We start from the raw sequence: 140,930 nt of genomic DNA, 5'->3' as shown, positions 1-140,930 counted from the left end.
TCAGTGAATGGAAGCCAACACTGCTATTTCTCATAGCCGGGCGCGTGGTACACACCCATAAATCCAGAACTTGGGAGGCTGAGACAGGAAGATTGCAGGTTCAAGACCAGCCTCAGCAACTTAGCGAGACTCTCATCAACCTACTGAGACCTTGTTTCAAAATAAAGAACAAGAGCCAGTCGTGGTGGTGCACACTTATGATCCCAGTGCTTGGGAGGCTGAGACAGGAGGATCGCACAGGTTCGAAGCCAGCCTCAGCTACTGAGTGAGGCTCTCAGCAACTTAGTGAGACCCTGTTTCCAAAGAAAATATAACATAGTTCTGGGAGTGTAGCCTGGTAGAAAGCCCCTGGGTTCCATCCCCAGTACCTAACAAAACAAAACAAAACAACCTGGGTATACTGATGTACACCTTTAATCCCAGTACTTGGAAGGCTGAGATAGAAGAATCGCAGGTGGTTTGCAGCCAGCCCCAGCAAATTTGTAGGGCTTGGGGTGTAGGTCAGAGATAGAATACCCTTGGGTTCAATCCCCAGTACACAATCCCCCACCCAGAAAAAACCCAAGCTAGGTGTGGTGGGGCGTACCTGTAATTCTAGTACTTGGAAGGCTTTCATAGAAAGATCACAGGGTCCAGGACAGCCTCAGCAAGTAGTGAGACTCTCATCAACCTAGCAAGAACCTGTTTCAAAATTAAAAAATAAAGTAGGGCTGGGGGTGTAGCTCAGAGGTAGAATGCCCCTGGATTTAATCCCTAGTATCACAAAAATAAATAAATTAATTAAGATAAAAATAATAAAAATTAGCTGGGTGTGGTGGCGCACACTTGTAATCCCAGCATTCGGGAGGCTGAGACAGGAGGATCGTGGTTCGTGGACAGCCTCGGCTACTTAGTGAGGCCCTTTGCAACTCAGTGAGACCCTGTTTCAAAATAAAGAATAAAAAAATAGGGCAGGAGTGTAGCTTGGAGGTAGAATGCCCCTGGGCTCCATTCCCAGTACCTAAAAAAAATAAAAATAAAAATAAAAATAAGCGAGGGCTGGAGATAAAGCTCAGAGGTAGAATGCCTCTGGGTTCAATTCCTAGTACCCAAAACAAAAACAAAAATACACACACACATCCCTTATGATACCTGGAGGCTGAGCCTACCTGGGCTACAGTCAGGGCTAGTCGAGATCATCTTCTGTTTCATAAGCATACATATTTCAAAATCTTGTCCTCTCAAAGTTTCTATTTTGTCTATCTATCTATCTATCTATCTATCTATCATCTATAATGCACATGGTAGTGTAACTTACCTCTAAATTATGGCTCCACAAATCTATATATTTTGAGAGTGAACAGAAGCTTTGGCGACCTCTGCTCTCTGGGTGGAAGGGTCCCTCCGCAGGGAGGATGTGGGGGGGTCCTGGGGCCTTAGGCAAGACTCTGGCTAATGGGGACTCACCATGGGGCTTGGGATTTCTTTATATGGAAGAGGCCTGGTGTCCTGCACCCGCCATCCAGTTGGCTCCACCGGAATTTCTAGATTCCTAAGTGGCTGGCAGAGGAGACGCCCTCCTTGCCCCTTGAGTTTCCCGGGAGGGGCTGGCCTCTGTTTGGGCGCCTTGTTGTGGGGTTTCCATGGGGCTGCTGGGCTTGGCAAATGGCAGTGATCTGGGCTGGGATAGCCTCGCTACCAAAGCCCTCCAGAGGCAGGAGGAGGCCACGCCTGCGCCCTTCCTTTGGGGGGAGCCTGGGGGAGGAAGAGGAGGAGGAGGAAGGCCTGTCCCTTCAGTCACTGGGCTGGAAACCTGGGAGCAAGTCCACGGGAAGAGCAAGATGACAGCCTCGGGATTCTGGTCTCAGGAATCCAACGGGTGGCTTGCCTTGCTCTGGGGCTGGCTTTCTATTCGTCCTTCCAATTTCTGATGATCTCAGGTTCCCAAGAAATCTGAGAGTGAATATAAGCCTGAGCTTGGGCTCCGAATGCATCCATCCATCCATCCATCCATCCATCCATTAGCAATTCACTCATTGGTTTATTCAGGGCTCCGCTGAGGCTCACCTGTCACAGCCAGCCGTGTACTAGTGTTCTGGGGAGGAGCGCTGTGCTCGGCGGCTTCCAGCCCTCAAGCTGCACAAGGATCGAGTGGATTATAACCCGATTGGAAGAGAGTGTTAGGAAAGTTGTGTATGTTTGTGTCATAGACCCCGTTAATGAAGGCTTTGGACCCTGGCCCCAGAAAGTGTGACAGGCCCATGCAGGTGACATTTTGTCCACACCTTTAAGGTATTTAAAGACCCCGACATTCATTCATTCAAGAATACCAGACTAAGCGTTCCTGAACGGCGGCAGGAACATGGCTGAGGGAGCCAAGGCTGGAGACGGGAGGAGTGCAACTTAGCAGGCCTTTCTTAGCTGAGTTCAGGGAAGACTTCCTGGAGGAAGTCATCTATTCACTCAAAAAAAGGTGTATGGAACACCTACTAACACCCGAACCCCTGCATGTACTCAACACCCATCCCTGAGAAGGGGGGCACTGAACGGGAAAGTAGCTTTCCTACTCTCTGGAGTCGAAAGTCTAGTGAGAGGAGACAAAGAAGTCAGCCAAGTACCAGGCGGAGACATTAGGTTAATGGAAAGACAGAAGGCCGGCGGGCTGCTGCTTAGTGAGTGGCCTGGGACGGAGGGAGAGACACGGCCAGGGCTGGATCGCACAGGCCAGGGTAGGAAGGGATGGCTGCACCCCAAGGCCATGAAAACCCTTCTTATGGGTGGGGTACTGGGGATTGAATCCATGGGCATCCTACCTCTGGGCTACACCTCCAGCCATATTTTTCTTTTCTTTTTTCTTCTTCTTCTTCTTCTTCTTCTTCTTCTTCTTCTTCTTCTTCTTCTTCTTCTTCTTCTTCCTCCTCCTCCTCCTCCTCCTCCTCCTCCTCTTCCTCCTCCTCCTCCTCTTCTTCTTCCTCCTCCTCCTCCTCCTTCCCCTCCCCTCCTCCTCCTCCTCCCCTCCTCCTCCTCCTCCTTTCGTGGTACTGGGCACCCAGGGGCACTCTAATTTGAAGCTACACCCCCAGCTCAATTTTTTTTTATTATTTTTTATTTTGAAGCAGGGTCTCACTGAGTTGCAAAGGGCCTAAGTAGCTGAGGCTGTCCTCGAACCACGATCCTCCTGTCTCAGCCTCTCAAATCCTGGGATTACAAGCGTGTGCCACCACAGCCAGCTTATTATTCTTTATTCTGAAGCAGGATCTCACCAAATTGTGCAAGGCCTGCTATGTTGTTGAGACTGGCTGCAAGCCCGTGATCCTCCTATCTCAGCCTTCCAAGTTCCAGGGTTCCAGGCGTGCACCACCGCGCTCATTTTTAAGTTTAGAATTTTAAATCTGCACAATGGAAAGCAGCATGTGGGCCATCTTTCCATGGTCTCTTTTTGTTTCATCTGAAACTATTTAATAGAGGCAAGTTGAAATGAGTTTCTTTTTAATGGTAATACAGATGGTTCTCAACTTACAATGGGTCAACTTACGGTTTTTCTATTTTACGTTGCCGCAAACGTCACGGGGATGCAGTAGAAACCATGTTCAGAGTTTGCTTCCCCCTGGTTATCGGCCCTGGGCACGATCCTCTCTTGAGATTCTGGGCAGCAGCAGTGAGCTGCAGCTCCCAGCATGCCCCGCGGTCCTGCGGGGAAATGATTGACACATTACGGGCGGTGCGTGTGCATAACACACTACAGCGCATTGCCAGCGTGTTTGGGTTCAGGTATTCAGTAAATTACAGTCTAATGTGTCCTTTAGCCTGGCGGCCCAGTCTGAAACGGAGGACTCAATGGGGACAAGGTCTGCACATCTCCGACATCCTGAGAAGTTACCACTTGGCTCCCCGAGGTCATCACACTAATTTATGCCTCCATTGGCAGCCTCTGAAAGTTCCCATTTCTTTATATCCTTGCCAACGGTTGATCTTGTCCGCCTTTTAAAAATTTGACAATGTTTTGGGTGTAAAATGGTAACTCACTTTAATTTGCGTTTCCCTGATTACTAGGGAGGCTAAACGTGTCATTTGATGTTTATTGGCGCTCGGAGTTTCTCCTTTTGTGAACTATTCACAGCCCTTGCCCAGTGCTCTACGAGGCGGTTTTTTTCTAATAGATTGTGGGAGTTGTTTATATATATTCCAGTTACTAATCCACCGTCCCTTATAAATATTGCGAAGATCTTCTCCCACGCTGTTTACGGGAGGGTTCTAAGGAGAGGAGCTCGGGATTCAATTTACATTTTGAAGAGATGGCTCTGGCTGTGGAATGAGGAACAGATAGGAGAATGGGCATCAGAGGCTCGGAGGTCATCCTAGTGATACAGGGGGGCAGGAGGCTGGCCAGGCTGGGGGGCAGGAGGGAGTAAGAAAAGTGGATGGTTGCAGGGCACGTTTCAGAGAGAGCGCTGTCAAAGCTTGCTGATGGGTTGGAAGTGAGGTGAGGAGAAGAGAGAGGAATGGGGGTGATTCCTAACTGGGTGGATGGTGGTGCCGCTGGCTGCGGTGGAGAACACAAGGGGAGAAACAGGTGTTGGCGGGGAGTAGGGGAGTTGATATTTCTGTTTCAACATTGTCCAGTTGGAGATAGCCCGTAGATATCCAAATGGTCATGCCAGGTAGGCAGCTGGCGTCGGGGAGCTTGGCCAGGGCTAGGGCTGGATGGACACTCGGGAAACATCAACGTGCGGATGTCATTTAAACCCATGGAGCCGGGCGTGGTGGCGCACGCTTGTAATCCCCGCGCTTGGGAGACTGAGACAGGAGGATCGCACAGGTTCGAAGCCAGCCTCAGCTACTGAGTGAGGCTCTCAGCAATTTAGTGAGACCCTGTTTCCAAACAAAATATAAAATGGGTCTGGGAGTGTAGCCCGGAAGTAGAAAGCCCATCTGGGTTCCACCCCAGTGCCACAAAATAAATAAATAAATAAATAAATAAATAAATAAAATCCCTTTAAAAAATAAACCCATGAAAAGGGATAAGACAAGGGGTCTCTAGTTGAGAGGTTGACTAGATCATCTTTAGAGGTTGAGCAGGGGTAAAGAGTCAATAAAGATTAGTCCTTGATGGTAACTCCACAAGGGTGTGGTTTTTGTTCTATTGACCGTCCACATGTGGAGCATAAGTCTTCGTACATAATAGGCTTTTAGTAAATATTTGCTGAAGGAACACATGAAAGAAGAAATAAAACAGGCACGATGGCACACACTTGTGATCCCAGTACTTGGGAGGCTGAGACAGGAGGATCTCAGGTTTGCAGCCAGCCTCAGAACTTTAGTGAGACTCTCGGCAGCTTAGTGAGATGCTATTTCAAAATAAAAGACATTTGCTGGGCGTGGTGGCACACGCTTGTAATCCCCGCGCTTGGGAGGCTGAGACAGGAGGATCGCACAGGTTCAAAGCCAGCCTCAGCTACTTAGTGAGGCTCTCAGCAACTTAGTGAGACCCTGTTTCCAAATAAATTAAAAAATAGGGCTGGGGTATAGCTTGGAGGGTAGAAAGCCTCTGGGTTCCACCCCTAGTACCACACAAAATAAATAAATAAATAAATAAATAAATAAATAAATAAATAAATGAAAGAAAAAAGGGCTGGGGGTATGGCTCAGAGGTAGAATGCCCCTGAGTTCAATCACCTGTTAAAAAAAACAGAAAAGAAGAAACTAAGAATAAATGGTTAGTAAAAGGAGGGAAATAATGTATTATGGAAGCTAAAAGAAAGATTTCAAGAAGTTGGAAAAGGTCTGTTGAGTTGAGTGTTGTCAAGAAATTATACAAGCCAGGCGTGGTGGTGTGTACCTGTAATCCTAGTACTTAGGAGCCTGAGATAGGAGAAGCACAGGTTTGAGGTCAGCCTCAGCAACTTAGTAAAACCCTGTTTATAAATGAAAGAATAAGCCGGGGCGTGGCGGTGCACGCTTGTAATCCCAGCATTTGAGAGGTGGAGATCAGAGGATCGGGTTTGCGGACAGCCTTAGCTACTTACGAGGCCCTTCGCTACTCAGTGAGACCCTGTTTCAAAAATAAAATTACTAAAAAATAGCCAGGCGTGGTGGCGCACGCTTGTAATCCCTGCACTTGGAATGCAGAGACAGGAGGATCGTGCTGGTTCGGAGCCAGCCTTGCTGGTTTAAGAGACCCTGTTTCCACATAAAAAGGTAAAAAAAAAATAGGTCTGGGAGTGTAGCCCGTGGGAGTGTAGCCCGGAGGTAGAAGGGCTTCCAGGAACCCCAGTACCACCAAAAATAAAAAAATAAAAAATAAATAAAATTACTAAAAAATAGGACTGGGAGTGTAGCTCAGAGGTAGAATGCCCCTGGGTTCCATCCCTGGTACCACACACACACACAAAAATTATAATAATAATGAAAGATAAAAAGGGTTGGGAGTGTAGCTCAGCGATAGAATGTCCCTGGGTTCAATCCCCAGTAACACACATACACACACACACACACACACACACTCGCACAAGAGCTGGACAGGGAAGTGACCACTGGATTTCTCTAGTCACCAGAGGTCATTAGTGATCTTCACAAAAACACTTGAGGCTGTTTTTCTGAGGTGGGGGCCGGGTGGGGCAGCCAGGCTATTCACTGGCGTGTTCACTTGCCTAACCCTGGGGCTGGTTCCTGCCACCCATCCAGAGGGGGAGAGGGTTGAGCAGGCTGGATACACGAGAAGAGGCAAGATGGGCTCTAGGCAGAGGGGAAGGGTGTTGTTTTTGAAAATGATCCCTTGTGCTGAGGTTAAGGGACAACTGAGTTGGTCCAAGTGTTCTTTGCCATTCAGGGGATAGACTTTCCACTCAAAATGGCTTCAGGAAAGTGAATTTACCCCAATGCCCACTTGTAATGGAAAGGTCTGGGGACAGACCCTGGCTGCAGGTGGGGGACCTGAACCCACCCACTCTTCATTCTCCTTCCCCTGTGTTGACTGTTCTGTCACAAGAACAGGAGGTGGCTTGCAGGTCCAGGGCTCCAACCTCCTCCTTTAACAACCCAAGTGGGAGAGGCTGCCTCATTTCCAAATTCTTAATCAAATGGAGTCTCATTGGCTCTGCCTGGTGGTCATGTGTCATGCCTGAACCAATCATAGTGGCCAAAGGAGTATGCTCTGTTATGATTGGCCAGGCCTGGTCTAATGCCCTTCCCTGTACCTAGGGACTATTAGAGGCAATTGCTTCTATACCAGGTAATTTTCCATTTGAGAATCAAGATACAGATGCAAAAAATGGTGAGGAAGGGCGTGATGCTGACCAGGCAAGCCCATGGAATTTGACGGCATCCCTAGATTTGTAGAATATCAGAATTTTTTTTTTTAAAAAGTAGTGCCTTAAGAGGTTCTCTGATCCAGTGCTGTCTAGTAGAAATAAAAGGTGAATCAAATGTAACTAAGTTTTCTAGTAAAAAAAAAAAAGAGAAGCAGATGCAAGAGAGAGAGAGAGAGAGAGAGAGAGAGAGAATGTGTGTGTGTGTGTGTGTGTGTGTGTGTGTGTGTGTGTGTGTGTGTTACTAGGGATTGAACCCAGGGGCATTCTACCTCTGAGCCTCCAGCAAAATTAATTTTAATATGGTTGAATATGGTGGCACACTCCTGTAATCAGGACTTAGTGACACCCTGTTTCAAAACAAAAAATAGAAAGGGCTGGTGGTACAGCTTGGAGGTAGAATGCCCCTGGTTTTAGTCCCCAGTACCATAAAAAAAAAATTTAAAATTTTAATAGTGTATTTTATTATTTATTTATTTATTTATTTATTTATTTATTTTGGTGGTACTGGGGATGGAACCCAGGGGCCTTCTACCTCTGGGCTACACTCTCAGACCTATTTTATATTTCATTTGGAAACAGGGTCTCTTAATCCAGCTAAGGCTGGCTTCGAACCTGCGCGATCCTCCTGTCTCAGCCTCCCAAGCGCGGGGATTACAAGCTTGCGCAACCACGTCCGGCTAATGTATTTTATTTGATCCATTAGATTAAAAATGTTATTAGCAATATATAATCAATATAAAAGCATGTTATTCTTTTTCATCTTTAGTCTTCGAAAACCGCTTTTCATATTTATAGCACATCTCAGTCCTAGTGCTAAATTTTTGTTAGAAATGCTTGGTCTGTGTTCAGGTGTTCTAAGTTTTACAATTGAAAAAAAGTAGGCTCAAGCCAGGCATGATGGTACGCGCTTTTAGTTCCAGTACTTGGGAGGTTGAGACAGAAGGATCGTGGTTCAAAGACAGCCTCATAAAAAAGTGAGACTATCATCAACCTAGTGAGATTGTTTCAAAATAAAAATGGCTGGGCGTGGTTGTGCACGCTTGTAATCCCAGCATTTGGGAGGCTGAGACAGGAGGATCGCAGGTTCACAGCCTCAGCTACTTAATGAGGCCACAGCAACTCAGTGAGACTCTGTTTCCAAATAAAGAATAAAAAATAGGGCTGGGTTCCATCCCTAGTAACACAAAAATAATAAATAAAAATAAATAAATAGGGCTGAGGGTTGGTGGCATGGAGGTAGAATGCCCCCCCCCCCACCGCCCAGTTCCCAGTACTCCCAAAGGAAAAGAAAAGAAAAGAAAAAAGTAGGCTCACATATTCAAAGGCTGGGAATGTCACTGAGTGGTAGAGCACCTGCCCGGCATGCGAAGCTCTGGGTTCTACCTCCAGTACCGCAAAACAAAACAACAAACATCTCCAGAGTCAGCTGCGGTGGTGCACACGTGTAACCCCAGCTGCTCAAGAGACGGACACAAGAAGGCTGCAGGTTTGAGACCAGCCGGCTAACTTAGCAAGATGCCACCTCAAAATTAAAATAATTGAGAGCTGGGGATATGGCTCGGTGGTAGAGTGCTTGCCTTGCGTATAAAAAAAAGATCATGGCTTTGATCCCAACACCCCCACACAACACAACACAACACAACACAACTACAACAACCACAACCACAACAACAAACATTCCAATGATGGGCTTGAGCATCTGATTTTATTTTATTTTTAATTAATTAATTAATTAATTTATTTTGTGCTACTGGGCGTGGAACCCAGGGGCTTTCTACCTCCGGGCTATACTCCCAGACCTATTTTATACTTTATTTGGAAATAGGGTCTCAGTGAGTTGCTGAGAGCCTCACTCAGTAGCTGAGGCTGGCTTCCGACCTGTGCGATCCTCCTGTCTCAGCATCTGATGTTAAATGAATCCAACATAACTAAGATGGTAAATTCAGTTCCTCGACCCCCTGGCTACATTTGAACTGAGAGGCTCCTGTGCTGACGTCAGAGCTCTGACCGGGCACGTGGGCTTCACCACGGCAGTGAGGGCCAGGAGGGGAGCGGCTGCCCAGGGTGACCACGCTGAGCTGGGGCAGGACTCAGGTCCCAGGCTCTTCTAGACCCCATGCTCCTCCACTCACGGGGCCCCTGTTTGCAGCGCAGCAGCAGAAGCCCAACCTGAGAAGCAGCAGGAGTTTTGAAAGTGGAGTTGGCCAGTATCCCTCCCTTTCCTCCCTTCTGCTTCTCGGGAGCTCAGCCTGCGGGAAGCTCGGCCTAACATGATGAGTGTCCAGATCTGCCTGAGCTTAAATTCTTCCTCACACTGTAAACCTCTTTATTTTTGGCCCTGGGGATTGAAGTACATTTTAATGTCAATCTCGCCTGTGACCAATCTCCACCACTAAGCGATCTGTGCATCGAAGACCTTGGCAAGCATTTGCCGAACACCTCCTGTGACCTCAGCATGGCACCTCGCCTCTGGGACATGGAGGTGAAGCCGACCCAGCTCCTGTCCTCCAGGAGCTCACCTCTGGCCAGGTACACATGTCAGCTGGGCTGTGTGCAGCGTGGCCTGGGGCTCAGCACAGAGTCCTGCAAAGCGCCATGGGATCTAGCAGATCACATGCCTGGGCATGGAAACCAGCAGCGAACAGCCTCCCAGGCTGGTTGAGCAGCTCCCGAGTTGGATGGGGCCTTGGGAAAATCCATGGGGAGCCCACACCTGGCACCTCTGGTGTTAGACCTTGGTCTGTGGGTGTGAGGGTGTGTGAGTAACAGCCCAAAGGCTAGGAGGGGTTGTTTTGCTGTTGTTTGGAGCTGAGAGGGGCTATTGTTGGGTGAAGTCTTAGCTTGTTGGTGTGCAGGGTTGGCTCAGAACTATGGGGTGGGAACTGGCTGGGGTGCTAACATCATCCCTTTGCAGCAGCTACTTTCTCTCTCTCTCTCTCTCTCTCTCTCTCTCTCTCTCTCTCTGTCTCATATTAACACAAAGACACACACACACACACACACACACACACACACACACACACACAGCTATATAATTTAATTTGCAGAGCCCAGTATAGAATGACATTGTGAAATCCCATGTCCCAAAGTGAAGAAGTTCAAGATGGCGGCAGGGAGCATTCAGCCAAGCGCAGACGAGCCTTGTAAGCACCGATGTGGCCGACAGGTCACTGCCCAGGAAGCTGGCCCCGCACACCTTGCAGACACACCAGGCCCCCGCTGTTTGCACTGGCTTGCATCTTCTTTCTCCTCTACCCGCGGCGAGGGAGGCTTAAAGCGTGCCAACTACTGCCAAGTGCTTTCCAGATTTATCTCCTCTTATCTCTCGGCATCCGGATGAGAGCCGTGGCCATCAGGCCCACTTTGCATAGGAGGAAATGAAGCTGTGGAGGAGGACCTGGCCTCGAACCCAAAATATATCTGTGTCCAAAGCCTAGACTCAATCTGCACATGCCCCTGCCTCTCCCCTGCAGAGAAATAAGCCACCTCATTCTGTGTGGGCTCTCTGATTGTTTCCAAACATTCTTTGAGGAAGACGGTGAATCTGGTAGAAAAATGGAAGCACCAAGCACTCCAACCTGGCAAGGTCACCTTCGCCTCTGGCGAGTCCCCATCGCAGGGAATCCTAGCGTCTCCACCCGTTACCCAGGGGTTTGGGCGCTGGTGTCTCTCCAAGTGGCCTGGGCTTCCTGTGGCGGCCCTCCTCTTCCCACTCCTCCTGGACTCACCAGCAATCCATTGCCTCTCATTCTCCCCGTGCTATCACACCTGAGCAGCACAGGTTTTCCCTGAGATTAGGGGTCACAGAGAGAAGAGAAAATAATTTGAAGGTGACACCGGATGTTCATCTTCTTAGCAATATTTGGTCACTATCACCTATCAGGTCCTTCCAGGCTGAGGTCCCCCTGAGCCATCTTTCCAGGTTGAAGGAGTTCTTCTCTCCCTCTCTATATCTTCTTCTTCCTCTGTCTTTCCTCCCTGGCTCCCAAGCTGTCTCTCCTCCACTCATCTATGGGCCCTCGCTGGCCACCTAGGAGGTGCCAGACACAGTGCCAGGTATAGTGTTTGGTGCTACAGAGAATGAGAAGTGTTATCGGGTGGGAGATTAGAATATCATTCCGCCACACTTCAGTTCTTGTTTCTCTGCATGGAAAGGATTCATGGAGAAGCACCAGTGGGGAACAAGGAGGTTTATTTGGAGAAGGGATGATGCCGTGTGAGGGAGGCTGTGATAAAAGGAGGGGAGTTTATGTTCCAGAAAAAGAAAGTCTGGAAAGGGTCATTTTCTGGGGTTGAAAACAGCCTGAAGTCTTCCACGTGGTGAGTTTTATTCAGCATGAAAACCTTCCCCCCAGTCACTGCCTCTTTCCTGCATTGGCTTTGCCCCCTCCTACAGATGGGCTTAGCTGACTGATAGCTATGCTTCCTCCATCCCAGCTGACCCTATCTCCTGATGTCTAACCAGCTCCCTAACAGAAGGACAGGTCCCTGCGGTCCATGGTCTACCACTCTGGTGGGAAGATGGACCTGGAACACCACACAGGTCTGCTTCTGAGTTTCAGTTCTGGTAAGTTCCATGAAGCCAAGAAAGGGAAGGGCCATTTTATTTATTTTTATGTATATTTTTATTGGTGCATTGTAGTCAAACATCACAATGGAATATAAGACTTGTGAGGATATCCAAGCACACATCATCCAATTAGCCTTTATCCAATCCCTATCCCATTCCCTCCCCCTCCCTCAATCCCATGTTTGATTGGTGATTAACTTTGATACATTTGTTTACGTACATCATGAGTTTTAAAGAGATTTCATCTTCCCCCATCCCATCCCCTCTGATTGGTCACCTTAATTGCTCTGCTATAGGGCCCTTTCTTCAACTAGATCTCCTCCTATTACCTATTTCTTCCTAGTTTTTGCATATTAGGGAAAGAATCTGATTTTTTATTTTCTGTGATATTTCTCTGTGTATGCTGCATTGCAAGTTCTGATCCCACTCTTGACGGCCCTGGCACTGGCCTGGCCACCCAGCACACTCTGATCCCAGCCTCACTGGCTCCAGCACCAGCCTTGCCTCACGGCAGGCTCTGATCCTGGCCTCGCTGGCCCCAACACCGGCCTAACCCCTCGGCAGGTTCTGATCCCAGGCTCACTGGCCCCAGCACCGGCCTCACCCTTCAGCAGGCTTCAATCCCAGCCTCGGAGGCCCCAGTACTGGCCTTGCCTCATGGTAGGCTCCAATCCCGGCCTCACTGGTCCTGGCACAGGCCTAACCCCTCGGCAGGCTCAGATCCCAGTCTCAGAGGTCCCAGCCCTGGCCTTGCCTCACAGCAGGCTCTGATCCTGGCCTCGCTGGCCCTGGCACCAGCCTAATCCCTTGGCAGGCTCAGATCCCAGCCTTGGAGGTCCCAGCACCGGCCTTGCCTCACGGCAGGCTCTGATCCCAGCCTTGCTGGTTCCGGCACTGGCCTAACCCCTCGGCAGGCTCCGATCCTGGCCTTGGAGGGGAAGGGCCATTTTAGATTGCATGGTGTTTAGGCTAAGACCTACACACAGAGTCGGGGCCAGCGTGGGAAGCGGGAGGGCCTTAACAGAGGCAACACCATGGGCAAGGACTAGGGATAAGGAGGAACTGGGGATCCGTGTGCCAGAGAGACAGCCAGGGTGCCTGGACTGGAGTTCTGTGGGGGGGAGTTGGAGAGCCGGTGGGCTCCCAAGGCACGGGGCTCTGTGGCCGTGGTCTTACCATGAAATTCCCATCCCAGCAGGGAGCTCCTGGAGGCCTTTGAGCGTGAGCATTGACATTGGGTGGAGGATGGTCTGAGGGTTAAAAGGACAAGAGGGGACACGGGGCCATTTGCAAACAGCTGTGGCATTCACGAGACAGATGAGGAAGGCAGGTCGGAATGAGAAGGGTGACGGTTATGGCTTGGATCTGGAATGTTCCCAAAGCTCATGTGTTGGAAGCACGATCCCCATTGGAGCAGGGTTCAGAGGAGAGGCTTCAGGCAGTCACTGGGTTAGTGCGTTGATCCGTATGATGGATTAAATGAGGTGATCGAATGGAGTAATCCATCGTAGCTGATTGGACTGCTGGGACGTGGGACCTAGTTGGCAGAAGTGGGTCACTGGGGGCATGCCCTGGGTTTATCTTCTCCCCAGCCCCTTCCCCTCTTTCTCTCTGCGTCCTGATGCCAGGAGCTGAGCACCTTTCCCCCACCACTCCCTCTGCCATCATGTTCTGCTTCACCTACAGCCCAGAGCGAGGGAGTCATCTGACCATGGTCTGAGACTTTGGAAACCACAAGCCAACATAAAATTTTCCTCTTCCAAGATATTCTTGTCAGGCATTTTGTTCAAAGGGATGAAAAGCTAACACGGCAGCGATGGCGTTGGGAGAGGAGGCGGAGCTGATGTGTGTTTTGGAGATGGAACCAGCAGTGCTCGGTGGTGCTGGGGTGGCGGGTTCTATGCCAGCCCCACTGTCGGCTCCTGCCAGCCTTCCCAGGGGCCAGTGCCCGTGTCATTGGGCCCAGCGCTGTATTCCTAGCTGTTAGGGGTGGGCTAGGAAGGCTACCGGACCACATGGGGGGTGTTAAGGGTCCAGCTGAGCATCAAATATCTCCACCACCTTAGCGCTCCTGGGGGGAGCAGGACAGCCTTTGTTCACCTGTTCCTTATTATTGAAGTAAACACATACAGGAAAATTTAAAAGTCTAATGTCATGTGTTGGCAAAGAATTAGAGAAACATATCTTAAATCCAGTCAGTGGGAAAATCAACAGGCAAATCTTATTTCTGGAGAGTACTTGGGATTATCTGTTTCAAGTTAAAATTTGAAGCTGGATGCATTGGCACATATCTGTAATCCCAGTACATGAGGATCACAGGTTAGAGGCCAGCCTCAGAGATTCAGCGAGATCCTGTTTTGAAATAGAAAGCAAAAACGGACTGGAGGTACAGATAGTGGTAGAACACTTCTGGGTTCAATCGCCCGTTCTATACAACACACACACACACACACACACACACACACACACACACACTAAAATGTGAATGACCCTAATAAACTCTACACCTTAGAATTTCCCACAGAGAAATGCGTATGTGTTGTATGCATATAAGCCTGAATAGGATTTTCACTGCATCAGAATTTGTATTCATCAGAAACTGTAAACAACCTAAATATCCATTAATTGGGGATGAGTTAGACAAACCATAATCCATCCATCCATACTCTGAGTCCCAGAAGCTGTTAAAATGGTTGGCTAGATCTCATAACACAGCATGAAAAGTTCCCCTATGTGTATGGGTAGGAGAAAAAGCAACTTAGCTGTCAGCGCGGTATGTACATTATGATACCGACTGTGTGAAAAATAGAAAACCCTAGGGGATGCTGCATATTTCTAAATATGCACACATATATCCACACAAAGGGAATAGAAAAAGAACTCACAGGGCTAACAAGAAACCCATGTCGGTGGTCACCCAGGAGGGGGTGGGCACTGGGCGAGCGGTGGAGGTGGCGGTTAAAGATGATGTTGGCCTTATGTGTTTTGCTTGAATATTTCACCGCGGGTCTGTCTTTGTATATTACATGTGCAATTAGAAGGTTAAAGGGCTGGAGGTATGGCTCCGTGGTATTTTGTTAGCCTGTGCAAAGCCCTAGGGTTGATCCTCAGCACCCACACAAAAGTTAAAACTAAAAGTAAACATCACAAATCCTTTGAAATGCGGGTTTGCAAAATGAAAGAGGAAAAAAAGGCCAATTTTTTTTCTTAGCTGATGCGTTATTTTATGTTGCTTGCATTCACCATTATATATTTAAATCCCCTGAGGTTGACGCGCGGCTTGCTTCTAATTTTTCCTCCTTAGACAACCTTGTAAGAGTGTCTTTATACGCTGTTGCATTGCTTATTGGCCTGACTTTATTAGCAATCTACCCTGGGCTAAAGCTACTTGAAAGCTTTTGATGCGCGCCGTCCGGCTGTCTTGCACGGATGGGAAACTCGCTGTGGACTGAGTGTTCCCATAAACCCCTGTGCCTCAAGCTTTTCCAGAAAACTTCTCATCCCTAAGGAGGAAGCGTTCCCGAGAGAGTCAGCCACGTCCCTCTCACGAGAGACCTTCAGAGAGGGAAGAGATACGAGTTCATCTGCGTTGGTCCTCGAGGCAGAGCTGCCCAGGTGGGCTTTTGAAGTCCCTTCTGGGACTGGATTGGAGGTTCCAGTGAGAGCAAGATGAACTGCAGAACCAGCATCGAGGTTGGCCTTGACTCGGGGCTGGGAATGCCACGGTCCCCGGGTGAGCCTTCCAAGCCTTTGCCTTCAGAGAGCTCAAGTGAGAGCTGGGCCCCCCGGAGGCCCACAGAGACGCAGTCCCAGCATCCCAGAGCGGACTAGCTCCAGTCGTCAGGTGCGGCCAACTCAAGAGATCGCGTCCACCCTGCACCCTGGGCATTTGTAAGAGGAAAGAAGGTCATATGGTAGAGGGCTCTATGGGGAGCAGACGAGCTGGCCAGCCAGGTCTCTGGAGTTGCCTGGGGCTGGCGCTGCCTTGCCCTGAGGCTCTGGAGTCCGCACGTGGGCCCAAGACTAACCTCAGGGCAGCTCCAGGGAACAAGTGATTCTGTCATTTAGATGGACTCTCTGTCTGACTTCTCCATCTCGTTTCTCTAGTCCAGTGCATACAGCATGTTGATGAAAAGAACCACCGCGTGCCCCCAACGCACATCCGAGGGCACCACACCCCTGGGACCTCGGGCCCGGTCTCCTCCAGGAGTCGCTGCTTTGTGTACTAATGTATGCAATGAGACAGTGTTCTCGTGGTGGGCTCCGATGCTCTTATATCTGATCACTTTAAACTGCAAAGGTCTTTCAGATGCATTCCTCGTCCCTATACCCGCTGCCATAGCCGCCCTGCCAAACTTGGGTCCTCCCAATAAGAGAAAATGCTAATTGTGGGGCGGACCAGTGTTTTAAGCACTTTGTACTCATAATTTCATGTAAGCCTATAAAATCCCAGATGAGTAACAGCCTCTTGGCTGGTCTCCCCTCTCCGGTCTCTCCCTTCCCAGTCTGTATTCTAAACCATCTTCGTGGGTGCCAGACTATGGGTATCTATGTTGAAGTAGCATTTACCTCTTAAAAATTAAGAACACTCCATCCATGTAAGATATGTATTTAACCAGCCATCGCGGCACATGCCTGTAATCCCAGAATCGGGGAGGCTGAGACAGGAGGATTGCAGGACCAAGGCCAGCCTCAGCAATCTGGCAAGGCCTTCAGCAACGTAGCAAGACCCTGTTTCAAAATAAAAATGGGCTGGGAGGCTGAGACCAGAGCATCCGGGTTTGTGGCCAGCCTCAGCTACTTAGCGAGGCCTCGGTAACTTAGTGAGACCCTGTTTCAAAATAAAGAATAAAGAATAGGACTGAGGGGGTGTAGCTCGAAGGTAGAATGCCCCTGAGTTCAATCCCCAGTAACACACACACACACACACACACACACACACACACACACACACTCGGGCTGGGGGTATATTTCAGAGGTAGAATGCTCCTGGGTTCAATCTCTAACACCACAAAAAGAAAAAAAAGAAAGGACATGTAGATGAGACATTATATTAAGAGTAATAAATCCACCACCCCACCACCGCCATCCAACTTAGGAGAACTAATGTGCATACTCCCAAAGTGGCCCTCTTATCTCTTGAGCACCGCTCTCCCTGCCATCCAGAGGCGGTGACGACCCTTTGCAGTACTGGGGATGGAACCCAGGGACGTTCTACCTCCAGGTGAGGCCACCAGCCCTATTTTTTATTCTTTATCTTGAAACCAAGTCTCACTGAGTTGCAGAGGGCCTCACTAAGTAGCTGAGGCTGTCTGCGAACTGCGATCCTCCTGTCTCAGCCTCCAGAATGCTGGGATGACGAGCGTGCGCCACCGCGCCCGGCTGTTTTTTTTTTGTTTTTTTTTTAATTGGTTCTTCTCACCGGGTGTGGTGGCGCACGCTTGTAATCCCTGCACTTGGGAGGCTGAGATGGGAGGATCACACGGGTTCGAAGCCAGCCTCAGCTACTGAGTGAGGCTCTCAGCAACTTAGTGAGACCCTGTTTCCAAATAAAAAACTATATTAAAAAAATAGTAGTTCTCCGTCTTGGGGAGAGCTGAAATTCCCTCATTTTCACGCCGTGACGTACTGTGTTGTTTTAACAAACCACAGGCTATCGATCCATTCTCTGGATGGACAGAGGATGGCTGCCATCAGTATTTATTACGACCGCTGGCTCCTATGGCACACGCGTCTGAATTTGACTGGACACGGCCACGTTGCTTTCCACAACGGCTATGTGAGTTTGCACTCCCCCAAGGAGTGTGTAAGAGCGCTCCTTGTCCCACAGCCTGACGGCGCTCAGTGTTTTCGGACTTCAGCGTTTTGCCGGCCTCTGGATGTCAATCGGCACCTGCTGGAGGCTCCAAGCTTACGTTCCCCTGATTCCCAACCAGGCTGGGCACCTTCTCATGTATATGGCAGCATCCATCTCCTTGTTTGTGCAACATTTTGGTTGCTTTTAGTCCTTTTTTAATTGTGTTGATACCTTTTTTTCCTTCCTCTGGAAGGAAGTATTCTACCTCTGAGCTACACCGTTAGATCTTTTTATTTTTAATTTTGAAACAGGGTCTCACTAAGTTGTTGAGAGTCTCTCTAAATTGCTGAGGTTGGCCTCAAACCTGCAACTCTCCTGTCTCGGCCTCCCAAGTACCAATATCACAGGCATGTGCCACTACACCCAGCTCCTTTTTCTTACCGATTCTTTAGGAGCATTTTATATATCCCAGTGCTAAATTATATACATTCCAAGTATAATTTCCTAATCCGGGGCTTGACTTTCCATTTTCTAGATGTTATATTTTTGTGAATAGGAGTTCTTGTTTTTAATATGGAAGAATTTATTGATGTTTCCCTTTATGGTTCATGTTCTTTGTGTCTTTTAAAAAAAAAATTCCTATTTCCCGAGGTAATAGGAGTAGTCTCCTGTATTTCCTCCAAAAATTTTGCCTTGTATTTAGAGGTCTTTAATACACCTGGGATTGATCTTATATAGATAAAGATCCAATTTCAGTTATTTTTCCATATGGATAAGCAGCTGCCCTCGCTCTGTTTTTTGACTAGCTCACCTTTTATGCTATTCTGCAAAACCATTCTTCCGGAGATCATATTTCCACTGTGCTTGAGTCTGCTTCTGGACTCTAGTCTGATCCTCTGGTCTACATGTCCATCTCTGAGTCATCGCCACACTATCCCAATTGCTAATTGTTGTGGTTTGGATATAGACTGTCCCCTGAAAGAGCTCATGGATTGATGTTCAGAGTTGATACCATCAAATCACGAGGGCTGTAATCTCACCAGTGGACACGTCCATTGTAATGGATTTACCGGGTGGCAACCTAGGCAGGTGGGGTGTGGCTGGAGGAGGTGGGTCGCTGGGGCTGTGACGTTGGCACTGTGCTTGTATTCTTGAATCTCTTTCTTTGCTCTCTCTTGCTTCCAGCCTTCATGATGTGGAAACAGAGCTTTTGAACTCGGTCTCTTTCTCTTTTTATCTCATTTCCTGCCACTATACCCTGAGTTCTACAGACTTTACCTGGCTTAACATGGACCGAGCTCCTGAAATCTCCATAACTGTGAGCCAATACATATTCCTTCCTCTAAGTTGTTGCGGTCAGGTATTTTGGGTCACAGCAGTGAGAAGGCTGAGGGAAACGTTAATGCTTTAAAACAAGCCTTGTTGTGTGTATTGATACTTGGTAGACCCATGCCTGGCTCTTTGGTATTCTACTTTTTTCTAATCCTTATTTTTTATTTTTATACTTTTGTTGTTGCATTGTAACTATATATCATAGTGACATCCAAAGTGATAGAGGCATACACACACACACACACATCATTTGCATTTCCCTATATATCCCACACAACCTCCCTTCCTACCTTCCCATGCATGTTAGTGAGATTGGTAGTGATACCGTCATGTATGGACATACCTCCTTTGAACTGTTCCCTTCCTCTGATCTCATTTACCCCTCTCCATAACTCTCCCCCAGTCCTTCATTTGACTGTTCATTTTTGTTTCTATTTTCATTCTAGCTTTCACGTATGATAGAAAACATGTGACCCCTGACTTTCTGAAGCTGGCTGGTCTCACTTAGAATAATATTCTTTAGTTTCATCCATTTCCCTGCAGACGACACAATTTTGTTCTTTATGGCTTAGTAGAATTCCATTGTGTGTGTGTGTGCATATATATATATATATATATATATATATATATATATATATATATGTATGGCACATTTTTGCTATCCGTTCATCTGTTGATGGACACCTAGGTTAGTTAAATAATTTGGCTATTGTGATATAGTATTATAAACATGGATATGCATGTATCACTATAGTATTATAACTTTAATTCTTTTGGAAAGATACCTAGGAAAGGTATGGCTGAGTCATATAGTGGTTTCATTCCATACCAATTTCCATAGTGGTTATATTAATTTACAATCTCATCATCAGTGTGTAAGAGTTCCTATTTCCCCACATCCTCACCAGCATTTGTTACTGTTTATATCTTTGCTTATTGCTATTTTAATTGGAGTTAGATAGACTCTCGGGATAGTTTTGATTTCCATTTCCCTGATTGCTAATGATGTTGAATTTGTTTTTTCATGTATTTGTTGTTCATTTGTATTTCTTTTTTGAGATGTTTCTATTAAGCTCAATCTTTCATTTTTAAATTGGGGTATATGTTATTTTGCTATTAAGTTTTTTGAGTCCTTTTTTAAATATAAGAAGGACTTCACAAGTGTGCATGTTATCCTTGTGCAAAGGCCATGCCAATCTTCCCTGTCGCGTTCCCGTTTTACTATATGTGCTGCTCAAGTGAGCACTCGAGTTCTTTACCTGGTCTAGATATTAGTTCTCTATCAGAGGGGTAACTGGCAACAATTTCTCCTGATTTGTAGGCTCTCTCATCAGACTCTTGATTGTAGTCTTTGTTTCATAGAAGCTTTTTAATTTGATGGCATCCCATTTATTCTCAATTTTACTTTCTGAGCTTTAGGGGTTTCGTTGAGGAAGTCTCTATAGGTGCCTATATATCGGTCCTAGGTTTTCTTCTAGTTGTTGAAAAGTTTCTGTTTTAACTTCTAGGTCTTTGATACATCTTGACTTGACATTTGTGCTGGGTGAGAGATACGGGTCTAATTTCATTCTTCTACAAATGGCATCCAGTTTCCCCAACACCATTTGTTGAAAAGTCTGTCTTTTCTTCAGCATATGTTTTTGGTACCTTTGTCAAAAAAATCAACCGGCTATCCATGTGAGAATTCGTTTTTTCTGTGTCTTCTATTCTAATCCATTGGTCTATGAGTCTGTTTTTGTGCTAGATCCATATAGTTTTTGTTACTATACCTCTATCATATAATTTGAAATCAGGTATTGTGATGCCTCCTGCATGGTTCTTGGTGTGTGTGTGGGAGGGTGGTGGGTCCTGAGATGGAACCCAGGGGCCTTCTACCTCCAGGCTACAACCCCAGACCTATTTTTTATATTTTATTTTGAAACAGGGTCTCACTCAGTTGCCGAGAGCCTCACTAAGCTGCTGAGGCTGGCTTCGAACCTGCACGATCCTCCTGTCTCAGCCTCCCAAGCGCGGGGATTTACAAGCGTGCGCCACCACGCCCGGCTTTCACTGCATGGTTCTAATTGCTTGGGAGCGCATTGACTAATCCAGGTCTTTTGTTCTTCCATATGAATTTTAGGACTGCTTTTTTCTAGCTCCGGGGAGAACGTTGCTATTTTAATAGGGATTGCATTGATTCTGAAAATTGCTTTTGGTAATATGACCATTTTGACGATATTTATTCTGCTTATTCTAGAACATGGGCAGTCTTTCCGTCTCTTAAGGTATGAAATGTCTTTCTTCAGTTTTCATTTTAGAGATCTTTTCCTCCTTAGTGAGATTTATTCCAAAGTATTTTCATTTTTTTTTTCAGGCTATTATGAATGGAATTGTTTTCCAGGTTTCTTTTTCAGTGGATTTGTGGTTGCTGTACAGAAAAGCTGCTGATTTTTGTAAGCTGATTTTGTACCCATATACTTTGCTGAATTTGTGTGTAAGCGCTAGGCGTCTTCTGGTTGAGTTTTCTTTTGATCTTCTAAGCAAAACAATCATGGCATCCGCAGAGATGACCCCACCTCTTCTTTCCCTGTCTGTCTGCCTCTTTGGTATTCTTTCGGAGTGTCTTGGCTGTTTTGGACCCTTTATTCTTCCTTATAAATTAGACAATATTTATTTATTTACTTATTCATTTATTTATTTATTTTGGTGGTACTGGGGGTGGAACCCAGAGGCTTTCTACCTCCGGGCTATACTCCCAGACCTTTTTTATATTTTATTTGGAAACAGGGTCTCACTAAGTTGCTTGGAGCCTCACTAAGTAGCTGAGGCTGGCTTCGAACCCGTGCGATCCTCCTGTCTCAGCCTCCCAAGCGCGGGGATTACAGGCGTGTGCCACCATGCCCGGCTCAACAATAGATTTTTATATGCCACGAACATCTTTTGGGGACTTTATTTGTAACTGAAATTGAATAATAATTTCTGAGGATGTTATATATTTTTTGGTACTGGGGGTTGAATCCACAGTCATTCTACATCCAAGCTATCCCCCAGCCCTGGTTTATTCCTTATTTTGAAACAGGGTCTCACTAAGTTGTGGAGGGCCTCACAAGTTGCTGAGGCTGGCTATGAACCTGTGATCCTCCTGTCTCAGCCTCCCAAGTACTGAGATTACAAGTGTGCGCCACCACACCTGTCTTGCATTTTTTTTTTTTTCGGGCACTGGGGTTGGAACCCAGGAGCATTCTACCTCCGAGCTACACCCTCAGCCCTATTTTCTTTAAACAGGGTCTCACTGAGTTGCAGAGGGCCTCACTAAGTAGCTGAGGCTGTCTGCGAACTGCGATCCTCCTGTCTCAGCCTCCCGAATGCTGAGATGACAATCGTGCTTGTCAACATCCTTTGGCTTGTGGTACCATCATTCTAATCTGTGGGCAACGTTTCCAAGCGTCTCTCTGTTGTCTTCCTATAGACCTTGCCTCTGATAGTATCAACTCTCTTTCTGCCTCCCTTTTATAATATAGGATCCATGCGGTCGCACTTCGGGCCTGCCAGATAACCCAGGCTCAGCTCCCCGTGCCGTGGTCCAGGACATAATTGATGTGCAGAGACCCTCCTCCTCTTTGTCTTATAGCAGGCCCTGCCTGGGTCCTGGGGACTGGGTCACGTGTGTGTCTGGAGGGGCACTTTCGTCCCACCACACCTATTTCCTCTGTTATTTTCCTGAGGGCTCCAGTGACATGCGCACTTTACCTTCCCACTCCGTCCTCTGTGTCTGTGGACGCTTTTCCCGGTCTGTAACTCCATCTCTCTTAGTTTATTCAACTCACATCTTATTAGTTTATTCAGATCTATCATCCCTTGTTTCCCCAATCATCTTTCAGTCCTGTATAATCTGCGTTTCAATCTAGCCATTGACTTTATACTATTGTATTTTGCGTATTAGAGATGGAACCCAGGGGTACTTTGTCTCCAAGCTATGCCCAAAGCCCTTTTGGTACTTTTTATTTCAAAACAGGTTCTCACTGAGTTGGGGCCCTCCCCTTGAATTTGCACTCCCCCTCTCTCAGCCCCCCAAGTACCGGAGCTGTACGTGTGTGCCACGACACCTGAGTCTAACTATGGATTTTTAAGTTTCAGTTTATTTATTTTTCATGTGTAGACATTCTGTTCAGTTCATCTCAGATCTTCGTGGCCATTTTATAGTTTCTTGTACCATGTTCAGTTTGATTAATTAATTTAACCCTTTAAATTGAATGTGACTGGAGAAAAAGTCATCACTTTTGTGGAAGTTTTACTCTGAAATGATCAGAGAAATGACCCAATAGCTGGAAGGGGATGTTGGGCTGGGAAAATATCTATTTTTTTTCTTTTGGTATTAGGGATTAAACTCAGGCATTCTACCTCTGAGCTACATCCTTAGCCCTCTTAAATTTTTTAGTTTTTAAAACAGGGTCTCTAGCCAGGCGTGATGGCCATTGCTTGTAATTCCGTTACTTGGGAGGCTGAGACAGGAGAATCGCAGGTTCAAGGCTAGCCTCAGCTACTTGGTAAGACCCTCTGCAACTTGATGAGACTCTGTTTCAAAATAAGAAATAAAAATAGGGCTGGGGTGTGGCTCGGAGGTAGAATGCCCCTGGGCTCAATCCCCACTGCCATTAAAAAAAAACCCAAATAAACAAACAAAAAACCAGGGTCTTGCTAAGTTGCTGATGGTCTAATTAAATCGCTAAGACTGGCCTCAAACCTGTGGTCCTCCTGTGTCAGCCTCCCAAGTAATGAGATTACAGGCATGGGCCGCCTCACCTAGCTGGAAAAAAAAAATATATATGTGTGTGTGTGTGTGTGTGTGTGTGTTATTAGTGATTAAACCCAAGAGCATTCTACCTCCATACGACACTCCCAACTCTTTTTACTTATTTATTTTTTAAATTTTGAAAGAGGGTCTTACTAGGTTTGCTGAGAGTTTTCTTACATTGCCAAAGCTGTCCTTGAACCTGCAATCCTCCTGTCTCAGCCTCTAAGTAGAGATTATAGGTGTGCACCACCACGCTCGGCTTGCTACAAGTCTCTTAAGTAGGTATTTGTGAGCTGACGAGAGTGGCCAGCGGCCAGGCAGGGGCCAGCCGGGGGAGCGGTGTCTGTCCCCGGGACGGACAGGCCTCCAGTGGAGCAGAGAGCCCACCGGGCGCAATGGGCGCGCTGAGCCTGGTCACAGAGGTTGGGGGCGAGGAGCTGGGGCTGCGGGCTGCCATTTCTGCTCCTCAGTAGACAGGAAGGCAGGCCGTTAGCTGGGGAGGAGGAGCAGGAGCGGGAGAGGCCAAAGGCCCAGTGGAGGCTGAGGTTGAGGCTGAGGCTGAAGGACTGACTGGCCTAGTCGTAGTTTTCTAAACCACAGATTTGAGCAGCACCTTCTGACTTAAAATCCTCACTTATTTCCCCTGTCTACAACTCCTTCGTCTGGCCTTCAAATTCCTCCAAGATCCCAGCTGTCTCAGATCCCCAAATCTGCCCCTTGTGCCTCAGTTACCCGGAGCTACGTGCAGCCCCTCCCCGCCTGGCGCCTGCAGTTCCCCTGACTGTCCTCGGGTCGGCCTCACTGCCCTCCTGCCCCCCAGGCCCCCAGGCTTCCCTCAGTGACTGCGGCTTCATGAAATGTCGCTGCCCCCAGCTGATTCTGCTCGTGCCCCCTCCGCCAGGCTGAGGGCCCATGGGGGGCACAGACGGTGGCCTGTGCCCTCTGTGTCCCCGGCATCCTGCACCCAGTAGGGGCTGAAGCGGGAGAGCAGGTCAGGCCAGCGGGGGCCTCCCCAGAGGGGCCGTGGAGAGGACACAAGAGCAGCAGCCAGGGAGCAGAGCCGAGCCCAGGGCAGGACAAAGCAGGCTGGCCACGGAGGGCCATGAGGGAGCCGGAGGCAGCCGCCCGGTGGAGCCGTGGCCGTCGGCCATGTCTGTGGACCTGCAGCGCTTGGCAGGATGGCCTGGGCGAGAGGATGCAGGCTGGGCGGAACGCTTTCCTCTGGAAATAGAGAGACGAGGGGTCTCCCAGCCCCTTGTTTCCAAAGAACCAAATGTCAAACACGCCCTCAGGGAATGGGGTCCGGTGGGGTCTGGGGACAGCTTGCTGCGGTGCCAAGGGTCGGGCTGCTGGGCCCCCAGGCTGTGGTGCTGTGCGTGGGGCCCTCTGCCTCTCTGAGCCCTGGCCCTCCCCTTGGTAAAGGGAGGGTGACCAAGAAGGCACATCAGCCAATTAAAACTGGACAAAAGGTTTGGATAGACATCTGCAAAGAAGATGCTCAATTGACAAGCATGTGCTAGCTGCTTTGGTTTTAGGGAAATACAAATCAGCCGGGCGTGGGGCGCACGCTTGTGATCCCAGCATTCGGGAGGCTGAGACAGGAGATCGCGGTTCAAGGACAGCCTCAGCTACTTAGCGAGGCCCTCTGCAACTCAGTGAGACCCGGTTTCAAAATAAAGAATAAAAAATAGGGCTGGGGGTGTAGTTCGGAGGTAGAATGCCCCTGGGTTCCATCCCCAGTACAGAAAGAAAGAAAGGAAGGAAGGAAGGAAGAAAGAAAGAAAAAAGAGTAAGGAAGAAAGGAAGAAAGAAAGAAAGAGGAAGGAAGATAGATCAAAGACACAAAAAGGACCCAGTGCAGGAGCGCATGCCTGCAATCCCAGCCACTCGGGAGGCAGAGGCAGGAGGATCGGAGGTTCGAGGACAGGATGGGCAACTTACTGAGACCCTGTCTTGGAATAAAAATTAAAAAGGTGGGGGATGCGGCTCCGGGATAGACTGCTTGCCTAGCATGCACAAGGCCCTGGATTCAATCACCGGCACCATAAAAACAAGAAAGCAGGAAGCCACAGTGAGATGCCACGTGGTACCCACTAGACGGCTGGACTAAAAAGACGGTAATAAGTGTTGGCGAGGTGTCAGGAACTGGAACCTCCACGTGTTGCTGGTCGAATGGTGCAGCCACTTTGGGGAGAGACCATCTCAAAATGGTGAACAGAGTTACCGCCGGATCCAGGGAGTCCACGCCCAGGTGGGAGAAAAGAAAGCACACGTCTCCACGCCGAGGCTCGTGCGCCGAGGATCACGGCCAGGAAGCGGAAGCGGCAGAGACGCCCATCAGCCCGTGAGCACACAGGCCAGCGGTGGCTGAGCTGTTGGTGGTACCGTCTGCCAATAACAAGAAATGAAGTGTTGGAGTTTGTAGAACCTGGATGAAATTCGAAAACATCCTAATTGCAAGAAGCCAGAAACAAAATGCCACATATCATCTGATTCCATAGAACAGACAGATCTACAGAGACAGAAAGTAGTGAAATCAGACCTCAGTGGGTGTCTGGGGCTGGTGCGGGCGGAGGGGGGGGCGAGACCTTCACCGGGCAAGGTTCTAACGGAAGGCCCCTCTGTAAATACAGTAAGAAACATCGAATTGTACATTTAAAATGGGTTAATTTTTGTGTGAGGGGAGTGAACTCAAGAGCATCCTACCTCCAAGCTACACCCCAGCCCTTTTAATTTTTTGTCTTGAAACAGGTTCTTGCTAGGTTGCTGAGAGTCTTGTGAAGTTAGGGAAGCTGACCTCAAAACTGTGATCCTCCTGTCTCAGCCTCCCACGTACTTACTGGAATTACAGACGTGGGCTACCGTGCCCGGAAATGGTCAATTCTTGAATGAGGAGTTAATACACATAAAAGCCTTAGAACCACGTGCGCGGCACGGAGCAGGTGCTGCGTGATGGTCGTTATTATCATCCCCACTTTACAGATGGGAAAACTGAGATCGGGCCGAGTTGCCCAGAGCACACAGCTGAGCCTGTCAGGTGTGTGTGGTTCCAGACTCGGTGACACACGTCGCTGCCATTTGAAGACACTCCCCGCACGCGTCACCTGAGTGGTTTTGCAGCCGGGACCAGCCCAGGTTTCCATGGGAGTCGAATGTATGAGGAATCCAACGTGGGCACGTTTTATAGCACTTAAATCCTAACTCAGTAATGCTGCTTAAACGGGAGGGACATGCTGAAGTCCATCTGCAGGGCCGTGGGTGGGTGGGGTGAGAAGTCACGTGCCTGGCTCCCGCAGACCCCACATAGCAGGTGCTTTGGCACAGGTGCGCTGGGTACCCGTAGCCCCTCACCCTCCTCACTCCACAGCACCCTGGCCCTGCTTCCTGCCATTGGACGTGGAGCCCGCGGGCCGGGCCTCCCTTCTGCGTCCTCGTCAGTAGGGGAGGCACAGAGGCAGCCCGGGGCCGACAGAGGTCTCCTCTCTTGGGGTTGACAGTGGGGTCTGAAGTGCTCTTGATACTGACTCCTGTGAGGCTTCGAAGGATGAATAGGAGTTGGGTGCAAGCAGAGCAGGGGATGTTTTCAGTAAAAGAAACAGACTGTGGAGAGTCCTGGGCTGCACGGGAGCTTTGGGAAGCCCCAGCTTTATGATGGAGGTTAAAACGGGGCAGGGGAGGCCAGGCCTGGTGCGGGAGGTCCTGCCCTGTCCTGCAGGGCACGGGACTTGGTATAACACCCAGTCCCTGTCCTCCAGGGTCCTTTCCTGAGCTTGCGGAGATGAACACTCCGGCAGGAAATATTAATGATAACCCCCAGCCTCTGACGCAGCCTCTGCCCTGGGCCGGGGGGGGGGATGGGCTGCTGGGGGGGCAGCTGGAGGCGGGGCCACCTTGTGGGGTTAAGAATGGAAAAAAGAGACCTGGGCATCGCGGCACATGCACCACGCGTCAGCCCAGGGCCTGGGAGCAGAGACAGGAGGATTAGCTCCAGCCACCTAGCAGGACCCTCCGCAGTTTAGCATAGCTGGGAGACAGAATGCCCCCGGGTTCAGGCCCTGGTACCACAGAAACAAAAATAGCTGTGACCAGAGAACTTGAGACAGGCCAGGGAGGCAGTCTGACTGTGGGCCTGTCCTCTGTCTATTAAGAAAGTACAGAAAGATGTCAAGGTTAGAGTGAGAGTCTCTTCTTTCAAGTTCAGAGGAAATCGACTGTTGCCAAGGGGTTATCTCCTGATCTCACTCAGCGCTGTGCCTGCGCGGCCTAAGATCTACACCCCCATTTGGAGGCGGCACCATGTGACTTCTCGGGGCCCCGGGGTCCTCCTGCCGTAGACCGGAGCCCTCTGGCCACGGTGCCACGTCCTGAGTTCTAACCAAGACCTCTGGGTATCCGAGGAGAAACCCGCTGTCTCCGGCCAGCGGCGGGCATGAGGCCGTCCTCTGCTAAGTGTTCTGAGATTGCCTATTGACAGGTTGATGGCCAGCGCGGGGAATCCTTATTGTTAATAAAACACTCATCGCAATCATGACGAATCGGGGTTGGAAGGCCGCGGAGCATCCTTTAGAAGCATCACTCAGATAATAATTAAAATCGCAACGAGGGTGAGTCAAGGACGTGCAAGGCGGCTTGGGCGGGTGGAAAGTGCCCGTCATCGGGGAGGCCGGGACCCCACCTTCTGGGGATCCTGCCCCTTCTTGGGTGGTGGCCTGCTCAAGACGCGCCATGTGGCTCAGGAAGAACAGACGGAGTCGGGCTGCTGGGAATTTTAAGGCCCAAGAGAGACGATGCTTTTTAACACCGGCCTCAGTGGTCTTATCTGAGAAATGGGCATGCTGACGCCAGATGTGCAGGAGGCGGGACCTGGAGGCTCATCAGGTCCCGCCCCTGTTCTGCCAGCTCTTTCCCATGAGCACCTTCAATCCTGGTACCCTGGATGGCCCAGAGGGCCAGGCGCAGGCGCTCTCCACCTGCAAACAAGTACCTAAGAGATTGTGAATGAGCTTCTGGGGCCAATGCTGTGCCTCAAATGTGCTCTCTTTGCTGGTGTATTCAAAATAAAACAAGCTGGCTGTGCTGGTGCACGCCTGTAATTCCAATACTTGGGAGGCCGAGATAGGAGCGCGGGTTCGAGGCCAGCCTCAGCAACTTAGCAAGACCCTGTCTCAAAATAAAAAAAAATTAAAAATGGCTGGGCATGTAGTTCAGGGATAGAATGCCCTGGGTTCAAGCTCCTCCACCACAAAAAAAAAAATAAATAAAATAAAAAAAAACTTTTGGGATTTATTATTAATTGCAGAGTAATACACAGAGCCGGAAACACGCATGAGCTAGTTAGAGCGCTCCAGCTGTCACGGGGAAAACACTGGCCAGCCGCGGGTCAGCAGGTCACCAGGCTGCACGCCGTGTGCTCTGTGATCATGGAACACTAAGACTTCTCCTTCCTTTCTTTTTTATCTTTTTGGTCCCGGGGATTGAACCCAGGGACATTCTACCTCTGAGCTACACCGTCAGCCTTATTTTAATTAATTAATTAAATTTAAATTTTAATTTTTTTTTGGTGGTACTGGGGTTCCTGGAAACCCTTCTACCTTCGGGCTACACTCCCAGACCTATTTTATTTTTGGAAACAGGGTCTCCTAAGCCAGCGTGGCTGGCTTCGAACCTGCGCGATCCTCCTGTCTCTGCCTCCCAAGCGCGGGGATTACAGGTGTGGTGTTTCTTTCATTTTTATTTTCAGTTGGACCACAACTTGTCCTTTTTCCTGACATACTTTTGGCTACCATATGGCGCACGCTTGTAATCCCCGCGCTTGGGAGGCGGAGACAGGAGGATCGCGCAGGTTCGAAGCCAGCCGCGTGCGCTGGCTTAGGAGACCCTGTTTCCAAAATGAAAAATGTAAAAAATAGGTCTGGGAGTGTAGCCCGGAGGTAGAAGGGCTTCCAGGAACCCCAGTACCACCAAAAAAAAAAAAAAAAAAAAAAAAAAAAGAATTCTACCCCACTTGTGCAGTTCTCTGACACCAACCGGGTGTCTGACAATCTCATCCAGTTCTGACTCCGAGTCCGGGGAGAGGCGCGGACCCGGTGGGCTGCGGGCTCGGTCCCACAAGCTGCCACTGCAGCTGACGCCTATGCCCTGACTGCTGGGCTGTAACCCGGGGCTTCCCTGACCTACTCCTTGAGTTAATTATTCACGAGACTGACTCAGAGAATTCAGGAAAATCACTTCCATTCCCAGGTTTATTATGAAGGGCGCAGCCCAAGAGCAGCCAAGTCGAAGGGGGGCCCAGGGCTGGCTGTGGTCAGGCCCTGGGCTTCTGGCCCTCAACGCGCCCACCCAAAAGCTCTCCAAACACCGCCCATCATCTACTGACGATTGATTAAGTCACCAGTGATTGAACTCAGCCCCTGGTCCTTCCCCCAGAGGTGGCAGTGGGGCTGACAATCCCAACTCTACTGTACTTGGTCTTCCTAACCACCAGCCCCCTCCAGAAGCCAGCCGAGGACCCAAGAAGTCACCTATTGAGAATATAAGACAGTGCTCTCCCAGGCTTTAGTGCTCTGTACCAAGACCCAGGAAGTGGGCTAAAGACCAGATGTTTATTTTTCATTCACCCACAGACTGCCTTTAAGCGAGGGCTGCGTACTCCAGTTTGCCACAGACCCCGCCATCCCGTGTTGTGCTGCCCGGTTCAATTCATAGACTGGCGTTCTTACTAGTAGAAACAGCCGTCGTCTCAATAATAAATAACAACAGTATGTTGATGTGTTAATGGTAATGGTGGCGCTCGGTTGTTGGTTTTAATATTATGCAGGGCCTATACTGAGCATTATCTTTTTTTTTTTTTGTAGTACTGGGGGTGGAACCCAGGGGCTTTTCTACCTCCGGGCTATACCCCCAGCCCTATTTTATAATTTATTTGGAAACAAGGTCTCACTAAGTTGCCGAGAGCCTCACTAAGTAGCTGAGGCTGGCTTCGAACCTGTGCGATCCTCCTGTCTCAGCCTCCCAAGCGCGGGGATTACAAGTGTGCGCCACCACGCCCCGCCGAGCATGATCTCATTTAATCTTCTTTAGAGAACCTTCCAACTAAGGTCCCTTGTATTTTTCCACTTTTCAGAGAAGGAATCCAAGGATCAGAGAAGTTGAGTGCATTGTCTGGGGTCACACAGCAGCTATGGTGGATGCTGGCTTGTGTCTGGGCCCCGAAGTTGGAAGGGTCACTGGGGAGGGGTGTGGCTTAGTCCTTGGGGAGTGAGTTTGCGCTGTGGGGCGGCACGGGTTTGGGTTTGGGGATAAGCCCAGGCTTCAGCCTTCACGTCACCACCCTGGACAAGTTAGTCACACTTTTGAGCCTTGGTTTCCCCATTTGTAATCTCAGCACCATGACAGCCACGTGACAGGGACTCTGTTAGCACTGGACGGGCTAAGCGCCAGGTAGAAACTCCACACATGGATCTTTGCTGTACCCAGCCTACGCAGAGGAGTCGCTGGAAAGCTGGGATCCCTAAGCAGTGACCTGGGTCACCTCCTTGAAGACCCAGGCCAGTCCGCCTCCTCCGGGAAGCCTCCCCAGGTTCCCGGCAGCCCCACTTTGGATTCCCAGGACTTTGTTTTATGGGACAGTGTCTCATGCTGTGCTTGCTGCCCCTCCCGGCCCCGGGTACCACTCCCGCCTCCAGACACCTTTGCCCTGGACCTCGCCTCCCGTCACTTTCAGCCTTCTACAGACATGGCTGGTGGCTGCCCAGCCCCTTCTCCGGTCCAGTAGAGAGAGGGCACCAATCCCTGGCAATCTCAGCACCCCTGCCATGGCTCTAGGAGCCCGGCCTCTGTTTCGTGGGCTTCAGCTCAGCTCAGCTCCTTCTTGGCAGGGACACTCTGTGGGCATCACGTGTGTTTTGCCAGATAATGTACCATGGGGTCACGTGCCTGATTTCATTCAACTCTCCCCATGACTTTTTATTTTTTCAGATGATATATTAAACCTTTTGTTATTGCAGTAAAATACTTACCACATAGAATCAACTATTTCAGCCAGGTGTGGTGGTGCACCCTTGGAATCCAGGTACTTAGGAGGCTGAGACCCTGTTTCCAAATAAATAATAAAAAATAGGGCTGGAGGTGTAGCTTGGAGATAAAATACCCCTGGGTTCCATCCCCAGTAATAATAATTTTAAAAAGACCATTTCAGCCCTTTTTTTATTTTTTGAGGGTCTGGGGATGGAACCCAGGGGCATTTGACCTCCGAGCTACACCCCAGCCCTATTTTTTTATTCTTTATTTGGAAACCGGGTCTCACTGAGTTGCAGAGGGCCTCACTAAGTAGCTGAGGCTGTCCGCGAACCGCGATCCTCCAGTCTCAGCCTCCTGAATGCTGGGATTACAAGCGTGCACCACCACGCCCGGCCTCTATTCTTTGTTTTGAAACAGGGTCTCACTAAGTTGCAGAGGGCCTCACTAAGTGGCTGAGGCTGTCTGCGAACCGCGATCCTCATGTCTCAGCCTCCCAAATACTGGGATTACAAGCTTGCGCCACCACCCCCGGCTCTGCTTCACACTTTTTGAGGAACTGCCAAATTATTTTTCATGGTGGCTGCTCCATTTGACATTCTCACCAGCAGTGCACGGGGCTCCACTCCTGCATATCCTCTCCTTGATTGTGTATTTCCGGTTTTTAATAAGTATGGTGTGTGTGTGTGTGTGTGAGAGAGAGAGAGAGAGAGAGAGAGAGAGAAAGAGAGAGAGAGAGAGACAGAGAGAGAGAGAGAGACAGAGACAGAGACAGAGAGAGACAGAGACAGACTGGGGATTGAACCCAGGGACACTCTGCCTTTCTACACCCCCAGCCCCTATATTATTTTGTTGTTGTTGTTTTGAAACAAGGTTTTGCTAAGTCACTGAGGCTGGTCTGGAACCTGCGATCCTCCTGCCTCAGCCTCCCAGGTACTTATCTCCCAGCTTTTAAGGCAAGCATCACAGCCCTGTTCCAGTGGGGAACTGAGGCTCAGAGAAGTCATGTAACTGAGGGCTGACGCTCGGATCCCTGGGGCTGCAAACCCCCGACCTTCCCACTACCCGGTGTTCTCCCACGAGTTCCCTGAGCGTAGGGAGCGTGCCTTTCTCTTCCTTTGCAGACCCTGAGAAAACGGAAGCTCTTTGGCAGGCCCGCTGGACTTGGGGAACTGGAAGGACCCTTGGGGATTGTCCGGCCGGCTCTTGGGTTTTCAGCTGGGAAGGCGGAGGCCGGGAGGGAGGACACACGGGGTGAGCCCGCCTTCCGTGCCCCGCTCTCGTAGCTGACACAGCACCCAGATGGGCACAGAGAAGCCAGTTTGGACTCCAGGTCGGATGACCAATGTCCAGGTCAGAGAGGATGGGCTGCACCTCCCCGGAGGCTCACACAGCAAGCATCACAGTCCTGCCTCTGGGCCAGGGAGATGCTAAACCTCCCTTCAGGTGAAATGGCAGCCCCCCCTCAGACAGGACCCCCGGAAGAGGAGAATCGGGTGAGGGGATTCCTGGCACCTGCACAGACTAGTTGGTGAGGTCCCAGCTGAGGGCAGAGGTCAGCGCGGGCACGGGAAGGGGTTGGGGAGGGGGTCAAGGGAGGTGCGCCTCCATCCTCTGCATCAGTGAGTGGCAGGTCCAAGGGCTAGAGCAGGAATAGTCTTTGGGTTTGGTGCAGCTCAAGTCGTGGTCCTGACTGATGTCTCCACATCCGTCTGTGATGTCAGGTTGTGTGGCATTTGCAAGTTGCCCCAGCTGCCCGGGCCTGAGTTCCTTCATCCCTGAAATGGACGTGTGTGTGCGTGTCCTGAGAGCTTTGCTAGGCGCAGTGCCTGACTACGCAGCCACACGGCCAGGGTCGCCATTGTTAGTTCCCGTTTCCTGTCCGATCTGGAACCGCTAACTGGGCTCCAAGTGTTGCAGGCGGGACACTGCCCCGGGTGCTCCGTCCTCTGGGCTTACACCTTCACAGCAGACATTTTTTCCTTCTTGCCAATGCCCCCCCACCCCAAGCCCGGTCTCCATTCTTCTTTGCCACCTGTGACACTGTCCCATCCCTCCACTGCGAAGTCAGCAGCAGCTGGGGACTGGGAAGGTCATGACTCCTCCTGAGGGTTCTTTCTTTCTTTCTTTCTTTCTTTCTTTCTTTCTTTCTTTCTTTCCTTCTTTCCTTCTTTCCTTCTTTCGTACTGGGAATTGAACCCAGAGGGCATTCTACCATTGAGCTACACCCCCAGCTCTATTTTTTTATTCTTTATTTGGAATCAGGGTCTCACTAAGTTTCGGAGTGCCTCACTAAGTAGCTGAGGCTGGCCTTGAACCTGCAATTCTCCTGTCTTAGCCTCCCAAGGACTGGGATTACACCACCACACCTGGCTTTTGAGGATGTTTTCATAAAAAAGGGGCCTTTAAAGCTGGCCGTGGTGGCGCATGCTTATAATCCCAGCATTCAGAAGGCTGAGATGGGAGGATCTTGGTTTTCAGACAGCCTCAGCTACTAATTAGTGAGGCCCTTTGCAACTAACTCAGTGAGACCCTGTTTCAAAATAAAGAATTAAAAAAAAATAGGACTGGGGTTGTATCTCAGAGGTAGAATGCCCCTGGGTTCCATCCTTAGTACCACAAAAAATAAAGGGGCAGCTCTTTAAACTAATCCCAGCACTTGGGAGGCTGAGACAGGAGGATTGTAGGTTTGAAGCCAGGTTCAGCAACTCAATGAGGCTCTAAGCAACTTAGTGAGACCCTGTTTTCTTGTTTTTTTTTTTTCTTTGTTTGTTTTTTGCGGGTCTGGGGATGGAACCCAGGGGCATTCGACTTCCAAGCTACAGCCCCTGCCCTATTTTTTATTCTTTATTTTGAAACAGGGTCTCTGAGTTGCAGAGGGCCTCACTAAGTAGCTGAGGCTGTCCGCGAATCGTGATCCTCCTGTCTCAGCCTCCTGAATGCTGGAATTACAAGTGTGCGCCACCATGCCCAGCCCAGCCCTATTTTTTATTCTTTATTTTGAAACAGGGTCTCACTGAGTTGCAGAGGGCCTCATTAAGTAGCTGAGGCTGTCCTCAAACTGCAATCCTCTGGTCTCAGTCTCCCGAATGCTGGGATTACAAGCATGTGCCACCATGCCCGGCTTGAGACCCTGTTTTCAAATAAAAAATAAAATAGATCTGGAGGTAGAAGGCCCCTGGGTTCCAAACCCAGTTCAAAACAAACAAACAAACAAACCCAGAAAACAAAGATCAGATTCTGAATGACTTCAGAAATCTTTGTAGTAGCAGGTATGGTGGTGCATACCTGTAATCCCAGTACTGGGAGGCCGACAGGAGAATGGTAGGTTTAAGGCCAACCATAGCAATCTAGTGAGACCCTTAGCAAGACCCGGTTTCAAAATAAAAAAAAATAAATAAAAAGGGCTGGGGGTGTAGCTCAGAGGTAGAATGTCCACGGGTTCTATCCCTAGTACCACCCCTCCCCCAAGAAAAAAGAAAGAAAAAAAGAGTCTTTGTAGTACAAAACAGTAATGCCAGATATTGATCTGAAATTCCTTATTTAGTTATATCAACCAAAGGTACGAGGTCAGGATTTTATCGTCACCTTCATTTTACAGAGGAAGAAACAGGCACAGAGAAGTTAAGTAACTTGTCCAGCATGGCCCAGCTCATAAGTAGCAGAGAAAGAAGGTAAACCCGGGCGGCCTGCCCTGGCGCCTGCTGCGGCTCTCACGTCACCCAGCGCTCGCTGTGGGCCGGTGCATTACACACACGATGATCTTTGCCGCCTTGAAATAACTGTGAAGTGGATATTACTGGTCCCAATTTAAAGGTGGAGAGTTGAATAGAGATTCGCCCTTTTAATTTTTTGCCCCTCCCACTGTTGAAATACTACTGATGAGCTGGGCGTGGTGGGCACGCTTGTAATCCCAGCATTCGGGAGGCTGAGACCGGAGGATCGCGGTTCACAGACAGCCTCAGCTACTTAGTGAGGCCCTTTGCAACTCAGTGAGACCCTGTTTCAAAATTAAGAATAAAAAATTGGGCAGGGGGTGTAGCTCGTAGGTCAAGTGCCTCTGGGTTCCATCCCTAGACCTGCAAAAAAAAAAAAAAAAAAAAAAAAAGAAGAAGAAGAAGAAGAAAAAAAGCAAGATCAGACTCCAAAGCTGCTTTGTTCTCAAAACCCCCCGCAGATGGTAGGGGCCATAGGGGGCTCTGGAGACTTCTGTTCCCCTCCCATGTCCACTGTGACCAGCGTCATAGCCCTGGGGCAACTAGGGAGGCCCGGATTGCTTAGCACAGTGATGGACATTATATACCTTTTTGGGCTGTCGTGTGGTCCTGTGACAGAGGTACTCTGAGCAGAAGTCACAGGGCCCAAGCTCAACTAACATCTGTCTCAAGCCGGACATCATAGTACATGCCTGTGATCCGAGTACTTGGGAGCTAAGACAGGGGGATGGCAGGTCAGAGGCCAGCCTCAGGAACTTAGTGAGCCCCTGTGTCAGAATAAAAAAAATAAAAAGGGATGGCGACCGAGAAAAGCGGGGCTTAAGAGCCCCACTAACAATCAATCTCTATTACCACAAAATCAGCGCCTTTCATGGCCAGAAAACACCATCACCAGAGAAACAAAAAAATGTAACTACAAGGGACAGAGAAAAAGAGGGCTGGAAAAATGGGACAGCAGAAAGAAACCAGACTGCAGTGCTGCGGCTGGAGCCGCGGCGCGGAGCGGCAGGCACCACCTTCCCTTGCAGCACCAGCCCCAGAGAGGAGGGGGACACAGAACGAAGCTCAGAGCCACAGAGGAGATATGCCGGCCTCATGCCCGAGGACGCGGCAGCAGCGCCTTACTGCAGCGGTGAGTTCACTGGATGTCTACGGCTACAGACCAACGCACTCAACAGCCCACCAGGCTCCAGAGGAGCGGCAGACAGCGAGCCGAGGTGAGCCGCTGCGGAACAGCCGGGCGGGATTCGGCAGATTTTTCAGCGCAGGGAGCATCTAAAGCTCCCAGAGGCTGGGCTCAGCACACGCTTCAGGGACTCAGAGCGGAGCTCAAAACCAGAGAAGAAATACGCCAGCCTCACAGCTGAGGGTGTGGCAACAGCGCTATATTGCCACCAGTGGCAGCAGCAGCAAATTCACCGAGTCCACTACAGCTCCATCTGCGCACTCAACAACAGTGAGTCAAATTGCGGGCCCCAGAGGAGAAATCCCAGTATTGACTCCCAGGGACTTGACCCAGTGGGGGAGTGGCGGTGACAGAGATATCACACCATAGGAGAATGCGCAACCTGGCACCCCCCATAGTCTAAAGCAGCCTCTATTGACTCCCTGGGTCTGAGACTTTGCGATACAACCCAGTAAAGGGGTAGTGGGGACTGAGATACCACAGACTCGAGATCCAGAGCACCTTAAGTGAAGTCGTAGTGACCCAAAGGAAGAACCCAGAGAAGGCACAAACTTCCTAAATCATGGGAAAGAGGAATGACAATGGAGCAATGAATGCCCACAACCCCACAACATCAGAACCCGATAAAACAGAAATTCAGAGATTTCTAGAAGATCAAATCAGGAAAATAACTGTAGAAATAATAGAGGTGTTTCGGAAGGAATTCAGAGAGAGCCAAAAAGAGATAAAGGATGCAATTAATGAAGTAAAGGCCTCAATTCAAAGCACAAACAACTGATTAGACCACATGGAGAACAGAATCTAGCTCTTAGAAGAAGAGCAATCCAAAAATGAATGCATAGTTTCTAATCTAGAAAAAAATAACCGACAGCAGGAATCTGACATTGAAGAAATATGGGCCCATTTTAAGAGAGCTAACCTAAGAATAATTGGAAGAGAGGAGGGAAAAGAAGGTGAAACCAAAGGGATCAACAATCTCTTCAAGGAAGTAATAGCAGAAAATTTTCCAAACATAGAGCAAGAGGTCGATACACAGGTCCAGGAAACTTATAGAACCCCCTTTAGACAGGATCAGAGAAGAGGATCCCCACACCACATAATTGTCAAAATGACCACTGTGGAAGCCAAGCAGAGAATCTTAAAGGCAACAAAAACAAAGGGCCAAGTGACATTCAGAGGCAAACCAATTAGAATCACTCGACTTCCCAAACCAAGTCATGAGAGCCAGAAGGGCTTGGAGTAACATATTCCAAACTCTGAAAGAAAACAACTTCCAGCCAAAAATTTCCTACCCAGCAAAACTTTCTATCAAATTAGATGGAGAAATAAGAAGCTTCCACGACAAACAGAAACTGAAGGAATTTATGTCTTCAAAACCAGCGCTAGAGAAAATACTCAAAGAGATTAACTACAAAGAAGAAATAGGTAACACACACCAGAACCAGAGAAACAAGATTTTCCATCCAACAGACAACTAAGATTGGTTATCTGTGGAGATTCATTATTTATGTTAGTCGTTTACTTATCTCTAAATTGTATTGTTTGCTTTTACTGTTGTTAATTTTTAGGATTTCTAGTTGGAATATTAATATACCTTCAGATATAGCATTTGGAAATATTTTATCCCATTCTATCAGTAACTTTTAACTCTGTTTACATATACCCTTCTGTTGCCTGTGCCATTGAAATCATATCCAAGAAATCACTGCCAATTTCAATGTTGTGAGGTTTTATGACCCAGATTTTCTTCTAAAAGTTTATAGTCTTAAGATTTATATTTAGGTCTTTTATCTATTTTGAGTTAATATTTGTAATATGGAATTAGGTAAGGGTCCAATTTTATTCTTTTTCATGTAATTATTATTTTTCAACAATATTTAGTTAAAAGATTAGTATTTCCTCCACCAAATGTTTGTGGAAACCTTGTCAAAAATAACTTGACAATATATGGAAGAATTTAGCTCTAGGCTTTTATTTAACTCCAGTGGTTTATATATCTGCCTGTATAACAGTACTACACTGTTTCAATTATTGTAGCTTTATATGGTTTGAAATCAGAAAATATATATCTTCTAGCTTTGTTCTTTTTCGAGATGGTTTTGGATATCTAGAGTCCATATTCCATATTAGGACAGATTTTTTTCTGAAAAAAAATATATAAATATATGATAGTTTCGCCTAAAAAAAAAAAAAGAAAAAAATTCTCTGGTAAGAAAGAAAGCAAAAAGAAATATTGAAATGTTATCTTTAAGTTATCAAAAGCTTGGTATCAGACAAATGAAACTATTATGTGAGATTATCATTTTTAATTTTGGATAAATTGCTATAATACTAGATGTCAACCACTAAGCCAAGCATGGGAAGGAAGGATGGGGAGGGAACGGGGTGGGGATCGGTTGAGGGCTGACTGGGTGATGTGTGCATGTATGGCTACAAAAATTTTTTTGTATCCCACTATGATGTATGAATACAGTGCACCAATAAAATTAAAAAAAAATAGGCAACATTGACTTTTCAAAGGTTTGGTAATATCTAAAAAAGCTGGATTAAAATAATTTAGCAAAAAAAATAAATAAATAAAAAAGGCCGGGAGTATACTGTGGAGGTATAACTGGGTTCAATCCGCAGTAACAAAACAAAACAAAAATTTTGTTGTTGTTTTGTGGCCTTCATAAAGCCATATCTTGTTATTCCGCATTCATAGCCAATAAGTGTGTTCTTTTAAGGTAGACATAGCTTTCCACTTTTTTAAAGGTAGCCATTGCTTTTTCATTTTTCTCCTTGCAAAAGTAATAAATGTTTATTATTATTATCATTATTGTTGTTGTTGTTGTTTTGCAGTACTTGGAATTGAACCCAGGGGCATTCTACTTCCAAGCTACACCCCCAGCTCCACTTTTTAATTTTTTATTTTGAAACAGGGTCTCACTAAGTTGTCGAGGGCCTCGCTAAGTAGCTGAGGCTGGCTGTGAAACTGTGATCCTCCTGTCTCAGCCTCCCAAGTACTGGGATGACAGGGATGCCTGGCATAAATGCTCATTATAAAACGAGGTGAAATCTTACTGACGTTTAACATCTTGAGGTAAGGATTAAGTGAGATGATGCTGATAGAGCCCCTGCTGTTGGGCCTGGCTTAGAGCTTCCTATTTGTCATTATTAATTTGGAAATCAGAGAAAGGGATTTCAAAAAGTAAAAATCAGCCACTGGCCTTTTGGGATGTCCTTTGAGGTTTTTTTTTTTTTTTTTTTTTTTTTGTACTGGGGACCGAACCCAGGGCCTCACACATGCTAGACAGCACTCTACCGCCGAGCTATACCCCAGCCCCACGCTGCGTTTTATACTGTGTCTTTTCAATTAGCGATAGGCAGAGAATCTCTTTGGAAGCCAATAAATACAGATGAGTGTTCTCCTTCTGGGCTGCCCTGAGGGCCGTATCTTCCGGATGTGCCAAGACTTATGTAGTCAATGGCCCATCGCTGGCTGCTTAATGATTCCTGTAATCGGTTTCGAGTTGGGCTGGCAGGTGCAAGGCAGGTGTAGACCAGGGAGCCTCTGAGGTCTCTGCAGTTACGAAACGGCTACCGGGGAGGTCACCGGGCTGACACGGTGGCTTCTGGCTGGTGAGTAATTTCCAAGTTGCGTTAAGGATTATTAGGGAGACGTATCTGTCAGCGGGGCCTGGGATGAGCTCAGACACATCTTCCTCTTCATGGCTCTGGTGGGGGCTGTCCTCCAGGAAGGGACTTTTGACTCACCCCTATCCTGAAGTTACCTCCCAAGAGGCACTGCTGTGGCTGAGACCTTTGTTTCAGCAGAAACAGGACCGCAAGGCCACAGGGGACCTGCCCGGCTTTCCTCTGAGGGCTTTCCAGACACATAAGAAAGCCTTTTGCCAACCGGAAGCCGGAAGGAGGTCCGTGGGGATGTAAACAGCTCACCTTCTGATGGGGAAAAAGCCAGGCTAGGCAGAAGGCAGGTGGGGCCCTGCAGAGTGAGGATACCCACTCTGCCTGTGGTTTCTGGAACTCTGGTCTCCCTGGCAACAGTTCATCCCCCAAGGCCCCCAGCTCAGACACAGAGTCCTCCCCCACCCTGCAGTGGGCGCGCACATTGCAGTATCCGCGCAGGGCCGGGCTCAAGGTTTTGCACTTTTCCTTTGACTCCTGGCCCCCCTGGAAAGGAGGAAAGAATTTCCCCTCGGCCTCCTGACTTCTCTTCTCCCGGCCTCAGTTTCTCCATCTGAAAGAATGGGAATTGATGGTCTTTCCCTCGAGTTGACTAGGACAGAATGAGATGTTGTCCACGAAGCCCTCAATCGGAGCTAAGCGCTGCTTAACTAACCACTGCTGATGGCCCTGGCGAGCTTGGGGGCAGAGTAGGGATGAGCGGGATGCTGTCTGCGCTACAGGGCAAAGGGGCGCCACACGCATTTTATCCTGAGGTCGGGGATCCATATTTTTGGGCAGAAAGGTCATCGGGCACTTTATAAAGCTCTCTTTGGATGCTACCAATGCGGTGGGAGAGGCTGCCTCCCCTGAGATACAGCTGCGGGCTTCTGAGTGACCTCGGAGAGCGGCACTTCCCGCTGCCCGGCATCCTTCCAAGGGCTTAATATATAGCATCTTACTTAGCTCTCTCTGCAGCCCCCTGAGCCCCAGGCAGCATTCCTATTTGATGGAAGGGGAAACTGGGTCTCCAAGAGGCCCAGTATTACACACCCAGTTAAGAGCCATCTTGTTAAACACCAGGGTTCAAGCCGGGCGTGGTGGCGCATGCTTGTAATCCCCGCGCTTGGGAGGCAGAGACAGGAGGATCGCGCAGGTTCGAAGCCAGCCGTGCTGGCGTAAGAGACCCTGTTTCAAAAATATAAAATAGGTCTGGGAGTGTAGCCCGGAGGAAGGAGGGCTTCCAGGAACCCCAGTACCACCAAAAAAAAAACAAAAAAACAAAAAACAACAACAAAAAAAAAAAACACCAGGGTTCAAATGAACCAAGGCACATCAGAGAGGAACCTGTGTCCCCGGGATGGGACCTCTCACTGGACTGGGAAGAGTCTGGAAGACAGGTGGTCTAGGGCTGAGCTGGCTGGCTTCTCTTTCTCCAGAGAGCCATGGGTCAGACCCAGGTGTCTGCCTCCACCTTAAGGAGCCTCCCTGTGAGAGATGGGGAGACAGGGAAGTAGTGGGCCGCTACAGGCTGCCCTGGGGATGCAGGGGAGGCCCCTGCCCCGGGTTCAGGCTTCCAGGAGGCAGTGCTGTTCCGGTGGTCACAGACGGTGCTGAGTGTTAGGTCAGATGTGGTGCATAGGAACCTTAGACGCAGTGGGTAGGTCTGTAAGACCAAGTTGCTTACTCAGGGAACAGTTAGAAGTATCCTAAAGCTGAACGTAGTCCTACCCAGTGACACAGTAATCCCATCTCCAGGGCTGTACCCAAGGGGAACAGGTGCCCAAGTTCATCAGAAACAGCGGCAAGAAGCTTTGCAGCAGCTTTACCCATAGAAGCCCCAAACTAAGAGCCTAAATGTCTACCTGCAGCAGGACAGAAGAAATCAGTGATGTGTTCATATCCTGAGACACCAGGCGACGATCGCAGAGAGCGCGGTCCGCTGTTTACAACTGTGCGGACGGGGCTCGCACACGTCAGTCCAGCAAAAGAGGCCGAGGACATACCGTGTGCTTACATTTACACTGAGTTCTAGAACAGGCTGGAAATAAATTGAGGGTGAGAAAGGCCTCCACGCCTTTGGGAGCTAGCCTCTGATAGGTAGCATGAGGAGCCTTCTGCTGTGTGGGAAGCGATCTGGTGAGTTTGGTCAGGTGCAGAAAGTCACCAAACTAGAGCTAGATGCCTAACAGCCTAATACTTGTGTGCGTTAAAATCCGGGCGTGTGCCGGGCAGGCGTGGTGGCGCATGCTTGTAATACCAGTATTTGGGAGGCTGAGACCAGAGGATCGTGGCCTCAGCTACTTTAGCAAGGCCCTTCGTAACTCAGACCCTGTTTCAAAAATAAAAAGGTTTAGCCAGGCATGGTGGCACACGTTTGTAATCCCAGCATTCGGGAGGCTGAGACTGGAGGATCGTGGTTCACAAACAGCCTCAGCTACTTAGTGAGACCATCTGCAACTTAGTGAGACCCTGTTTCAAAATAAAGAATGAAAAATAGGGCAGGGAGTATAGCTTGGAGGTCGAATGCCCCTGGGTTTCGTCCTCAGACCCGCAAAAATAAATAAATAAAATAAATAAAAATAAAAAGTCTAAAAAATAGGGCTGGGCGTATACCTTGGCGGTACAATGCCCCTGGGTTCCATCTCCAGTACCACAAAAACAAAAACAAAAACAGACAAACAAAAAATCCAGGTGTGGCTAGGCATGATGGCACACACTTATAATCCCAGAATTCAGGAGGCTGGGACAGGCGCAACTTAGTGAGACCTTGTTTCAAAATAAATAATAATAATAATAATAATAATAATAATAAATAGCGTTGGGATGGAGGTAGAATGCCCCTAGGTTCCATCCCCAGTACTGAAAAAAAAAGAAAGAACCAGGTTTGATGTCACAGGCCTGTAATCCCACTACCTGGAGAACGGAGGAGACAGGAGGATTGAAGGTTTGAGGCCAGTGTCAACAACTTAACAGAACCCTTGGCAACTTTGCAAGACCCTGTTTCCAAATAAGAAATAAAATGGGCTGGGGGTGTAGCTCATAGGTAGAAACTCCTGGGTTCAATACACAGTACTAAAAATAAACACATTGTGTGTGTGTGTTGTGTGTGTGTGTGTGTGTGTGTGTGTGTGTGTGTGTGTGTGTGTGTGTGAGTGCTTTACTGAATGTAAGTTGCATTCTATTTTATTTGGAAACAGGGTCTCAGTTGCTGAGAGCCTCACTTAAGTAGCTGAGGCTAGCTTCGAACTTGCGCGATCCTCCTGTCTCAGCCTCCCAAGTACTGGAATTACAAGAATGTGCCACCACTATGGACCAACCGGCTAAGTTGCATTCTTATACAGAGTCAAAGCAAATTTTTTTTTTTTTTTTTAGTAGTACTAGGGTTCCTGGAAGCCCTTCTACCTCCGGGCTACACTCCCAGACCCATTTTATATTTTGGAAACAGGGTCTCTTACGCCAGCGCGGCTGGCTTCGAACCTGAGTGATCTTCCTGTCTCTGCCTCCCAAGCGCAGGGATTACAAGCATGCACCACCACGCCCGGCTTAAAGAAGAGCTTTTTATTTTTTTCTTTTGCGGAATTGGGGATCAAACCCATGGGCATTCTACCTCTGAGTTATACCCCTGCCCTATTTTTTATTCTTCTTCTTTTTTTTTTTTGCAGGTCTGGGGATGGAACCCAGGGGCATTTGACCTCTAAGCTACATCCCCTGCCCTATTTTTTATTCTTTATTTTGAAACAGGTCTCACTGAGTTGCAAAGGGCCTCACTAAGTAGCTGAGGCTGTTTGCGAACCGCGATCTTCCGGTCTCAGCCTCCCGAATGCTGGGATTGCAAGCGTGCGCCACCACGCCCGGCTTCTATTTTTTATTCTTTATTTGGAAACAGGGTCTCACTAAGTTCCGGAGAGCCTCGCAAGTTGCTGAGGCTGGCTTTGAACCTGTGCGATCTTCCTGTCTCAGCCTCCCAAGAGCTGGGATTACAAGTGTGCACCACCACGCCCGGCTCAAAAGAAGAGCTTCTAAAGCTCAGATCTGAAGGGTAAGAGTGAGCCAGCCAGCGAGGACCCCTTGCAGGGAAGGCCCAGAGCACAGCGTGGCTTTTTGGCACTGCCTCATTGGATGGCGCTGGTCCCTCCCTTCTCTACCCCTCCTTCCAGGAGAGGTTGGCACAAGTCACTCCCATGGTGCACTCCTCCGGTCCCCCCTGGGTGATGCTGTGGAAGGGGTGACAGCCAGCGCAGGAGGGACCAACTGGGAAAGCAAGGCTGGATTCAGAGCTCGGCTGAGCCAGGATTCATGTGTTCATGGAGGGGCCCTTTCTTCCCCGTGAACCTGCTTTCCCACCTGTAAGAAGGGTCTTTTTTTTTTTTTTTTTTTTTTTTTTTTTGCGGGTCTGGGGATGGAACCCAGGGGCATTCTACCTCTGAGCTACACCCTCTGCCCTATTTTTTTATTCTTTATTTTGAAACCGGGTCTCACTGAGTTGCAGAGGGTCTCACCAAGTAACTGAGGCTGTCCGCAAACCGGGATCCTCCCGTCTCAGCCTCCCGAATGCTGGGATTACAAGCGTGCGCCCCACGCCCGGCTGTAAGAAGAGTCTTTAACATGTGGAGTTTTAGCGAGAGTCAGGGTGAAGGAGATGTTAACAGATGCCCATCCTCTAGAATCTGGGAATGAGGACTGAGAACAAGGCCCCTCCCAACCTGCACCCCCGACCCCGAGTGGGCCAGCAAGCAAGGCCCTCCTTGTGGTGTGCAAACTGCAAACTTCTGCCCACCTGCTTCACGGAACTGGCAGGAGAGCCAGTGCTCACAGCAACCCTAGGAACCACTGCCATCTGTTTAGTAGAAGGGGAAACTGAGACCCGGAGAGGTTGTATACCTAGCCAATGGTCACCTGTTTAATAATCGATGGGGCCTGACTCTGGTCCCCTGCTCCTAACCACGCTACTATAGAACATACGAGGACCGCCTCCCAGGCCGGCCTGCTGAGGCTTCCTTCACAGGCAGGCCTGGAGAAGTTTCCAGAAGCAAACAGCTCTCCCTCAGGCCCCTGACAGAGCCCAGCACCGTCCACGCAGCCAGCGGGACACTCTGGCGCCTGAGTGTGGTGAAGGCCACACCCTTTTCTAGGAAGGCAAACCCACCTGGAATAATTGTTGAGCCAGGAGCAGGCAGTGCCGGCCACGTGCGGGCCCGGGTGCCCGTGGGGTATGCGGCCCTGCAACGTGCCGCCATGCTGAACAAGCAAGTTGCCCTCTTGCCAAGGTGCTATTTTTTTTTGGCTGCTGTTGCCATTATTGTTTTTTTTTTTTTTGGGGGGGGGCAGAGCTGGGACTCTCAAGAATTCGCCTGTGCTGCTAAAAGGATTAAGTTTCACCTGCAGCATCCTGAGGCCTCGCCACCACTCCCATCCCTCTGGAGGTACCTTCATGTTTTACCGCCTTCTTTCATTTCACCGTGAAGAAACCCAATGGGAATGTTCTAGAAACTGCAGCCTAGGGGAGAGGAGGGGAGGACGCAGGGCAGGGGGAGCCTCTGGCAGCAGGACTGAATGTAGGGCCAGCGCAGGCTACTGCGTGGGGATCGTGGGAGGTGCTCCTTAATCTTTCTGCTGCTTTATGATACACTTAGGGGCTCCCCCGTTTGTTGAAGAAAAGAAGAAACAAAAAGATTATGATTGTAATCCTTAACCTTTGCTGAGACCGATGGCCAGGACCTGGGGCCCCTGAGTCCCCAGCTCGCTCTCTGGGCTGGAAGTAAAGTGACCAGCTCATCCTTGTTTGCTGGGCACCTGCTGGGTTTGAGCACCGAGACCCCACATCCAGGGGAGTTGGCAGGGTTGGTCCTGGGGGGCTCCTTAATAGGTCTACCTGCCCCTCACCTCACACCATCTACGCTGTGTTCCTCTGAGGCCGTGGAACGATGTTCCGGCCATCTTGTTTGTACGTATTGTGTTTCTACGGCTCGGGCACCACTCTGCCAACCCCTTCAGATCTTCTGGCCTCCACGTAGCCGTCTCCTCCAAGTGCGGCCTCCCCTCTTCTGCTCCCTGATCGCACAGCAGGGTGGTCTCTGGCTGTGGCCAGCAGCGGCCCTTCAAGTCCCGAAGCTCCTTCCTCAGCTTTCAGTACTTACTGGAGCTCAAGCCGGCGCCCAGTAAGTGATCAGGGAATGTCTGAGCCTCTCAGTATCCAGGACAGGGCTGCCCACACCCCAACTCCAGGGCATCTGTTGGCAGGATGGCTCCTTCCTGGAAGAGGCTGTAGAGAACCACTCCCCAGGTGTGGCTCTTAACCCTTTCTGTTCCACAGGCACCCTCAAGCATCTGGTGAAATCTGTGTACCCTTCTCAGAAAAAAAAAAAAAAAAAATATATATATATATATATATATATATATATTGGTGGTACCAGGGTATTGAACCCAGGGGCATTCTCCCTGTGAGCTATATCCCTAGCCCTATTTTATTTTGATTTTGAAACAGGGTCTTGCTAGGTTGATGACAGTCTTATTACTTGCTGAGGCTGTCTTCAAACCTGCGGTCCTTCTGTCTCAGCCTCCCAAGTACTGAGGTTACAGTCATGTACCACCATGCTTAGCTTCAGAATATATATATATATATATATATATATATATATATATATATATATATATATATTTTTTTTTTTTTTTTTTGTGAAACCCAGGGGCTTTTCTACCTCTGGGCTATACTCCCAGACCTATTTTTATACTTTATTTGGAAACAGGGTCTCACTAAGTTGCTGAGAGCCTCACTCAGTAGCTAAAGCTGGCTTTGAACTTGTGAGATCCTCCTGTCTCAACCTCCCAAGAGCTGGGATTACAAGTGTGTGCCACCACACCTGGCTTCAGAATAAATTTTTTTTGAGTGGGTCTGGCAATGGAACCCAGGTGCATTCGACCTCTGAGCTATACCCCCTGCCCTATTTTTTATTCTTTATTCTTTATTTTGAAACTGGGTCTCACTGAGTTGCACGGGGCCTCAATAAGTAGCTGAGGCTGTCTGCGAACTGTGAACCTCCAGTATCAGCCTCCCGAATGCTGGAATTACAAGCATGTGCCACCACGCCTGGCTTCAGAATAATTGTTTTAATATATATTTTTATTGGTGCATTGTAGTCAAACATCACAATGGAATACAAGACTTGTGAGGCTATCCAAGCACATATCATCCAATTAGCCCTTATCCAATCCCTATCCCATTCCCTCTTCCTCCCTCAATCCCATGCTTGATTGGTGATTATCTTTGATACATTTGTTTACATACCTCATGAGTTTTAAAGAGAGTCCATCTTCCCCCATCCCATCCCCTCTGATTGGTCACCTTAATTGCTCCTCTATAGGGCCCTTTCTTCAACTAGATCTTCTCCTATTACCCATTTCTTCCTAGTTTTTGCATATTAGGGAAAGCATCTGATTTTTTATTTTCTGTGATCTTTCTCTGTGTACACTGTATTGCAAGTTCTGATCCTACTCTTGAAGGCCCTGGCACCTGCCTGGCCACCCGGTAGACTCTGATCCTGGCCTCGCCTCATGGCAGGCCCCGAACCTGGCCTCAGAGGCCCCAGCACTGGCACTGCCTTAAGGCAAGCTCCTATCCCAGCCTCGCTGGCTCCACCTATGGCCTCACAGCATGGCAGGCTCAGATCCCGGCCTCAGCAACCCCAGCCCCGGCCTTGACTCATGGCTGACTCTGATCCCTGCTTCGGCGTCCCCAGCACCAGCCTCACCCCTCAGCAGGCTCCGATCCCGATCTCGGAGGTCCCAACATCGGCCTTGCCTCACGGCAGGCTCCGATCCTGGCATCACTGGCCCCAGCACCGGCCTTACCCCTCGGCAGGCTCCAATCCCAGCCTTGGAGGCCCCAGTGCTGGCCTTGCCTCATGGCAGGCCCTGATCCCAGCCTCGCTGGCCCCGGCACCAGTCTAACCCCTCCGCCGGATCCAGAATAGTTTTTAAAGATGCATTTTTTTTTTCAGAACTGGAGGTTGAACTCAGGGACATTCTGCCTCCAAGCGACACCCCCAGCCTTATTTTTTATTTTGAAACAAGGTCTCACTAAGTTGTGGAGGGCCTCATTAAGTAGCTGAGGCTGGCTGTGAACTTGCAATCCTCTTGCCTCAGCCTCCCGAATACTGGGATTACAAGCATGTATCACCTGCCTGGCTAAAGATGCATTTTTAATGTATGTGTGTGGTGAAAACAATTGAGCTGAATACAAATATCAAACCAAACTTGTAATATAGAAATGTGCTTGTTTATTAATACACTGATTAATAAAACTTAGTGGTGGGTCTAATATGGCTTTCAGAGTTGTGGTCACTTAAACCATATCTCAGGGTACCTGCAGTAACTGTAGTGTGATATGAAAATGTTTGTGATTTCTATTAGTGACCAAATCTCAGGGACTTCTACTGGCTGCCTGCATCCAAAATCAAAGGAAATGCTAAACACCATTTGAGATTAGTGAATATAAAGACAATTTATCATTTATTTATTTATTTATTTATTTTTGGTGGTACTGGGGTTCCTGGAAGCCCTTCTACCTCTGGGCTACACTCCCAGACCTATTTTATATTTTTATTTGGAAGCAGGGTCTCTTAAGCTAGTACGGTTGGCTTCGAACCTGCGTGACCCTCCTGTCTCCACTACCCAAGCGCGAGGATTACAAGTGTGCGCCACCACACCCGGCTTATAATTTATCTGTTCTGTCCTCAGTCCTTGTGGAGGTCCAAGAACCCTTTGCATCAAGGCAAAGGGGTTGATTCTTTAAGTCAGAAAAAAAAAAAGCTTCCAAGAGATGGTAGAATAAAGAGGAAAGACCAGTGACCAGACTAGGTTGGGTTAAGCAAAGAAAGGTTTTCAGAGCGATGATTTCGGGAGCTCAAAGGCAAGTCCATTTTGGCGGGGAACACAGCTGGGGTGGAGGGAAGGAAATACGGGAAGGGTTTGCTCTTGTAACTGAATTGAAAACACAGCAGACTAAAGCACAGCCACCGTGTCACAGGAAGCAAGCCCACGTCTCCTTTGTGTCTCTTTTGTCACCAAGAACAAGACATTGTCCCTGTAAGACAGGGTACCTGCCCTCAAGCTCACACAGAAGGAGACCAGACAAACACACAGGTCAGGGACAAGACAAAAACTAAATGCCGATGCAAAACATGTGGCTGACTCTGGAATGCGCCACATACCTGGTTACCAGGCACACGGTGCAGCCACAGGTATTCAGAGGCAGGGGTCACCTCCCTCCCGAGCTTTGTGATGAGGATAAATGCAGTGCCAAGCTGGCCAGAGCACTCGCCAGCTCTTGGGGTCTTTGGGGCTTCTCAGGTCTCAGTGATCTTTTCTTTTTGTGGTACAGGGGGTGGACTTTTCTATAAAATGGCCATAATAAGTGAGTGTAAGACACTTGACCTATACTAATGTTTGTGAACTGGTTCCGCAGACTCTACCAGGAGACCCGAGAACTTGCCTTTTAGGGTGGTAGATGCGAGAACACGTGAATGAATGAAAGCGCGATGGATGTGCCCCTCTCACTGGCTCGGCCCCCGCGCTGCAGCTAGGGAGCTGGATGACATGGGTCCCGGCTGCGGGCTCCGCTGCCATCTCTGCCTGTGGGTGAGCAGTGGCAGGGAGGCGGCCAGTCGCAGCAGCTCGGAGGAGCCCCGGGGGAGCTTGCGCGTGTCACTCCCAGAGGGTCTTTGCTTGACCTCCCCCCTCCCCGCCTCGTGTCCCGGCGCCCCGGTGCCCGGGCTGATTTCAGAACAAGGCCGGCAGACTAGGGCTAGCGGCGAGGAGTCCGGACCCGCCGCGTGGGGGATGTGCGGGTGGAAGTGCGGCCTCTCCCCGAGAAGGGCGATCTTGGCAGGCTGGAGTAGGGGGTGGGTGCCGATCCACCTTCAGATACTGTGGCCCCCCCAGCCTTTAAGGCTACGCTCACCTGCACGCGTGGAATTTGGGGCAGGAGGATTGGAGGCGGAGGTAGGTCAAAAAGAGGACCTCCGAGCAGATGAGGTGGGGGAGGGACTCCTTAAAAGAGGCAAGTGAGCCACGCCGAGGCTGCCGGCCCCTTTAAGAGGCGGGGCTTGCTCTGCGGTTCCAGCTAACCCGGTCCCTGGTGCAGTTCTGCGGTCCACGTTCCCCGGCGAAGAATCAGAGCCTGGCGGGGCGGCCCGGGGGGGCGTGCTCGCCGGGTGTGGGCGGAGCCAGAGCCGCGCGAGCCCCGGCACTGCGCCGGGCAGCCCGGGGTGGGCGGGGCCTCGCGTCGGTGGGCGGGGCCTGCCCTGCGGCTCGGGGCGGGGCCTCTGCCCCGGAACCGCCGCAGAGGGCGGCGGGGGGGCGGGGCCCGGGTCTGCAGTGGGCGGGGCCTCCGCAGCGGGGGCAGTGCCGGCCGGGAGTCCTCCGCGCGCGGCCGCCGCGGCCCCGGCACAGCGCCTCTGACAGCGCCGGCGCCGGCCCCGCGACCCTCGCTCCCCCGCCGCGTCCCCCCGCTCGCGCCCGGGGTCCGCGCGGCCGCCGTGCCCGCGGAGGCCGCCTCTGGCGCGCATCTGGAGCCGCCCGGCCCGCCGCGCTGGAGCCCGCGCCCGCCTTGGCCCGGCCGCGCCGGGAGCCCTGCGCCGAGCTGGAGCCGCACCTGGAGCCGCGGGCCCGGGGCCCGGAGCCGCGCGGCCGGCGCATGGTGAACTCGCTGCTGTTCGGGGAGATGGCCCTGGCCTTCGGCTGCCCGCCCGGCGGCGGCGGGGGCTGCCCGGGCGGCGGCGGCGGCGGCGGCGGGCCGTCCCCGGTGACGGCGGCGCTGCGGGACGACCTGGGCTCCAACATCCACCTGCTCAAGGGGCTGAACGTGCGCTTCCGCTGCTTCCTGGCCAAGGTGCACGAGCTGGAGCGGCGCAACCGGCTGCTGGAGAAGCAGCTGGAGCAGGAGCAGAGCGAGCGCGAGCGGCGGCGGCGCTACAAGACCTTCTCCCGCGAGCAGGCCGTGCAGACGGGGCCCGAGCTGCTGCGGCCGCCCGCGCCCGGCGGCGCCCCTGCCCATGCCCACTCCAACGCCAACGCCAGCGCCTGCGCCAGCGCGGCCCCCGGCGGCCCGCCCCCCGGCGCCGGCTCGCACCCGCAGCACTACGGCCGGCTGCCCGGCACCATCTGGAGCTACACGCAGGTGCGGCGCACCGGCGGCGGCGGCGTGGAGACGGTGCAGGGCCCCGGGGTGTCGTGGGTGCACCCCGACGGCGTGGGCGTGCAGATCGACACCATCACGCCCGAGATCCGCGCGCTCTACAACGTGCTGGCCAAGGTGAAGCGCGAGCGGGACGAGTACAAGCGGAGGTGAGCGCGGCCCCCTCCCCCGCCGCTCCGGGCGGGGCCTGTGCGGGGCGGGGCGGGCGGCTGGGCCTGGCAGGTGGGCTCCGAGCCCGGGAGGCTGAGCCCGGCGGGCGCTGGCCACCGGGTCACCTCGGCACATTGTTTCCTAGCGGACGGTGAGGGCAGCGATGTTGTGGGTGTCGCCTCTCTTCCTCTGGACCGTGCAGCGTGGGGCAGGCTCATCTCACTGTGCGGATGAGGAGACCGGGGTGCAGAGATGCCCAGTGACTTGCCTAAGGCGGCCTGGCTAATCAGTCCGTGGTGAAGTCAGGATTTGACACAGTAGCTTTACTTCTGGCCAGTCTGTCTCTTGGCTTAGGTATTTCACCAAGGGTGTGGGAGGTAGGCTTTACTCCCTCAATGGGTGGAAAAAAAAAAAAAAACAACCTCTTAATTGGCCCGCTCTCTCTTTTCCTTGAATTAAAGGAGATAGATCCTGTGTGTGAAAATGGATTATCTGTCTGTACCCTCTGGGCCAGGGTCTGCTGTCTTGTGTCAGTTCTGTGAGGTCCAGCTCTCTGGGCTGCATCAGACTGGTCATGAACTTTTTAAAAAAGGCCTCCTTTTCTCCACACTCCCCAAATCTTGTGGTTTATGGAGCCCCTGTGAACTCAGCCCTAAAAACCCCCACCCCCATCTTGGCCCGGAAGACTGGACATTGGGTGGGCCCAGACCACAGTCTCTGGCTAGCGCGGTGAGACTTGGGGGCACACTGCTTGCAGGACCTGGCTAGTGTGTTCCCCCTAGCCCAGATTCCCTGGCTGGAAAACTCCCATTGCTTCCTGCCTGCAGCCTGGCTGACAACACCATCAATACTGTCTACTCAGCTTTCTGATAAGAGGAGAGGGGTCTGTCTGCAGCATCTCAGGCCTGGGTGGGGGAGGGGCCATCTGGACCAGAGATGCTTTCCCAGGCATGGTTAACTCTGTACATGGAGCCAGGTCTCTGAACCCAGAGGAGTTTTCCTCCCATCCTCAAAGTCTGACGAGGGGGCTGGAGGTGGGCCTCCATCCGTATTCTCCCACTGAGCAGGCTGGTGACTGGGGAGGCCTGCCATTTGCCAGGTCCGTTGCCTGCAGGGGAGATTCACACACCACTGGGAAGTCTGTCTGCTCATCAGAGAAATGGGGATAGTAAAATCCACCCCTGTGCCCAAGGGGATGGTAAGTTGCTGATGCAAGTTATAAAGTAAACTCAAGGGGCCTGGTGTGTGGTGTGTGTAGACTCATCTTTAATCCCAGTTACTCAGGAGGCTGAGGCAGAAGGATTGCAAGTCCCAGACCAGCTTGGGCAACTTAGTGAGAACTTGTCTCAAAAATAAAAAGGCTGAGGTCCAGCGTGTATGAGGCCCCGGTTTCAGTCCCCAGTACCCCTAAAAGAATCTTATTAATAAGAAGAGGTGCTTCGCCAAGCCAGCGGGGCACAGAAGTATGCAAAGCCATCTCATCTATCTCCCGTGAAGGGAGAGGAGCTTCTCTCCGGGGGTACCTTTTGCTCTGGAGGACTTAGGGTGACCTGGTGCTTTTATAGAGAGGCTACCCTCTGCCCGTGGAGGTCAGCCTTGTCCAGACAGGCCAGGGAAAGAGGCATTTGCTTTCGATGGTGAAACTGGGGGAGGGATGGGCTGGGCCCTCCTGTCTGGGGCTGTTGACCGTCGTCATGCCATAGGCGTGCGTCGTGTTTGTTTAAGTGCGCGTGTACTTTTCAGACCTGGCTACTAAGGAGATGGAGAGACGGTGCCCCGTCCTAGATCGAGATGGGTTGGCATTGAGCAATGTTCTGTTCAGGTTGCATCCAGGGTGTGGGTGTGATGTCACCTGCTGGCGCTGGCCTGGAATGAGCCGAGGCAGGTGGGGTGCGGGTAACTTTTTCTCAGCCTTTCCGGGTTTTGTGCGTGCTCTTTCTCTCCCTAATTTACAAAAGTAAATTAGAAAGACCCATCCTTTCTGAAATTGAGTTGGATTTCCCCAAAGCGAGCATACTTCCTTGCCTGGGCCTCAGTTTCTCTGGTGGGCTAATTGTGCCCCTTAAAGTCCTAGGTTTCTTCGGGGATTACTTTAGAAATTCCTCGAATATTTCATAAAAATTTGGATTTAAAAATACGTTAAGATGTTAATCCAGTTACTAAAATGTTCTCACTCTTAAGTTCTTGGTATTGACTTACTGGATACCACAAGCATGCCGACAGTGCCAAGGCCGCCCTCCCGCTCTTCATTCACCTGAAGAGTATTTCCAGGATTCCCACGCAGGCTGCTTACACTGGCCCTCGTTTGGAGATACCTGTGTGTATCAGGATCTCTTTCAGGCTCTGTAGCCAAAACTGGAGAAAGAAGTAAAAGAAACTGGATGTGAAACTGATTCACAGTCCCCACCCACAGTGTTCATGGACCCAAATAGCCTCACCAAGTGCATCAATTGAGTTTAGAATGGGAAGCTATTATGTACTTAAGTCCACGATACACATGTACACATATACCATTCTGTTTTATTATTAGTGTATGAGGGTTTCTTAGAACAGTCTCCCCCTCCCGGGAGAAGGAGGGTGAGTATATATTCAACTTTTTAAAAATTTAAAAACCACTGGGCTATGTGATCTCAAAGGGTCTTTTAGTCTTGATTATATATAAGTCTGAGTTTGAGCTCCCAGTCCCCCTCTGATCCCCTGCCCATTAGAGAAGTCACAGTCTGGGAGAAGAAATCAGGGCACTTAACCTGGACTGCTAGCCTCCAGAGGCTTCAGATCTTCCCAGGACATCTAGCACAGAACCCCAAGCAGTGGCCAACAGAGGGAAAAGGAAAAGGAAAAGGAAAAGGGCCAGGAAAGGAAAAGTTCCTGTAGGAACTCAGCCTTAGAGGCCGCCACGAGCCCTTTGGGGCTCCCAGAGATGGGTAGCTCAGTGTTCAAGCTGGAGGCTTTGGGGGTTCTACCTTCATGATTTGTGGCCCTATGTATGTGGCCACATCTGTACTATTTACTTGCATAAAATAGTGTAACAGCTTTTTTGAGGTATAATTTGCATATTACACAACCCACTCATTTGAAGTCTATCGGTGATTTTTTTAGAAAATTCAGAAAATTGCACACCCATCTCCAGAGTCAGGGTGTAGGACGCTGCACCCCCCCCCTCCAGAAACATTCTTCATGCCCGTTTGCAGACAATTCCCATTCCTACTCCAGCCCAGACAACCACCGATCTGCTCCCTGGCTGTCTAGATTTGCCTTTTCTGGAATTTCGTATAAATGGCTTCATGCACTAGGTAGTTTTTTGTGTCTGGCCTCTTTCACTATCTCTTAGATAGTGTTTTTGAGGCTCATCCGTGACACAGTGCACCATGTTCCTTTTTATTGCTGAACAGCGTTCTACTGTATGGACCGACCACACTTTGCCCATTCCCCACGTAGGCACTGTATTTTAAGGTTAAGAAGCCACCCGTGTGCCACCTAACACCATCTCCTGTCCATCCGTGATACGCCAGCCTTGCTTTGGAAAACTCCAACCCAAACCAGAGCTGCTAGCCTCTTTGGTTTCCCCTCGCCCCAACCAGCTCTTTACCACGGGGGAGCTGTGGTCACTGAAGCTGTGTAGAGGACAAGGTTGTCAAGCGTTGAGTTGGAAACCAAAACAAACACTCTACTCTGTCACCACCCAGTGCCACCAAAATATCCTGTTCTGAGTTTGCAAGCTGGGGGCTTTTCCCTGGGAGATGCCGCTGAATCTGAACTTTAAATAGGTGGAGAGTCCTCTGAGTTGGGATCCAGGAGACCGACTCCCAGATCCTCCCAGGATCCAGCTCCAGCGCTTTCTCTCTGAGCTTTGTGACACCTCTGGCCAAGTGCCGCCCTCTCTGGGCCTGGGGTCCTGCACTTTTCCATGGCGGGGCTCCTTGGTGCAATCCCTCAGCTTGCAGTGTTCCTCGGGTCTGTGACTCAAGTTGCCCAGCCTCGGCTGATCTTTCTGCCTGCCGAGATAGAAGGCGCAGCCCCCTCCTCTTCTGCCTCTGCCTCAGATGACTAGAATCCAGGTTCAGGGTCGGGGCAGCACTGCCTGGCCATTAGCAGGCCGAACTGTTGAAACAGTTTCCTGCTTCTTCATTGGCTCCGGAAGCAGGCGCACTTTGAGGTCATCAAGAAAAAGTTCCCTCTAGACTGGCTGCGGGGGAGGTAACCCAGTGCCGGCCTCACAGCCTGTTGAGCAGGGTGACTTTTTCAAGGGGTTTGGTGGCCCGGTCCAGAGCCCCTGTGGCCCTCCTGGACTAATATTTAAGATATAATCACTAGGTAGGTGGATGTGATTCAGAGCTGGCTGCTTCATTTCTGCTCGTGCCGGCTGCAAAGTGTAGGTGCCCCGGCTAGATTTTTTCTTTCTTTTTTGTCCCCGGGGTGTCTGGAGAGTTGCCTGAGAGTCCAGAGGGACCACCGTGACCATTGGCCCTGTGGTTTACAAGTGGGCCCTCCAGAGCCCCGAAGCCCACAGCAGGATGCCTTGGAGAGATTTTGGGGGTGTGGGGAGACTGAGCCCCTGAGATTTGACCCACGTCAACCAGCAGCTCTGTTTCTGTCTGATACCCAGATAATAGTCCCAGGGAGTTTCTGTTTGAAAACAGCGCCAAGTTAGCGGTGTACTTCATTTTCGAGAAAAGGAAACTGAGGCCCAGAGGGACCCGTACAGCAAAAGAACTGGGCGGACCTCTCATCTGCCATTCAGAGCTTTCCTCCCCTGACCGTTCACCTGCTATCAGGCCTTGGAAAAGCTCTCTCCACTTTTTTCTGTGTCTGTTTTAAGCATTTTTTTTTAAAGCCCCCTTCTGAGATGGGAGGGACTTCTGCAACAGCTCTTTCTGACCTTGAGCCAGAACGGAAGGGGAAGGGGCTGGGCTTCTAGCCAGGGTGGAGGTCTCTGAAAAGGGGTGAGGAGAGGGTCAGCTGCTCTGTCCCCTGCCTTTTCCCACCACTCCCCAGCGAGGCTCTTGAGCAGGTGGGTGCTGGCCCCTGCATGCCCCAACGCCCAGAGACTGCCCCAGAAAGCTGTCGCTTCCGTGGACGCTGTCATTATTTCTGAAACTTCCGTTGGTATGGAATCTTTATTCCTGACTTCCCAGTGAGGAGGCCTGGGCTGGTTGGAATCCCAGCCCTGCCACTGTCTGTGTGACTAAGGGCAAGTCGCTTGGCCTCTCTGAGCTGCCTGAGCCACTGCTCCCTCCTCTGTACCTAGGGATTCTGCTGTGGCTCCCCAGGAATTAGGGAGGAATAAATGACTCCTGTGTTAGCCCTCCCCCCGGGGGGCAGGGAGGCTGGTGGGCTTTTGGGATGTTCTCCACGCCAGCCCACCCGCTTCCTCTGGCAAAGTCTGTTCCCTTAATTTATGAGGATTTCTGGCACAGCCCTGGGCTACCCAACAAGTCCATTTCAGGACACATCGCTGCTCAGTGTCCCTTGGAAGGCGCCAGAGATGGTGCTGGGGGCGGGGAGAAGAAGGGCTGCCTCTTTGTCCCGCATCTCCAGGCCTGCTCCAAGCACTTGATTTGTGTCTCTGGAAATCTCTGGCTTCCTCAGGGCCCTTCCTCCTAACCTCCTGTAAAAGGAAGGCCCCCAAACCCCTCCATCCAGGTCCTCAGTTCCCCCCCACTCCCGAGTTACTGAGTCCCCTTGTCCCCCCCACCCCCTGCCAGGCGGGCGTGTACCCTGGGGACGGCTTTGGGAAGGATTCTCAGAGTCTCAAGCTCCAGGGAGGGGTGGGAGTGAAGTCCCAGAAAAGAAAGGACCGGAGAGAGACAGCTGACACCGAAGATTCCTTCTCTGAGGAATGCGAGGCGGGGCGGGGCTCTGCCTCGGCCCTCCGGATGCCCCCCCCCAGTGTGCACAGTTACACACACACACACACACACACACACACACACACACACACACACACATCTCCCCACCCCCACAGGCTGTGTTTTCTAGTCCATGGCCAGATCCCCACACGTGTCAGTGTTTGAAGGACATAGACGTAAGCCAGAATTCAGTGTGCCCTTGGCCGCAGCCAGAGGCCTCGACTTCCATTTAGCAGCATTGATTCAAGCCCTGCTCTATACCAGTGGCACCGGAGGCCGATGGAAGGCCTGGACAGGGAAAGGTGCGGCCCTGCTGTGGCCGCTCTCAGGGTCAGGAATGGGCGCCTCTTCCCCTCCTTTCTTCCCCTTCTCCTCTTCTTTTTTGCTGCCATTGTCCTGGAAATTGAACCCAGAGGCATTCTACCTCCAAGCCATACCTCCAGCACTAGCACTTTTTTTATTTTTTATTTTTTGTTTTGAGACATGGCCTCTGTAGGTTGCAAGAAGTCTCACTAAAGTTGCTGAGGCTGGTCTCAAACTTGCCATCCTCCTGTCTCAGCCTCCCAAGTACTGGCGTTACAGGCATGCGCCACCATACCTGGCTTCTTCCATTCTGAGAGTCCATCTCCTCCTGCAGGGCAGCCCCACACCCCGGATCGGGACTGCCTGGACTGTGTCTGCTCCCCCGTGGACTGAGAGTTCTGTGGGAGCCAGCTCCCGGTCTTTCTTCTGGTGCTCCAGGGCGGCCAGAGTCCATGCTGGGTAAATATTTGTGCTTCAGGGCAGGACCCCATGTCTGGCTGTTGTGTGATAGTCGGCACCCAGGAGGGAAGGGGCAAGAACTCTGCATCCAGGAATCTGTTTGTGCCGGGAGGGAAGGATTTGCACTTGGAGTCAGAAGACCCGGCTTCCACCCCAATACATCAGCCCAGTGAGTTCATGGTACTGGGCATTTTGCTTCTGAACTACACCCCAGCCCTTAAAACAAAACAAAACACTTTTTTTTTTTATTATTTGAGCTGGGCATGGTGGCACATGCTTAGAATCCCAGAATTCGGGAGGCTGAGACTGGAGGATCGCGGTGCTGGTCACGGACAGCCTCAGCTACTTAGTGAGGCCCTCTGTAATTTAGTGAGACCCTGTTTCAAAATAAAGAATAAAAAATAGGGCCGGGGGTGTAGCTTGGAGGTTGAATGCCCCTGGTTTTCACCCTCATACCCACACAAAAATAAATAAATAAATAAATAAATAAATAAATAAATTTGAAACAGGGCCTTGTTAACTTAGCACACACTGACTTTAAATCTGCAATCCTCCTGTTTCAGCCTCCCAAGTACTGGTGCACCACTGCACCCTGCTCAGCTCAGTGCATTTGAGTGAACACCTGTGCCAGATGCTTGTGTACAGTGTATTGGTGAGAAGCTGATACATTTGGTGGGTTTACACTATATATGTACTCTGTCTCCCTGAGTCGCAGGCTCCTCATCTGTAAAATGGGCATGTGGCAGGCATCAGTGGGCTCATGAAGCATGTTGTGTGTTTACGGTAAAGTTCCACAAGAGAGTAGCGTGGGAAAGTTTTGCAGGGCGGAGGGGAAGCTGTGCCAGGTCTCTGCGGGGGCTACGCCCATCGCCCGCAGCCTTTGTGGGTTTGCAGCCTGCTGGGCATTGCCAGCCTGTGAGGTGCTCGGGGGAATCCGGCCAGCAGGGAGGCTGGTGAAGGTTTGGGACACTCTGTTAGCTCAGCAGGGTAGCGCCCTCCCGCCCACGCCGGGCTCTGGGTGCTTGGCTTCCTTGGCGGGATGTGGTTTCTCATTCTGGTACAACAGAAGGTAGCTGTCACCCAACAAGAAACCAGCGAGGGAGCTGGTTCTCTCGAGGGCCGTGGCCTGGCCAAGATTCTGGGCGGTGGCGAGGGGCCCATTCAGCCCTTGCCCATGCTTGCCCGCCTGGGGGTGGGCACAGTGGGGAGGTGGGCTTGCCCGGAGCCTCCGGAAGACGGTGTTTTCTCAGTGACCTTGCCAGAGTGGGCTGGGTCCTGCCCGTGCCATGATGTTTTCTTACACCCCAGTCTGTTGCTCGATACAATGGGGGTATGGTTTCTTATGAGTTCTGCTTCCCCAGGGTGGATGTAGAAATCAATTGAAGTAATGTGTTAGGAAAATATTGTGGAATCTGGGCGTGGTGGCGCACACCTATAATCCCAGTACCTGGGAGACTGAGACGGGAGGAGGCTGAGACAGGAGGATCACCGGTTTGAGGTCAGCCCCAGCAACTTAGCAAGGCCCTGTTTCAAAGAATGAATGAGTGAATGGATGAATAAATAAATAAATAATAGGGCTGGGGGTATAGTTTGGAGATAGAAGGTCCCTGGTCTCAATCTCTAGTACCACCGCAGCAAAACAACATTGTGGAAAAGTGTGTTTCAAAGTGTGACTCAACAGGGGCCTTTATCCAGCATCCAGGGCTGCCAGGCTCTGTGATGGCATCTGTCAATACGTGATTATAAGTAGAGTGACCTCAAGAGGTGGCCATTGATTATACTTATTTTACCCACCGAGGTGAAGACATCTGCCCCAGATCTCACGGGGAATCCTGTCTGGGCTTCTAGACTGCAAGCCGAGTGTGCTACCAGGGTGGTGGCCTTGCCGCATGCCACTTGAAGGCTGCCCCGGATGAGCTGGGCCCAGGAGCAGGGTCTCCCTGCTGCCAGTCACAGCGTTACCACCGTGGGTGGCAGAACAGGAGGTGGCTGCCGCACAGGGGAGACGTCCTGCTATCATTTTACGGGAATTCTTTCTTTCCTTTTTTTTTTTTTTTTTTTTTTTTTGCAGTACTAGGGATTGAATTTAGGGGCATTCTACCTCTGAGCTACACCCCCAGCCCTATTTTTTATTACTTATTTTAAAACAAGGTCTCACTAAGTTGTAGAAAGCCTCACTAAGTTGAGGCTGGCCTCGAACCTACGATCCACTTGTCTCAGCCTCCCAAGGACTGGGATTACAAGCGTGCACCACCAAGCCTGGCCTACGTTAATTATTTCTTGAGAGCAAGTGAATCACTGGCTGTGGCAGGCGGATGAGGCTTCGGAGCCACCGTAGCAGCAGGCCTGTCTGGATCACTCACTCTTTGCACGTAGCCTGAGGCCCTGATGGAGCCCTGATGGAACACCGTTCAGACCCTGTGCTCCTTGGAGAGGAGCCCGAGGCCCTGGGCAGGGGTAGCACCTGGGAGGGGGCTCTTGGTCAGCCACGGAGGGCGGCACCCCCAGGCTGGCATGAGCCTGTGGCGTCCCATGTGGTCTCAGCGAAAGCCCTCACAGCAACACAGGGTGGAAACCAAGCTCCCCGGGGAGAAGCAACGTGGCCCCAGGTCCGTAGCAAAGCCAGGCTGGCTGTGAGCCCTGCGCTAGGTCTAGGTTAACGCTCCTTTTGTTCTGCCTGGCTCCTAACATCTCCAGATTTGTGACCAGGGTTCTTACAGCTGGTATCAAGCAGGGGTTGCGTTGGGCACTCTGGGCAGGGTGAATGCGGCCTCCGCCCGGGCTGGGGACTTCCTATCTTTTGCTTTTGGTCAGCACTGTGAACTTCACAGGGCCCAGGGAACCTGTGACCGTCATTTTATGCCTCTTTATAAGAGGAAATTGAGACTGCGGGGTGTGAGGGCGGAGAAGCCAAAGTTGTGTTGTTCTCAGGACTGAGCACCCACCAAGTGCCAGGCCTGTGCTGGGCACCGGGGGAAGTAGACACGGCCCGTGCTGGGCACCGGGGGAAGTAGACACAGCCCCTGCTGCAGCTCCGGGTCTGGGCACACGGGCGGATGTGTCATGTCACATGACCAGTACCTGCTGAAATAGTGCTGCGCCTACCAGGAGCCCAGTGAACGTTTATGAGTTAATTTCTTAGGCAGATATTCACACAGCATGAGCCCTTTGCCAGGCTCTGTTCAGAGCAATTTCCACACGTTTCATCTGTGGATTTCAGACTGACCCAGCCTCCTGAGCTGGCCTTCACCATTGGCCCGTTTTGGAGACGCTGATATTGAGCACGGAGACAGTAGAGGGAAATGGGCCAACACACAGCTTGAAAGTGGCGGGCTGAGATTTGAACCCAGGGAGTCAGACCCCTGACCCCACATTTGTGCATGCCGTGCCCATCGCCAGCAGCTCCCCTGCTGTGAGCCTCAGGTTTTCACGTCTGCAAAAGCAGCTCGGCAGTCTTGTCTCACCAGGCTGTTTGGAAGACTAACAGAAGCACCGTGTAAACTGGCGAGTGCAGCGCCCATGGGGGATGAGTGACCGGAAGCCCTGGGCCAGGTGCACAACCCCTGCCCCTGCAGCCCTGGGCCAGGTGCACACCCCCTTCCCCTGCAGCCCTGGGCCAGGTGCACACCCCCTTCCCCTGCAGCCCTGGGCCAGGTGCACACCCCCTTCCTCTGCAGCCCGGGCTCCTTGAAGTGATCGCCTTGACCCCTCTGCCCTTGCAGTCCTGCCTCCCCTGGGTCCTGAGACCTGCCGGGATAGGCTTGGACAGAAAGAAGCTGGTGTCTCTCCTGCATATTAGACACCACCCTGGAGAGGCACTTGGCTTCTCAGTGCCTGTTTCCCTACCTGGAAGCAGAGGCTCACCCTCTTGCATGGATTGCTGGAGAAGGCAATGGAATGGTGTTCAGGCCTGGCAACTGCCCCGTGTCATCACAGCCGGGCTCCTGGCATGAAGAGCCGGGCGGGCCTGGAGCCTGGCCGGGCGGGGCCTGGCTCTGAGCTGTCCCTCAGGTTTCTGCTCTCCAAGGCTGCTCCAGGGGTGTGTGTGCCCTGACTGCGGGATGTGCAGGTCCCACGGTCACCGCCCGTCTGGAGATGTTGCCTTCCGCCTCTTAATTGGCCACTTTTATTGCTTGGGTTATTTAAGACAGTTCTTGGCTCCCTGCCGCCCGCTGGCCATTTGGGGGAGGGCAGAGTGCTGGTCTAAGTGGACTTGGTGAGGTTCCCGGCAGACAGGCTCCACTCTTGGCAGGGTCACTACATCTTCCCAGGGTCCCTGGCCCCCTTTTTGTCCCTGGCCCACTGTGGTAATGGGCAGATGGCCTCTTGGGGGCCAGTAGAAGCTTTGGGGGAAGTTTATTGCAAAGTCAGTACCAGAGGGTCCTGGAGCTCTGGGGGACATTGGTGAGACCCTGGGGTGCCCCAAACCTCAGGATTCCAGCAAGCAGCTGAGCCAGTGTAGGACCAGTCAAGGAAGACTTCCTGGAGGAGACAATACTTGGGTTGTGTTTTGAAGGTCCAGTCAGAATAGAAGGGGAAGAGGAAGGGTGTCCCAGGTGGAGGGACTGGGGCTCTGCAAATCTTGGTGTATGTGTGTGTCTTGGATGTGTGTGTGCAGGTGAGCACATGTCGGGAGCCTCTCTCTGTCTGTACCCTGAGGATCCGGAGCCCTCACCGTCAGGATCCCTTGCACTGTGGGCTGGGTCCTAATGTCCTGGCCGGGCAGGGAGGCGGCCGGGCTAGTGGGAACACTTGCTGCCAACTCTTGGGGTTCAGTGCCGGCCACTGAGGCCTCGGGTGAGGAGTGAGGGGACCCGGGCTGCGTGCTGACCCTCCCGGCCTGCCGACCTGCCCCTCTCTGCTCCCTCAACCCCACTTTCTCCTGCCCCGCAGCAAAGCCATTTCCTACCATCCCAACAGATGTGCCTTCTGCCTTTTTAAAAGACCTGAGAGTTCATCTTTCTGTGTTCTCTCTCTGTCCTCACTCATACACCCATGACCGTTTTACAGATGAGAAAATCGAGGCCCACAGGAGTGCAGCTCCCTGGAGGCCGCAGGCCAGGGGAGGGTGGACCCGGGTCCTCCTACCTGCCCCAGCAGCGCTCCACTGCAGCCACCGAGCCAGGGGCTCCTTCCGGGGCCTGCGGTTGCTTGAAGGAGGAGAGTCGTGAGCTCCAGGAGCCAGAGGCACCCCTGGGAGCCGCCCAGTGTGAAGTGGGGTCCGCTCCTCCACAGACGGGCACTCTGCATGCATGGCAGGGTGGCCCCCGAGCCTCTAGAAGGCACTGCCGAGGTCACCCGTGGGGTTTGTCTCCTCAGAGCCAAGGGCACTCACTCAGCAGTCTTGGCCTGGCTCTGGGGTCCTGGGGTGGTGACTGACCTGCGTCCCATCTGCCAGCCGCGTGAGCGGCTGTGTCTTTCTCTGTGCCACCGTCCTCTTGTATAAAGTGGGACGGTGAGACCCGCAGGGCTGATGATGAGCCAGGGTCGGGGCGGGCCCAGCGTTGGCCTGAGCCTCGGGGTTGCAGTGCTGAGGACATTGCCTGGAATGCTGGTGTAGGGCGAGCCCCAACAGCCGGTCCCCACCACCACCCTCCTGGGCATGTGGCCTGAGCCACAGCACCTTTGGGTCTGTTTTTAGGTTAAATGACAATTGGCCTTACACCTGCCTTTAAAGGAAACACCACCATCAACGACATCCTGGGCAGCTGGAGGCCCGAGCGCTGCAGGTGGCGTCTGGCAAAACCGCATTAGCCGGATACCAAGTGTCAGGGACCTCCAGCTTGTCGGTGGGTCCTTCTTGGGCCTTAAGGCACAGTTAAGCTGTTCGGAATTCAAAAGTAATTAGAAAGCCGGGCGTGGTGGTGCGTGCATTTGGGAGGCTGAGACAGGAGGATCGGGATTCACGGACAGCCTCAGCTACTACTTAGGCCCTTTGCAACTCAGTGAGACCCTGTTTCCAAATAAAGAATAAAAATACAGGGCCGGGGGTATAGCTCGGAGGTAGAATGCCCCTGGGCTCCACCCCCAGTAGTGCAAAGATAAATAAATAAATAAATAAAACAAAAAGTAATTAGAAAGTAACTGCTTTGCTTGCTGTCCCTCAGCTCCTGTGGGGCTGGGTCCGGGTAGGGCTGAGACCCACCGCACGCACTCACATCGCTGCCCAAGCCTCAGTTCTCTCATCCGTAGAGTGCGGCGGACTGTAGCCCATGAGGTTGTCACAGGATCCAGTGAGGTGGCTAAGTGTGGCCGGCACAGTGAGAACGGCCTCCCTCCCCCTTCTGTCTGCAGAGCAGCGCGCCCAGCCAGCAAGGAGGTCACGTCCCCTCGCCTCCCTAGCTGACTGTCCCCGCAGGTGACCAGGAGGGCAAGGCCCAGCATTCAGGGCTGTGTCCCAGAGCCTGTGGCTTCCAGGTGGCCACAACAGAGGAGTGCGTCCTGGGCATCACGGCTGTCACGGCCCACTCCATGGGGCTGTAGAAGCATCCCCTGGCGGCGCTGTCACTAGTCCCAGGGCTCTCTGTGAGGCAGGGCCGCTGGGGTTTGAACCCAGAGCTGGCCAGCTGCACACCCAGAGGACTCCCCACCTCACCGCAGGCTCGCTGTGCCAGGCAGAGACGTGGGCTCATGTTTCCCGCCCTCTTCCCGGGGCTGAGATGCGGGAGCTGGGAGCCTGGGGTTCAGGACAGGACAGCCAGGTGGGTGGGCCTGCATGGGTTTCCTCTCCTAGAGGCCTCTTCCAGGGCGGGGAAGCTCAGCCCTGGCCCTGGTCCTGGCCATGGTGTCACTGAAGGCTGGCTGGCCATTGTTCCTTCAGGTTGACGTCAGGGCAGTGGCTTAGGGTTTCGGCTGTGAGACAAAGGCTGCTTTGTCGTGTCTCTGGGCTTAAGTCCAGGCATGCCACCCCCCAGGTGGGAACCAGGTGGAAGGGATTGATTGCAGGACCCAGTGGAGGAGCGCAGGAGGCCAGGGAGGCCTGGTGTGCCCTCAGCTGCCCCAGGGAGGTGGCAGGACCTCAGACCCAACCGCACCCAGACTGCTCCCTCCCCCAGTGGTGCTCAGAGCCGGGCAGACATGCTCTCCGAAAGGTGGCCATCCCTGTGCCCATCGTACGGGGGGGAAACTGAGTCTCAGAAGGCGAAATGGCTTGGGACTCGTCATGCAGCAGGGCCGGCCATGCCCTCGGGTCTCTGGCTTCCCGGGTCCCCTCTGGGTTCCAGCAGCACCAGTGTCATTTCACATCTGGCCTTGGGCGGGGCCTCAGAATGCCAGTGAGGCGGGAGCGGGTGCCCTCCTGGCTCGGAGCCTTCTTTTCTCTCGGGACTCAGAGTCGAGTCGCCGTGCTCAGAGCGTGTGTGGCATACGTGGTCTGTGTGTGTAGGTGTGTGCACCCGTAGGCACAAGTTCAAGAAGGGATTAGGTGCTGGAGTCATTGGAAAGTGGTTCCTGGGAGGCCTGGGGCAGCTATGACCTCTGCTCTCCTCTTTCTCTTTCACAATTTCACTGGTTAATTCAGCCACTCACCACCCAGCACCTTCTGGGCGCCCGTGCTCAGGTCCTGTGCTTGGGTTGGAGCGGCAGCGTGCCAGTTCCTAGGGCGCTCCAGGTGACTCCCAAATGGGGCTGGAAGGGGCTCTAGCAGCTGTTTGGCCCCCTCACCTCCTTTTATCAGAGCAGGCAGGGACCTGGAAGATGCTGCACAGCAAGTTGGTGGCAGAGCTGGGGCTCGGTTCAGGCCCACGGGCCCAGGCCCGGTGCTCTCACTTCCCATTCCTGGCTGGCACCCCTCAAACCCAGCCCCCACACCCTCGTTCTGATGCGCTCTTGGGCTTTTCTGGAATCTTCAACCTCTGCTCCGCGCTGCCAGCTGGGCCACCCTTGGCTGTGTTCTGCCCTGAGATGTCCCCCTTGCCCATCCGTAAAGCCAGGTCGGCCGAGCCTCGAGGACTGACAGTTCCTTGCTGGACACTGGCTGGCCGTCCCTGGGGGTCTCCGGAGGTCATTGGATTCTCTCTTACTTTGTGGCTGGGATCATTGCGAATGCAGCTTGAATATCTTCCCGCCACAGAAGAGCATTCCAGAGCCTACCCCCGAGGGGCCTTCCGGTGTCCTTTCCCATCGGGAAGTGCCTCTCGGTCTCCGGCCAGAATCCTGCACAAAGCTGCACTTCTCCTCGCTTAGGGAAACCAGGGTGGGGGCGGGGGTGGGCATCAGCTTTCTGGGGGGGGGTGCTCCAGGCAGCACCGCACCTCTCTGGGCCTGGGCGCGTGCCCGCTCCGTCCCTGCGGCACCTCTGTTCTCACCCTCCATGAGGGCCTGTGTCTTGACTCAGATGCGAGCCGGGGCACGCTCTGTGTGGGAAGATCTGGCTGGTCCCTCAGGGTCCCGCCAGCTCCTGCGGAGGCACGTTCCTTCTCCTGGAGTCATACAGCCCTCCCAACCGGAAGGACCCTGGAGCCCCACTTTTCTGGATGGGGAAACTGAGGCCCAGAGAGCTTGACCCACAGCCCCAGGCCATTTAGCCAGGCAGCAGAGTGGGGCATCCTGTTTCACGGGGCAGCAGTCTTTCTGCTGTTCATGTGGGGGGGGGGCTGGACTTTCCAGGTTTGTAAAGGTGGCTGGTGGTCCCCTGTGCCAGTCCACGTGGCTCCTGGGGCTCCTGGGCCAGGAGTCAGGGCCCTCAGCTGCTGACCCTAGGGCTGGAGGATTCCTGGTGCTCCAGGGCTGCCCTCGGAGCTGAGCTGAACTGAGGCTCCCAGCCGCCTCCCAGCCTTCCTTTCAGCTCCAGGGAGGCCCCTCATCAGGAACTGAAGTGCAGAGGGGACACCCGCTCCTGCGGCCGGGACAGGAAGGGGTTAAGCAGTTCTGCCTTCCAGGGCTGGACGCCCAGCTGGTGTCCTGGGCTCTTGGGCTAGCCAGGCCATCTGGCCCGACAGACACCACACTGTGTCCCATCTGTCCCAAGGCAAAGTCACCAGGAGGAGGCCTGCCTGCCGCCTTGCGGGCCTGTTGGGGTGTGCCTGGATCCCACTATCTGTCCCTGCAAGGCCAAGCCACTTGGGAAAGGGCCACCTCCTCAGGCTGTCCTCCGGCCACACTCTCTACCGCCCTGGTGTAGCTGGTATTCGGGGTCTCCCGAGGTAGGAGAGTCTGTGTTTCCTTGTGCAGATGGGCCCAGAGGGGTGCGGGGCCAGGCTCAGGGTCACACGGTGAGCCCGCGCAGGCAGAGAAGACTCAGGCCTGGACCCTGCCTGCTGCTCTGCCCCGTGGCTCCAGCTCACCCGCTCATTCGTCCAGTAAATACGCGCGAGAGCCTGCCGTGTGCCAGACAGCTGGAGACTCAGGACACCAGACAGCTCCCCAGGTCCACCAGGGGAGGAGGGGCGTTTTAGCCAGGTTGGGGCCTGGCACTGTGTCGGCCTCCCAGCAGCTAGAAGGGGGCTGCTGCTAAAAGGAACCCGCTAAGAGTTGGCGTACTCAGTAGCCTGGCGGTCCAGTGAGGTAGGTACAACTGTCACCGGGAGGCCCAGAGCGGTAAGGTCACCTGTCAGAGAACCAGCCAAGGCGCGGGCATCCGGGTATGTCTGATGTCACAGTGCTTAGGGATGGCGGGGGCACAGGCGCAGGTGGCTTCTTGCCTGCCCTCGGGCTGGCTCCTTATTTTCCCTCTGTCTTAGACCGTCCCTCTTCTGGCTTCTCACTGTGTCCACGCCAGGGAGCCTGTGGCTGGAGGACCAAATCCCAGGGCGGGAGAGTCCCCAGGCGAGTTTGGGTTGGGAAGAAGAGCGTGCTGGTCCCTTAGCATGGCAGGAGCTGGTGGCCTGCCTTGCTCTGGGTCGGCTCCTGGCAGCCTCCCGGTGGCCCTCTGGGACTCCTGTCCAAGGCCCTGGGCTCTGCCCTGCTGCTGCTGTGGGGGCCAGGCCAATGGGACCACACAGGGACCACCTGGGCAGCGCCCAGCCTGGCAGCCAGATGGGGTCTGCAGCCCTTCACGCAGGATTGTGGGGTACAACTCGGGTCCTTTGTGAACCCTGGGAGACAGGCGCACCCTCCTTGACCTTCTCCCTCCCAGGTAAGGATCCCTGGCTCAGGGAAGTAAGTGTGGGCTTTGGGATCAGACAGGCCTGGTTCTCACCCAGCCCGGGACACTTGGTGCGCAAGCACCAAGCGGAAGCCATATGGGTCTGAGTGTGGCCTCCAGAGGCAGACGGATTCCAGGCCTGGTCTGCCCCTCCTGAGCTGTGGCCTTGGGCAGTTTGCTTTCTTCCCCCAGTCCTCAGTTTGCTCATCTTGAAGATGGGAGTGATAATGCCGGGCATGGTGGCCCACGCTTGTAATCCCAGTACTTGGGAGCTGAGAGAGGAGGATCACAGGTTTGTGGCCCTCAGCAACTGAGTGAGACCTTGTTTCAAAATAAAGAATAAAAAATAGGGCTGAGGTGTGGCTCGGAGTTAGACTGCCTCTGGGTTCCATCCCCACTACCACACACACATACACACACACACACACACACACACACACACACACACACACACACACAAGTCAGCGTGATAATACTGACTTCATAAGGTTGCTGGGAAGATGGAGTTAATAGTGCCTGGTGCGTGCTAGCAATTTATAATGTTAACTGATTTGTGGCCGGAGCCAGTCACCTCCCCTCTGGGGGCCTCAGTTTCCCTATCTGCAGAATGGGGACGAAGAAATAAGAGGCTCCCAGAAGATGCTCTGCAGGGGGCTTTTCCACGCAGAAAGTTGCCTGGGAGTCTTTGCTCCGTTTCGCCACCCCCCACCCTGCGATTACGGGGGGGACCAACTTTTCTCCCCCTGAGAGGATCCTGGCTTGTTGGACAGGTGGGGAACGAACGCCCTTGTGCCTGTCGGGTGGGGGTGCGTAGCGCCACCTCGCCCTCCCCGCTGGCTTGTGTCAAATCGAATGCCAGGCCTGCCATGACGACAGGATGGTGGCATTAAGAAGTGAGTCCATCCCCTTGAGCTGCGTTTAGTCACTAATCCCTCTCCTGGCACGAGCCAGTGCCGTCTAATCACCGGTCCCAGCCAGCCCCCTCCTCGTTGCACAAGCCCCACGTGTAATTGGCAGGTTCCTATCGCTCTTTCCGTGTCCTCCCGGGATGGTGCAGGAATGCCCTCCTCCCTTTGCCTGTGGTAGGGTAGGAAGCACACAGGCTGGGGGGCTGCGCAGAGCCCTGGCTGGCTGTGTGACCTTGGGCACCTCCCTTTGCCCCCCTGAGCTTCGGCTTCTCATTAATGGGAGGCCTGAAACTTTTTTTTTTTAATATACTGGGGATTGAACCCAGAGGGGGCTCTCCTCTTAGCTACACCTGGCCCTTTTAAAATTTCTTTTCTTTTCTTTTAGACAGGGTCTTGCTAAGTTGCTGAGGCTAGCCTTGGACTTTCTTTCTTTCTTTCTTTCTTTCTTTCTTTCTTTCTTTCTTTCTTTCTTTCTTTCTTTTTCTTCCTTTTGTGGCACTGGGAATGGAACCCAGGGGCATTCTACCTCCAAGCTATACTCCAGCCCAATTTTTTAAGTCTTTATTTTGAAATGGGGTCTCACTGAGTTGTAGAGGGCCTCACGAGTAGCTGAGGCTGTCCACAAACCACATCCTCCTGTCTCAGCCTCCCAAATGCTTGGGATTACAAGCGTGGGCCACCACACCCGGCTTTATTCGTTATTTTGAAGCAGGGTCTCACTAAGTTGGGAGGGTCTCACCTGAGTGCTGAGGGTGGCTGCGAACCTGCAATCTTCCTCTCTTAGCCTCTCAAGTATTGGACTTGTGAGTGTCCCTTGCTCATGTCCTAGGATCGTGTGTGTGTGTTTTCGGGGCTGTGGATTGAACTCAGGCATTCTGCCACTGAGCTACACCCTCACCCTTTTAATTTTTTATTTTGAGACAGGGTCTCACTAAATGGTCTAGGCTGGTCTCAAACTCGTGATCCTCCTGCCTCAGCTTCCTGAGTCTCTGGGATTAGACATTTGCTGCCATGCTGGCTTCTCTGCTTTCTTTTCACCCCACACAGAGCTCCTTTGTATGAGTTCATCCTCATTTAATCCGTCTGGGGGCTGCTCTCCCCCACTGTACCAGAGAGAAGACTAAGCCCTGGGCAGGTAACTTGGCTCAAAGTTGTTGAGCTTTGTTTTAATCCCAGGATGGAGCTGGGCACGGTGGCCCATGCCTGTATTCATAGTACTTGAGAGGCTGAGACAGGAAGAGCACAAATTCAAGGCCAGCCTCGGCACCTTAGCTAGACCCTCGGCATTGTAGTGAGACCCTGTTTTATTTTATTTATTTTTATTTTATTTTTTTGTGGTACTGGGGGGGTGGAACCCAGAGGCTTTCTACCTCCGGGCTATACTCCCAGACCTATTTTTATATTTTATTTGGAAACAGGGTCTCACTAAGTTGCTGAGGGCCTCACTAAGTAGCTGAGGCTGGCTTCGAACCCGTGCGATCCTCCTGTCTCAGCCTCCCGAGCGCGGGGATGACAAGCGTGCGCCACCACGCCTGGCAGTGAGACCCTGTTATAAAATAAAAAGGGCTGGGGTTGTAGCTCAGAGGTAGAATGCCCCTGGATTCAGTCCCCAGTACCTAAAACAACAACAACAGGCAACCCAGGATGGGGGCTCAACCCTTGCCTGGCGGGCCCTGCTTGGCTGTGCAGGTTGCAGGTCAGCTGGGGCACTGAGCCCCAGGCCATGGGCTCCGCTGCTGGGTGAGTGGCGTGGCTCTCACGGGGGACTGCGCGGAGCCGCTGGCCTGCAGTTCCCCGCGTTCACCTGCGGCTGCTCAGTTACAGAGAATAAGCAGTGGAGAGACCTAAAGTGCATATTAGGTTTCCAAAATAGCCTTGGGAGTCACTGTTTATCTCAGAGCTGGAAACATATCCCTGGGTGGGGCCCCCACACCCTTCTGGGCTCAGACCCCTGCGGCCTCGGGCTTGTGGGTCTGGATGTCTGAAGACCCCTGCTGGCTTCTGGGTGTGGGCAAGAGTCCAGGGTGCGGGGCAGAGGGAGCTGTTTGTCTCACCCCACCCCTGTCTCACCCCACCCCAGCCGTAGCCGCCTTCTCTGTGGCTTTTCACGCTTCTTTCAGAGGAGAGGTGTTGGGCCCAAGCAGAGGGCCGCCGTAAGGAAGGGCCGCACTTATGGATGGGCAGCATCGGACTCACAGGGAGACTGAGACGGGTCAGTTCTGCTGCAGGTGCCAGGGTGAGGACCCGGGATGCTGCTTTTCTTTGGGAGCCTGTGATAGGGATGCTGGGGAGCTGCTGGTGCACCCCACAAGCCACAGCCTTGTGCCCCACACACTTTAGAGGGAGGGGCACAGGCCTGTTCAGTCTGCCCCTTGGTGCAGCAGCCCACCGGGGGCAGCTGGGCCGCGTGCCAGTGGGAGCGTGCCACGTGTCTTTGCGGGGTTGTTTGGTGGCTAGGGCTTGGGCACGACAGGCGGAGGGTCTGTTGAATCAATGGTACCGCACCCTCTTGACACAGCCCTGCTTGGAAGGGTGCTGCCATAAGTGGAGACGGCACACTTGAAATCACACATGGTCCAGTCCCATTTTCACTTTTTAAAAACCTCATAAGAAGAAAATCCTTCATAAGAAAATGTTGGGAAGGATGTACTACCAGTGTCAGCAGCCACTCAGGGAGGAGGGTTGGGGCGAGTTTGGGATTGTTTTGTGGGCTTACCTGAGTTTTTCCTTTCTCTTTTGTAATCTTTGTAAAAACACTCCTGCAATTTAGAACAAGGGGAAAATGAGCAGGTGTTTTTGTCTTCTTAGAATTTTCATGGTTTTGACTTTTTGACTAAGTAAGTTTACATGACATCATTCACAATTAAAAAGATACAGAAGAAGAGTGTATTGGTTTGTTCTCCGTTGCTAAAACAAAATACTGGAGGCTGGCTAGCTTAGTTTTTAAAAATAGTTTATTCAACTCCCAATTTTGGAGGCTGAGAGGCCATAGGAGTTAGGACATTGTGATACATTCATGCTGCCATGTGGATGAACCCTGAGGACATCAGGCAGGGCGGAATAAGCCAGTCACAGAAAGACATACTATTCCGCTTCTCTGAGATACAGAGAGCAGAAAAAATCATAGCAGAGTAGAAAGGTGGCTTCCAGAGGTTGGGGTTGGGGAGAGGGGAGTGGGGAGGTGGTGTTTAGTGGGTCTGGAGCTCTGGAAAGGTGGAAAGGTTTCAGGAAATGGACGGTGGTGATAGCTAATATTGTGAATGTACTTAATGCCACTGAACTTAAAAATGGTTAAAATGGCCAGGCGTGGTGGTGCACGCTTGTAATCCCAGTACTTGGGAGGCTGAGACAGGAGGATCGCGGGTTCGCGGCCAGCCTCGGCTACTTAGTGAGACCCTATTTCAATATAAAAAATTAAATTAAATTAAATAGGGCTGCGGGATGCATCTCAGAGGTAAAATGCTCCTGGGTTCAATCCCCATGAACACACATACACACACAGATAAATGTTATATGTATTTTTCTACAATTAAGTAAAATGATACAGAGTAAACAGGACAACAAGTTCCCCCAGTGCCCTGTAAGGACCCACTTTCTTCCCCGTAGTCCTGGGTACCAGTGGGCAATTTTTTTTTTTATCTTTTCAAACTGAAACTCTAGACCTATTAAACACAACTCCATATTCCCCGCTCCCTGTTCCAGCCCCTGGAAACCACCTTTCTGTTCTCTGTCTGTGATTTTGACAAGTAGGCCATGTACTTCGCGTAAGGGCAGCTCAGATGGGGCCCCTCAGCCAGAGCCACGATGGCTCTGGGGTGAGCGCCCTCCACTAGGCCAGTGCCCAGAGCTTCCCCCTCATGGGTTGGAGGACCTGAGGCTGGGGAGCCAACAATCCCCCACCTGGAGAGAGCCCGAGCCCCCCTCTGCCCAGTGCGGAGAGAAGCCTCACAGTCCACTTCTGTGTCCCGGGTGCTTGGCTCCCAAGTGGGCACTTGGAGATGTTTGTTGACACTGCCGCCCGGGAAGAGGATGGACAGCCTCTTAGCAGCCACGGCCCAGCCGGGCTGCAGCAATGCTGCCTGGCTGCTGGGCCTGCTGGCTCCAGAAACGCCAACACTTCTCTCTAGGTACCACGGGGAACCGTGCTGAACTGCCACCAGGGAGATGAGACGTCCTCCTGTGTGTCTTTGGTAGTCCCGTGTGCTGCCTACGTTGGTAGCAGGGCTGGTGTGGCACCCAGGGGCTCTGCCTGGATCCCAGGCCCTGGCCAGGCTGCTCCGTGGAGCTGCTGACTTGGCCGGGCTGTGCCGTTCACGGGCGCTGTGACTAATCACCATCGACTGCGCATTTGCTGGGAGCTGGCCCCGTCTCAGGGCCTAACATGCAGCCTCACGAGGCAGGGCCTTCTTAGCTCCTGTAAAGATGAGGAGCCTGGAGCACAGGGCCCGGTGCTTTGCACAGAGGTGCACAGGGGTGCCTCTGCCTCCCCCAGCCCCACCCTGCAGAGGAGAGACCTCCGCAGTCTCTCTCGTCCACTATGTAGCCAGCAGGAAGCTGAGCCCTTTTCACAGATGAAGAAACTGAGACCAGAGAGACAGGAGTGAGTTAGCAGCAGGGAGGAGAAGAGCCAAGAGCCTCCTCGTGCGCAGAGCCTGCGTAGACCAGTCCAAGCCCCATTTCTCAAGGGGACCACGCGGGGAGGCGCAGGGGACCGGAAGCCATTTGCCTCAGGAGCGTGTGCCCAGGAGTACAGCGTTGGAACCTGGTTCTGTCCTGGAGATTTTTTTTTTTTTTTTTCTTAGTGTCTCCGGGGCCCAGGGAAGTAAGTTCATGGGCAAAGTACCTCCCCTGGCAGCAACAGGTACCACACATCCACACCTGTGCATCTGACCCTGGCGCCATCATCCGGGGCATTTTCTGAGCTGGGACAGGGTTGGGGAGAGGCGATCGTGGAGCTGAGGAGGCCAGGGAGTCGGATGATCTGGGCTTGATCGTGAGCAAGTCACATTGCCCGAGCCTCAGTCTGCTGGGTGGGAGTGATTACCGCCCTTTTCACAGAGCCGTGGCGAGGGCTGGGGGAGTAATGGTGAGAGCGTAATAAGCATCTTCAGTAAATGTGGGTCCTTCCCTTCTCCTGACGAGAGAAGCGGGGAGGTGGGGCTTGATGGCGCCCTGGAAACACTGCGATGGGTGTAGTAGTGACTCATGCCAGGGAAGTCCTGGCAGGCTCCATGGAGGAGGTGATGAAGGTGTCCCCGGTCCTGGAAGAGGTTGGCAACGTTGCTCCCAGGCTCTGGGTGTCTGCTGCAGAAATCTCCAGGTGGCCTGCAATTTGGGACACAGATTCTACCCCACTGTGGGATACTCCTTGACTCGCCCTCCTTCTTGGAGTGGCCTGGAGTGTGGGGGCAGCGCCCACTCGGGTGTGGTTTCTGGCCAGAGACACTCGAAAGAGGGCGCTGCCCAGCACGCCTCTCTAGGTTAGGAATGTCCACGGAGCTGCCGTCTCCCTGATGCTGGGAACCGGGGCTAGTCCTGGGTAATTGGGACAGTGGCTCCCAACACAACCACAAGCTCGGCGTGGCATTGGTGCAGGTGCCCTGGGCTTCCCTCTGGACCCCACTTTGCCCACAAAGGCGGCACCTGGCCCAGGAGGACGCCCTTACGTGCCCTGAGCCTGTGGGGTTGCCTGTGAGAGCAGCCGGGCCCTCCTTCCTCGGCCTCACCTGTGGCCATGGTGGCCTTCGTCAGGACAGACCTCAGGGGGCTGAGCAGCGTCCGCTAGTTCTCAGGGTGGGACTCGGGGCATGGAAGGCAGAAACAGATGTTTGCTGGGTCTGCTGGCCGGGCGATTGGCGGCGTTGGCATCTGACTCCTTTTTCTCTGCCACCCCATCCTCGCCTGCTGCTGGTCTGCCCCTGTCACTCACCGTGGGGGCCGGGAGCACTCTCCCAGTCTCTGGGTGTCTGCCATTGGCCGCTCACAAGGACGATGACGAGGGCATTGACAGCCCCCATCATGGCACACCAGGCGCTGTTCATAGGTTATGCCATGGCACAGCGGCAAAAGCCCCAGAGAGGGTGGGTAATTCGCTTGAGGTCACAGAGCGGCACGTAGCTGGGTTTGCTCCCAGGGCCCTCCAGATCTGGGGGTCCTGCTCTCCTCTCTGCTACACGTGGCTCTGAACTCAAGGCTGATGTCCCAGCTGGCTCTGAGACTTTGCGGTTTATCAGATAGCCTGGAGATGCAGGGCCAGGGAAGCTGGTTTCTGGCTGGGCTGGGTGGCCCTGAGTTGGACCTCACTTTATCACTAAGGGAAAGTAGCTGAAAGGGAAGGGAAGGGCTTGCCCCAGGTCACGCAGCAGCCTGCAGAGAGGTGGGACTAACGGAGGGAGGGCTTGCTGCAGGAGGCTGTCTCTCTTGAGGCTTGAAGTGTGTGGGGCTGGGGACCTGTCAGAGCCCCCCCCCCAAGGCCTGCTGGGTCCCCGTGGAGAGCCCAGCCAGCCATCCACCCAGAGGGATCTGTTGGTCACAGGCAGCCAGGCGGGGAGGCTGGGGACGGCTCCACGCAGCTCATCCGCCACCTGTGGGCAGGACTGCCTTTTACTGTCTTAATAGGACAGTCCCCTAGCCACTGCGTATCACTGCACCGTGTCCCGTGTCCCAGGGTGTTAGGACAGGCTGGAGAAGTCTCCCTGCTGAGTGGTCTCACCTGCCCCCCCACGTGCAGCCAGGGTCGTACCAGGGCTGAGCATGGCCGTCCTTCTGGAACCCGTGTGCCTCCCGGGAGTCTGCCGGCTCATCTGTCCATGAAAGCCCCGAGGTAGGATTGCTGTTCCCATTTTACGGAGGTGGGAGCTCAGACTCCAAGGAAGAGCTAAGCAAGGCCTCGGGGGACTGGCAGAGGGCTCCCCCCTCGCTTGCCCTCCTGGGGGGTTCAAAGCTGTTTATCATCCCTTCTGCGAGGTCTGAGCCGCCCATGGCAGGTGGCTGGGGAACTGTTTGTGGAATGAATGAGTGACCTATGAACCAGTGTGGGCAGCCACCCCGTCCCCTGCTTGGCGGCTGGGGAAAAGGTGCTGGGGCACAGAGGGGTGTCTGCTGGTAGGGGTGGGCAGCTGGAGGCTGGATGGCATCTCTTCCCTGCTCCAATGAAGAGCCATCTCCAGGGTCTGCACACCTCATATCCAGAGGGACTCTTAGAGATTCTATTACGGATGGGGAGACTGAGGCCCAGGACTGAGATGGGACCTGCCCGGGTCATGCAGTGAATTAGTGACAGCCAGGACTCAGAATGCCACCCCCTGCCCCCTAGCCTGCTCTGTGACCTGCTTCTCTGGACATCTGTGCCCTGACTGTCTTGCTCTGACCTCACCCACCGGGATCCGGGCGGAGGCTGGTGGTTCCAGTCAAGAGTGTGCTGGTCTCTGGGCGTGCTGGTGGAGGGCCATACTTGATACGGTGTCTCCTCAAACCCGGCTGTGCGCTGGCCTGCCCTGGCCATTACTGCCCGCCTGTAATGGAATCGGCTGCCCTGGTTAAGTGTTCACATTAAATTAATACCTCCTCCGCGGAGACAATCAGTTGGCATTTAATTTGTGTTTTCTTCCAAGAGCAGCGGAGTGCAGCTGGGCAGCTGTGATGGGCATGCCTGCGAGGCGTCCCCTCCCTGGGCATCAGGTCTCTGTAGGAGTGAAACCCAGGCCCGTGGTACCCAGGAGGGGCGGGCAGGGTCAGTGGGGGAGTCAGAGGGGTGCCTGCCCACAGGTGGCCTGAACTGCCTGCTGGGTTTGGGGGTGGGGAGGACGAGTGCAGAGGCTACTTAGGATACACCAACAGCAAGGAACTCTTGTGATTAGCTCTTGCCTGGAGGATGGCCCTCAGTGGGCCCTGGGAGTTACATCATTGCTTCCCAGCCCCGCCCCCTTTTCCTTATCCCTGTTTCATCACCAACAGGGATTGGTGAGGTTTGGAGGCGGCTGGTGTGGAATGAGGAAGCTGGGGGTGGGGCTCCAGACTTCCCCAGGGAGAGCCCCCTGGTCTCTGGTGCAGAAGGGACCTGGGCATCTGTGTGCGGCAGGCACATGCCAAAGTGACCCGTGAGGCCAAGTCACTCCTGGTGAAGCCGCCAGCTCCAGCGTGCCCAGCCCTGCTGCGGTGGGCGGAGCAGCGATGGCAGGGCCCAGCCGCCAGGAAGGAAGCTGCTGTCTGCCCCACCGGGCCCCCACCTGCCCTCCACCCCGCCAGGCCCACGCTTGGCCCACATTGAAGTTTTCCACTGCGGCCCCGGCCCAGCCTCACCTGAGCTCGTTTCCCGGCACCTGAGTGAGCTGGCCTGGGTGTGCCAGCCTCTCCTTCCCCTGCAAGTGCGGACCATTCCCATGGCTCCCTCCCAGCTCCCTGCCTGGCTGTGGGAGCCAGCCTCTGCGCCCGCTGAGCTGTCGAGCCTCCCTGGTCTGCTGGGTGTCAGGGGTGGGACCCGGTGTTTCCAAACTCTTCTTCTGGAGTGCTCTCCGCCAACTTTGGAAGGGGCTGGCATGCTCCCCACCTCACTGGTGGGGAAACTGAGGCCCGGAGAGAGGGCAATCTGAGGTCACACAGCCAGGAAGTGGTGGGGCACGAGTTGAACTGGGTCTTAACTCCCCTCGAGCCTCAGCTGTCCCCGGAGCCTTACTTATTTGCCAGGGCTGCGCCCACTTTCTTCCCAAGCTGCGGCCCGGAGCCCCTTTCTCAGCTGGCACAGGAAGTGAGGAACCGTGAGTCAGCCCACCCCCACCCCCCGCCGGGGGCTTCAGCCGGGCTGTCAGCTCCGTTCCTGAGTCTGTGTGTCATTTTGAGCTGATGGGGGAGGGGAGCCGCTTGCTCTGAGGGGGGACAGGATATGGGGGTGGGGCTGGACTGAAGCACTTCTCCCCTCCCCCCTCCTCCAGGGCCGGCTCAGACTTCTCGTCAGTCACGTGATCCCAGGCAGGGTCCCAGTGGCTGCTCCTCAGGAATGCAGGGAAACCACATCTGGCTGGGGTGGGGCTGCCACCTCCCCCTGGGGCCACCGGACGCCCACATGTGCTGCGGAGATGGTAGCCGGGGCTGTGGTGGTAGCTGCAGATCCTTGTGTGAAGGCGTTTCCTCCCTGGGCTCGCCCTGCTTCCCTCTCTGGCCCTGGCCGTGGGCTTGGGGACGGGAAGGCTGCCTTTTCCTGCTCCGGCATCCCTCCCCGGCCTGTCTCCCAGGAGAGGCTGTGGAGCTGGGTTGACACAGCCAGACCCTGGGTCCTGGTAGTCGGCTCCTGGGCTGGGAAGCCCAGATAAGGATGCTCCAGGGGGCCGGGCAGGTTGGGAGGTGGGCAGGGCCCGAAGGATCCAGCGCTGCTTGGGTCCATTCATTGACTCATTCATTCAGCATATCCACCTAGTAAATATCCAGCTGCTCCCAGCATGCCCAGGGGTTGTAGGTGCAGAGAGCAGGGAGTGGTCATTATAACCAGGTCTCTGGTGGGTGGTGGGCCTGGGCCCCGGCTCCAGGCCAGCTTCTTCTCTTACTAAATCAGGGGTGGGTTGAGGGCTCGCCCCTTGTTTCCTCATTGCCACACCCACAGGGCCGGGGTGCCCAAGACGCCCTGGGGTGGTGGAGAAGGTGGAGGTGGCCACTCTGCGGGGCTGGCACCTCTGGGTGAGAGCTGGGATCCTTGGGACTGTAGCCAGGCTGCCTGGGAAGACAGGAGCCTGGGAAAACCGGCTCCTGGGCCCTGCCTTCAGCAGGTGGGGGGCGGGGGGGGGAGTTCCAGGAGGAGGGAAACCGTCTTGGTCCCCAGTGGGGAGGAGATGACATTTGAGACTCACTTGGGAGCAGGGATGGGGTTTTGGGAGGCAGAAGAGGAGAAAGGGAAGGAGGAAAGGGCTCCCTGAGCCCTGAGCCTCCGTTTCCTGGTCTGAAATGGAGAGACAGTCCTTTAGGGGATTAAGTGGACGGATTCCTAACACCAGCACACCCGCCCCCTAAGGTAATCAGGGAGCTTGGCCCTCCCCTCCCTCGCCCAGCACTTGAGAAGCTGGCGATGGGGGGCTGCTAAGAGATTCTCAGAAATGCCTGCCTAGCTCTTGCCCCGAATGCAGCCTCTGTAAAGTGACCCCGGCCCTCTCTTCGCACAGTTGCAGGTGTCCCCAGAGGCCCTTTCACCCCAGAGGCACCAGAGCTGGAATTGGCCAGATCTGGATTTGAATCGGGCTCTATCCTCTCCTAGCAGTGGTGACTTTGCACAAGTCGTGTGCTGTGCTGTGGGCTGGGGTCAGGGTGAAGGCTTGAATGGAGCCATACCCGCCAAACCCCCGACCCTAGCGGGCACGCCCCTCTCCCACCCTCCCCTGGTCGACACCCTCCCTGCTGAAAGCTGACTGCCTGGCAGGCCCGGGCCGGGCAGGGATTGTCTGGGAAGCAGTGTTGAAATCTCCAAGCCAACTTGGTTGACCGGTTTCGGGCGCAGCTGGGTGCTCCCTGGGTCTGAGCTGAATGGCAGCAAACGTGGGGTGTCTGGGGCGCAGTAAGGAACACATTGCAGTGCGGGCCTTCATCCCTGGAGCGTCTGAAGGGCACACTTTCTGCACTGTCAACACCGGCTCCCGGCTGAGCCAGGTTTTCCTGCTGCAGCTGGGCGGGACGTTTGCCCTCACTTGCAGGGTCTGTCTCTGCTCTCCTGGGGACAGGCTGGGGACAGGCATGCCAGCTGCCCACCCACCGGCTTTGGAAATCAAAAGGCCCAAGAAGTCTTTTGTGCAAGCTTATCCTCAGGATCCAGGTCTGGAAACCTAATCAAGGCGTGGATACAGGCCTCGGGGTGAGGGAGTCAGGGCCAGGGTGGATCCTGGGGTCTCTCGGAGCCTGCCCGTTCCAAATGCCATCTCCAGACTAGCATCGCCAGGTAATCATCTGTCCCACGCACACCTGAGTCAGCGTCTGCAGGTGTTCCCTGCACAGGCACGTTACAGCTTTAGACTCCCTGCTCTAGAGTACCTGCTAGCTTTGAGCCCAGTTGCCTGCCGAGCCTGAGCTGTGTGACTTCAGATAAGTTAATTCGCCTCTCAGAATCCCAGCTGCCTCATCTGCAAAGTGGGTCTGCATAAAAAGTCTTTACCCGCTGGGTGTGGTGGCGCTTGTAATCCCAGCATTTGGAAGGCTGCGACAGGAGAATCGTGGTTTGCAGCCAGCCTCAGCTACTTAGTGAGGCCCTCTGCAACTCAGTGAGACCCTGTTTCAAAATAAAGAAAAAAAAAATAGGGCTGGGGGTGTAGTTTGGAGGTTGAATGCCTCTGGGTTCCATCCCCAGTACCGCAAAAAAAAAAAAAAAAAAAAAAAAAAAAAAAAATTTTAGCCGGGCGTGATGGCGCATGTTTGTAATCCCTGTGCTTGGGAGGCTGAGACAGGAGGATCACACGGGTTCGAAGCCAGCCTCAGCTACTTAATGAGGCTCTCAGCAACTTAGTGAGACCCTGTTTCCAAATAAAATATAAAATAGGTCTGGGAGTATAGCCTGGAGGTAGAAAGCCCCTGGGTTCCACCCCCAGTACCAGCAAAAAATAAATAAATAAATAAAAAATCTTTATCAGAAAGGGTTAACAATTCACATCAAAGCAGACAGCACGTATACAGGGCCCCAGCAGGCGTGTGGGACCCAGACCATGGCCACTGTTGCTGTCCAGAGAGAGAGCCACAGACACGGGATTTGGGTGGGCTGCTTCCCCTCCCTGAGCCTCACGTTCCCCGCCTGTGCCTTGGGTCTTTTGGCATGGTCTCAGTGCCGCCCCGCCCTCTGCACTGGACAGACGCTCCAAGCAGAGGTAGCTGCACAGGGGACAGGGTGGGTGTCATCCTTGGCCCTGTGTGGCCCTGTGGCTGTACGGCTGCGCCAGCACCACGCTCAGGCTGCCCTTTGTACCGCTCTGCTCAGTGGCTTTGGAAGCAGTCCCCTTCCCCCTCGGAGCAGTGGGGCCAGGAGAGGTGATTCAGCTGGGGACCCGTGTTCTGGGCCTCTGCCTCTCTGGAGGGAAACCCCAGAGGCCCCGTGCTGCTGGACAGGTGAGGGTGCCCGGGAACTTCTCCCCACTTGGCATGCCCATCCCCCACATTGGGCTGTTCTCCGCCAGAGGTGGCCCAGCTGGGCTGGACTTTTAGCCTCACCCTTTATGTTCTGGGCGACCTTGCATGGGCACTCAAGGCCTCAGTTCCCTCTCTGTACCACAAGGGGGCATCCAGTGAAATGGTCCTGCCCGGGAGAGGCCCCCAGGTTCTCTCCCTGCCCCTGCGCGGCGTCTGCCCGTGGGAGCACCGCCCGTGGGAGCACCGCTGCTCTCCGGGTCTCCATCCTGGGACTCACAGTGGATGCCGACTGAGCAGCCACCGTGGGCTGGCAGAGCCCGAAGTGACGGGGAGAGGGTGTGTGTCCTCCGGGAGCCAGCCAGGGCCGTCTCGTGTGGGAGAGCAGGAATTTTCCTCTGTGTGTGCAAACAGTATCCGTTTTCTCCCGTTTCCAAAAGCTGGTGACGTAACCCACTCTTCATCCCTTCCTCCCCTCCGGCCTATTTTTAGCTGGACCGGCAGCAGCCTAAAGGCGTCCAGACCTCCTTGCTCGGCGGCCATGTAGGGAGGGTAGTATGGGGCAAGAAGAGACAGACGCTGGTCTGTGTGGCCCAGGGTGGGGGAGGGAAGAAGCCATCCCTACTCCTCCAGGGAGGGAGGAGAGGCAGCTGGGGGAGGCTGGGGGAGGCCTCCAGGCTTTGAGGTTCCTGGACTATGGGCACCCTGCCCTGCAGGGGACAGTGAACAGTCAGCCTGGAGCCCCCCCAGGGGGCTGTGCCCTCTCTGCCTGTAACATAGGGTAATGGTGGTACCCATGCCATCAGGCTGTGGAGGGCTGGAAATCTCCACATAGAAGGCACCACTGCAAAGGGAGCTGGCATTGTTGCAGCAGCTATTGTCAGCACGTGGCCCCAGGGAGCCACTGCCCCCATCCAGTGGTTAATATGAGGGTACACTGAGGCCTGGTGTGCCTGCACCCCACAATCATGTTCATGAATGAAGTAATCTGCAGAGTGCCCTTGGGAGAGGACCTGGCGTATGAGAAATGCTTAGTAAGGGAAAACCGGATTTTTTGGGTTTTGTTTTCAGGTTATACAGCAGACCTGGGCTTGAGTTCTGGTCCCACTTGTTGACCAGCTGTACGTCTTTGGGCAGGGTGTTTAACTGCTCTGAGCAGAGTGTCCGCATCTGTAAAATGGGGATTGCGGTGTGTATGGAGCAGTGTTTGTTTCTTGTGGGTGTGAAGAAGGCCCTGGGGCTGCAGCCAGCTCCTAAGGCCCCGCTCTCCTCTTGCAGGAGCAGTAACAACGTCTTCTATGGCACTTCACAGTTCATATGAAGGCGGTGGCGATCCCCCAGCCCACCTTGCCCTTGACGGTGGCACTGGTTGCCAGCTGGTTTTATGGTTACCATCGACCCGGCTGTCTTCATGTACCACCATCCCTTGGCTGGGAGCTCCCTGAAGCGGGCAGGGGTGGGCTCCCCCGTGCACCTTTCCTCCCGGCCTAGGGACAGGCTGGGCCGGGTGCCAGGGCTGCACTGGCACAAGGCAGTCACCCTCTGACCCCCTGTCCTTCTTGGCTTTTGCAGATGGGAGGAAGAGCTCGCCAAGCGCATGAACCTTCAGACCATGGTGGACACACTGCAGGAGGTAAGAGTCCTCGCGGCCCCCACCAGGAGAGGCAGATGGGACAGCCAAACGGCCAGACCGCACTGGGCAAAGCCAGGAGATGGCGCTCAGCACAGCCCCCTCTGCCAGGCAGCTCTTCATCCTGGGCTCTGTTCACCCACCCGTGGACCCTGAGCAGCAAGTTTTACAAACTCCTGGCTTCTATTTTCTCTCAGTCCAATAGGAATAACAGTAGTGACTCCATGAGAAGTCATGAAAAGTTCTCAAAATGTAAAAATCGGGCTGGAGGTGGAGCTCGGTGTTGGACACTCACCTGGCATGAGCGAGGCCCTGAGGTCATTCTCCAGTCCCCGAAGAAATTAAAGGATAAAAATTGCTTTGGAGTATTTAAAGCATTTCTCTTCTAAGAAAAAGGTCCATTGAGCTGGGCGTGGTGGTGCACGCTTGTAATCCCAGTCAGTACTTGGGAGACGAGACAACAGGATCGCAGGTTCGCAGCCAGCCTCAGCTACTTTGTGAGGCCCTCTGCAACTTAGTGAGACCCTGTTTCAAAATAAAGAATTAAAAAGTAGGGCAGAGGGTGTATCTCAGAGGTAGAATGCCCCTGGGTTCCATCCCCAGTACTGCCAACAACAACAACAACAACAAAAAGATGAATTGAGATAATTATCAGTGTAGAAAGAAAAGGATGAATGTTACTCTTATAACAAAATGTTTTTTCTTTATAAGCCTAATGCAGTTGTATATTTGGAAAATTCACTAAAGCACAAAGAAACAGAATCAAAATGACCTCCAAGCCCGGTGTAATCCAAGCACTTGAGTGGCTGAGACAGGGTGTTTGCAGGTTCGAGGACAACCTCAGCAGTGTAGTGAGACTCAGCAACCTAGAGGGAACCTGTTTTAAAACAAAACAGAAAGCCGGGTGTGGCGGCGCACGCGTGTAATCCCTGCGATTGGGAGGCTGAGACAGGAGGATCGCGCAGGTTCAAAGCCAGCCTCAGCTACTTAGTGAGGCTCTCAGCAACTTAGTGAGACCCTCTTTCCAAATAAAATCTAAAATAGGTCTGAGAGTATAGCCTGGAGGTAGAAAGCCCCTGAGTTCCACTCCCAGTACCACCAAAAAAATAAGATAAAATAAAAGGTGTAACTGGGAGGCCTAATGCCATGGGTTGTCCCCAGTTTTACACACACACACACACACACACACACACACACACACACACACAGTAAAACTGCCTCCAAGCCAGGTGTGATGGTACACACCTGAAAGCCAGTACTTGGAAGGCAGAGACAGGACTTCAGGTTTGAGGCTAGCTTCAGCAACTTAGTGAGACCCTTAGCAAGACCTTGTTTCAAAAATAAAAAACAAAAGGAGCTGGGGACGTAGCTCGGAGGTGGAATACCCTTGGGCTCAATCCCAGTATCACCAAAACCCAAACCCTCCAGTTCCACCCGTCCCTAGATGACCAGCTGGCGTGTGGCCTCGCAGTCTCCTCTGTGCGAGCACCATACCCACGCGCTCTGGATGCTTATGTTGGGTTGATGCACCTGACGCGGCCGTTTCCGAGATCAAAGGTAGTCAAATCCTGGCACCTTCACTGGGCTCAGCCTCATAATTTAACATATTGGGGCTCCTTCTTGCCGTACCCTATGCTTTAGCTATGTGCCACAGGGTTTTTTCATGCCCTATATGATCCTTTAAGAAGTATTTGGAGCAGTCAGCCAGGTTCAGTGGGGACCCATGCTGGGCCGGGGTCCTTGGCAGCCCTTCTCCGGCACACAGGCACCCAGCCTGCTTGGACCTTGGCCGCCCAGTGCTCTGGACCTAGCGTCCGCTTCCTTGTCCCCACGGGCGCCGGCCGCTCTCAAGCCTGCTGGTCTCCATTTGCAGGCAGCGCAGGAAGCTGACGCGCTCCAGGAGGAGATGAACGAGAAGATAGAACGGCTCAAAGCGGAGCTGGTGGTGTTCAAGGGGCTCATGAGTGACGTAAGTGCCCAGGTGCCGCCCCCGGCTACGACCTCCCCGACACCCATCATGCACAGCGCTTCCGACGCCCCGACGCGCCGAGCTCGGCTTCTAGTTAGAGTCCTGGCTGGCTGCGTTTGAGGATGATGGATGCATCAGAGACCGCGCCGCCTCCCGCCCTCCCCACAGCCGCTCCCCTCGGTCTGAGTAGAGATGCATTAATCTGCTGCTTAACCCATCCGCCCTCCGGGGCTCCTGAGGATCTGTGTGTGTGGCTCACTCCTTCCCAGCTCGCCACGTGGCGGGCCTGGTTGTCTGGGCACAGGGACCACAGCGCGGTCTGGGTTGTGCCAGCTCGAGGGGTTCGGGCCCAGCAGCTTTGCTGTGTCGAATTAGGAAAGGCCAGCAGGCCTTTTGAAGGTCCGCAGCCCTGCTGAGTAACCGTGCAAGGGGGACTGTTGGCAGCAGAGCCCCTTTGCCGCTGGGGACTGCAGGTCTTGCCACCTTCAAGCAGCAGGCCGCGTGTAGGGCGAGACTGCCAGAGAGGAGGACAGCCCAAAGGGGGACGCAGCCCGGCGTGGCTCCTCGTGCTCAGGGGCGGGGGCGTGCAGCTGGGTGCGGCTGGGCAGAGACTGGGGGTTCCAGCCGGAGGCTACCTGGCCTCCTTCACTTGGGTCCAGGGGGACCTCCCCAAGTCCTAGGCAGGCTCTCTGCAGGAATCCAGGGGTGAGAGCTTTGGCGGCAGGCTGTGGGGGGAGAGGCAGGGTGTGCCAGGGCGGGGAAGGGTGTCTTCCAACCACAGGAGCTGTCTGTGTTTCCTTCCTTCCAACTAACACTGGCTCTGTGTCTGCCAAGAGGCGCCTCGCAGCAGCCCAGCCGCAGGGAGACGTCTCACATCATCACCCCGGAGGCCCCACACCCCCCGCCCTCAGCAGTGCTGCCCGCCCCCCCCCCCCGTCCACCCCCCCCCCCCCCCCCCGTCCACCCCAGGAAAGGCTGCAGACAGGCTCCCGACCCCAGGGGCCTCCCCGACACCTGGGGTCTCCCCACCTCTCTGCCTGCCCCCTCCCCCGGCTTGCCCACTCCTCGCTCACATAACCCCTGCTGTCCTCCCTGCAGCCCATGACAGACCTGGACACAAAGATCCAAGAAAAGGCCATGAAGGTGGACATGGACATCTGCCGCCGAATCGATATCACGGCCAAGCTGTGCGATGTCGCACAGCAGCGGAACTCGGAAGACGTGTCCAAGATCTTCCAGGTGACCAGGGCCACCCGCTCACCACTGCCACCTCCCCACCCCCAGCAGCCCTGGCCAGCCCCTCTGCCCCGCGACATCTGCTCACACCCCTTCCTGAGAGCAGCCTCCACCCGACCTCCCCGCCTCCCAGGAGAGTGCAGACTCGGGGTCCCTGCACGCCTAGGTCCTGACTCCCCTCAAGGGTGACTGCTCTGTCCCCAGCTGAGGAGTGCTGGGCAGCAGGGTTCTGTGGTTCGCCCAAGGAAGGAAGTGGCAGAGCGGGGCAAGGACTCAGGTCCTGACCCTCGAGGATGCGCTCTCTGGCCCATGCTGGCCTCTTCCCTAGGGCAGGGCTGGGCCTCGTGCCTGTGTGGGGACCCTGTGTGAGGACTTAGGGAGCTGCTTGAGCCCTGGCAGATGGGCCTCACTCAGGATTCAGAAGAGGAGCTGTGTGCCTTTGTTTCCCAAAGAGTCTCTCGACACCCCCAGGCCTAACGTGAACGTGTGGGTGCCCCTGAGAGCTGTCAGGGCACTGAGGACGGTCCTCCAGAGAGGTCTTAGGCCGCGCCAGCCGGCGGGGCACGTGCGGTTCTCTGGGGCTGCTTCTGGAGTGTTGGGTTGTGGTTTGGCTTTGCCGGAGCCCAGGACAGTATGGTGTGTTGTCCCTTTCCGTGTGTGACCGTGGACTAGCCGGGTGAGCCCTGTCTCGGCCTCTCACTGCCCCTGTGCTGGGAAGCCGGGGAGATCCGCGCGACGCTCGTTTGCTGGTGTGGTGTCTGCTTGGCGTGGAGGCTTGCCCGGCTTCGGGTCGCCGATCGTGGCCTTTGCACGTGAGAGGAGGGATCTGGGCTGCGTGCAGCTGTTTTGACAGCTGTTGGGTCTTTGTCTCCGTGGCTGGCTCCGAGACACCCCAGGCAGCTCTGTGCCCTGGTCTAGCCTGCCCTAGGTCATGGCTTTCCCGGTGAAGGGGCCTGGCCGTGAGGCCCCCTGGGCAGGGCAGGGCAGCCGTCCTCGCCCTTCACCTGCATGCCCTCGCCCACGCTTCCTGCTAACACCGCTGCTTCTTAGAGGACCTGCACATCTCCCCTGCAGCGGCCGGCCCCAGCCATGCTCCATCCACCTCCCGAGACGCCAGTCTCTCCTGGCCCACTGCCCTCCATCCCAGCCGAGCGCCCTGCTTACCTTGGTATCTTCCTGTCTGCTCCAGGTGGTCCCCAAAAAGAAAGACCGCAAGGTGGCTTCGGACGATGACATCTCTGAGCAGGACGGAGAGGTGAACCGGTTCTCGGATGATGAGGTCGGCTCCATGAACATCACAGACGAGATGAAGCGCATGTTTAACCAGCTGTGAGTACACTGCACAAGAGGGGGTCCTGGGGGGGCACTGGCGGTATGGTAGAGAGAACCAGCAGATGAGTCTGGTTTGACCAGCGTGGTGTTCTGGGGGGACTGGGGTTCATCTGCAATGGCAATAGTTTGGGAAGGGAAATCCAGGTTTTCGGCCTCTCTGGACGCTTGAGGAGATGGGGCGTGGCCAGGCCCAGGGAGCAGTGGACGGTATTGGTTGGCAGCTGCTGAATCCGGGACTGGCACATGCGTTCTCTGACCTGCCGCTTCCCAAAACAAAGGGGGCTGGAAGGAATTCCTTTGGCTGGGGAGGGCGCTGTTCTTGCCGGTGGGGTGACAGGGCTGGGTTGTCCCCTCCACGGTCCTGAGGAGCAGGAGTCTGGAAAGGGCATGTTGCAGGCTGCTCTGGCCAGGCCTCCGGCATACCCACTCCTGCCCGTCTTCCCTGGCGGGCTGGCAGAATTGGCCCTCAGGGGATCTCAGGAAGGGTGCCTGGCATTCACGGAGTGTCCTCAACACCACGGGTGCTTAGCTGACTCCAGACACAGGCTGGGAGTTAGGGTGATCGCTCTCCTTCTGTGTACCAGCAAACTGAGACTCCGAGAGGCTAGCCAAGATGTCCATCTGGCCTGGGGACTCACCAGTGTGATCTCCCTGTGAGATGCGGCCTGGGAGGGCTCGTGCCTGCCACAGCCGGCTGGTCCCAGCTCTCGGGAGCCAGCTGCAGGTGCTATGCACCTCAGTCGCTTAAGACTTGCCACTGCAGGAAACTGGCAAATGCCATCAGCCGGGGCTCCCACCCCTCCAGAGAGCCAGAGCCTCACCAGGCCCAGCTGATCAGTGTGGCCTGTTCTTGGCCTGTTCTGTGCTGTATTCTCGATCAGATGCGCCTTCTACTCTAATCCAGAGAGCACCTCGGGTGGGCTGGGGCAGGTGCAGCTCTTAGTCAAAGGGCAAGGGCTTGTCCCTGGGGACCAGCGCTCCCCCGGCCCACTGACCTGCTCTCCCTTTAGCGTCTTCTGTGCCTGGGCACCTAGACCCTGAGAACTTAGCTCTGGCCCAGCGCTCCCAGCTGTGAGGCCGGCTTGGCATCACACAGCCCAAAGATCAAGCCACCAAGCCCTCACTGTTCAGAGGAGGAAGCACAAGGCTGGGTCGGAGCCAGGCCCCTGACTTTTGGTCCAGCGCTTTGTCCCCTACACTAGTTGTCTCTGTGCTTAGAAAAGGCTTCTCTCCTTTATCCTGTCCCTGTTCTGGTCCCTTTCCAGCTAAGCCATCCGACTTGTGAGGAAGATGAGGAAGGGGCGGGAGTCGGGACTGGGGTGGGTTCAGAAAGCTTTGGTTCTTGGGGTGCTTGGTACTTGGTACCTGGGGGGAGTTCAGAAGTACTCCCCTGAGACAGAACTGAGGTGTGGCTGCATTTGGAAGTACACTAGTTGAGAGCAACAGGAGACCCCTGGACTCTTTTTTCTTCTCTTGTGGTACTGGGGATGGAACCCAGGGGCATTCCACCTCCGAGCTACACCCCCAGCCCTTTTGTTTTGTTTTGAAACAAGGTCTCACCAGGTTGCTGAGAGCCTCGCTGAGTTGCGGAGGCTGTCCTCAAACCCGAAATCCTCCTGTCTCTGCCTCCCAAGTACTGAGATCACAGACATGGGTCACCACGCCCAGCTACCCCTGGGCTCTTGAGTGGTCTTTCAACATGAATCACCTCCAAATCTGATAGTCTCATCTTCTGTTGACAAGAAGGATTTTCAAAAGGACTGGGGAATGGGAAAGGTTTTCTGAAGGTCATCAAGGCATTCCCTAGCCTAGGCAGGGTGGTGTGCCCCAGAGGCCGCAGGCCAGGACCATGTGATTGAATCAAAGGGTTTCTTTGAAGAAATCACTGCTCTCATTTTTACAAAGTTCCCAAGGAGCCATCAGGCTGGCCAGGAATGGGGTGAACCCCGGAGGGCACACACCCAGAGAGGGCTCCTGTGTGTAGAAAGAGTGGTCAGATCCAAGACCGGCGAGAAGCAGGCGTCGGGGTGTGGACGGGGCTGAATCGGGTTTAGGACCTCATTAGAGACTTATCTTGGTTGTAAAGTTGCCTTAGTTTAAAAAATAAAAAATCGCCGGGCGTGGTGGCGCACGCTTGTAATCCCTGCTCTTGGGAGGCTGAGACAGGAGGACCTCGCAGGTTCTAACCCAGCCTCAGCTACTTAGTGAGGCTCTCAGCAACCTAGTGAGACCCTGTTTCCAAATAAAATATAAAAAGGGTCCGGGAGTATAGCCCGGAGGTAGAAAGCCTCTGGGTCCCACCCCCAGTACCACCAAAATAAATAAATAAAATAAAATAAAATAAATCCTCTTTTCACTTTGATTACCCCCTCCGTCCCGCAGCCCCTGGCTTCTCCCTCACTTATCCATCCGCTAGCTGTGGGCCCAGACCCAAGCCAGACGCTGCCCCCAGCCAGTTCTAGAGAAGTCTTTGAATGACACAGCCGGCTCAGGGTTGTTTTGTTTTGATCCAAATCAGTGGCTCGGGCTTCTGACCAAGGAGAAGAGGAGGAATTTTCTGCCTCCCTGAACCGCAGGGAGGGAGCCGGCCTCCTCCTCATCCCCGCCCTGGGTGGGAGTGGGGCGGCCTCGGGTGCCCTCCTCCATCTTACTGTCCTTTCAGGCTCCCCCGTCTCTTGTCTGGGGTTTCCTTTAGATCCCAGCCGCCCGGAAGGAAGTGAAGTCAGGAGTGGAGTATGTAATGTGCTGAGGGGTTGACTCCGGCTCCTGAGAGCACCGCCCTCTCCAGCCCACCCCTACCCGCTCTGTCCCTGGGCTCATGGAGCCGCCTACAGGCGCCTGCGGGAACTGCTGCTGGGCGGGGAGAGAACCTGGCTTGGCTCCAGGGGGCGCTATGGGCAGCTTTTTGTTTTTTTGCTTTTTGCTTTTTTTTAACCAGAAAGTCTTCACAGTTGTCCAGTCATTCATTCCCTTGCTGGGGTGGTTGGGAGCAGTGCTCTCGTCTGGAGGATCCAAGAAGGAGTTTGTATGTGTGTGTTGGGGGGATAGAAGTGGGGAGAGCCCCAGGGTGGAAGTCTGGGATCTGTCCTGGGCTGGGATGTGTTTAACTCCCACACTTAGCCTCCCCTTTGAACCGAGGGGATATTGGATGGAATGACTTTTTTTTTTCAGTACTGGGGATGGAACCCAGGGGCATTCTACCTCTGAGCTATACCCCCAGACCTATTTTTAGTCTTTTTAGTTTTGAAACAAGGTCTCACTGAGTTGCAAAGGGCCTCACTAAGTAGCTGAGGCTGTCCACGAACTGTGATCCTCCTGTCTTAGCCTCCCGAATGCTGGGATTACAAGCCTGCGCCACCAAGCCCGGCTTTGGAGTGACTATTAATGTCCCCTCCATAAGTTGGGCGTGGTGGCACACGCTTGTAATCCCAGTGCTTGGGAGGCTGAGACAGGGGATCGCACAGGTTCAAAGCCAGCCTCGGCTACTTAGTGAGGCTCTCAGCAACTTAGTGAGACCCTGTTTCCAAATAAAATATAAAATGGGTCTGGGAGTATAGCCGGGAGGTAGAAAAGCCCCTGGGTTCCACCCCCAGTAACACACACACACACACACACACACACACACACACACAATGTCCCCCCCAGATGGAGTAGCGAGTGCATCTTGGGAGGCCCCTGAGTCCCAGGCAAACCTAGATGGTTGGCCACTACCAGTGACAGCCAGTAACTCAGGTTCTAAGTTCAAATCCAATGAGCGGCATGTTTGCAGTCTGGAAGGCGACCTGGTGTCTCTGAGTGTCCTCACCTGTAAAAAAAAAAAAAAAAAGGAATAATCAGCATACTCCCACACAGGATTGCTTTGCAGGTAGATTTTTTTTTTTTTTTTTTTTTTTTTTTTTTTTTTTTTTAGTGGTACTAAGGTTCCTGGAAGCCCTTCTACCTCTGGGCTACACCTCCCAGGCGCAGGGATTGCCAGAGTGCACCACCACGCCCGGCAGAATTGTTGTGTTTCATATGTGTTTTTCTATGTATTTATATTCTATAATAAAAATGCATTGCAAGCAGATGTTTTTTACAATACATGTCTAGTGGCCAGTCCAGGCACAGTGCATTCTCGTTGCGTGGTGATGCTTTTAGTGGGGAGGAGGGAGCAGCCGGGAACCGAAAGATCTGGCTTCCAGGCCCTTCCGTCCCCCTGGCTGTGCGGCCTTGAACAGGGGACTGTGTCTCTCTGAGCTTTGATTTTCTTCATCTATAAAATGGAGCCAAGCATGGTAGCACACGCCTATAATCCCAGTACTTGGGAGGCTGAGGCAGGGGGACCTCCAGTTGAAGGCCAGCCTGAGCAGCTTAGTGAAATCCTATATCAAAAAACACAGAGCCGGGCGTGGTGGCGCACGCTTGTCATCCCAGCATCTGGGAGGCTGAGACAACAGGATCCGGGTTCATGGACAGCCTCAGCTACTTAGTGAGGCCCTCTGCAACTCAGTGAGACCCTGTTTCCAAATATAAAGGATAGAAAAAAATAGGGCTGGGGGTGTAGCTCAGAGGTAGAATGCCCCTTAGTTCAGTCCCCAGTACCACAGAATAAATAAATAAATAAATAAATAAATAAATAAATAAAACGAATCGAGAGTTTCAACTTCTTCAAATTGCCGGGAATATGAAATAAATCATCTTGCTAGAATCCCAAGATTAGGGCTGGGAGAGAGTGCTTACCTATCATGATCCCTTGCTCCAGAAATAAATAAGCCATAAAATTGGACTTGAGAGGAAAATAGCTGTAGTCCTCGTTAACTAAAGCCTGGCATCTTTAGAATTATATTTTAATTATACAAAATAAACACATTAACATATTTATTTGGTTCTGAGGCGTGAACCCAGGGGCATTCTATCTCCAAGCTGTAGCCCCAACCCTTTTTATTTTGAAACAAGGTCTTGTCAAGTTGCTGAGGCGGGCCTCAAACCTGCCATGCTCCTGTCTCAGCCTCCCGAGTCCTGGGATGACAGGCCTGGGTCACCATGCCCAGCTGCATTCTACATTTTTAACGGAGCTAAAATCTTTTTGGATGGGGCCAGTGTCCCTTTGGCTGTGGCACTCCTGCCTGTTTTGAGGCAACCTTGCAGGTACCTGCTTAGAAGGTGCCCCCTTTCTGCCCTCTGTACGGGCCCTGCATCCCGGCTTCTGTTCACCCGTGCCCTCCGGTGTCCCCTGCAGGCGGGAGACCTTCGATTTTGATGACGACTGTGACAGCCTAACGTGGGAAGAGAATGAAGACACACTGCTGCTCTGGGAGGATTTCACCAACTGTAACCCAAGCATTGACTTGCAGGGCGAGGTAAGCAGGGCGGGGCTGGGCTGGGGCTGGGGCTCCTCCGTCCAGTCTTCCCTTGCCCTGCTTTGCCCTGGCAGCCCCACCGCCGGCTAAATTGCCCCTTCTCTTCTCTGTCCCCAGCAAGAGGAAAACTTGGGCAACTTGATCCACGAGACTGAATCCTTTTTCAAGACGAGAGACAAGGAGTACCAGGAGACGATAGGCCAGATCGAGGTGAGGCTGGGCCTTGGAGCCGTTTAGGGCCTGTGGGTCCACACAGCCGTGACCCCTGGTGATCAAACGCCCAGTGAGCCCAGGCTGGCAGAGCAAGGGGAGGGGGGCGAAGGACCAGGAGTCAGGAGGGCTGCAGATTCTGCACATGGCACCAGGGTCCCATCCTTCTTGGGGCCTGAGTTTCCTAATCTATAAAACAGGGGTAGTGAGTCCTGCCTGGCCCAGAAAGGTTTTTTTTTATGCAGGTCTGGGGATGGTACCCAGGGGCATTTGACCTCTGAGCTGCACCCCCTGCCCTATTTTTTGTCCTTTATTTTGAAACAGGGTCTCATTGAGTTGCGGAGGGCCTCACTAAGTAGCTGAGGCTGTCCGCGAACCGTGATCCTCCGGGCTCAGCCTCCCAAATGCTGGGATGACAAGCGTGCGCCACCACGCCCGGCAGACCAGAAGCACTTCTAAAGGATACGGTGGCACATGCCTGTAATCCCAGGACGCAGCAGCTTAGTGAGACCCTCAACAACTTACCCTTCCTGTTTCAAAATAACAATAAAAAAGGGAGCTGGGGTCTATCTTGGAGGTAGGATTTTCCTGAGTTCAGCTCCCAGTACCGTAAATAAATAAGCCATGGCCCAGTGTGAAGAGAGCGGCAGGCGTGGAGGCTGGTGGCCCTGAGGCCAGGTCCTGAGGCCAGGTGTCTGCGGTGGCCTCCGTGCTGCCACCGCAGGGGAAGTGAGGGGGCTGCCGCCCGGGGCCTGGCGCTCACCGCACCCTGTGGTCCTCCAGCTGGAGCTGGCCACGGCCAAGAGCGACATGAACCGGCACCTGCACGAGTACATGGAGATGTGCAGCATGAAGCGGGGTCTGGATGTGCAGATGGAGACCTGCCGCCGCCTCATCAAGGGCTCCGCAGACAGGTACCGGCGCCCCCGGGGGCAGGGTCCTTGGGGCCCCGGGCTGGGCCTGTGGCCCGGCCGCGTCCGTCTTCCCAGCCCACCTGCTTGTCTGTCCATCTGCCCGCCCAGCCAGCCACCCAGACGTCCAGTGGATGGTAGCGTGCCTACTGTGTGCTGGGCAACTTCCATACCTCAGAGAACTCTCCCGGCAACCTTGTCCCCATGGATTCAGCAAATACTTGTTGAAGGCCTACTGTGTGCAAGGCCTGAGGGGTCCTGTGACGAGCAGTCAGAGCCTCTACCTACTGTGTGCAAGGCCTGGGGGTTTCCGTGACGGGTGGTCAGAGCCTTTGCCTACTGTGTGCAAGGCCCAGGGGAGGGGGGTTCTGTAATGAGAGGTCAGAGCCTCTGCCTACTGTGTGCAAGGCCCAGGGGAGGGGGGTTCTGTAATGAGAGGTCAGAGCCTCTGCCTACTGTGTGCAAGGCCTGGGGGGTCCTGTGGTGAGTGTCAGCCTGTGCCTACTGTGTGCAAGGCCTGGGGGGGGTCTCGTGATAAGAGGTCAGAGCCTCTGCCTACTGTGAGCAAGGCCTGGGGGTTCCCGTGATGAGCGTCAGAGCCTCTGCCCTGAGTTGGGAGGTGGAGGAGGTGGGCACGCACACCCCAGTGTTGCTGGTGAGGCGCCCGTTTGTGTGTAGGAAGTGACTTCCCTTCTTCCTCCCCATCTTCCAGCCCACAGCCAGATGGGTCTGTGCCCAGGAAACTGATATGCATCAGGCAGGATGCAGAGATAGACACGGCCTCTTGGGGGGACAGACACACTGACAGTAGGACGAGCTAATACTTGGAGATTGGTTGGCACGGAGCACACGTAGACGTTGATTGCCATTTCTTTTCTTGGGATGGCTGTTGCTATCTAAGAGGGAGAGGAGTCTGGGAAGCAGAGTGAGTGAGGCTGTGGCAAAGCCCGTGTCGCCTTAACCCCTGGAGTCCGCAGCACACGCTGGGGTTGCAGGCAGCCATCTGCGAGAGCAGAGCCGTAGCCTCTCCTTGCGTTTTGGGTTATTTGGAGCCTGGACCTAGGCTGGATAATTGAAGTCTAAGAACGAAACTTGATCCAAGGCCCTTGCTCCCAAGGAGCTTTCTGACTGGAGAGGTCAGAGCACTCAGACCAAGTAGAGGCTGGGGAGGCGGGGCCTAGGGGAGGCGGAGCCCAAGGGAGGCTGGACCCAAGGGAGGCCGGGCCCTAGGGAGTCAACCAAGGACAGGGTCTCTGGCAGGGCCCCTCTGAAATTCACCTTTCTGGCCAGGAGCCCTGGCTTGCTGTCTGATGCCCCCTGCCCTTCCTGTACTTTTCAGGAATTCACCGTCCCCCAGCTCTGTGGCCAGCAGCGACTCAGGAAGTACAGACGAGATCCAGGACGACTTGGAGCGGGAGGCAGATGTGGAGCCCATGGTCAGCTGATGACGGCACCCGCGACCTGCCCGGCCTCCTCTGCCCTCTGCCAGGGAGGCTCCTCGGGGCTCTTCCTCACCTCACAGACTCCTCTGCCCTCGGCACGGAGCCCGAGGCACCGCTGCTTCCTTTCACATCACCCCACTGACCAGTGCCCCTCCCCACCACCCACCCACCCAAGGAATGGTGCTGTCAATTTCTATTCTCCACGTTACAAGTGCAGACTTCTGTCCGGGACGATGCAGTGTTAACTGTGCCTTCTCCCTTAAGCTGAGCCACTTTGCGCTCCAAGGAATTACTCCTCGCAGGCGTTTTTATACCAGACTCTAAGGAGAGGCTGGGTGGGCCTGGGATCCTGTGGTCTTCTCCCTGCCCTCCCTCCCCTGCTGGGGCCTCTGCCTGCCCTGGGGGAGCCTGGTACCTCCAAGCCTCGTTTGGACCTCCCCAGCTCTCTCCCTCCCTGGAAGAGACAAAGGTGGAAGGAGGGGCGGGAAGACCCATTTCTATTTTCTTTTTTGGATCTAGTGGTAAAGTCGAGGGACGAGGTGGCGCTGTGTGTTTAAACTACTATGCAAAAAAAAAAAAAAAAAAAAAACCCAAACAAAACAAAAAGCAGCTTGCCTTACGTCCTTGCGAAGGCGGGCCCCTCCAGGATTCCTGGTGCCCTGCAGGTAGGGAGGCTGAGGCGAGGCTGTGCACTGGCTGGGGGGCCTGGGTTGAGTGGGAGTGAGGCCTGCCTTCCTGCAGGGCCCACTCTACCTGATGGCTCGCTTTCTTTGGGACCTCTGTGGGGTTAGGGTGGGTTTGCGGGGGTGGGGTGGGAGGGTCTTTTAGTGTCCTGATGACTTGATGTTCTCCTCCCTTTCTCCAGCCAACAGTGGGCTCTACAGATGTGTAATTTCTCTGTGAGAAAGTCTGACGGGGCCAGGCCTGGTGCCTGCACTGTTTGGCCACTGGCAAGAAAGAGGCTTTGGGAAGGGAAGGAAGGGAAATGGTGGGGCTGCTGGTGTGCTAGTGTGTTGGAGGTGGCTTGGGTAGGAGCTCAGAGGAGCTTGGTCCTCGTTCTGCTCCTGGACATGCATTTGCAAGACAAGAATTCACTTGATGGACCAGTTGGGGGGTTAATTGAGCCAGTGTCTCCCCAAGGCTGAGTGGGCCTGCCTTGAAAGGCCCTTGGTCGAGACTGCCTACTCAGTCTCAGTTGGGAGCCAACCCAGCAGCCGGCTTTGCTTTTCTTTCTTGAGTTTTTTTATACCCAGCACAGTGGGCCTGTGTGCCCTATTTTTTTGGGCGGGGGGAGGGGGCCCAGGAGCGCCCTCTGTAGGTGAGAGGAGTGGAATGTGCCTGAGGACCAGAGCTCACTGCCTCCCCTGCCTGAGTGGAGACACAGGGGCTCTGGGCTGAGCTGGGGACAGCTCCTGGCTTTCCTCTGCAGGCACCATGGGCCTCCGAAGGGCCTGCTTGCCCCCCGCCCCCTTGTTCTCAGTCCTAAACCCATTGTACATAATATTCCTATGCATGTGTAGAGAGTGAGTGTGTGTTGGTGACTGCATGATGTAACTTACCGGATTCAGTGGCCTTTCTCATAAGTTGTTCCTCTGTTTTGTACTGTTTGGGGAGCATCCGCTGGTCCCCTGCGCAGTCTGGCTACAAGGCTTCTGTCCTTGTCATCTCGTGTTGGTCAAAAGGTCACCTTTGTCAGGTACTTGGAGGGACAAAGGTTTTGGAAGAGAGACATGTTCTTCCCGTCCTCCTCCCTGACCCTTGTTCTAAAGGTTACAGGGTCCAAACATATCCAATTATTATTGTTACTGTTGTTTTATTTTTATTTTAACCAAAGATAATCAAAGCCGGTTGGGCTTAGACCGCAGCTGCTGAAAAGATTTTCCGTTTCCAGGAGGGCAGGAAGGGAGCTGCCCTCATGGTTCCTCAGCCGCTCCTGGGGCTGAGGGAAGCGCCCAGTTGTGTGGTCTGGGAGTTGTTCCTTGAGGTGGTGGGAGGGTAGCAGACATATCCTTAGAGTTAAGACAGTACGGCAAGAGTATAGGATGTGGGGGTGTCCTGTGGTGTTAATTTTGCCCCCCTCATACACATAGGTCATTTATCTTTACCTGGGGAGTATGGAATGGCAGGTACCACAGAAAGAGGAAGACTCCTGTTTGAGAGTCTTTCCTGCTGGCTCTCAGTACCTGCTTTCTCTGGGGAGGGAGGCCCTAGCGCGGGGTGGAGGGAAGGGAGAGCCAGGGCCTGGTGGGCCTGCCTCCGGGCTGGCTCCTGGAGGCCTGGCTGCCTCCCCCTCCACCAATTCTTTCTAAGGTCATTTGCCAGTGGGTCCTGCCTGACCCTGCCCACAAGCCCACAGGGCCAAGAGGGACCCCATCGCTCGCTGGGGCAGCCCGGGGCCCACTTGGGACAGACTGGTCCGTCCTCTGTAAAGCTGTAAATACATAATTTTTTGATTTTCTAAGTCCGGTGTCATATTGACACTGTTATTTTAGACTTGTTCTCAGATGGCTCCTCCGTGCTGCCCTCGTTCACCCTCCTAGTTTTAGTTTTTTGTTTGTTTGTTTTTAATACAGAGGATTGTAGAGCAGCAGGAAAAGTAGCAGCCTTTTGGCTCCCTGGTTGTGAAACACACACACACACACACACACACACACACACACACACACACACTCCTCTGAGACTCGGAACAGAGAAGCAACTTAGTGGCCGGCAAACACATTTGCTTTCCCCTGGCAGCGTCTCGAGGGCTTTGGAGGACCAGCCCAGCCTGGGCTTAGCTCTGGGGGCAGAACTCATGACCTGTGGAGAGCCAGACCTCTTTGGCTTGGGGAGGGAGGAGAGGGGGAGCGGGGGAGGGGTAATATAAGGTGTAACTTAAGCTAAATGTAATCTATTTAAAAAGCAAGAGACTCTCATCTATTTTTGTGAAAGGAAAGGTTTTTTAATCTAGGGTAGGCAGTTATGGTAGCCCAGCATTTTTCTGTGGACAAGGTACTGTGCATGTTGCTGCAGGATTCCCTGTACTCAGTACCCCTCACCCCGTCTCACCTTCCTGAGCTCACCGTGGCCATCCGCGGACGCCGTGGCAGAGGGCAGGTCCCCCTCCACCCCATTCCCTTCTTCCCCGAGCCCTCAGCTCTTTGGGATTCTTGGAAGGGGGCCTTTTGGGGGCAGGTGGACTGCAAAGAATTCAGGATTGGGATGGTGGGAAGGAAAGGGGGGCATTAGGTAGGAGATAAGCGCTGCTTCACAGGGAAGGCTCTCATTAGTTGTCCTGGTTCTGGTGTGCCAAGACCCATTTCCGGCTCTTCTGTGTTGGGAGAGGGTTGAGAAGCAGCAGGGTGTGGTTGATGATGGCGCAGTTGATTTCGGGAACTCAGGACCTTCTTGGGCCTGGGCCTTCCTGGGTCCCAGGCTGCCAGGCAGCCGGGGCAAAGGCTGAAGTACTGTAGGATGCCCAGAGCCCGGTCCTGCCTGTGCCCACCCCAGGGCAGGGACCGGGCTGCAGTCTCCCTGCTCCTCCAGGGCCCTGGCTGAAGGACCAGGCTGCTGAGGCTTCCCCTCCCACCTGGATCCTCTTCCTGGGACACCGAGCTTGGCTCTCGATGGCTACTCCCCTTAGAGCGGGGTGTCCTCAGGCGGCCAGGTGTTCAGAGCAAGTCAAATTCTCTCCGGGAGGAAGTTTGCTGTGAGTAGATTTCCAGGCTTGGGTTGGGCTGTATCAGTCCCCATTTCCTCTCCCTCCCAGGCTCTCAAAGAAATGAAGCAAAGCCCCCTTGTGGATATTTTAGCATCTACCTGGTTTTTATTCCTGCCCCACGCCACTGTTGCCGTCTGTCTGCCAGCTGGGTCTAACATCGGCCGGGGAGGGGGGTTTGTACTCACTGAAATATTACCGAACCTACCAGAAAACCAACCTGTTTACTGTTGTAAATATTGTGCCCTTTATATCCTGTATATTGGCTTCTTTTAAATAAAGTGAAATGTCTTAGAACTGATGGTGCTTTTCCTTGTTTTGTTTTTGTTTTTTTTTTAATTGGGGATGAAAACAGAGCTTGGGGGAGGGGCGAGGAGACTGAGATGCACATAAGCACTAAAGAAGAACTTATTAGCTGATCAGTGACCAGAGAGGGGCAGTTCACATCACCTGTTAATTTGTACCTCACAATGAGATTATCAGAGGATAAGGCAGAGACCTGTTACAGAAGTGGAGAGAGGGCCAGAGAGGTCACAGGTTGACTGCTCCGTCACAGAGCCCCCGTTTCTCAAACCTCCTGGGGCTCTGGATTTTTTTTGGGGGGGGAATGGAACCCAGGGGTATTGTACCTCCGAGCTACACCCCCAGTCCTATTTTTTAGTCTTTTTATTTATTATTATTATTATTATTAGTTATTATTATTATTTTGGTGGTACTGGGGTTCCTGGAAACCCTTCTACCTCCGGGCTACACTCCCAGACCTATTTTTATACTTTTTAAAATTTGGAAACAGGATCTCTTAAGCCAGCTGGCTTCAAACCTGCGTGATCCTCCTGTCTCCGCCTCCCAAGCACGGGGATTACAAGTGTGCGCCACCACGCCCGGTGTCTTTTTATTTTTTGAAACCAGGTCTCACTGAGTTGTGAAGGGCCTTACTAAGTAGCTGAGGCTGTCTGTGAACCTCAATCCTCCGGTCTCCGCCTCCCGAATGCTGGGATTACAAGCGTGTGCCAGCATGCCCGGCGGTGGGGCTCTGGATTTGATACTGCCAGTGTTCTGGTTTCTTCTCGCTAATGGCCACATTCAGGGTGACATTTCTCCATTGTGAACTGAGCCCACCTGACTAGGGTCTTCTCCGGGGATGAAGAGAAACACCCAGGGCGAGTTCCAGGTGGCTTTTTGCCATCTCTGTCATGAGTCCTATGTAGGTTTCTTTTCTACCCCTCCCTTTTCTGAATGTTTTAAATTTCCCAAAGTGTCTTAAATAGTGTAATCTGGGGAGGGTTGGGGAAGAGCGGCCTCATATGCTGGGGCCGTTTTAAGGTGGTAATCAGGAACCCAGATCACAGAAGAGGTAAACTGAGAGGAAACCAGGCCGGCTATGTAATCTGCCCAGTGTCTTATCGCATCAGAATCGGCATCGAAACGGACTCCTGCTCGGTTCACACTGCAGCAGGAAATATAAACACGCTGGGACAGATGGTGAGAAAGGCCATAACGATATTTTAGGAGTCGAGTCGGTCCCCAAGACCTTGTCATTAGAGAAAAACTTAAGAATCCGAGTTTCGAATTACGTTCGAGTGTTCACCAAACAACTTCACACAGAAAACGGAATTTCTCATAATTTCTCATCGGGTGGAAGGCGCAGGGACAGCTGGTTTTATGACCAGAGGCTAAGCACAGACGGGAAAGGGTTTTATCTCCCATTGATCACATTTTGTGTGTGTGTGTGTGTGTGTGTGTGTGTATGTGTGTGGTACTGAGGATGGAACCCAGGGGCTTTCTACCTCCGGGCTACACTCCCAGATCTATTCTATATTTTATTTGGAAACAGGGTCTCACTAAGTTGCTGAGAGCCTCACTAAGTAACCGAGGCTGGCTTCGAACCCGCGCTATCCTCCTGTCTCAGCCCCCCAAGCACGGGGATTACAAGCGTGCGCCGCCACGCCCGGCCCACTGATGGCAACCCGCGAGGAAGCCCGCCCTGGTAACAAGCGGCCGAGAGCTGGAGGCAGGGGGTCCGTCCAGGGGCTGCACTCCAGGTAGGGGCGGGATGCCGCCGCGGGTGGCCCTGCGGAGCCCGGGAGTCTGGCGGAGAAGAGGTTTCCAGCCTCCCGCCAGCCCAGGGCAGCGGGACGGAAGGGACGAGGACCCCGCGACACCTGTCGGGCCGAGCAGCGGGCCGGCCCAGCGTCCGCACGTGCCCCGCCCGCGCCCTCTCATTGGCTGCCGCAGCCCCGCCTCCCGGCCTCAGAAGGCCGCAACTTGACTGGTCCGCTGATTGGCCCAGGGGCTTCCACTCGTCGCTCTGATTGGTCGATGCCGCTCACGCCTTCTCCCTTGGGTCAAACCATAAGGAGAGGGGGTGTAAGCGTCTACATTTCGGGCCTTCTCTTTCGGGTTATCCATAATAGCACTACACAGTGGCCTCCATCATGCAAAAGTAGAGAGGTTATTGTAATCAGAAGGCAGATCCATAGAGAAGGACCCCGATATCTGAGGACGCCGGGCCGCGGCGCCCCCTCCCGAGAGGTGGTGCACCCCGGGCGGGGCGGCGCCGTCCGGCTGCAAAGGCAGCGGCTCCCAGGACCAGCCGGCTACAGTCGAGATGCTGCCGTTGCCCGCGCTGCGCCGGGCCCTGCTGTCGCGCCCATGGAGGGCGGCCGGGTAAGTGGGCTCCGGGGTCCCCAGGGCTGCCCCGCGCCCGGGTCGCTTCCTCCGGTGCCCCTCTCCCGCACCCGGGCCTGACGCCGAGATCCCTCGGCCCCCTGCCTGTTGCTCCTGGTGATCATACTTGAGCCAGGCGGACCCCCGTTCCCGACTCTTGGGCAGTGGGGTGCTTATTCCGCGTTTGGAAAGTGGCCGCCCCCTTCACTTGTCTAACTTTTCCTACCGGATCCTCCAAATTGGCTGGCATCCGGCGAGGGCACCTCTCTGGTACAGCACGCTTCTCTCGTCCCCACCCTGGACTCGCTTTCTGGACCCCCATCTGGGACTCCCTAAGACCTCTCCTCCTTCCGCTGGGATTTTTACTTCTCCCAGAAACTGCTTTTCACAAAGTTAAATGTCGGGCAAAAGAGAGGGATCCCTTTCTTCTGGTAGGTGCGATAACTATTGTTGAAGGGCCTATAATGTGCCAGGCGCGGTGCTAGGCATTTGGCATGCCTCTGAGTGTGAGGATTAAATGGGTGAACACATGTAAAAAGTTCATCGAACGCGCTTGGTGCACGGGCAGTTCCTTGGTATTAAGACTGTCCTGGGAATCCTATCACTTTGACTTAAACTTCTCACTCCCGGGAGGCATAAGTATTATTGTTCCAGCTTTCAGGCTGGAGCTGCTCCTTAACTCCAGATTTGCAAACCTCCGCTGTTGGCACAATGGCCTGAGCCCCTCTTGCCCCGAGCTAGGTGAGGGGGGGAGCTAGGGCTGAGACCCTGCCTCAGAGGGGTGCACGGTCCGGCCGGACTGGCTGGACCCTTTTAGAGCCCGACAGTGCCCGCTTTGCCCCTCCTTGAGCTTCGTTTGTCTGGCCCTCTGTGTTTTCCGAGCTGAGCCTTGCTTTTGAGTTAATCAGTGGCCCTCTCCCTGCCCCCATCAACTCTTCTGAACCTCCCTAGTGGGGAGGGATGAACACGGAGAACGCAGGAAGAGGACATGGGCAGGGGCTCCTCTTCTAAGCCGAGACAGCTGCGCTTGCTAGAGCTGCGTGGCCCGTTGCAGGCCACTTCCCACACTCCACTCTGACCCAGACCACTGGCTCAGGCCCTAAGTGGAGGGCCCAGAGAGGCCGGGCCATCTACTGAGTACCGGCCCTGTGCAGCTATTCTGCCAAGAACACTGGAGGCTAGAAGGGATTTATATTATTATTATTATTAATTATTATTATTATTATTATTGCAGTACCAGGGGCATTCTACCTCCAAGCTACACCACTGCCCTATTTTTTATTCTTTATTTTTAAACAGGGTTTCATTGAGTTGCAGAGAGCCTCTCTAAGTAGCTGAGGCTGGCCCGCCACCTGCTATCCTCCTATCTCAGCCTTCCGAATGCTGGGATTACAGGAGTGCCCCCACCACGCCTGGCTGCGGGGCAGTTGTCTTAATGAATATTGTTATAGCTTTTTGTAAGTTCTTGTACTTAAAAAGCTGGGTGGGAGCTGCGTGGTGGCGCACGCTTGTAATCCCAGTACTTGGGAGGCTGAGACAGGAGGATCGCACAGGTTGGAAGCCAGCCTCAGCTACTTACTGAGGCTCTCAGCAACTTAGTGAGACCTTGTTTCCAAATAAAGTATGAAATAGGTCTGGGAGTATAGCCCAGAGGTAGAAAGCCTCTGGGTTCCACCCCCAGTACCACCAAAAAAAAGAAAAAAAAAAGCTGGGTGGGGCTGGGTGTGTTGTAATCCCCCCAAACTGGTGGGCTGGGTGTGGTGGCGCACCCTTGTAATCCCAGCTTTAGGGAGGCTGAGGCAGGAGAATCTTGGTTGTGGGCAGACTCAGCTACTTAGCAAGGCCCTCTGCTACTCAGTGTGATCCTGTTTCAAAATAAAGAATAAAAAAATAAAATAGGTCTAGGGTCGTAGCTGGAAGGTAGAATGTACCTGGGTTCCATCCCCAGTACCATCATTTAAAAAAAAAAAAAAAAGCTGAATTGTAGAAGGGGCTGTTCTGCAAGTACAGGTTGGATATCCTCTCATTTCAGCCTCCGAAGGCTGGGCTTTCAAGCGCGCCACCACGCCCAGCTGCTGAGAAGGGATTTATACTGAATGGTCCAGTAGTCTCCAGCTTAATGGGGGCAAAGATGTAGGCACAAAAACCCTGGAATACTGGAAGAAACCAGTTCTAAAAGGAACGGTAATAATAATAAATATCCTGTTTTTGAACAATCACAGATCGCAGCCCCCCATGCTGATAAGTACCATCTACGCCCATTGTACGCATGTGCGGAGCTCTCTTGCCAGTGAAGGCAGATGAAGGACGAGGATTACACTTGGTCTTCCCTTGGTCTCCAGATTCAGCTCTTAATTAAGAGCCCCCCACCCCCACCCCGAGTTGAGAGGGGAGAGAATTTTGCAACCAGCTCTCCGGACTCAGGTTACCTCTTCAGATAAGCAGCTGGCCTGGCCAGATGCCCAGACAGCGTTTCTCAACCTCCGAACCATTAACATGGGGGCCGCTCCGCACCCCGTAAGATGTTTAACTGCACCGCTGTCTCTGCCTGCTGGTTAGCAGACCCCAAGTCTCTCTGCTGAGTGCCAATAGCACCCTAGTCATGACAGTAAGGTCTCCAGATGTCCCCAGGTGTCACCTGGGGGCAGGCTGGTGTCCTTGTGGAGGGCCACAGCTCTGGGACTTTGGTATAGGATTGCTTGGCCGTTATGCCACATATATTTAGGAGACTCCTGTGTCTGCATTTATGGAGGGGCCGTTTTAGGGTGGGGTGAGAGCTCTCCAGCTCTCCAGTGTCCGAGATGTAAAAGGCCAGCGCTAAGAAAACCAGTCTTTTTCGAGGAACCAATGGTGTTTCCTTTTTTGCCCTGAGTGCTAGGAATCTCAACTAGTTTTCTTTTTGTTGTTGGTTTTTTCAATTTAAATCCTTGGTCGTGTGTTCTTGGCTTGCTTGCATGTTCTGGATTGAACCTTAGGGCGTTCTACCTCCGAGCTACACTCTGAGCCCCTTTTATTTAATTAAATTAATTAATTAATTAATTAATTTATTTATTTATTTTGGTGGTACTGGGGATGGAACCCAGGGGCTTTTCTATCTCCGGGTTACACTCCCAGACCTATTTATATTTTATTTGGAAACAGGGTCTCAGTAAGTTGCTGAGAGCCTCAGTAAGTAGCTGAGGTTGGCTTCGAACCTGCGCGATCCTCCTGTCTCAGCCTCCCAAGCACGGGGATTACAAGTGTGTGCCACTACGCCCGACAGCTTGGCAGTTTTATGGTTTTTTTTTTTTTACTTAATTGATATGTGTCTATTATAAAAAGTCTAAATAGAGCAAATAATACACAGTTCACATATAACCCAGACACACAGAAGTAGCCCAGTAATTTTTTGTTTTGTTTTGTTGCTGTACTGGGGATGGAACCCAGGGGCATTCTACCTCTAAGTTACACCCCCAGACCTATTTTTTTCTTTATTTTGAAACAAGGTCTTAACTGAGTTGCCAAGGGCCTCACCAATTAGCTGAGGCTGTCCTTGAACCCTGATCCTCTGGTCTCAGCCTCCCTAAAGCTGGGATTACAAGGGTGCGCCTCCACTACCAGCAGCCAGTAGTTGTTTTAATGATTATCTGTCTATAGTTTTTTTTTTTTTTTTTTTTTTGTGTGTGTGTGTGGTACTGGGGTTCCTGGAAGCCCTTCTACCTCCGGGCTACACTCCCAGACCTATATTTTTTTATATTTTTGAAACAGGGTCTCTTACGCCAGCGCGGCTGGCTTCGAACCTGCGCGATCCTCCTGTCCCCGCGTGTGCCACCATGCCCGGCTCTGCCTATAGTTTTAATGAATATCATTTTAGCTTTCTGTAAGCTTATGAACTTAAAAAGCTGGGTGGGGCCGGATTAAAAGGGTGGTGACACACCCTTGTAATCCCAGCTTTTGGGAGGCTGAGACCGAGGAGGATCGTGGACAGCCTCAGCTAATTGGTGAGGCCCTTTGCAATTAAGACCCTGTTTCAAAATAAAGAAGAAACATATAGTTCTGGGGGCGTAGCTCAGAGGTAGAATGTCCCTGGGGTCCATCCCTAGTACCAAAACGAAAAATAAAACAAAACTGGGAGAGGGCTCTTCTGCAAGTACATGTTGGATAGCCCCGATCTGAAACGCTCCCAAATCCAAAACTTTCTAAGTGCTAATATGGAGCCCCAAGAGGAAAACCCCACATCTGACTAAGTGTGATGGGTTACAGTCAAAATACAGGCAGCTCACCCCTATAACCCCAGTGCTTGGGAGGCTGAGACAGGAAGGTTGCAGGTTTGGGGTCAGCCTCCTCAACTTTGGGAGGCCCTGTTTCCAAAAATAATAGGGTGGGGTGTAGCTCAGGAGTAGAACGTTCCTGGGTTCAAGCCCCCCCAGTACTCCTCACTCCCCAAAAAGGACTCCAGGTGCACTAAAATATTATAGAAAATTACCCTTAGGCGATGTATGAGGTTTGTAAGTATGTAAGAAACAAGTGAGGTTTATGTTTAGACTTGGGTTCCATTCTCAGAATATCTCATGTATACGCAAATAATAAAAGATTTGGAAAGACCTGAAATCTAAAACTTTTTTTTTTTTTTTTGCAGTAGTGGGGATGGAACCCAGAGGCATTCTACCTCCGAACGATACCCCTAGTCCAATTTTTTTTTATTATTTTGAAGCAAGCAGGGTCTCACTGAGTTACAAAGGGCCTCGCTAAGGAGCTGAGGCTGTCAGGAATCCCAATCCTCCTGTCTCAGCCTCCAAAATGCTGGGAGTATAAGGGTGTGCCACTGTGCTTGGCTTCTAAAACACTTCTAGACCTAGGCATTTCAGACTAGGGATCCTTATCTGAAGGAAAAACTTGTTTTTCTGCTTTTTCTTTTTATGATGCTGGGGTTTGAACCCAGGGTCTCAGGCATGCTAGGCAAGCCCTCTGCCTCCAAACTACACCCCAGCCCAACCTGTTCGTGTTGGAGTTTTTTTCCCTTTATAGATGCGTGGTCTCCTGCAAGCCAGAGCTGTGTCTGGCGCCTGGTCGTCCCTAGGCATACATTTGGTGAATGGATTTAGCAGTGAGTGAGCCTGTTTATCTGTAGACATCCATCAATCACAACCAGTCTTGGGGTGATCACCGCAAACTCGTCACCTTTGAGGATGGGTCAGGCGTGGTGGCTGGTGACTGTAGCTACCTACCATTTGCCTCTGGTGTGGGTTATTCTGCTCAGCTGCTCAGCAACCTTGGCTGTAGGTGTGGCCAAGGAGAAAATGGAAATTAAGGGAAGCCTCAAGCTAATTAACAGCAGCCATAGAGAGCTGCCTGGCTCCAGCCTCCCTGGAACCTGGCTTCTAGCCTTTTCTCTTAACTTGCCCATCAGAGGCTTTGCTGACACACCACCATGGGTTCTCAAGTTCTTTCTTTGGATATTGATTTATGTATCAGTTTAATAGATAACCTTGCTTGACCTTGTACAGACTCAGGGCTGCCCCCTCTGGTTATCCTGGGGGATCTGGGACTCCTATCTACCTGTTTGCTTTGCATATATTCAGAGACACCCAATGTTTTTCTCTGGGTGGGTGTGGGTTGCCCGGGGCAGGGGCATTTCCCTCCATTCCCTGGACGCCACACAGCACCCTCCCGAGGCCACCTCATGCTCCTTCTGTGGAGAAGGCCATGCCACAGCAAGGGAGCGCCCTTCGACCTTCCAGAATCCTCATCTGCAAAATGGTGACTGTCCTAGTACAGCCAGGTAGCAGGTGCTCGCGAGGATTAGAGCTTGCTGGGTGCCTGGTACCGAGTGTGTGTAATGTAAATATTTGAGTGGAGGAATAAATAGAACCTGCATTTTCCACGATGCTGAAGCTGTCTACCGGTGTTGGACAGGGGCTGTTAGGATGGCCCGGTGCACAGAGCAGGGCTCCGGTCCTGGTTCCGCCTCTCAGGAGCTCTGTGGGTCTGGGCAAGTTACCTAACCTGTCTGTGCCACCCCTTGTCATTTGGAGAATTAGGGTAGTAATCGTAGCCATCTCACAGGGTTGTTTGGGGCATTAAATGAGGTCACTTGTGAGTAGCTCTTTGAAGGATGCCTGGTGCTCAGAAAACTCAGTAAGTAGCCATCTGACTATGAGTATCCTCACTCTCCCACCAATGGGCTGCCCGGAGTGACCAGCGCTGCCGGGATTGCCAAAACTGGAACGGGCCAAGAGTATGGGACTCAGGTGTCCATGGCCGTGTGTGTGTGTGTGTGTGTTACTAGGGATGGCACCCAGGGGCATTCTACCTCTGAGCTACACCCCCAGCCCCATTTTTTATTCTTTAATTTTTTGAAACAGGGTCTCACTAAGTTGCAGAGGGCCTTACTAAATAGCTGAGGCTGGCCCCGAACCTGAGATCCTCCTATCTCAGCCTCCCAAGTACTGGGGTTACAAGCGTGTGGGAGGCTTCCTCCTGTTTATTCTAGTTAGGCAGGCTTCCCCTCCTCCCCCCAGGCTGGGGGAGACCCTGTCCTTCCTCGGGAGCCCCCAGGCTTTCTGTCACCTGCAGAGGTGATGGGCCCGGATGGGGGGGACCCTGGGATGGGTAGCCAAATGGGCGGTGCAACTAGCCCTGGGGTGTGGGTGGTGGGGCTTGGGGTTCCAGCTATACTATGACGGTGGTGGTGGTGGGGTGACCATAGGACCCTGAGGTGTTCCCTTAGACTGTCTCCTGAATGAGAAAGACCTGGGTTCAGACTGTCCTATCACTGAACCATTAAAGAATGACATACGCTCCCTGAGGCCCAGTTTACGCATCCAGGAAACAGAGGGCTTAGTAGATCCCTCCTGCCTCTGCAGGGTGGATTTCAAGAGATGACCCTGTTCCTTTCTCCTTCCTGGCATCTTATCCTGGGCCTCAGAAACAGAGGGCTTAGTAGATCCCTCCTGCCTCTGCAGGGTGGATTTCAAGAGATGACCCTGTTCCTTTCTCCTTCCTGGCATCTTATCCTGGGCCTCAGGTCCCTCTTCTGCCCCGCCCTGGGCCCTGCACTTTCTCTGGCTGCTGGCCTCTGGCTGCCCTAATCACAGTGATAAGGAGGATTTGCCTTATCAGGCTCCAGATAACAGCTGTCTAGCAGAGGCTGAATGGAAGCTAGTTTCTATTTCTATTTCTCTTCTCGTGGGCCTGAGCTAGCCCCGCCTCAGCCACTGGGGACCCTGGGGACAGGGTCCCCAGTGTTAACAGAGCACTGGCCCTGGGCATTCAGACCTGCGGGCCCTGGTGTGGGCTCCCACCTCATGTGCATTCATTAATCCATTCATTTATTCATTGCTTTGTGTTTTTGTGTTATTGGGAATCGAAGCCAGGGACATTCCAAACGACACCCCAAGCCCTTTTTATTTTGAAACTGGGTCTCATTAAGTTACTGAAGCTGGTGTTGAACCTGTGATCCTCCTGTCTCAGACTCCCAGGAACTGGGATGGCAGGTGTGCGCCACTGCGCCTGGCCAGCCTTGCACGGCCTTTGAAGGTTTTTCTTGGGTGCTCACTGTGGGCTTGAGTCTCCAGGGATCGACAGAGTGGACACGGCCACCATGTGCAGCTTGTGGCCTGCTGGCAACACAGGTGGTCAGTCAGAGTCTGTGATAAGGTTTGTCCGTGGGGCTTCGAGGAAGGTACCGGACTGCGAGGGAGGTGATCCCGCGGGAGCCGCAACCAGGCTCTGCGCTCCCTGGTGAAGGTGAAGGCAGCCCAGGCCAGGAGGCCGCAGGCCGGAGCAGGTGGCAGGGTGACAGCGGGTGGATGGGGTGGCTCAGAATGCATCTGAGGCCTTGTCAGGAGGTTGAGTTTTTCTTTTTCTTTTCTTTTTCTTTTTCTTTTTTCCTGGTACTGGAGATGATTGAACCCGGGGGCATTCTACCTCTGAGTTACACCACAGCCTTATTTATTTATTTATTTATTTATTTATTTATTTATTTATTTTTAGTGGTACTGGGGGTGGAACCCAGGGGCTTTCTACCTCCGGGCTATACTCCCAGACCTATTTTATACTTTATTTGGAAACAGGGTCTCACTAAGTTGCTGAGAGCCTCACTAAGTAGCCGAGGCTGGCTTCGAACCCGTGCAATCCTCCTGTCTCAGCCTCCCAAGTGCTGGGATTACAAGCGTGCGCTGCCACGCCTGGCTCCAATTTTTTGTTCTTTATTTTAAAACAGACTCTCACTAATTGCGAGGGCCTCGCTAAGTAACTGAGGCTGGCCACAAACTGCAATCCTCCTGTCTCAGCCTGCCAAGTACTGGGGTTACAAACGTGCACCACCACACCCGGCTAGGATGCTGAGTTTTTATTTGAGAAGAAACGAGAAGCTGCTGAGTAGCCCTGAGCTGAGCGTGTGTGCTCCTGTGTTTTCTCCCTCCCTTGATCAGATTTTCATGTTAAGAATATGGTCAAGCCAGGCGTGATGGCGCATGCTTGCAATCCCACCATTCGGAGGCTGAGACTGGAGGACTGTATTTTCTATACTATACCTTTGTTATTTTAGTCTTCTACCTATTTAAAAAAATTTTTTTTTTTGTGTGTGTGTAGGTCTGGGGATGGAACCCAGGGGCATTCAACCTCCGAGCTACAACTCCTGCCCTATTTTTAATTCTTTATTTTGAAACAGTCTCACTGAGTTGCGGAGGGCCTCACTAAGTAGCTGAGGCTGTCTGTGAACCGCGATCCTCCGGTCTCAGCCTCCCGAATGCTGGGATGACAACCACGCCCGGCTACTCTTCTACCTATTTAAAAGAGTTTGTTGTATAACAACAAACTGTTTTACCGGCAGCAGCTGCACAAGACTCATGTTTTACTGCCCCAATTTGTGGCAGGAGGCCAAGTCCAGGGATTGGCTTGTACCATCCAGGCTTGCCTCAGGTCCCCTCTACGATGTTCCCACGGCGACCGAGTGTGGGATGTCTCAGAGCATCTCAGAACATAGGCCGGGCGGTCCATGCAGCTGAGCTTGTGGTTTGGGGTGGCTTGGATATAGTAATGCAGAAGTGGCCGATGCATTAGCTCACGCGGGAGCCGGCAGGCGCCCAGGGGTAACTGGAGCCTCTGCCCTCCCCCTGCAGATGTCTGGGGTTGTCTTGGTTGGCCGAGATCTCCTGCTGCTGTGAGGAAAATGATAAGTAAAATAAAAAATTAATGCGAGTAGAATAAAAATAATGTGCGTACGGCGGAGTGTGAAAAACACGAGAGAGGTCCAGTACACGTGGCATGTAAAGTTTTAATAATGGCACGGCTCTCCCGGGGATCAGGGCGAGGCACATCTCGCGAGAGGAGGGTTTACTCGAGAGGAGGGTTTACTCGCGGGAACGCCCAATTTTCGAGGGTGTTTCAGCCCCTCCCTTGCCCTGCAGAGGTCATGTGACACAAAGTCACAGGAGTGCAGGACCCAACTTATCAGAAAACTGTGTGGTCTTTGCAACTGAGGCCTTGGTACCTTGAGGTCTCAGGCTCTGGTTCTGGGGTTCCCAGATGAGCAGAAGAGGTGCCCCACGTTGTTAGGGACACCTGAGTCAGTTTCAGCCGCTGCCCTGCGCCTCCTCCCCGCAGCAGGAGGACTGAGCTGCTCCGAGGGAGGTCTGGGTCTGGGTCCTGGATCCTGGCACCTCCTGGGCGCTCAGGAAATGGCCCGTGGTGAGAAATGAGCGGATGCTGACCTGATCCACCGCCCTCCGCTGCGGCCCTGCGGGATGAACTCGCTGACGGGATGACTGAGGGATTCTAGCCCTGCCCAGAAGGGCCTTGCGGAGCTGCATAAAGTCCCTCTCTGTCTTCATCTAAGCCAAAGGAAGGGTGCTTGTGTTAAGTCAGAATGGCCCGTGGGCCAAAACAACAGGAAAAAAAAAAAAGACCAACGCAGTTTGATGGAAGTTCTGGGCTGCAGGGACTCAGGCCGGACTTTGAACTGGTGTCTGTTCCTCCGGCCGCAGTGGACTGATGGACAGCTGGGGCAGCGCCTGGACACTTTGCAGGCACAGAGAGGCTCCGGGGCATGTGACCTGGAGTCACAGTGGACTTCTGCCCTGTGGGAGGCGGAGGGAGAGAGGCCGGACGGCAGGATTCCTGTTTCTGGCACTTTTCTGAAAGAGAACAGGGAAAGAAGAGCTGGTAGCTACTACATTTTAAGTTATAGGTGGACAGCAGTGCTTTTTTGGGGGGAGGGGGGTACTGGGTATTGAATCTAGGTGCATCCTACAAATAGGGTCTCACTAAGTTGCTGAAGGTCTAAGTTGCCAAAAGATCTTTTTTTTTTTTTTTTAATACGGAACGCTTCAGGAATTTGCATGTCATCTTTGCACAGGGGCCACGCCTAATCCCTGTATCATTTCAATTTTAGTATATGTGCTGTAGAAGCCGGCACTAATTAGATATTTTCTATCAGAGGAATGACTTGGGCTCCATCTTTGTAGAACCGGCACCATGTAACCTTGTGCGCACTTGTATTTTTGTAAAGATAGCACTTCCTGGAAATTGTGAGTGCCAACTCCTCCCCCAGCATCCTCTTCAGCCAGTGGTGGAAAGATGGTGAGGCCCCGCGCCCACCAATAGGAGCGCGGCACGGGGCCCGCGCAGAAGATAAATGCCCAGCGGTTTTCCACACGATTCTTGCCCACCTAATGTGACTGGCGGCCGGATCCCTTTTTGCACAAAGTAGAATTCACCTTGCCAAGATACTTTCGATTATGTGGCTCATCTTAAAGATACTGTGGAAATTTATTTCTAACTCAGCCAGGAGGTCCCTGCAGGGCGCAGCCCAGTCCCTGTTCCTCAGGTGGGAACTGGGACTCAGAGTTATAGTGGTGAGCCGAGGGTCTCCGGGAGCAAGGGGCGTGGGTGTTGGTTGCGTGGGCCGCAGGGGCTGGGTGTCCCTCCTGAGGAATGCTGGTGTCTGACCTGGCCTGCGTGATGGGTGTGGTGCTCCTGAGGCTGCTGGGCTCAGCCCAAATCCCAGGCGGAACCTTCCAGGTGGCCCCGGGGGCTGGACACACCCTCCCCCCCCCCTTAGGAGGGGCTGTTGGCCCTGTGGTTCCTTCATCTTTCCCAAGCTTTGCTTTTGTGTGAGATGAACCTCTCCCTTTTCCTTGGGGCTGGGTTGAGCTCTGGTCTGTCCTCCCACTTCAAGGGAAGGGTGGGGCCCAGGAATGTAGCTCTGGTTTCTTTGGGTGGGGAGAGGGTGAGGGCCTCCCCTCTGGCTGGAGAGGGGGAGGGGAGGGAGTTCTGGCCCAGGCTGTCTCCACCACCCCCACCCCTGCCAGCCTTCCTCACCCCTGCTCACTGCCCTGGGTCTCCACACCTGCCTTTCTGCCTAGAGTGCTCTTCCTGAGCTCCCCAGCCCCAGGAGGCCCCTTAGCTGCTCCTCTGCAGGTCCGGGCACAGCTTTATCCTAGAGCACAGGCAGGGCTGGCCACTCCCTCCCTAGGAGGAGGAAAAACAGTGGCTCTGATGACCTAGAGGAAGTGAGGGATGACCTAGAGGAAGTGAGGGATGACCTAGAGGAAGTGAGGGATGACCTAGAGGAAGTGAGGGCGGTTAGGTAGTGGGCTGGGGCTAGCGGGAGAATGCCCGTCCTCTTGCGACATCTGGGGTCTGCCTGTCCCCACTTCTGGCTTCACGGGCTCTGGGGTCTCCTGCCCCAGCTGCAGGGTCCCGTGGGGAGGGGACCTGACCTATCAGTTTTGTCTAAGCAGAGACAACAGCAAGGCCACTGTTCCGCCCACCAAGTTTAGACACTCCTCTTGCTAAATGAGGGGCTGCGGGCGCACAGTTGTGCCCGAGCTTAGAATTGCCCCAGCCTCCCAACACCCAGAGCGACCCCGGCTTCTTCCTGGCCTGGCTCCGGTCGCCATCCTCGGGAGCTCTAGTTGGGAGCGTGGACGCCCACGGGAGCCAGTGTCCGCGTCTGTCTGGACTTCACTTCTAATCTTGGGCTTGAAGTCATTTTCCTCCTAGGACCTCAACGACCTCATTCCCGTGAAGGGTCCACTGGTGGGGCCTTTTGGGAGGCCCCGTGCGCGTGTAGGTGCCTGTGGGCTTGGAGTCTTTGTAGCGTACCCCACAGAGGGGCGTCTGAGGCCTGGTGGGAAGTGTCTCCCTGGGAGATGGCAGAGCGGAGCCCATAGCTGTACAATCATGGACCCCAGAGCCCTGGCTCTGAGCCACTGAAACTCAGTTCTTTGGGGTCAGACACAGCCCCCCAAACTGGGCCTCCCCGGCACTGTGAACTGGGCTCTGGGCAGTCTTCCAAGTTCCCCCGCCACATCCTGGGCGTTCTTGCTCACCCAGAGTGCTCGGCTGCTGAGCCTAGGGAAGGCCTGCGGGTTCACACCTGAGGATCCTGGCTCTGGAATGCGCCCCCTGTGCAGCTTAGGGAAAAGAAGCTGCTGGGGCCTGTTTGGGGTGCAGCGGGGGCGCTGCCAGAAGTAGAGGGACAGTGTGCTTCTACCGTTCAAAAGCCTTCAGCACCGTTCCAAACTCTGAACAGCCCTGGGATTTGGAGAGGTTATTCATTCTCTGGCTTCAGAAAAGGGCTCAGAGGAGGCAGGTCACATGCCCGAGGACGCACAGTGGCTGAACCAGGACCCCGAGGCCGGTCCTCTCTCTGCGCCAGGTTTTACACGTGCTTGGGATTTCAGGGCCATCCCGGCGGCCCCACAGGCGCAGGCGATGGCAGCCAGTGCTGACCTCTTGTCTCTTCTCATCCTTTTCCAGGCTGCAGTGGAAGCACACCTCCTCCCTGAAGGTAGCCAACGAGCCCGTCTTAGCATTCACACCGGGCAGCCCCGAGCGAGACGCTCTGCAGAAGGTAATAGGGTGGGGGCACCCCAAGAGTGCTGGGCATGGAGGGGAGACAGCCTCAGGCAGCTCTGAGATACCTGCCCCTGTCCCTGTCCTGAGCCCTGGGAGGCAGCCTGGTGGGGGCCGGGGCCTGCGGGGTTAAAACTGGAGGTGCAGGTGGCAGCCAGAGGCCCCTTTGGCCTCTCAGGCCAGGTCAGAGGTCATATACTCAGAAATTTTATTTTATTATTATTATTATTATTATTATTATTATTATTATTATTATTTCTTTTGCGGGTCTGGGAATGGAACCCAGGGGCATTCTACTTCCAGGCTAATCCCCCAGCCCTATTTTTTTATTCTCTATTTTGAAGCAGGGTCTCACTGAGTTGCAAAAGGCCTAAGTAGCTGAGGCTATCCATGAACCCTGATCCTCCTGTCTCAGCCTCCCAAATGCTGGGATTACAAGTGTACACCACCACACCCAGCTTACCCAGATATTTTATATCGAAAACATTTTCCAATTAATATACAAAATTTTAAAAATCATGAGATATGCCGGGCGTGGTGGCGCACGCTTGTAATCCCCACGCTTGGGAGGCGGAGACAGGAGGATCGTGCAAGTTCGAAGCCAGCCACGCTGGCTTAGGAGACCCTGTTTCCAAATAAAAATATAAAAAAATAGGTCTGGGAGTGTAGCCCGGAGGTAGAGGGGTTTCCAGGAACCCCAGTACCACAAGAAAGAAAGAAAAAGAAAGAGAGAAAGAAAGATTTCACGAAGAAAATATTTTTGTGTGCGTTGTACTGGGGTTTGAACATGGGGGGTACTCTACCTCCCAGCCTTATTTTATTTATTTGTGGTGCTGGGGATTGAACCCAGGAGCATTCTATTTCTGAGCTACACCCCCCAGCCCAATTTTTTTATTCTTTCTTTGGAAACAGGATCTCACCAAGTTGAGGATGGCCTCTCTAAGTGAGGCTGGCTGCTAACCTGCGATCCTCCTGTCTCAGCCTCTCAAGTTCTGGGCTTACAAGCATGCACCGCCATGGCCAGCTTTATTTTTTATTTTGAAACGAGGTCTCTCTAGGTTGCTGAGAATCTCACCAAGTAGCTGAGGCTGCCCTCCAACCTGCAGTCCTCCTGTCTCAACTTCCCAAGTACTGGGATTACAAGCATGTGCTGCCATGTCTGACTTCATGGACATTTTAGATGTGTGTTTTTTTTTTATCTTTGTGATGGCAAGACCAGATGACACCGGCCTCACCTTTGTGCAGGTAACTGAGGCCGGAGCAGGTCCTGCTGCTCCTGGGGGAGCACACGCTCTCTAGTGACCCTGGCCCTGCCCCTGCCTGGGCAGCTGCTTGCAGACCCCACATCAGGATCTTAGGCAGGAGGCAGAGGGGCTGGAAGTGCCCATCTTGCATTCTTGCCCCTCCTCCCAGGCTCTGAAGGACCTGAAGGGCCAGACGGAAGCCATCCCATGCGTGGTGGGGGACGAGGAGGTGTGGACGTCGGACGTGCAGTACCAGGTGTCGGTGAGTTTTGAGGACGGGAGACTTGGTCTCTCCCGAGTGCGGCGCCCAGCTCCGTCAGCTCTGTGCACTCTGCCTTGAAGGGGTCACGGCCTCCTCCTAAATTTTGAATGTTGTAGACCCATAAGTAAAAGGTTCCGTGTCTGGCTCACTCTGAGACCTGTCCGCAGCAAGAAGGGGTAGGGGCTGCTCACAGAAGTGACCATTATTCCTAGCGGATTTGCCCGATGGGCTCTGGAAACTCAGGGCAGAAAGCTGGGTCCCAGCCCCACTGCTCAGAGTTTAATCCACTGGTATTTAAACACTGGTATTAATCCACTGGTATTAAATCCAGTGGCAGGAAACCCACTGGTCCCTACTCTTGGGGGGGGGGGAGTTGAGAAACTGGTCCTTCGGGAAATACCTTCTGGCTCTGTCCTGGGTGGGCATGTGCTGGACCTGGTTTGAAGGGATTCCCCCATGCTCCCACGAGGCCCCGCTGTGCATGCTGGGATGTGGGGCACAGTCAGTGCCTGTTTCCTAGACGGGGAACAGAGCCCATAGTTGGCAGAGCTGGATTCGAACCCATGTCCATCTGACCTCAGCCCACTCTTAGCCCCGGGGAATGTGTGACCCATGGTCCCGCCTTGCTCTGGGGCTGTGGACGCTCCAGAGTGGGCTGTGCCTTCCTCATTGTGTGGCATGTGCACGGTGACCACCAAGAGGGAGGGTCTAGCGTGGCCCTGGGGGGAGGAGGAATGAGCATGTCCAGGACCTTCCTGGACACCAAGCTCCACGCCTGGTCTGTCCCGCCCCACCCTCTAGATAGTGACCCCACTTTGCATCTTTTTTAGCCCTTTAACCACGGACACAAGGTAGCCAAGTTCTGTTACGCCGACAAGGTGAGTCTCTGGTGACCTCGTACTGGGCCTCAGTACACTTCTCTCTCTGGCCCAGGAGAGTGGGGGCCGGGGGGCTGCTTGGCACTGAGGGAGCCCCCGGGTGGAGTCTGACAGGCCCAGGGAACTTGAGCTGGATCAGAGCTGCCTCAGCCAGGCCAGGACACCGCACCACATCCCCGCTACAGTAGAGCAGACCTTGGCTTGGGGAGGGGGTAGAGTGTGGGCTTCTGAGTCAGGGCAGTTGGAGGCGTAGATGGAAAACCAGGCAGGGAGACAGCGCCAGGGATGGGGCAGCCCGGAACAGGGTCTAGGACTGGCATCGGGTGACTATGAAGGCATCTGGCAGTTGGCAGCCACAGGCATGCATCTTGGGCTGTAGTTCCGAGCTCTTGGTGAGCCTCTGGATAGTGGGTTCAAGGCCCACAGGTCCATGGAATACGGGAGGCCCTGATCCGAGCCGGTTGAACAGCTGAAGGACTTGGCCCGTGGTGTGCTGGCCAGCCTGGTGGGTGCTTCTGACCTCAGATAGCAGGACAGGCCCCAGGCCTGGAGCGACCCCACCCGTGATGAAACAAGCTGTCTGCGGCTCTGGGGACGAGAGGCCGAGGGCCAGGGGAGCCAGTGTCTTCCAGGGGACAGTGACTTTCTGAACTTCCCCTTTCCCCTGGGCCTGTCCTGCCGTAGGAGGCGGCTCAGCCTTTCCCTGTCTCACCAGGCCCTGCTCAACAGAGCCATTGATGCTGCCTTGGCTGCCAGGAAAGAATGGGATCTGAAGCCCGTTGCGGACCGCGCCCAGATTTTCTTGAAGGCGGCAGACCTGCTGAGTGGGCCGCGCCGGGCCGAGATCCTCGCCAAGACCATGGTGGGGCAGGTGAGGTGCGGCGGGCCCGGTGGGGCGGGCGGGAAGCAGCCACCTTGTGGTGCCTGGGAGCTGTCTTTCCAACACCTAGCAGATAATGCTTGGCTTCGGAACCACCAAGGTCTGTCCCTCGCTGAGGAGCGAGTCCCAGGTCCCCACCTGGCCTTTCCTGCCGGGCTGTCCTGCCCATCATGTAGCCAGTTTGGACTTAGCGAGACTCCCTCTGTTGCACGTCCGCTGCCTGCAGTGAACTTGCGCTGTCTGGTCCAGTCCAGCCATCCCCTCCAGGAGGCTTCCTGGACCTCCTGGTCCAAAAGGGTTCTGCTGTGTTCTCCCAGAGCATGCTGGTATTGTCAGTTACCGCTCGTATCACACTGGGGCGTATCGGGTCTTTAGGAGCCTTAGGAAGCTTCTGGTCCTCGAGGAAACCCTTACAGCGAGGCATCCCTGGCAGTGCAGGGTGCTGAGAGAGGAGCCGGGGAAGAAAGGGTCAATTTCTCCATCTCCAGGAACCAAGCCTTAGGTGCAGCACCTGGGTTCCTGCAGATTACAGAAGCGAGAACCAAGGCCACAGACCATGTATTTGTTCCCACCTGGCAACCCCCCCTGCTGCACGGGGGTGGGATGACAGCTCCTGTGCCTGGGCTCTAGAGTGTTCCCAGTGGGCACCATGTTGGCAGAAAGACAGGCACGCATGCGCGCTTGGGCCGGAGTCATTTTGGGCTAGGGTTCCTTCTTTATCTGGCCGAAGACTCAGGAGCTTCTAGGAAGCGCACCATACATCTTGGCTTCCTCGGCTGTAGGTCCTCACAGTGCCCACCTGCGTGACCCTGTGTGCTAGGGAGCCACTGGCCCTGAGACACTAAGTCCGCGTCCGTTACCTGCCACTGGGCTCCTCCAGAGGGGCAGGGCCCGTTCTCGCTGCCACGCCCCATGATGTCTCCGCCCTGGTCTTTCAGCCAGTCCCCTTACCAGGCTGGCGTGTGCCTTTGTCTGGAAATGGTCATGCGGGTCGTGATCATGGATCCCTGGGTATTCCTGTATCAGAGTTGCGGTGACACTGAGTTGTGAGGTGCCCAGCCCCAGCGGGAGGCAGTAAATGAGGCCGATGCCAGCCAGGCCAGAGCGTATTAGGGCCAACGGAGGCCGGCGACGTAGGTGCTCGGTAATCCGAGTCCCCCATCCCCTCCCCCGGGCAGGCCCGGTCGGCCCACTGAAGACTCTGCGTCCCTACGGGGCCTGGTTCTGTGCTGACTATGGGAAGAGGCCAGCGGTGGGTGTGTGGTCACTGAGCCCGGTCACCTGCCCTGCAGGGCAAGACGGTGATCCAGGCGGAGATCGACGCGGCAGCGGAGCTCATCGACTTCTTCCGCTTCAACGCCATGTTCGCCCTGGACCTGGAGGGGGAGCAGCCCATCAGCGTGCCGCCCAGCACCAACAGCGTGGTGTACCGGGGGCTGGAGGTACCTGCGGGCTGCCGGGCAGGCGGGGGCCAGCGGGAGCTCCGCGCCAGGCCTCACAGACTCCTCCTTCCCCAGGGCTTCGTGGCGGCCATCTCGCCCTTCAACTTCACTGCGATCGGTGGCAACCTGGCGGGGGCACCAGCCTTGATGGTGAGGACGCAGGGCAGTGGCGCCATACTCGAGCCCTGGGCAGGGACTTGGGGGCCATGTGTGGATTTGAATCCCAGCTTTGTCTTGCCTGGAAGACCCTAGACTTCCCTGAGGGTTGGTTTCTTCACCTGCAAACGCAGAACAGCAGGGACGTCCATGCCACAGCACCGTGAGGACCAGGCCATGCGCTGCCATTAAACCCCGCATAGCTGGCCTCATTTTGCTCTCGGGGCTCCGAGGAGGACCCTGCTGTTATGCCTCTTTGGCAAATAGCAAAACCGAGATGGCGGGAGGACAAGGCCGCACAGCTGGTGTAGACAGAGCAGCTGGCAGGTGTGGACTTAGGAAGCCTCGGGCCAGTGGTCACGAAGTCACTGGGCTGCCCTCCTGTTGCCAGGGCGAAGGTGGCTGTCTCTGTATAAGCTCGCTTTGGGGTGGGAGGGACGCGGTCTGGGCAAGGAAGAGGCCGATGGCATGATCAGCAGGCGTGGGCCCCAGACGAGGCAGCTGGACACGATGCCCATGTGCACACACGGGATGTCCTCGTGTATCTGCATGCACAGACGGGGCATGCACCCAACTCCTGTGCTCGCGATGCTGTGTCCAGGTCACGTGCAGAGAGCCTGGGAGCTCTTGCTGTGCCTACCCGGGGCACCCGGAAATACTGGGGGCAGACCTACCAGGGGATGCAGGACCAGTCAGTACAGACTCCCAGAGGAAGGGCACCCTGCCCAGAGCAAGGGGTGGCTGGGCCAGGCCGCTGGCCAGGGTTTCTGGAGCACAGGGTGGACACTTGGAGAGCAGGGCTGGGTACGGGAGGACATCCTGGACAGCCCAGTGGCCTGGCAGTTTCAGCCGAGGGACCGCCAGGCCGCAGCGTGGGTGGGCGTCAGGGCCTTGTGAGTTAAGCCATGCTTTCTGGCAGGGCAACGTGGTCCTGTGGAAGCCCAGCGACACTGCCATGCTGGCCAGCTACACCGTCTACCGCGTCCTCCGGGAGGCTGGGCTGCCCCCCAACATCATCCAGTTTGTGCCAGCTGATGGGCCCGTGTTTGGGGACACCATCACCGGCTCAGAGCACCTCTGTGGCATCAATTTCACCGGCAGCGTGCCGTAAGTTCCGGAGCCTGGCGGCATAGGCCTTGTCCCCTGCTGCCTGCCCAGGGCGCAAACCCGCAGCTCACACGCTGACCCACCCCCTTCCTCAATGCAGTCTCTGTTTCTTCACCTGCCCATGGGTGGGGGCAGGGGTGATGCCCACCTTGGAATATTTGCAAGGAGGGACAGAGAAAGAGCCCTGTGGGCTGGGAGTGCGCCTACAATTGTTGGGTATCTTTTGTTGTGTTTTTTGTTTTGTTGTGTTTTTTGCGTCACTGGGGATGGAACCCAGGGGCATTTGACACCCAGTCCTATTTTTTATTCTTTATTTTGAAACAGGGTCTCACTGAGTTGCAGAGGGCCTCACTAAGTAGTGAGGCTGTGTGTGAACCGCGATCCTCCTGTCTCAGCCTCCCAAGTACTGGTCAAAGTGTGTGCCGCCATGCCTGGCCAGCTCTAGTTTTTTTTTATTCTTTATTTGGAAATAGGGTCTCACTAAGTTGCAGAGGGCCTCACTAAGTAGCTGAGGCTGGCTGCAAACCTGTGATCCTCCTGTCTCAGCCTCCCAGGTACTGGGTTTATAAACATGCGCCAAGCGCACCACACTCGGCTCGTGGTTGGGTATTTTACTTTTGACATGCCCCGTCACTGGAAAGGGCCTAGGCAAGCTCAGAGGAGGTGGCCTCTGAAGGGAGGAGGTGGCCAGGCAGAGGGAGGAGGGGAAGAGTGTTTTAGACCTAATGTGCTCTGGGGCATCTGTTCCTGTGGCTGGAGGGCTGAGTCTGGGCCCTCTGGGAGAGGGTAAGGGTGGGGCACGGTGAGCGATTCCCCCTTCCCAGGTATCCTGAGACTTCATTCCCCGCTGACTCAGCAGCCATTTCCAACCCCTGCTCTTGTAGGGCTCACTCATAGGCAAGTAATAAATAAACACCAGGCTTTAGGGTCCTGGCTCAAGGTCCTCCTGGGCTGGCCCTCTTACCTCTGGGGGATTTGGTCTAGTGACTCTCAGACCCTTAAGAGTCTGTGGGGTGTCTGGACTTTGTTCTAAGGTGATGGGAGCTACAGAAGGGTTTAGCTGCAGGATGCAGGAATGCCGTAGACAGAGTTCAGTCTCACTCACACCAAGACTGCAAATGGCGGCCCTCGACTTGGACCTGGCAGGTGGCTCTATTTTCTTGGACTTCTCATAGTGATGGTCCAATTTAGTGTCATTGGGATGGTTTTGTTTAAGAATCCAGGCTTCTCAGCCAGGCATGGTGGCGCACGCTCGTAATCCCAGCCTTCGGGAGGCTGAGACTGGAAGATCGTGGTTGGTGGACAGCCTCAGCTACTTAGCAAGGCCCTTTGCAACTCAGTGAGACCCTGACTCAAAATTTAAAGACTGAAAAATAGGGCTGGGGGTGTAGCTCGGAGGTACGATGCCTCTGGGTTCCATCCCCAGTACCGCAAAAAACAAAACAAAAGAAAAAAAAAAAAGCTGCTCACCCTGGGCCTGCGCTTCCGTGTGGGCCTGTTGACTGGAGCGGGCAGCGCTCCCAGTTCCCCCATAGCCCTCCTGGCCGTGGGTCTTCACATCCCTGGTCAGCCCCTGACCACTTTCCTGCCAGTCCCTCCAGGCCCCAGAGCTTGCTTTCCCTAATTCAGGCCATCGCTGTGGCTGCTTTGGCAGCAGCTGGTTTGGCTGGTTAGGCACGGGGGCAGGTGATAACCCTGACTGGAGCCGGGGTAGAGACAGCGGGGTGCAGGCAGCCAGCAGATGAGGGAGGTGTTGCATGGGCGCCTGTCCCTGGGTCAGAGTGGTTGGAGGAGGTGGTCAGTGGGACCGTTCAGGCCTTGAGTAGAAGGGGCATTGTCCCTCGGGGACAAGCAGGCTGGGAGGAAGCTGAACCACACGCGGGTCACTTTGAGGTACCCTCGGGTCACCCGGGTGGAGGTGTTGGGGCAGCCAGGTGTCCAGGTCTGCGGCTGGGGTCCTTTCTGTGGCTTCTTACCTCCTGCTCATCCTTAAGTGCCGCCACCCCCCTTCCCTTCCCCACCCCAGCCCCGGGGTGGAGATGGAAACTTTAGAATTGCTGAGGACAGCCTTTTTCCAAAAGGCCCACCCTGCCAGGCGCAGCCCCCAGGGTCCCCGTGATGAGCGGGTGGCGCCACGCTCGGATGAGCAGCGGGCTCCAAGGTGGGCGAGTCATAAATTAGTATTAGCTACTGTGTCGCGGCTCCTGGGTGATTAGCATTTTTATTGTTTTTGTGGTGCTGAGGTTGGTCACAGTCACAGCCTGGGGAGGAGGCGAGGCCCTGCAGGGCCACAGCCTGCGTGCCCTCTCCCAGGACCCTCTTTGGTTTGGCCTCTCAGACCTGGGCCCGCGCTGCCCCGCAGTCACGCCGTGTGCCCTCCTGTCGGACACCGTGGTCCTAAGTTCCTTGACTCATTGGAACTAATCACAGAACAGCCCCGCTACTTGGGGCTAGTTCTCCAGTTCCTAGGTGAGGTACAGAAACTGCAGCTCAGAGACAGATTAAGTAACAGATGCAGGATCAGAGTCTTGCCCAGCACTTCCTGGGCTCAAAGCTTGTGTGTGTGTGTGTGTGTGTGTGTTTGTTTTTTGCGGTACTGGGGATTTTTATTTATTTTGAAATAGAGTCTCACTGAGTTGCCAAGGGCCTCACTAAGTAGCTGAGGCTGTCTGAGAACCCAGATCCTCCTGTCTCAGCCTCCCTTTACCAGCTACCACCACTTGCCCGCCTTCTGCTGGGCAGCTGACCCTAGAGCTCCTCCTTGGGCTTCTCAGCTCCTTTCCTCTGCCGGGACCTGTTCCCCACCGCAGGGACCTGCCTCAGCCTCCCATGTGCCTGGATCCCTGATACCCACTCTCTGCTTCCAGCACCTTTAAACATCTGTGGAAACAGGTGGCCCAGAACCTGGACCGGTACCGCACCTTCCCACGCCTGGCTGGAGGTAAGAGTCCTCCCTGCCTCCCCTGTGGCTCTAGGCACCACCCTGGCCCTCATGAGAGAGGAGGGGGACATGTCACCATGGGTGGGGTGGGGTCAGCTGTCTGGAGCCCCGGCACTGCTGTGCAGCCCTTTCTGTGATACAGGGGACGGTATCACAGTGGCCCCAAGCCACAGGTGACCATTGCAAGGTTCTGTTTTTCTTTGATCTTATGCTAAATGTCAGGACAGGGGCTGCAGAGACCGAGAGGGCTCGGGACACAAGTGTGTTGATGCCAGAGCTGGGGCTGTGGTTCGGCCTTTTCACCCCCAGGGATTGGGGCCCATGGGGAGTGTGAACCTTGTTTCTGAGCTGGTAGGAGCTTTGTTGAGGGTATCAGAAGGAGAACCCCTCAGTCTGGCCCGGCTGGTGCATCTCCACTGTCCAGCCCCGCAGCACCCCCATGAAGTGTAAGATGAACAGGAGCCCCCAGTGGAGGGCACGGGGTTCTGCTCTCACAACCGCCTTCCCACCCCCTCCCTGATGGAGGGACCGCTGCTTCCCACCCCAGCCTGGAGCATGTGACTGCACTTCTCTGCCTCTGTCTTCTTGTCTTTCAAATGGGAATGTAACAGAGGTGGTCTCTAGGCTGCAGGGAGATTGTCAGGGGAGATTGTCATGGAGTGCTGGCGGTGGCAGGCCTTGGCGGCTGCTGTAACCCAGTATTTTAGCAAGGTTGGAAGTTGTGGTGACCACCTGAGGCTCCTCATGCTAAGAAAACCGGTGCTGGCTCCCAGCGTGGGGAAGGAGGAGGGCCTGGCCCTGACCTGACATGGTGGACTGCCCTCTCCCCTGCTGGGCTGGGGTCCCGGCAGGTCCCTAGAAAGCTGTGCCCACTTCAGGGCTTGGATCCTGGTCCTGCCTCTGCCATCGCAGGTTGGGGAATCAAGTGTTTTCCCTTCCGTGTGGTGGAGGAGTTAGAGCTGATGGCCTCTGGTGACGGTCCCCTTCCCCAGGCTCAGTTTCCTCATCTGTAGAGCAGGAGAATTGACCAGGCTTGCAGGTTTTTGTCTTTTTCTTTTTCATGTGTGGTGCTGGGGATGGAACCCAGGGCATTCTACCTCTGAGCGACACCCCCAGCCCAATTTTTTATTCTTTATTTTGAGACAGGGTCTCACTAGCTGAGGCAGGCCTCAAACCTGTGATCCTCCTGTCTCTGCCTCCCAAGTATTGGGATTACAGGCATGCGCCACCAGGCCCGGCTCTGGCCTGTGGGTTTCTGAAAGAGATACTGTTAGGTTCAGCTCTTCTTTGGGCTGCACGTGTTGGCCCTGGTGGCGGATCCTGTGGGTGAAGGAGGGTCGTAGGTTGGCGCAGGGCGGTGGGGAGCCCTCCTCCGTCTGTCTCCCGCCCCTTTCCCCGCAGAGTGTGGCGGGAAGAACTTCCACTTTGTGCACACCTCAGCGCACGTGGACAGCGTGGTGAGCGGGACGCTGCGCTCCGCCTTCGAGTACGGAGGCCAGAAGTGCTCCGCCTGCTCCCGCCTCTACGTGCCCGGCTCGCTGTGGCCGCAGATCAAAGGGCGGCTGCTGGAGGAGCACAGCAGGATCAAAGTGGGCGACGTGAGTGCCCGGCGCCTTCCACCCGCCGGGCCCAGCGGGGGGCTGATGGGATTGGGCACTGCGCTTGGCCTCCCAGGGGCACGGGCGGCGGGTGCGGGGAGGGCCTCCCTGAGCTGGGCCTGCAGCCCCTCGTCTGAGCCACTCGCTTCTCCCGTCTCTCTCCTTTGCCTCCAGCCTGCAGAGGATTTTGGGACCTTCTTCTCCGCGGTGATTGATGCCAAGGTACGGGCCTAGAAGCAGGGTGCTCCTGGGGGCTGAGTCCTGGCCTGGGAGGGGGCAGAAGAGTTATGGGGGGCTCTGGTGTGGAGACATCCAGCCCTTCTGCTCTGAGCAGAGCAGCTTGGTAGATTATTTTGGAAGGGGCAGAAACCCTCATCTCCCACAACCCTGGAATCAGGCTTGGCAAAAGCCTTTCAAAAGTGCACGTATGCTGGGCCTGATGGCGCACACCTGTGATCCCAGTACTTGGGAGACTGAGACAGGAGGATCGCAGGTTCAAGGACGGCCTCAGCAACTTAGGAGACTCTCAGTAACCTAGGGAGACCCTGTTTCAAAACAAAAAGTAAGAGTGCTTGGGGGTCATAGCTTGGAGCTAGAATGCCCCTGGGTTCAATCCCCAGTTATGCACACACTCACAGAAGTGTGTATCTGTATACACACTCCCGTGCACATAACACACACTCACGCACACACAGGAAGGTCCTCCCCTATGTATGTGCACCCAGGTACATGTGGCACATTGACATGTGACATCCATGGACACAGTCATGCAGATCTGTGGAGCATACATCTCCATGTATGTGCACGTAGGTGTGCATGCTTAGGTCCACCCACAGGCACGCACACACAGCCCTAAAGATACCCACGTGCTTAAATGTAGAGGCAAACAGCTGTGCAGACGTCTGTGTAATTCATCTATGTGGGTGTGTCTATTTGCACACACACTTAGAACTGTACCACGCGTGTACACACACACAAGCTTGCTCTTGCATGGCTTCTAGAAGCAAGCATGCCTGCCCTGGCTCGGCCAGGCCCTGGCGTTGTCTGTGCCCCCCCCCCCGCCCCAGAGCCCGGGCCCTCGGGTGCAGTGTTGCTGAGGGCCACTGGGCGTAACCTCGGCCGTCTTTTGCCGTCCCTCCTCGCCCGTCCCAGGCCTTCGGCCGCATCAAGAAGTGGCTGGAGCACGCACGCTCCTCGCCCAGCCTGACCATCCTGGCCGGGGGCAAGTGTGACGACTCGGTGGGCTACTTCGTGGAGCCCAGCATTATCGAGAGCAAGGACCCGCAGGACTCCATCATGAAGGAGGTGACGGGCGGGACGCTGCTGAGCACGGCGCACACGCAGGGCGCTTGCGCCGTGTCCTCTTGGGCCATTAACCCATTGCACTGAGGAGGAAGGGGAGGCAGTCACGGGAGCCCCTCACAGCTGGAGGGCACAGGGCCAGGCCTTGAGCTCCAGCTCCAGCTCCAGTGCACCTTCATCGCGCTGCTGACCCCGGCCCGTGGGCTGGCATGTCCATGGCCCACAGCAGCCAGCGATTGTGGTAGCTGATGGGTACGGTCTTACTGAGGGCCGGGCAGAGAAGGGTGGCGTTGTCATCCTTACCCTACAGACGAGACAGAGGTCCCAGGACATGCAGGCACTTGCCCAGGGCGTCTGGGGGCTGCAAGCGTGGGGGGGAGGTCTTCCTCCAGCCCAGCTGTTCTGAGAGCCCCCCATTTCTGAGGGCCTGGACCGTTTGCTCTCCAGGTGTGGGTTTGGCAGAGTCCAAAGAAGTTCTTAGATGTTTTGCCTGCATGGAGGGGGGGCAGGGGCTTAGACACAGCTGTGCAGCACCTGGCTCCCCTTGGGGGGGCCAAGATACGGACTGGGGCCCAGGGACCGGGGAGAGCGGGGCCAGGTGGGGGCGCCAGGCGGCCTGACCTGGGGGCCTCTCTCCAGGAGATCTTCGGGCCAGTGCTGACGGTGTACGTGTACCCAGACGAGAAGTACAGAGAGACACTGCAGCTGGTTGACCGCACCACTAGCTATGGCCTCACGGGGGCAGTATTTGCTCAGAATAAGTGAGTGGCCGCAGCCCAGGAGCCCCAATCCCACCGTCCCATCCCCACCTCCTGGATGTGATGCCAGAGCTCCCCGGCATTTCTCTCCTTTCCCTCCCCTCATCCCCGGCAGGCAGGGGCTCAGCCAGGCTCAGCGGTAAACAGAGATGCTGGGCCCTGCCGCGGGCTCTGGAGGGCCTGGCCTGGGAGTTTTAGACAGGCTCCACGGATCTGGCAAGGCCCCTGAGCCAGGCGACAGCCCCGTGATGCCAAAGCAGAGGCGAGGTGCAGGGCCGGGGCTGTGGGTGTGCAGAGGCAGGGCCTAGGGTGCTTACTGCGTTTCCCTGTCCCGGAGCCCTGAACCTGCCCAGAGAGGATAGAGGTGGGAAGGAACCCAGGAGGAAGGCTGAGGTTCTTGGGTCCCCAGCTCCAGAGAGGCAGGGACATGGACTCCTTCCCCAGGCGCAGCCCGAGCCCCTGTTCACCCGGGTCGGAGGCTCACCCGCCCAGAGGGGCTCTGCCAGCAGCCGGCCAGCGTCCCTTGTCCCTGGGGTGGCCCCGTGCTGAGTTGGCTGGCGGGGATGCTGGGGTAGGACCGGGATGGCAGGGCTCGTGGGCGCCTTCTCACCACTGCCGCCTCGCAGGGACGTCGTCCAGGAGGTGACGGAGGTGCTGAGGAACGCCGCGGGCAACTTCTACATCAACGACAAGTCCACCGGCTCCGTGGTGGGCCAGCAGCCCTTCGGGGGAGCCCGCGCCTCTGGTGAGTGGCCCCCTTCCCCGAGGGGGCTCCAGATGCTTAATCTCAAGGGTGTTTGGAGAAATAGGAAGGGTACTATGTGCCCAGTGCTTACTGTGGGCAGGGAACGTGCTATCCAAGCATCCTTTCAACCACCTGTGAGCAAAGGGACCATTCTCCTTTTTAATAATAATAATAATAATAATAATAAATATTATTATTATTATTATTATTAATTTTGTGTGTAGTACTGGGAATTGAGCCCAGGAGCATTCTTCTACCAAGCTGCAGCCTCAGCCCCATATATTTTTTTTTTTTTTGGTCCTGGGGATTGAACCCAGGGACATTCTACCTCCAAGCTATACTCCCAGTCCTATTTTATTTTTACTTGGAAACAGGGTCTTGTGAGGTTGGTGAGAATCTCACTACTTGCTGGGACTATCCTCCAACCTATGGTCCTCCTGTCTCAGCCTCCCGAGTACTGGGATTACTTACAAACGTGTGCCACCACACTCAGCTTTTAAATTTTTTATTTTTATTTTTTTATTATTTTTGTAGTACTGGGGTTCCTGGAAACCCTTCTACCTCTGGGCTACACTCGCAGACCTTTTTTTTTTTTTATACCTTTTATTTAGAAACAGGGTCTCTTAAGCCAGCGAGTCTGGCTTCGAACCTGCGGGATCCTCCTGTCTCTACCTCCTAAGCGCAGGGATTTCAAGCGCGCACCACCACAACCGGCTAAATTTTTTTTTTTTTAATGAGGGACTGGGGATGGAACCCAGGGGCCTCTACCTCTGAGCTACATTCCCAGCCCAATTTTTTATTTTTTATTTTGAAACGGGGTCTCACTAAGTTGCAGAGGGTCTTGCTAAGTTGCTGAGGCTGGCCGCAAACCTCTGATCCTCCTGTCTCAGTCTCCCAAGTACTGGGATTATAAGTGTGTACCACCATGCTTGGCTAACATTTGTCCTTTTAATGACAGCCTTTTTATTTTATTTTATTTATTTATTTATTTATTGTGGTACTAGGGGTGGAACCCAGGGGCCTTTTACCTCCGGGCTATACTCCCAGACCTATTTTATACTTTATTTGGAAACAGGGTCTCACTAAGTTGCTGAGAGCCTCACTGATTGGCTGAGGCTGGCTTCGAACCCGTGTGATCCTCCTGTCTCAGCCTCCCAAGCGCGGGGATTACAAGCGTGCGCCACCACGCCCGGCTCTGACAGCCCTTCTTACTGGAGTACGGTGGCATCTCATTGTGGTGTTAACTTACATTTTCTCCATTATTAGTGATGCTGAAAAGTTTTCATGCACCCTGGCCCTGGGCATATCTTCTTTTGAAAAATGTTTAGTACAGGTGCCTTTTAAATTTTTTTTTTTAATTTTTGTTTTCTCTTGCTGTTGAGTCTTTTGCACCCTTACGTTGTCTGGATCTTAACCCCCTTTCAGAGTTACAGTCCATGGCTGTTTCCTCCCATTCTGGAAGTTTTCTCTTCACTCCAATGATTATTTTCTTCACTGTGCAGAAGCTTTTCAGTTTGTGTAATTCCATTTCTGTTTTTACTTTTCTTTCCTGTGCCTTTGAGATCTTGTTAAAATAAAAATCTTTAGCCGGGCGTGGTGGTGCACGCCTGTAATCCCAGCATTCCAGAGTTGAGACCGGAGGATCGCGGTTCGCAGACAGCCTCAGCTACTTAATGAGGCCCTCTGCAAGTCAGTGAGACCCGGATTCAAAATAAAGAATAAAGAATAGGGCAGGGGGTGTAGCTTGGAGGTCAAATGCCCCTGGGTTCCATCCCAGACCTGAAAAAAATAAAATAAAACAAAAATCTTTGCCTATTCCAACATCTGGAGGTGTTTCCCTTATGTTTTCTTAGTAGTTGCATACTTTGGGGTCTTATACTGAAACCTTTAATCCACTGAGCGTTGATTTTTTTTTTTCATAACTGGTCATAGATAGAGGTCTAGTTTTATTCTTCTGCAGGTGGATTCTTGGTTTTTCTAGTAACATTTACTGAAAAGACTCCTTTCTCCGATGTGGGCTTAGCACCTTTGTAAAACATCAGTGGGCTGTAGACGTGTGGCTTTACATCTATGATTTCTGTTCTGCTCCATTGGTCTATGTGTCTTTTTTTTTTTTTTAATGTCCAAACCACGCTGTTCCAATTACAACAGCTTTGTAGTATATTTTGAGGTTAGATAGTGTCATGCCTCCTGCTTTATTGTTATTGTACTCAAGTACAGTTGCTAATTGGGGTGTTTTGTGATTCCTTACACCTGTTAGAATTGTTCTTTCTAACATTCTGAGAAGAATGACCTTGGTCTCTTGATGGGGATTGCCTTGAATCTGACGATTGCCTTGGGTCCCCGAGTCTTCCTATCCATGAACATAGAATACCCTTCCGTTCTTTTTGTGTCCTCTTCGGTTTTCTTTTACTAATGCATTCTAGTTTTTCCTGTAGAGATCTTTTCACCTCTTTAGTTAAGTTTATTCCTAGCTATTTAAAAAAAATTTGTAGCTTTTGTAAGTAGGATTCTTTCTTGATTTCTATTTCAGATAATTTGCTATTGGTATATAACAACACTAATGATTGTATATTGATTTTATATTCTCCAACTTTGCTGAGTTCATTAATTAGTTCTAATAGTTTCTTGGGCGAGTCTTTATATATATGATTATGTTTTATTTTTTTTTTCTTTTTGGGTTTGGGGATGAAACCCAGGGGCATTTGACCTCTGAGCTACACCCCCTGCCCTATTTCTTATTTTGAAACAGGGTCTCACTAAGTTGCAGAGGGCCTCACTAAGTAGCTGAGGCTGTCTGTGAACCGCGATCCTCCGGTCTCAGCCTCCCGAATGCTGGGATTACAAGCATGTGCCACCACGCCCGGCTATGATCATATTTTCTATGTGTAAGATCATGTTATTTACAGTGACAGTTTGACTTTTTTTTTTTTTAAGATTTAAAGAAGTTTATTAGAAAGGTAGAAATACAGAAAATAGAAATACAGCTCCATACCAGACTGGCATGGAGGGGTGACTCGAAATGAATACACCCCAGTTTGACTTTTTTTCCCCCCACATGGATTCTCCTCATTTCTTTCTCTTGCCTGAGCGCTGTTGTTAGGATCCAGAACTAGGTTGAATAAAAACGGTAAAAGTAGGCATCCTTTTTCTTTTTCCTGAATTTTGAGAGAAAGCTCTCACCTTTTCCCTGTTCAGTAATATTAACTGTTTGTTTGTTTGTTTGTTTGTTTGTTTGTTTTTGGTGCTGGGGGCTGAACCCAGGGGCATTCTACCTCCATGCTATACCTCCAGCCCTATTTTATTTTTTATTTTGAAACAAGAGTCTCTCTAAATCGGGGAGGGCCTAAGTTGCCGAGGCTGGCTTTCTTCCTGCGATCTTTCTGCCTCAGCCTCCCAAGTGCGAGGATTACAAGTGTGCACCACCACACCTGGCTAATTTTAATTTTAATCATTTTGATGGTGCTGGGCACTAAACCCAGGATTTCACGCATGCTAGGCTGTCGCTCTGACACTGAGCTACGTTCAGCAGCTGTCGACTTAGAATTTTATTGTTTTGCGGTATATTCCTTCTATATCTAATTGGCTCGGTGTTTTTATGATGAAGAGAAGTTGAATTGCATCGTGTCTTTCTGCATCTTTGGAGATGAACATGTGGTTCTTAACCCTTCATTCTGGTGATGCAATGTATTACGTTTATTGATTAGCGTGTGTTGAATCATTCTTGTATCCCTGGGATGAATCCCTCTCTCATGGTGAATAATCTTTTTAATGCTGATTTTATTCGCAAGTATTTTGTTGAGAATGTTTTGCATCTGTGTTCATCAAGGACATTGGCCTGTAGCTCCCCCCCCCCCTTGGGATCTCATCTGGTTTTGTTATCAGGGTAATGTTGGTGTTGCAGCATGAGTTTGAAGAATTCCCTTCTCCAGTTTTTTGGAGTGAATTGATAGCTTACTTAAACATTTGGTAGAACTCAGCAGAGAAACCATCTTGAGTGTGTGTGTGTGTGTGTGTGTGTGTGTGTGTGTGTGTGCGCATGCACATGCATGTGTGGTACTGGGATTGAACCCAGGGGCATTCTACCTCTAAGCTACATCCCCAGTTCTCTTTTATTTTTTATTTGGAAACAGAGTCTCACTAAGTTGCTGAGAGCCTTACCAAGTTGCTGAGGCTGGCTTTGAACCTGCAACCCACGTCTCAGCCTCCAGAGTAGTGGGATTACAAGCATCTGCCACTGTGCCTGCCTTCATCCAGGGCTTTTCTTTGATGGGAGACTTATTACTTAAGTAACTTCATTACTTGTTATTGGTCTGTTCGGATTTTCTATTTCTTAGTGATTCGATCTTGGTAAAAGGCACCTGGCTGGCGTGTACGGAGATCTCATCCCTAGTACCCCCAAACTATAAGGCTTATTAAGCTGTTTGTGACCAGGAATTTGTCTGGCCCTCCTAGGTTATCACATTCGCTGTTATATCTTCATCCTAAACTCTAAGGAGCCCTCGGATTTCTGTGATTTGAGTTGTAACATCCCTTTCATCTCTGGTCTTATTTATTGAAGTTTTTCCTTTTTCTTTTCTTCATCTTCCTGTTGTGTTTGTCAGTTTTGCTGATCTTTCTGAAGAACCAGTTCTTTGTCTTGTTGATATTTTTTATTGATTTTAGTCTCTATTTCATGTAGCTCTGTCCCGATTTTTATGATTTCTTTGGATTTGGGGTTGGTTTTATATTTTCTAGTTCTTTGAGATGCACCAGTAGGTATTTATTTATTTATTTATTTGTTTGTTTATTTATTTATTTATTTGGGCACTGGGAATTGAACTCAGAGATGCTCTAACACCGAGCTACATCCCTGGCTTTTATTTATTTATTTATTTTTGGTGGTACTGGGGATGGAACCCTTCTACCTCCGGACTACACTCCTATACCTATCTTATATTTTATTTGGAAACAGGGTCTCTTAAGCCAGTGAGGCTGGCTTCAAACCTGCGCGATCCTCCTGTCTCTGCCTCCCAAGCGCGGGGATTACAAGCGTGCGCCACCACGCCCGGCTTTTTATTTTTAAGACAGGGTCTCACTAAGTTGCCCGGGCCGCCCTCAAATTTGCAATCTTCCTGTCTCAATCTTCTGAGTTGCTAGGATTAAAGGAATACACTGTCATGACCAGCCAGGGATACGCTTTTATGTGAAATCTTTGCACTGTGTGTGCGTGCGCGCGTGTGTGCGTGCGTGTGTGTGCGCGCGCGTGTGTGTGTGTGTGTGTGTGTGTGTGTGTGTGTGTGTGTGTGTGTGACTAGGGACCGAACCAGGGACTGAACCTGGGGGAGTCTACTTCTGAATTCTACCCTCAGCCCTTTTTAATCTTTTTAATCTTTGCTTTGAAGCAGAATCTTGCTGAGTTGCTGAAGCTGGCCTCAAACCTCCAATCCTCCTGTCTCCGTCTCCTAAATACTAGGATGGCAGGTGTGTGCCACCGTGCCTACCTACCTGTTTTGATATGGGTCTCGATTGCTACAGACTTCCCTCTTAGTGGCACTTCTGCTATATATCCTAGGTTTTTGGTATATAATGTTTCCATTCTCATTTTATTTCAAGAAATTTTAAAATTCTTTAATTGATTTTTGTTTTTTTAATCTTCCTGGATCCATTGGCTGTTCAAGAGACGTTATTTGCTAGCCATGTATTTTAGTTGTAAAGTTTTTCTTCTTCCTGATTTCTAGTTTTATTGCATTATAGTTAAAACATATGATTTTATTTCTCAGTGACTTTTGTGGGCTAGGCATGTAGCTTAGGGGTAGAACATATGCTTGGCGTGCGCAAGGCCCTGAATTGCATCTTTCAGAACATGTTTTGTGGCCTAGCATGGATCTCTTCTACAGAATGCTCCGTATACCAAGGAGAAGACCTGTACTCTACAGTTAGATGGAATATGCTGCAGGTGTCTAGGACGAGAGTGGACTCTGATTCTGCTGTTTCTTTTTCGATTTTCTGTCTGGATAACCTCTCCGTTGTTGAAAGTGGGGTGTTAAAGCCCCTGCATTATTGTACCGGAATCTCTCCCCCACTTGCTGTACATGTTTAGGTTGTTATGTTGGTTGCATATTGATGTACAGTCGCTATTCATTCATTCCTGCTGACTTCTTGAACCCGCGCCTCCTTTTGCTGCTTTTAATTTAAAATGTATTTTATCAGCTCTAAATATGGCTATTCCTGCTTCCCTTTGGATTCCATCTGCATGGGATCATGGGATCGTAGTCCCTTTGTTTTCATTCTATGTGCATCCTTAGAAAGGATCTTCTGTAAGCAACATATGGTTGGGTCATTTTTTTTTTAATTCGTTTTTTTTTTTTTTTTTTTTTTGTTGCAGGTCTGGGGATGGAACCCAGGGGCATTCTACCTCTGAGTTACACCCCTGCCCTCTTCTTTATTCTTTATTGTGAGACAGGGTCTCACTGAGTTGCAGAGGGCCTCCTTAAGTTGCTGGGGCTGCCTGCGCACTGCGATCCTCCCGCTCTCAGCCTCCTGAATGCTGGGATGACAAGGCAGCGGCACCACGCCCGGCATTCATTGTCTTTTACTTGGGAAGTTTAATCTACTCACATTTAAGATAATTATAAGTAGGCAGAATCTTATGATAGCCAATTTGTTACTTGCTTTCAGGTTTTATTGTATTCCGCTCTTCCTAGGTGATTCATTCTAGTGGTGTCTTTTAATTCCTTGCTTATTATTTTCGGTGTGTCTGTTTTGAGGCTTATTGTAAGGCTTACAAAAACAATTTGGGGTTATAACAAGCCGTTTTTTAAATAATAGTAACCCGACATGATCATAAAGAAAGAGACAGAAAATATCGTAATCAACCCTAGGTCTAGGGATTTATCTCAGATCTCAGCGTAGCATTCATGGTGCTCTGGGTTTGATCCCTGGTGGTAAGAAAGGATAAAGAAAACTTTGAACTGGCACTACATTTTGAAGTTTCTTTTCCTTTCTTTCTTTTTTTTCCCCTTCAGTACTAGGGATTGAACTCTGGCCATTCTACCTCAGAGCTATACCTCAGCCCCATTTTTTATTCTTTATTTTGAAACAGGATCTCACTGAGTTGCGGAGGCCCTCACTGTGTAGCTGAGGCTGGCCACAAACCCGCAATCCTCCCGTCTCAGCCTCCCAAGTACTGGGATTACAAGCGTACGCCACCACGCCCAGCAGTTTTAAACTTTTGATGTTTTATTTTACATCTTTCTATATTGCCTACCTCTAAACATTAGTATAGTTATTATTTTAAAATTTGTTTTACACAGGATATGGTGCTGCACGCCTATAATCCAGTACTTGAGAGGCTGAGACAGGAGGATCACCAGCCATAGCAATTTAGGCTCTCAGCAATTTAGTGAGACCTGTTTTCAAATAAAAAATAAACTGAAGCCAGGTGTGGTGGTACACATTTGTAATCCTAGTGCTTGGGAGGCTGAGATAGGATTGCAGGTTTGTGGCCAGTCTCAGGTACTTAGTGAGGCCCTCTACAACTTAGTGAGACCCTGTTTCAAAATAAAGCACGCACGCACGCACACACACACACACACACACACGCACGCACGCACGCACGCACGCACGCACACACACACACAGTGCAAAGATTTCACATAAAAAGCATATCCCTGGCTGGTCATGACAGTGTATTCCTTTAATCCTAGCAACTCAGAAGATTGAGACAGGAAGATTGCAAATTTGAGGGCGGCCCGGGCAACTTAGTGAGACCCTGTCTCAAAATAAAAATAAAAAGCCGGGTGTGGTGGTGCACGCTTGTAATCCCCGCGCTTGGGAGGCGGAGACAGGAGGATCGCGCAGGTTTGAAGCCAGCCTCACTGGCTTAAGAGACCCTGTTTCCAAATAAAAAGTATAAAATAGGTCTGGGCATGTAGCCCAGAGGTAGAAGGGCTTCCAGGAGCCCAAGTTCCACAAAAAATAAATAAATAAATAAAAAATAAAGAATAAAGAATAAAAATAGAGCTGGAAGTGTAGCTCGGAGGTAGAATACCCCCGGGTTCCATCCCCAGTGCAGATAGATAGGTAGATAGATAGATAGATAGATAGATAGGAAGGATTGGGAATGTAGCTCAGAGGTAAACACTCCTGGGGTTCAATCCCCAGAAACCCCCCCACCACACACACACATTGTTTTGCTTTTCTTGTCTTCATACCAGAGACAAGATAGTTTATGGACCATATTTATAATATTAAGCATTTTTTTTGAAGATTTAAAGAAGTTTATTAAAAAGATAGAAATACAGAAAATAGTTACAGCCCCATGCCAAAATGGCATGAGGGGGGAGGGTGGCCCGGGCCAACTCCCCACTCCCCATTATTAAGCATAGTTACTCTCTGTTGCGGTGATGATGGTGTCCGGGATTGAACCCAAAGGCATTCTACTTTTTTTTTATTTGGTGGTACTGGGGTTCCTGGAAGCCCTTCTACCTCCGGGCCACACTCCCAGACCTGTTTTATACTTTTTTATATTTGGAAATAGGGTCTCTTAAGCTTAACAGTGCGGCTGGCTTCGAACCTGCGCGATCCTCCTGTCTCCGCCTCCCAAGCGCGGGGATTACAAGCATGCGCCACCACGCCTGGCGAGGCATTCTACTTCCGAGCTACACCTCCAGCCCTTTTTATTTTAGTTGAATATTTTTATTTTGAAATAAGGTCTTGCTAAGTTACTGAAGCTGGCTTCGAACCTGCGATCCTCTGTCTCCGCCTCCCAAGTACTGGGATTACGGGTGTCCGCTGCTGCCGTCCCTGGCTCGCATAGTTACTCCTACAAGTCGCTTTTATACCTTCTGATGTCTTCTTAAAAGTCTCTTTCTTTCCTTTTAAACACACGCTCCTTAGCATTTCTTACAGGACAGATTAGGTGAGATGCATTCTCTCAGCTTCTATTTGGAAATATCTCCTTTTCCCCTCCCTCCCTCCCTCCCTTCCTCCCTTCCTTCCTTCCTTCCTTTTTTTTTCCTTGCAGTACTAGGAGTGAAACCCAGGGCATTCTACTTCTACCTCTGAGCTACACCCCCAACCCTATTTATTTTTTTATTCTTTATTTTGAAACAAGGTCTCAGTAAGTTGCGGAGGGCCTCACCAAGTAGCTGAGGCTGTCCACAAACCGCGATCCCCCTGCCTCGGCCCCCCAGACGCGGGGATTCCAAGCGTGCCCACCACGCCCGGCTCTCCCCTTTATTTCTAAAGGGCATCTTTGCTGGGTACGGTGCGCTGGATTGGTGCATTTTTTTTTTTCCTTCAGTACTGTGAAAATATTGTGCTACTCTCCCCAGGCCTGTAAGGTTTCTTTTGAGAAGCTGGCTGTCGGGTGAATTGGGGCACCCTTAAAAGTTATTTGTTTCTTTCTCTTGCTGCCTTAAGAATCTCTTCTCTTCCGCCGGGCGCGCTGGCAGTGCTTGGGAGGCCGAGACAGGAGGATTGATGGCAGGTTCACGGCCAGCTTCAGCTACTTAGTGAGGCGCTCCACAACTTAGTGAAACCTTAAATAAAGAATAAAAAATAGCCGGGCGTGGCGGCGCACGCTTGTAATCCCCGCGCTTGGGAGGCAGAGACAGGAGGATCGTGCAGGTACGAAGCCAGCCGTGCTGGCTTAAGAGACCCTGTTTCCAAAAATAAAAATCTTGGTCTGGGAGTGTAGCCCAGAGGTAGAAGGGCTTCCAGGAACCCCAGTACCACAAAATAAAATAAAATAAAATAAAAAATAGGGCTGGAGGTATAGCTCAGAAGTAGATTGTTCCTGAGTTTAATCCCTAGTACTACCAAAAAAAAAAAAAAAGAAGAATCTTCTCTTTATTTTTCACACTTGAGAGTTTGATTATAAGATGTCTTCGATGATTGAGTGAAATCTGACCAGTGACCTTCAGTGAAATCTGACCAGTGACCTTCAGCCTTCTCGTACCTTTATTTGTATCCTTCTCTGGATTTCGGAAGGTGCTTTTTTTTTTTTTTTTTGGTGGTACTGAGGATGGAACCCAGGGACTTCTACCTCCGGGCTACACTCCCAGACCTATTTTATATTTTATTTGGAAACAGGGTCTCTTAATCCAGCTGAGGCTGGCTTCGAACCTGAGCGATCCTCCTGTCTCAGCCTCCCAAGCGCAGGGATTACAAGCGTGCGCCACCACGCCCGGCCTGGGAAGGTGCCTTTTACTATCTCTTTGAATAAGCTTTCTACCACCGTGGTATTCCCAAGTCCTAGGGACTCCAATAAAGGGATTACAAAGGCTATCTTATAATTTTTATTTTTTTTAATTAAGATTTTGTGTGTTTAGGTTATTGGCGCGCTTGGGAGGCAGAGACAGGAGGATCGCGCAGGTTCGAAGCCAGCCATACGTGCTGGCTTAGGAGACCCTATTTCCAAATTAAAAAAAAAAAAAATGTAAAAATAGGTCTGGGAGTGTAGCCCGGAGGTAGAAGGGCTTCCAGGAACCCCAGTACCACCAAAAAAATAAATAAATAAATAAATAAAAATAAAACCAGGGGGATTCATTACCCCTGAGGGCTACATCACTCTTTATTTTTTGTTCTAAAGCACAGTCCCACTAGGTTGCTGAGAGCCTTGCTATGTTGCTGAGGCTGTCCTCGGATCTGCTATCCTCTTGTCTCAGCCTCCCAAGTACTAGGACTACAGGCTTGATTTCGTATCTTATGGTACTGGGAATCCAACCCAGGGCCTGGTGCTTGCTAGGTGAATGCTCTACTACTCAGCTTCAGACCTTACAAAGGACATTTTAAGGAATACAGGTGGACAGCCAGATGAAGAGGTGCGTAGGGTGCGCTTCTGTCCCGTGCAGTTTGGGGTATACCGCTCTCCTGGTCTGGATGCGGTCCTGTGCACCAACCTGAGAGCTCTCAGAACCTGGTCCTTTGGGGATTTTGGGAAGCTTCATTGTGTAAGCACAATGAATGAATTTAATCAATTAAGTCACTAGCCACTAGCGATTAGGACAGCCAGCAACTCACAGGGATGCTGAAAGTTCCAACCCTCTAACACAGAAATGGTTTCCCTGACAACCAGCTACGCCCCTCTGAGCGACTCATTAGCATACATTCAGATATGACTGGAGGGGGCTTACGAATAACAAAAGATGTGCCCCTAACCTCTGCCACTCCAGAAATAGGAGCTGGCCAGGAAGGGACCTGGTTGTGGAAACGAGACACAGACCTCTTACTGTGTCTCAGAGTCACGCCAGGTGCCTGTCACACCTGCTCAGCACCCCGGCTGCCATGACTGCTTAGCTGCTGTGGCCCTCCCAGTCTGCCGGTCCACGCGGGGTCCCGTCCCCTCCCCTGGCCCGGGCCGATGCCCGGCTCGCTTGACCACTGTTCCTTCTACCCAGAACCCTTGTGTCTTCTCTGAGAAAAACCAGAACTGTCTTTTCCACAGGAACCAATGACAAGCCGGGGGGCCCCCACTACCTCCTGCGCTGGACGTCACCCCAGGTCATCAAGGAGACCCACCAGCCCCTGGGGGACTGGCGGTACTCCTACATGCAGTGAGCCCCGCTCCACGCCACCGCCACCGCCTGTCTGTCCATCCAGACGACCGGCCTTGCTGCACTGGCCCTGGCCAGCCCTCCACCGGCCCCCATGGACAGCTCTCCTTCTGGACCACACTGGGCCCCATCCCGCAGCAGGCCTCAGTCCCTCCTACTCCCGGGGTCAGGTGCCCGGGTTCTGGTTTGAGATTCCGCCACCCCTTCTCCTCCAGGCCACCCTGGAAGTCCCGTCCGGGAGGAATGACTTGTCACTGGCAGGGCCCCCACCTGCCGGCTTCTCTCTCCCCACACCTGGGGCTCTGGGGGAGAGGAGGCGTCTGACTGCTCACACGGGCTCCTCCAGGTGTCCAGGGCACGAGTGCCCCAGCTGGCTTCGCGCTCCATGGTCCAAGCTGCCCACCACCCTCTCTCTCTGTCCAGCCCCACCTGGGCCAGCAGCACCTGTGCCCGGACACGCCTTAGCCACTGTGCCTTCCCTGGTGCTCCTGAGGCCCGCACCGTTCCTACCACCTGCTGAGGTGTGGTGTGCAGAGATCTTCATGGCGGCTGTGAATGTGGACCCTCAGGCGGGCCTGTCCTTCTGGGCACCCCTTGGCACTCTGGTCCTGCCTCTAGAGATGCCCACTCCCAGAGCAGGTCTTGGGGCCTCGGCCTCCCTGCAGAGGCCCAGGCCGACATCGCTGCCTCTCCTCCCAGCTCCAAGACCAAGCTCTGAGTCCTGCCACCCTGGCTTGAGGATGTTGCTTCTGGAATTTTCTCTGTTCTGCACCAGCCCCTTGGTGGCAACCCCCCGCCGGGTGGGTTCTGGGTGGCCGGGGCTCTCTGGGGCGTGGCTTTCCAGGTGGCACTGAGACCTGTTGGAGTGCTGGTCCTCAGGCAGCTGGCGTGGCCGCCCCCACGTCCAGGGTGGGGGTGGGCTCTGCCTCCAGGGTCCCTGTCTGTCCCCGTGGAGGGGCAGGGTGCAGGCTGGAGGTGTTTCTGTTTCTACTGGTTTTACACTGTGAGGTGGCTACGGGAGACACCCGTGGCCACCAATAAAATGCGTCTTATGTAGTCCAAGCGTGGCCTTGCTGGCAGGGGCAGCAACTCCGATCCTGGCGACATTGCTGACACATTGTCAGGCGCCCTCTGTGTGGGAGGAAGGTGGCCCTGGGATTGGGGGGGTACCTGCGGGAGGCGGCAGCAGCTTTGGAGCCAGACGACCTGAGCTCTAATCCTGGCTCACTGCCCCCAGGCAAGTGACAACGCGGTTACACAACTTCCGACCTCTGTCTCTCCATCTGTAAAATGGGTACAGTTCCCTCGCATGGCCCCAGACAGGTTCTCAGGAGAAGCGAGGTGACTGAGATGCCCTCACATGCGCACACATGGGTTATCTGTGACTGCGTAGAACAGTGCTAAGGAGTGATTAAAAA

General features: G+C 53.0%; 2 protein-coding genes across 3 annotated transcripts; both read left to right on the top strand.

Annotated features, from left to right (window-relative positions):
- Positions 1 to 51,042: 51,042 nt before the first annotated feature.
- IFFO2 (intermediate filament family orphan 2) lies at positions 51,043 to 95,455 on the top strand (the record flags this gene model as incomplete). 2 transcript variants are annotated; one of them, XM_080690688.1, is made up of 9 exons in its annotated part: positions 51,043 to 51,692; positions 82,956 to 83,016; positions 84,887 to 84,982; positions 86,081 to 86,221; positions 87,408 to 87,547; positions 92,769 to 92,889; positions 93,007 to 93,099; positions 93,883 to 94,013; positions 95,350 to 95,455. In XM_080690688.1, 9 exons carry the CDS (start codon positions 51,043 to 51,045, stop codon positions 95,453 to 95,455), a joined length of 1,539 nt encoding a protein of 512 aa, XP_080546814.1. The 2 variants fall into 2 exon arrangements, with proteins under 2 accessions (XP_080546814.1, XP_080546815.1); XM_080690689.1 differs by lacking the exon at positions 86,081 to 86,221.
- Positions 95,456 to 101,757: 6,302 nt separating this feature from the next.
- On the top strand, positions 101,758 to 139,516 carry ALDH4A1 (aldehyde dehydrogenase 4 family member A1; the record flags this gene model as incomplete). The annotated part of the gene is made up of 15 exons (XM_080693094.1): positions 101,758 to 101,816; positions 114,564 to 114,657; positions 116,073 to 116,165; positions 116,996 to 117,043; positions 117,759 to 117,914; positions 119,216 to 119,365; positions 119,441 to 119,515; positions 120,441 to 120,628; positions 123,496 to 123,569; positions 124,971 to 125,167; positions 125,342 to 125,389; positions 126,320 to 126,472; positions 127,109 to 127,230; positions 127,854 to 127,972; positions 139,404 to 139,516. The coding sequence occupies 15 exons, from the start codon at positions 101,758 to 101,760 to the stop codon at positions 139,514 to 139,516; spliced, it is 1,689 nt and encodes a 562-aa protein (XP_080549220.1).
- Positions 139,517 to 140,930: the final 1,414 nt, after the last annotated feature.

The sequence above is a fragment of the Muscardinus avellanarius genome (genome assembly GCF_963383645.1).
Source record: "Muscardinus avellanarius genome assembly, chromosome: 3".
Classification (NCBI taxonomy): Eukaryota; Metazoa; Chordata; class Mammalia; order Rodentia; family Gliridae; genus Muscardinus; species Muscardinus avellanarius.
This window is presented reverse-complemented; position numbering and strand designations above follow the sequence as displayed.